The sequence below is a fragment of the Cherax quadricarinatus genome, chromosome 11 (assembly GCF_038502225.1).
Source record: "Cherax quadricarinatus isolate ZL_2023a chromosome 11, ASM3850222v1, whole genome shotgun sequence".
In the NCBI taxonomy this organism is placed as follows: Eukaryota; Metazoa; Arthropoda; class Malacostraca; order Decapoda; family Parastacidae; genus Cherax; species Cherax quadricarinatus.
In genome coordinates this window covers 50,514,419-50,658,597 of record NC_091302.1, presented here as the reverse complement: position 1 = coordinate 50,658,597, position 144,179 = coordinate 50,514,419, and the positions used below count along the sequence as shown (strand labels likewise).

Sequence of the window (144,179 nt, the reverse complement as noted above, 5' to 3'; positions counted from 1 at the left end):
ATTCTTCTCATTAACTTCACATCATCTGCAAACAAGGACCCTTCTGAGTCTATCCCTTCCGTTATGTCGTTCACATATACCAAGAACAGCACAGGTCCTAGGACTGACCCCTGTGGAACCTCGCTTGTCACAGGCGCCCACTCTGACACCTCGTCACGTACAATGACTCGTTGTTGCCTCCCTGTCAGGTATTCTCTGATCCATTGCAGTGCCTTTCCTGTTATGAGTGCCTGTGTGTGTGTGTGTGTGTGTGTGTGTGTGTGTGTGTGTGTGTGTGTGTGTGTGTGTTCACCTATTTATGGTTGCAGGGGGTCGAGTCATAGCTCCTGGTCCCGCCTTTTTACTGATCCTCTCTCTCCCTGCTCAATGAGCTTTATCAAGCCTCGTCTTAACTCGTCTTAAAGCTATGTATGGTTCCCGCCTCCACTACGTCACTTTCCAGACTGTTCCACTTCCTGGTAACTCTATGACTGAAGAAATACTTCCTAAGATCCCTTTGACTCATCTGAGTCTTCAACTTCCAACTGTGACCCCTTGTTTCTGTGCCCCATCTCTGGAACATCCTGTCTCTGTCCACCTTGTCAATTCCTCGCAGTATTTCATAGATCGCTATCATGTCTCCCCCTAACTTTCCTGTCCTCCAGTGTCGTCAGGCCGATTTCCCTTAACCTTTCTTCGTAGGACATTCCCCTTAGCTCCGGGACTAGTCTTGTTGCAAACCTTAGCACTTTCTCTTAATTTCTTGACGTGCTTGACCAGGTGTGAGTTCCAAACTGGTGCTGCATACTCCAATATGGGCCTGACGAACACGGTGTACAGTCTTGAACGATTTCTTACTGTGTGTGTGTGTGTGTTAGTTGCCATTTGGTCCTAGGTGTGTGTGTGTGTGTGTGTGTGTGTGTGTGTGTGTGTGTGTAACCATGGCCGTGTCGTCAGTGTAAGTGCCACGTGTCTTTTGCTTACAGAGTGCCAATCCCTCCCACTTCCCCAGCGGCACCTGCTGAACTCCTGGCCGGTCATGGCCCCCAGGCAGTGCCTGTTTAAATGCAACAGGTGGCACGATGGAGGAGGAGGTGGGGAGGGCGGTAGAAGTGAGGAGAGGGGGGATACAGGAAGTGGAAGAGGGGAGAACAAGAGATGTAATGAAGTGAGGGAGTACAAAGGAAGTGGAAGACATACAATAAGCAGTGGAGAGAAGGGAAGGGTGCCAGTGCCAAAATCCCCCATCTGTGTGCCACTAAACACATGGGTGATATCACTCCTGTGCCTCACGCCTGTTTTTGTTTACATGTCCTGGTGGATTTATGCTCATACTTGTTTAGGAAAGAATATCTGAAAGTGTTGCTCGGCTAGCTAGCTACCTGGCTCTCTCTCTCTCTCTCTCTCTCTCACACACACATACACATACACACACACACACACACACACACACACACACCAACCAGTGTCATTATCATCCGTCTCTCCGTAGGTGCCTGTGCATCACCTGGCTCACCTGGACAGTGGTACGGTACAGGTGAGCCAGGTGGGGGACCTCCCACGCCCTAACCAACAATCACCCTCACAATAAAAGACTGTCAGTACACTTCCTTTATTCCAACAGGAAGCTGCTTTACCTCCATCTATTAATGCTGTTGTTGCTTTTATTGTTAGTGCTAGTATTAGCACCTGGGTTCCTTCCCACAAAATGACCCAAAGATGAAAACACATTTACCATCACTCGCTCCTTAGATGTCTTTTACAAAGTGTGCGGATATCCCAGGAGATGTACACGAAGTGGCGGCACTGAACATCCCACTACGGGAGCTAACCGGCTAACCAGCTTCCCCCTGAAGGTACACAAATGTCACCGTGTTTACACTCCCACCAGCACATCAACTCCCCAAAATCACTTGTGGCCGCTCCAATCAAACAAACTTACACATGTTAGCTGTATGTTCAAGCCTCTCACTGCTTCACACTCTCAGAAACATTCTTGGGACGTTTCACTAACCTCTTTTCATCATTCTCCTCCCATCATCACTCCCCTCCTTTCATCATTCTCCTCCTTTCATCATTCTCCTTTCATCATTCTCCTCCTTTCATCATTCTCCTCCTTTCATCATTCTCCTTTCACCATTCTCCTCCTTTCATCATTCTCCTCCTTTCATCATTCTCCTTTCACCATTCTCCTCCTTTCATCATTCTCCTCCTTTCATCATTCTCCCCCTTTCATCATTTCTATACGACCAAACCATCACCACAACCTCTCTTACATTACCTGTATTATACATGTGAATCCTTATTTCCATCATAAAATTCACATTGTGATATAATTAGTCTAGAAGACCGGCAAGTTGAAGAATAAGACACCTGTGCAAATGTTGCACAAGTGTCTCATTCTTCAATGTTCATACACTGCAAACTACATCGTTCAACTTTCCACTTCATCCTCTCACTTTTTCCAGCCCATAAATGGAAAAAAGTTCCTCTTCTTTATTAAGGTATTTCTCTAACACCTGGTCGACACACATGTCCCTCTGACATGTTTAATACAAACACTTGGTCGACACACATGTCCCTCTGACATGCTTCAATACAAGCACTTGGTCGACACACATGTCCCTCTGACATGTTTAATACAAACACTTGGTCGACACACATGTCCCTCTGACATGTTTAATACAAGCACTTGGTCGACACACATGTCCCTCTGACATGTTTAATACAAACACCTGAAGCCAGTGTCTTTCCCATGACTTTTGTTAGCAGTTCTGCTTAACAATTTCAAATGGCAAACTCTACTCTTAAACTCTTATTCTCCTGTAGTATTTATACTTTTCTCCATTTTGCTCTCATACAAGTGAAGCAGACATGCTCTCTGCCAGTCACTAGATACCTTCCCTTCTTTCATACAAGTGAAGCAGACATGCTCTCTGCCAGCCACTAGGTACCTTCCCTTCTTTCATACAAGTGAAGCAGACATGCTCTCTGCCAGTCACTAGGTACCTTCCCTTCTTTCATACAAGTGAGGCACACATGCTCTCTGCCAGTCACTAGGTACCTTACCTTCTTTCATACAAGTGAAGCAAACATGCTCTCTGCCAGTAACTAGGTACCTTCCCTTCTTTCATACAAGTGAAGCAGACATGCTCTCTGCCAGTCACTAGGTACCTTACCTTCTTTCATACAAGTGAAGCACACATGCTCTCTGCCAGTAACTAGGTACCTTCCCTTCTTTCATACAAGTGAAGCAGACATGCTCTCTGCCAGTCACTAGGTACCTTACCTTCTTTCATACAAGTGAAGCACACATGCTCTCTGCCAGTCATTAGGTACCTTCCCTTCTTTCATACACAAATTAAAACAATGCATTAACTAACTGGACGCTTCACGCCCACCTGTTTTCACTATGTCACTTGTAATTCCATCCATCCCAACCTTCTGCTGTCCCCACTTGCAACCTTCTTATTGTTTGGCTTTCTTCGATTTCCTGTTTCTTCTAGTTCCAAGGAACTCAAACCTTAGATAAAAAAAAAGGGGGAACTTTAATCATGACGTAGAAAATACTAAAGCGACCAAGTAGAGTGAATACAAGAAAATTATCTAAGATTCCTTGAGGATCAAGATAGCAGCTTAAGACGCAGTTCAGTCTGACGGGCTTCACGACCATCACTTGTCAACTTCAGGGTAATCAGTCATTGGAAGGATGAGGCTAAGTGGAGGCTGACTGCTACGTAGCTTCAAGATTAGCTACGACAAGGTCCAAACAGCTCAAGCATTAATGGGTCAAGCCTTGAAGGACTTCTGTGAGTATACCAAAGGTGCCACAACCACCTTAATAAATAACCACCATCAAACAGTACTTAATTACCACCATCACTACCACCACCACAACAACCACAACAACAACCACCACCACCACAACAACCAACACCACCACAACCACCACCAACACACAAAATATCGCAACACAAGTTACTATCTAAAGCTCGACAAAAGCTCTTCTCAAAAGCTCCATTAACAGAGATAAAAGTGAAAAAGCGAAGATAAAAGGAAGAAGGGCAGTGATGTCACTGTCAACCAGTCACTGCTGCTGCTGTGTCACTGTCAACCAGTCACTGCTGCTGCTGTGTCACTGTCAACCAGTCGCTGCTGCTGTGTCATTGTCAACCAGTCACTGCTGCTGTGTCACTGTCAACCAGTCACTGTTGCTGCTGTGTCACTGTCAACCAGTCACTGCTGCTGCTGTGTCACTGTCAACCAGTCACTGCTGCTGCTGTGTCACTGTCAACCAGTCACTGCTGCTGTGTCACTGTCAACCAGTCACTGCTGCTGCTGTGTCACTGTCAACCAGTCACTGCTGCTGCTGTGTCACTGTCAACCAGTCACTGCTGCTGCTGTGTCACTGTCAACCAGTCACTGCTGCTGTGTCACTGTCAACCAGTCACTGCCGCTGCTGTGTCACTGTCAACCAGTCACTGCTGCTGTGTTACTGTCAACCAGTCACACTGTCAACCAGTGACTGCTGCTGTGTCACTGTCAACCAGTCACTGCTGCTGCTGTGTCACTGTCAACCAGTCACTGCTGCTGCTGTGTCACTGTCAACCAGTCACTGCTGCTGCTGTGTCACTGTCAACCAGTCACTGCTGCTGCTGTGTCACTGTCAACCAGTCACTGCTGCTGTGTTACTGTCAACCAGTCACACTGTCAACGAGTGACTGCTGCTGTGTCACTGTCAACCAGTCACTGCTGCTGCTGTGTCACTGTCAACCAGTCACTGCTGTTGTGCCATTGTCAACCAGTCACTGCTGCTGTGTCACTGTCAACCAGTCACTGCTGCTGTGTCACTGTCAACCAGTCACTGCTGCTGCTGTGTCGCTGTCAACCAGTCACTGCTGCTGTGTCATTGTCAACCAGTCGCTGCTGCTGTGTCACTGTCAACCAGTCACTGCTGCTGCTGTGTCACTGCCAACTTGAGCACCTGACAAGCCAACACACTCTCAGGTTACAGCTCTTGTGTCGCAGTGTTCCAACACTTACACCACAGATCTACGACACTTTCACCAGTGATCTACACCAACACCATGAGAGACATAAGGTCACCAAAGATGAGCCACAATGAAACATATGAGGTGACCAAACATGAGCCACAATGGCTGCCCACACAACTTCTTCAAGTTGTCGTCACAAGTGAACCTGGCCTCCCCGTCATAAAGTGCCTCGTTGAGATCACTTAAACACTCAGGGGGGGGGCACAGGGAGTGAAAGTGACTACCCCCCCCTTCAGTGATGACAGTGCCACAGTGTCTGTGCCACTGGCACAGTGGAGCTATGACACCCAAATAGCAGCCAGGTTCAGATGTGTGTGTACTCACCTATTTGTGGTTGCACGGGTCGAGTCATTGCTCCTGGCCCCCTCCTCTTCACTGATTCCTACTAGGTCCTCTCCCTCCCTGCCCCATGAGCTTTATCAAACCACATCTTAAAACTATGTATGGTTCCCACGTCCACTACGTCACTTGCTAGACTATTCCACTTCCTGACAACTCTATGACTGAAGAACTACTTCCTAAGATCCCTTTGACTCATCTGAGTCTTCAACTTCCAATTGTGACCGCTTGTTACTGTGTCCCATCTCTGGAACATCCTGTCTTTGTCCACCTTGTCTATTCCGCGCAGTATTTTATATGTCTTTATCATGTCTCCCCTGACCCTCCTGTCCTCCAGTGTCGTCAGACCAATTTCCCCCAAACTTTCTTCGTAGGACAATCCCCTTAGCTCTGGGACTAGTCTTGTTGCAAACCTTTGCACTTCCTCTAATTTTTTGGCGTGTGTGTGTGTGTTGTAACTCCCATAACAGTACACTGTGTTGTGGGTTCAGTGTTACTGTGTCTTTCTCAAACTAAGCGTCCTCATGATAGCTTGTGCAGGCTGTCACGCCCTAATTTCAATTAATCAAACTAGTCTGAGTGGAAATAATTGATGATGTCTCTTCTGATTGGAAATAAGTCAGTTTTTGACTCTATCTAGTTATCCTAGATTAAGTCAATGTTCTTATAATTCCCTACAACATCTATGTGCCCCAAGACCACTGTTAAAAAGTTGTATGTTTCATTAAACTTACTTCTACCTGAAGGGTATTCCGGGGGTCAACGCCCCCCCCCCCCGCAGCCCAGTCCTTGACACAGCCTCACTTTCTTAAAAGTCTGTATTAATTCTGACCTATTTTTCCATCTGCTTATACTGGAAGATAATTTCTGAGTGTTGCATCTGATTACCACCAACCCTTCCAAGCTGATAATTTGATAATGCAACTTCTGAGCGACCTCAACACTTAACGTGGTTGTATATTTTAGGATTCCGGTCTCTATGAAGGTCTGAATTAGATTCGGTTTGTGAATGTCCGAATTTGCCACCTTTATTGAAGAAATTTGGATATTAGATCCCATATGATGACTTGTGAATGTCTTATGATTCCCTTCAAATCTTCAACGCTAATATTTAACTCCATGATCAACGTATGCCGCACTCTGCACTATTCCAATCGCCTGCATTAAGGCACAGAGGGCTAGGGTTATGCAATACGGGGATACCTCTCTCGGATCGAACAGCGACCGAAAAACATTATTATTATTATTATTATTATTATTATTATTATTATTATTATATGAAAAGTCCCCAACCCGTCGTGGCTATACAGTGCCAGGGGAATGGAAAGGCAATTAGGTCTGATCCGAAGAGGAGGGAAGGGGGTGAGGAGTAAGCTCCAGTTCCTTGGATCAAGAGCTCAGGAGGGTGAAGACGAAGCAAGACTTTGTTTCTCCCACACCAACTGAGAACACTGCCAGTATTATCTAGACTGAAATAGACTGACACAGTTTATTGTCTAGTGGCGTGAATGTTAAATATATACACCGGATACATTCACGATCATATATACACACAGGATATATTCATAAATATATATATACACACAGCATATGCACACAAAACATACATATGCACAGCATAAACGCATAAACGCACAAAACACACACACACGCAACATACACACACACACACACACATATATATATACCACTGCCTGTCTTCAAGAGAGAACTGGACAAGTTCCTCTAGTCAGTTCCTGATCACCCAGGCTGTGGTGTGTTTATGTTATACTTCATGCTGCTAGTACCAACAACCTGGTGGATCAGGCCACCCACCGGAAGGATTCGTCTGGGACCGGGCCTCGGGGGCGTTGGCCCCTCGCAACACTCTCCAGGATGACTCCAAGAACAGCAAAATCAACATCAACAAAAACAACATTATCAACATCGGCAACGACAACAACAGCAAGAACAGCCAGATCTCACCACTTATAAGGTCCACACACACACACACACACACACACACACACACACACACACACACACACACACACACACAGGAGAAGAGTGGTGGAACACCTAGAAAGGAATGATTTCATCAACAGCAGCCAACATGGTTTCAGGGATGGGAAATCCTGTGTCACAAACCTACTGGAGTTCTATGACAGGGTGACAGCAGTAAGACAAGAGAGAGAGAGGGGTGGGTGGATTGCATAGTCTTGGACTGCAAGAAGGCGTTTGACAGTTCCACACAAGAGATTGATGCAAAAACTGGAGGACCAAGCAGGGGTAACAGGGAAAGCACTACAATGGATCAGAGAATACTTGTCAGGAAGACAGCAGCGAGTCATGGTACGTGGCGAGGTGTCAGTGTGGGCACCTGTGACCAGTGGGGTCCCACAGGAGTCAATCCTAGGACCAGTGCTGTTTCTGGTATTTGTGAATGACATGACGGAAGGAATAGACACCGAAGTGTCCCTGTTTGCAGATGACGTGAAGTTGATGAGAAGAATTCATTCGGTCGAAGACCAGGCAGAACTACAAAGGGATCTGGACAGGCTGCAGACCTGATCCAGCAATTGGCTCCTGGAGTTCAACCCCACCAAGTGCAAAATCATGAAGACTGGAGAAGAGCAAAGAATACCGCAGACGGAATACAGTCTAGGGGGCCAGAGACTACAAACCTCACTCAAGGAAAAAGAACTTGGGGTGAGTATAACACCAGGCACATCTCTTGAAGCGCACATCAACCAAATAACTGCTGCAGCATATGGGCGCCTAGCAAACCTCAGAACAGCATTCCGACATCTTAATAAGAAATCGTTCAGGACCCTGTACACCGTGTACGTTAGGCCCATATTGGAGTATGCGGCACCAGTCTGGAACCCACACCTAGCCAAACACGTAAAGAAACTAGAGAAAGTGCAAAGGTTTGCAACAAGACTAGTCCCAGAGCTAAGAGGTATGTCCTACGAGGAGAGGTTAAGGGAAATCAACCTGACGACACTGGAGGACAGGAGAGATAGGAGGAACATGATAACGACATACAAAATACTGAGAGGAATTGACAAGGTGGACAAAGACAGGATGTTCCAGAGATTGGACACAGTAACAAGGGGACACAGTTGGAAGTTGAAGACACAGATGAATCACAGGGATGTTAGGAAGCATTTCTTCAGCCACAGAGTAGTCAGGAAGTGGAATAGTTTTTGAAGCGATGTAGTGGAGGCAGGATCCATACATAGCTTTAAGCAGAGGTATGATAAAGCTCACGGTTCAGGGAGAGTGACCTAGTAGCGACCAGTGAAGAGGAGGGGCCAGGAGCTTGGACTCGACCCCTGCAACCTCAACTAGGTGAGAACTAGGTGAGTACACACACACACACACACACACACACACACACACTTCAGAGCTCATAAATCACTCATTCTTAGAGAGAGAAAGAGAGAGAGAGAGAGAGAGAGAGAGAGAGAGAGAGAGAGAGAGAGAGAGAGAAAATCCAATCATATGACACTGTTTACATCACGTCGAACACCAAGATGGCAGCACCATTCCACACACACACACACACACACACACACACACACACACACACGTCAGAGTCGTCAGGAAGTGGAATAGCCTAATAAGTGATGTAGTGGAGGCAGGAACCATACATAGCTTTAAGATGAAGAGGAGGCGCCAGGAGCTGTGTATCGACCCCTGCAACCACAATTAGGTGAGTACACACACACACACACACACACACACACACACACACACACACACACACACACACACACACACACACACACACACACACAGGCTCAAAACACCAGAGCGAAGTTAAGGTCCTTCCAGTGAATCTGTACTGCCGTTAGATCCCTTTAAGACACATCCTTCTGTGGCACAGGAATCCTTAGCTAACCTAAAGTGTTCACAAACTGATGACCTAATGAGAACCTTATCAAGTCTGCCAGGCCAGTCCATTAAAGGTCGACCAGACCTGCCTAGTACGTTACATCACTGTGAACCTTATATGGGGTATGCTATTAGGGAGAGAGAGAGAGAGAGAGAGAGAGAGAGAGAGAGAGAGAGAGAGAGAGAGAGAGAGAGAGAGAGAGAGAGAGAGGTTACTCTGCTGCTGATCTATTGTTAAACCTCTCCACTAAATGGCACCAGCCACTGGATGAATCCAAAGTCAGCTGTGTGGTAGCACTGGACATTGCTGGGGGAGGGGTGACGAACGGGGTCCCACAAGGATAAGCATTGAAATCACTTTTGTTCTTCATCTATGTATATAACCCTTGGTGTGACGTTGATAATACTGAGAGTAGATGAAAGATAAACAGGCTACCATAATGTGGAAAAAGACATGTATGGCTCAGGACATTTATTATTATTTATTAGCCACCAGTGGTTTCTTCAGTCCCAAGAAGCCACTGGTTGGCGAAACGTTCCCACAGTAAAGATATCCAAGCTCTATACAAGTGTGTTTTCAGAACCATTTACCTCCAACAACTAGTACTGTACTAGCCGGCAGCATAATCGCCATCTTTGGTAGAAAGCAGCAAAGCAGTGTCTGCAACACATCTTGCAGTAGCCATTAGCTCTATGGCGGCCCTGTGCTGGACCCACAGGGTTATTTTTACATTAGTCATGAAAAATCCTCCGCTACGAGTCTGTGGAAATATGACCGGTTCAGTGGTACCGTTGGCACTGCGGCGGGGCACGCCAAGAATCAACCACTGCGGTGGTTGTGTCTGCTGACATGTGTGTATGTGGTAGTTCTTGGCGTTGCGGCGGACCAGAGAAGAGCGACCGCTGACTTACTAGTAGGTCTCAGTGGTCTGAGTGCCGACGCCACATTAATGTCACTGTGTGGAATGTAAACATAAAAGGTTGAGAGGGTGAGAGCGTTCGAATCCACAATCGCAAGGCCCCAGATTCGATTCCCTGGCAAGGAGGAACGCGTGAGAGAGTTTTCTTATACTCTTGTTGCCCCTGACCATCTAGCAGTAAAAATAGGTACCAGTGTGTGAGCCGACTGTTGTGAGTGGCACCCAGGGGAAAAATGTGCTAGAAAACTCCATTACCTGCTGGAATGTTACATTTCCTGCAAGACAACACTTCACTCCTGTAGTGAGTACACACAACACCAGCTGCTACTTCAAGTACGTATACTGAGTACACACATCAGCTGCTCCTTCAAGTACATATACTGAGTGAAAGTTAAGACACATGTGCAACATCTGGATATCTTTATTGTAGACGTTTCGCCATCCAGTGGCTTTATCAATACAGATTCTAGGTCATAATTAGAAGACAGTAGAACTATATACAAAAGATGAGGTAATCAGTCCCTCAGTCTTGGAGTTGGTGTTCACAGCATCGTGGTGGAGGAGAATCTGGAGCAAAGGCAAGAAGACTGGCGGTTATATAGGCGTCAGTGGATAAGGACATGTAGCAGACGAGGGCATAGTCACTAGTAGGCGGGATTCCCCAGTGGAAGTAGGTCTTACCCAAAGGGATGGGTTAGTTGTAGCAGCCATGAAGATCTTGTAGATGTCCTCTGAACCAAGATTCCATGACGTTGTAGTGTCTGACAAGTACATATACTGAGTACACACACAACACCCACCGCTGACTCCTCCTCGGCCTCTTGATACACATATTCAGGAGTGATCTAACTTTGTTCTCTCTAAATTTATTAGAATGCTCTGCGTCACTGTGGGGTATACTTAAGAGAGTCTTGCTGCGTATGTCTGTGTCTACACAGCTGGCTGTGTGCTGGGGTTCACCTCCAGCTCCCGGACCCGCATCTTTAATCTCGACTGGTAAAGTATATTCCTAACTCCTTGGGAGTTATGCTACTTTGAAGCCGCGTCTTCTAACTTCTAACTAGCTGCAGCTCCTCGTGAGGTGTTCAAACTACAACTTCAATGTTGATAAGGCACGTGTGCAACAGTCAGGTATCTTTATTCCAAAACGTTTCGCTTATACAGTAGGCTTCTTCAGTCGAGTACAGAAGAGTTAGCAGAAGCAGTAGAGATGTGAAGACGATGTAATCAGTCCATCACCCTTAAAGACGTAGTTTCGAGGTGGTCAGTCCCTCAGCCCTCAGGCTGAGGGACTGACCAGCCCTACGTTTTCAGCCATCTGTGCTCGTTGAAGGAGAATACTGACTGGCTGACCGCGCTACTACCTTCTCGCTTTGTTACCGAAGCCGGCAGGAGTTACATGTCGTAAGTCTGTGCAACTCAGTTCACGGAGTATTTAGACTTAGTGACATTTGACGTTTTCAGAGGCTGTGTGTCGTGAGACACACACTATATCTCTGGTCCCAGGTTCAACTCTTGACCTCCATTATTCTAGCATCTACGCACTGGCGTCGAGAATTTGGAATTGCTGAACTCGGCTTCAGTATTAAGGGAGTTTTTGCCTTTTTTATGGAGGACTTGCTGATGGTCCCCAGTTAGTGTCGTTTATGGTCTAGTTCCTACCCTGACGCTGTGCTGCTCACTGCTGCTGCTTTGAACATTACTGTTGTCTGGCGAATGGGACGTCCTACTGTTCTAGCAAGCTGTTATACTGCCTCTATGATTGAGAAGTTATGTTATCTAGGGATTTGTTTTAGTCACAGTCTAAGTCGAGTTTAGCAGAGTACATATCAAACACACACACACACACGCCTATATTACTCTTGTACTTATGAGTACATCTCATCATTACGAAGTACAAAGAGTATTATAGTGTACAATATCTCTTCCAAAGTGCCCATAGCACCATATGTATTTTATATACAGAATAAGTGCATGGATAATAAAAGTGTAATAAGCTTTACATCAAGAATTGTGTAGCAGTCTATTTCCTTAATTATTTAATTTACATTTGCTGTAAACGTTTCCACATAGATATCTTTCTGTTATTCAAGATCTCAACTTTTATTGGATTTGTTTGTGTTCATCCCGTTGTAAAAGAAAAGCGCTACTGAAAACCCACATAACTTATGGGATAATTGAACCAAATTATAACTAAAAAACTGTTGCAACACCAGGAACAGTCTAGATGCTAAACGGGGTCAGTAAGTTGACCTTCTAGAACTCTCTGGAGATATCTTCACTATTACACGTTGCATTTTGTAACACCATGCCACTATTCAATCTTTTCAAGATTGATGGACTGATTACAGCTTCCGATCTTCATTATTCTTCTCTGTAGTGGACTGATGAGGCCACTGTGTGTGTGTTTGTGTGTGTTGGTGTGTGTGTGTGCTTGCCAACTGTACCAAAAACAAAACTATAAGGTATTTTTGTCTGTGAGATCAATTGAAAATGACTCGTCTGGTCGTCTTCAAACTTTCAGGGCAGTGTATTTCCCTCATAATAACGTTCACAGTGTTAGTGGGCAGTGTCAGTGCCAAATTACCAACTTTGATTATATCTCCTAGCCATGTCAAGTTAGTTGCATGTTGCATCACTTTTAATCAACAGTGCATGTCTTAGTTGTGCAAATAACCTGAATGTTACAAGTTTCTGGTGTGTGTGTGTGTGTGTGTGTGTGTGTGTGTGTGTGTGTGTGTGTGTGTGTGTGTGTGTGTGTGTGTGTGTGTGTTTGTGTGTGTTTGTGTGTGTGTGTGTGTGTTTGTGTGTGTGTGTGTGTGTGTGTGTGTGTGTGTGTGTGTTTTACCGTCTGTCAGTGGCACCTGTCGATAGACACCGTGTGTGTTTATATCTTACTAAAATACTGTGAAAATGAGAGGCAGCAGCTGTCTGCAGGGCTGTCAGATGCTCTGCTTCCCTCCATCCTGCTGAACGACTCTCTCTCGTCACCCCTTCCCTCCCACCTGGCAATCTGTAAGCAGGGGGAGACACTCGTGGGGAGGGGAAGGCAGGGGAACCACAACCATTACCACCAACCACATCACCACCACCACTAACACCACCACCACTAACACCACCACCACTACCACCACCACTAACACCACCACCACCTGTCTCTTACAGCCTTGATAGTGTTGTAAACTGACCCACTGCTTATCTCTCACACCCAATGCAACATCTGACAGCTCTTATTATTCTCTATTATTATTATTATTATTATTATTATTATTATTATTATTATTATTATTAACAAAGAATCGTGCTAAATTCGAAGTGTTTCAACAACGCCTGTGGTGAGAAGCGATCAGGTTTGATCCGCAGAAGGGTTTTTCTAATTCCTTGGATTAAGAGCCCTTCGGCAGCCTTAGGGCAGCTATAAAGACTGTACCGTCAATACGAAGTTACAGTGGTGAGAGTTGACCTTTTAACCCACGTGTACGAGGCAACATTCACCCGACCTACACCATGACCACCCCTGGGTCAAACATTCCCCATATATGTGTCGTGCCGAATAGGTAAAACCTGCTATTTTGGATTAAATAGCAACGCTTTTCTTGCCGAATAAGGCAAGCGTAAATTTGTGTATGCAATACTTACGCAAAAATCATTCTGAACCTAACCAAAAAATATATATATTTCACTGTGTTTATTATTAAATTATTGTAAACTTATCTAAAATATATTTAGTTGGATTAGGCTAAATTAAACTGTGCTTGTTATAAAAAGGTAGCGAGGCTGCGCTGCATTACGCTGTGTACCCTGGTAGAAATATTTATGGGAAAAATAACGGACACAAAACTTTGAGAAAAAATATGGAACTTTTTTCACCCCCTCCCCCCGTGTATTTATTGAGCAGGGTTTTGGTGAGTGGTATCATGGCCTCCGTGGCCCGCTCTTACAACACTCTTCACGCAGTGAGGAAGAATTAGAGGAGAAAGAAGTAGCGAGAATTAACGTAGGATTGTACAGGTTAAGAAACGCTCATTGTAAGTGGAACTTTGTAATATTTACCTCTCATCTTACTCGTGAGATTGATTGAAAGAGTTAACAGCATTGCCACAGTGAACAAGGTTTAGCAGGGTTGGATTTCATAGGTGTATAAGAGGAGGGTAGTACCTCCCTGGATGGTTGTCTACCAACATACTACCTGTGTTCCACATTCACATGAGAGGAGGTTAATACCTCCCTGGATGGTTTTTGTCTACCAACACACTACTTGTGTTCCACACACACATGAGAGGAGGTTAGTGCCTCCCTGGATGGTTCTTGTCTACCAACACACTACTTGTGTTCCACACACACATGAGAGGAGGTTAGTGCCTCCCTGGATGGTTTTTGTCTACCAACACACTACTTGTGTTCCACACACACACATGAGAGGAGGGTAGTATCTCCCTGGATGGTTCTTGTCTACCAACACACTACTTGTGTTCCACACTCACATGAGAGGAGGGTAGTACCTCCCTGGATGGTTCTTGTCTACCAACACACTGCTTGTGTTCCACACACACACATGAGAGGAGGGTAGTACCTCCCTGGATGGTTGCCTACCAACATACTACCTGTGTTCTACACACACATGAGAGGAGGGTAGTACCTCCCTGGATGGTTCTTGTCTACCAACACACTACTTGTGTTCCACACACACATGAGAGGTTAGTACCTCCCTGGATGGTTCTTGTCTACCAACACACTACTTGTGTTCCACACTCACATGAGAGGAGGATAGTACCTCCCTAGATGGTTACCTACCAACATACTACCTGTGTTCTACACACACATGAGAGGAGGGTAGTACCTCCCTGGATGGTTCTTGTCTACCAACACACTACTTGTGTTCCACACACACATGAGAGGTTAGTACCTCCCTGGATGGTTCTTGTCTACCAACACACTACTTGTGTTCCACACTCGCATGAGAGGAGGTTAGTACCTCCCTGGATGGTTCTTGTCTACCAACATATTACTCGTGTTCCACACACATGAGAGGAGGGTAGTACCTTCCTGGATGGTTATTGTCCACCAACATACTACCTGTGTTCCACACACACACATGAGAGGAGGGTAGTACATCACTGGATGGTTCTCTGCCAAACTAGTCGTGGTGATTTTAGCACCCACTCAATTTTTTCCAAGACAAAAAGTTTATTGATATATTACAGAATTGACACTGAGGTCAGGTTACGTAAGCCGATGGTCGGGGAAGGGGGTGCTTGATGCTGCTGACCGGTTCTCCATCCAAGGAACTGGAGAACGTCTCCACTTCGATCAAATCAGAGTGAGCGTGTTTGCCAGCAAAAGCGCTCGCTCTGAACGTGTTTGCTCGGATTTCATCCCCTTTTTTGTAACACTGCAGGTTCCTCCTGATGTGTTGATTTCAACACGAAAGGCCTAGAACGATCTTTCAACTCCCCCCGTGGTCTCTAATAGGCACTCATGGCGCCAGCTTGAGTGCCATACTAAATTTTTTTTTACTAAGGTTCAATATACGAGCGAGGGAAGAGTCATGCTTTTAGACTTATTTTTACCTAAGTCACCCCTCCATCCACACACTCATCACCATCCCCCATACACACACACACACACACACACACACACACACACACACACACACACACACACACACACACACACACACACACACACACACACACACCCATCATCCCCCATTTCCTGGTGACCCGTATCCTTACTACTCTACTGACTGAAGTCCAGCTGATCTCACAAATTTCAACCCCATGTATGAAATCCCTTCTGTGTGATGGAATGTAAGAGGAGGAAACAAATCCTGTGTGATGGAATATGAGAGGGAAACCTCGTTATGACAGGTGGGGCTCAACACTACGATAGGTGAGGTTTAACACTATGACAGATAGGGTTCAACACTACGACAGGTGGGGTTCAACACTATGACAGGTGGGGTTCAAAACTATGACAGGTGGGGTTCAACACCATGACAAGTGGAGCTCAACACCATGACAGGTGGGGGTTCAACACCAGCTCCATGTTTACCCCACATCTAAATACTGCTGATAGGGAAACACACACACACACACACACACACACACACACACACACACACACACACACACACACACACACACACACACACACACACACAGGCTGGTATCCTTGACATGCATACTTTGTAAGGCTATGAAAAAGAAAATCCAGACACGTGTAGAATAAACGACACAGAAAACATGTTTGTAAACGAGTCTCCATACATTTACAGCCAGCAAAACCTGGCTTCCCAATCTGTTGCAAATCCGCACACACTGCAAAAGTTTGCAACAAAATTGGTCCTGGCGCTAAGGGGTATGTCTTACGAGGAGAGGTTAAGGGAACTCAACCTGATGACAGAGGATACGGGGGACGTGATAACGATGTATAAAATACTGAGAGGAATTGACAAGGTGCACAAAGCTAGAATGTTTCAGAGATGAGAGACAGCAAACAAGGGGACACAACTGGAAACTGAAAACTCAGATGAGTTATGGGGACGTTAGTATTTCTTTAGCCTCAGAGTTGTCAGGAAGTGGAACAATGTGGACAGTGAAAAAGCCGAGGAGGAACCCATACACAGTTTTAATAAGTGGTACGATAAAGCTCTTGGAGGCGGGAGAGAGTGGACCTAGTAGCGACCAGCGAACAGGCGGCGGATCCAGGAGCTGTGACTCGACCCCTGTAACCACATACAGGTGAGCACACATTTAAATTTTCAATTATTGAAAAAACGGTGGAACCGGTCCACCCACGGGTCCCCGGTTCATCCACGGCACCCCGGTCCACCCACGGCACCCCGGTCCACCCACGGCACCCCGGTCCACCCACGGCACCCCGGTCCACCCACGGCACCCCGGTCCCAGACCATCCATGACATGACAGATAAAACCAAGACCCACGACACGTCTATTTTTTTTTAAACACGTGACCTACACTAGGACATACAAATCAAGAAAAAAAACTTTCGGTTCAGGGTCCAAGGACCGAAATGTTTTCTGACAGACGTGTCCAAGTGTTGACTCACCTGTCTTTATAAAGCAATTTGTCGGTATCAATTAGCAGGGTTTACTGTATACCACACCACCTATACACCACCAGTCAGATATACCGATCGATTACTTTTTTTTTTTTGTCAGGTTAAGCTTTGGGTGTCAGTAAATTACCGTAACCACTCTGTTACTGAATAATGGATCATTCTATCAGTGATGGATCATTCTATCACTGATGGATCGTTCTATCACTTTATTTCCGCCAATTGGATCGTTCTGTCAATGAATTTCCGTCACTTAGATAATTCTATCAATGAATTTCCGTCACTTGGATCATTCTATCAATGAATTTCCGTCACTTAGATAATTCTATCAATGAATTTCCGTCACTTGGATCATTCTATCAATGAATTTCCGACACTTGGATCATTCTATCAATGATGAATCCTTCTATCACTGTATTTCCAACAGATCAATCCTTCTATCACTGTATTTCCAACAGATCAATTATTCTATCACTGTATTTCCAACAGATCAATCCTTCTATCACTGTATTTCCAACAGATCAATCCTTCTATCACTGTATTTCCAACAGATCAATTATTCTATCACTGTATTTCCAACAGATCAATCCTTCTATCACTGTATTTCCAACAGATCAATCCTTCTATCACTGTATTTCCAACAGATCAATCCTTCTATCACTGTATTTCCAACAGATCAATCCTTCTATCACTGTATTTCCAACAGATCAATCCTTCTATCACTGTATTTCCAACAGATCAATCCTTCTATCACTGTATTTCCAACAGATCAATCATTCTATCACTGTATTTCCAACAGATCAATCATTCTATCACTGTATTTCCAACAGATCAATCATTCTATCACTGTATTTCCAACAGATCAATCATTCTATCACCGCATTTTCGTCACTTGGCTCATTCTGTCACTGAATTTCCGTCTCATTGTACTTCACATCATTTTATCATTGACACATTATAAATGTACCCTAACATCCTTCTATCATTGTAATGATGTATATATTATCATTTAAGGTTATTATTTCTCACATATATATATATATATATATATATATATATATATATATATATATATATATATATATATATATATAAATGATAGATATAGATACTTCACTACTGGTCGTGAGTGTGGGTGACCAACTAGCTTGCTGCCTCTCCCTGCCCCACCTCACACAACACTGAGACCACCCCACCTACCAGCCCACCCACACCACCTACCAGCCCATCCACACCACCTACCAGCCTACCCACACCACCTACTAGCCCATCCACACCACCTACCAGCCCATCCACACCACCTACCAGCCAACCTACACCACCTACCAGCCCACCCACACCACCTACCAGCCCACCCACACCACCTACCAGCCCACCCACACCACCTACCAGTCCACCCACACCACCTACCAGCCCATCCACATCACCTACCAGCCAACCTACACCACCTACCAGCGTACCCACACACCTATCAGCCCACCCACACCACCTACCAGCCCACCCACACCACCTACCAGCCTACCCACACCACCTACCAGCCCATCCACACCACCTACCAACCCATCCACACCACCTACCAGCCCACCCACACCACCTACCAGCCCACCCACACCACCTACCCACACCACCCACCAGCCTACCCACACCACCCACCAGCCTACCCACACCACCTACCAGCCTACCCACACCACCTACCAGCCTACCCACACCACCCACCAGCCTACCCACACCACCCACCAGCCTACCCACACCACCTACCAGCCTACCCACACCACCTACCAGCCCATCCACACCTACCAACCCATCCACACCACCCACCAGCCTACCCACATCACTTAACAGCCTACCCACACCACCTACCAGCCTACCCACATCGCATAACAGCCTACCCACACCACCTACCAGCCTACCCACACCACCCACCAGCCTACCCACACCACCCACCAGCCTACCCACACTACCAGCCTACCCACACCACCTACCAGCTCATCCACACCACCTATCAACCTATCCACACCACCCACCAGCCTACCCACATAACCTAACAGCCTACCCACACCCACCAGCCTACCCACACCCACCAGCCTACCCACACCCACCAGCCTACCCACACCACCTAACAGCCTACCCACACCCACCAGCCTACCCACACCACCTAACAGCCTACCCACACCACCCACCAGCCTACCCACACCACCTAACGGCCTACCCATACCCACCAGCCTACCCACACCACCTAACGGCCTACCCATACCCACCAGCCTACCCACACCACCTAACAGCCTACCCACACCACAACCAACACCACCACCAATTGTTCCTATAATTGTAATCACCTGTTTCCATATTTGTACTCTGCTGCTATAACAGTACTTGCCTGCTGCTGCTATAACAGTACTCACCTGCTACTGCTATAACAGTACTCACCTGCTGCTGCTATAACAGTACTCGCCTGCTGCTGCTATAACAGTACTCACCTGCTGCTGCTATAACAGTACTCACCTGTGGATAAATACAAATGAAATATAAAACAAACATTGTATATGAATTGAAAATGTCTAATTAAAAATTATTATATTAAGAAAGCTAAGCATATATAGGTAAAAATAAATTATATTTATATATATATATATATATATATATATATATATATATATATATATATATATATATATATATATATATATATATATATATATAATTACACATCGGCCGATTCCCACCAAGGCAGGGTGGCCCAATAAAGAAAAACTTTCATCATTCATTCCATCACTGTCTTGCCAGAGGGATGCTTTACACTACAGTTATAAAACTGCAACATTAACACCCCTCCTTCAGAGTGCAGACACTGTACTTCCCATCTCCAGGACTCAAGTCCGGCCTGCTGGTTTCTCTGAATCCCTTCATAAATGTTATTTTGCTCACACTCCAACAGCACATCAGTTGCTGACAGGCGATCTTAACAATGCAAGACAAGCCACACGGGGTGGAAATCTTCAGCTCAAGTACTTTCATACTTCTCAGTGCATCATCAGGAGCTGTGGAATGTTCCAAAGGTAGCAACAGGAGAAACTGATAAATGTGAAAGTACTTGATCTAAAGACTTGTACCCCTCTCCATACCTTGTTGTGCATATATATATATATATATATATATATATATATATATATATATATATATATATATATATATATGTCGTGCCGAATATGTAAAACTGGTCAATTAGCAAGAACTCATTTAAAATTAAATCCTTTGTAAAATTTTCTCTTATACGTTTAAATATATATTTTTTTCATTAATGTTGATGTAAAAATTTATAATTTTGCACCAAAAGGAACTTAGAAAACTTACCTAACCTAATTATAACAAGTGCAATTTATTTTAGCTTAACCCAACTAAATATATTTTAGATTTGTTTACAATAGTTTGATACTAAACAAACACAGTGAAATATATTTTTTTCGTTAGGTTCAGAATGATTTTGGCGAAATTATTGCATACACAAATTTTCACTTGTCCTATATGGCAAGATGAGCGTTGCTATTTAAGCCAAGATCGCAAGTTCTGCCTATTCGGCACGACATATATATATATATATTATCAATTGTAGTAGAAGCAGTATTATGGTATTCATAGAAGTAGTATTACTGTCACAGGAGTAGCAACAGTAGTGGAGTAATAGTAATGGTAGAATAATAGTCATTACAGCAGTAGTAGTAATAATAACAGTAGTAGTGGTAACAGAAGAAGTAAAAGTAGTAATTTGGTGGTAGTATAGTGGTTTTAGTGGTAGTAGTAGTAGGATAGAACAGTAGTACCAATAGTAGCAGTGATAGTAGTAGCAGTAATAACAGTAATACAAGATAGTAGCAGCAACAGAAAAAGTAGTAGTAGGAGTTGTTCTTGTAGCAGATGTAGTAGTATATTCACCAGAGAGCACTAAACCAGGAGCTATCATATATATCACCTGGGAAATGGAAGGTAATCAGATCAGATCCAAGGAAAGGGAGTGTAGCTCCAATTCTTTGGAACAAGAGCCTCGCACCAGCAACAAGGCACCTCCTTCATTGAAGGGTAATAAAGAGAAATATAGCTTATCTTATCTTCAGACCATCATATAAACACTGTCTTTAACTGCGTCCCAACACCTCACTCATGGATGATAATAATAACAGTAATTTCATTTTTCAACAAGATACACTTGATATCAAGATTTCTTATAAGGAAAAGAATATATTCATACAGTATACATTAGTAGACATATCATACAGAATAACCACTGATCAAGAGCCCATTACTGGTATCATGGTACCTTCTTTATAGGGTAACAATTAAGTGATTGTGAGGGACATCAAGGCACCTTTAGAGGAGTAACTCAGTAATCACTCACCAAGAGCCCATAACTAGCATCAAGTCACTTTTAAAGGAAGAATAACTCAGTAACACCGGAATCAAGAGCCCATAACAAGCATCAAGCACCTTTAAAGGGAGAAGTAACTAGTAATCACTGATCAAGAGCCCATAACTAGCATCAAGGCACCTTTATATGGAGGAATTACTCAGTAACAGCTGATCAAGAGACCATAACTAGCATCAAGGTACCTTCTTTAAAGGGTAACAATTGACTAAGTGATTGTGGCTAACATCAAGACACCTTTAAAGGAGTAACTCAGCAACCACTGATCAAGAGCCCATAACTAGCATCAAGGCATTTTAAAGGAAGAATAACTCAGTAACAACTGAATCAAGAGCCCATAACTAGCATCAAGGCACCTTTAAAGGGAGGAATTACTCAGTAACCACTGATCAAGAGCCCATGACTGGCACTAAAGCACCTCTTTAAATGGAGTAACTCAATAACCAATGATCAAGAGCCCATAACTAGCATCAAGACACATTTCAAGGGAGGAGTAACTCAGTAACCGCTGACCAAGAACCCATAACTGGCATCAAGACACTCCTTAAAGCGAGGAATGAATAACAATTAATCAAGGGCCCATGACTGGCATCAAGGTACCTCCCTTGAAGAGTGGAGTGACTAGAATAATCATTTAAACCTCTCGTGAGGGCCACCTGCCGCCCACTCACCTAGATCATCCATTTTTTTGGCCCTGACACTCGCGTTGCCTCCACCTCTGCTCCTCTATACTCCACTAACTGCTTCTCTACGTCCCAGCGCCACTTATCTTATATCGCGATAAGTTATCTATTACAATCTATACTATCAGGAAGATCATGTACTTAAAAGGAATGATACGTCAAGCCAAATATGGCGGAGAACTGGAACGATGCCAAATAAATCTTCCCAGAAATATTAAAATACACACTTCTAAGGATATTTAGATAGAAAAGAATAACTTATTCTGCTCTACTGTTTTTATATGGATGTGGTTTAAGTAATAAAAGTAAAGAATAACGTTATATGAGCGAATACATGTGGTTTGCGCTTGTCGTACTTCTGCTACTGTCATGGCGGTGTAAACAAAGTTATTCTCACAGTTGCTAAAGTGGCCTAAAAAAAATCAGGAATTTTTGGCGAATTCATATTTCTATTTTAGGTATATAGAGATAATCTACTACAATACAGCCTTATATTATCATACTAATTATAAAATACAACTTTAAAAGGCTTGAATTTATATTAATGCCAGCTTAAATTTTCAGCGAAAAAAAAAATACCAATATAATAAAAATATCTTCATTTACTACATGGTATACAGGTCAGTTTTGTCCCAGGATGCGACCCACACCAGTCCACTAACACCCAGGTACCCATTTTACATCAATGGGTGAACAGTGACCACTGGTGTAAGCAAACACGTCCGATGTTTCCATCCCTTCGCCGGGAATCGAACCCGGACCCTCACCCTGTGAAGCGAGAGCTTATGCCACGAGGCAGTATACAAGTGATATAGTTTACATATAACAGAACATATTTAGGCACAAAAGAAGGCAATAGTTCAATTTATTGTTTATAAAAGTTTAATACACAAAAGAGACTTCAGGAACAAGTTTTAGTTATTGGGCGATGTTTTCTTATATCTGTTAATTTACTCATGTTACTCTTTGCCATCTGTTGTTATTATTATTATTATACTAATAAATAATAATTATTGTTTTACTATTATTATTATTATTATAATTATATTAGTATTGCTATTATTATTATAACTTATTAAGTAAGTTTATTCAGGTATACACAAATACAGTTACATAGAATTATCATACATAGCAGCATATGTGTAGAGAACCTAGGATAACCCAAAAAAGTCAGACAGAGTGACTTATTTAAATTGGGGTCCTTTTACCTTATTATTATAATATAAAGGTTATAATATTTTCTTATTATTCTATAATGGAGATAACATCTTATTATTATACTAAAAAGACTATCTACTACACGAGGGTCATTAAGACTATCTACAATACGAGGGTCATTACTAGGAATAAGGTAAAATTACACGTATGTTAGCTAAAAAATAGAAAATCATTCCCCTCCCTTTCTGTAGCTACATTCATCAGACACCTTTTGGCACTCTTCTTGAACTGGTTCATGCTATGACTGGCTTTGACATGTAAGTAAGTAAGTGGGCAGTCTGTTCCATTCCTTTACCCGCACATGTCAGAGCCAGTCATAGCATGAACCAGTTCAAGAAGAGTGCCAAAAGGTGTCTGATGAATATAGCTACAGAAAGGGAGAGGAATGATTTTCTATTTTTTAGCTAACATACGTGTAATTTTACCTTATTCCTAGTAATGACCCTCGTATTGTAGATAGTCTTAATGACCCTCGTGTAGTAGATAGTCTTTTTAGTATAATAATAAGATGTTATCTTCATTATAGAATAATAAGAAAATATTATAACCTTTATATTATAATAATAAGGTAAAAGGACCCCAATGGAAATAAGTCACTCAGTCTGACTTTTTTGGGTTATCCCAGGTTCTCTACACATATGCTGCTATGTATGATAATTCTATGTAACTGTATTTGTGTATACCTGAATAAACTTACTTACTTAATAAGTTATAATAATAATAGCAATACTAATATAATTATAATAGAATAATAATAGTAAAACAATAATTATTAAATTATTATTTATTAGTATAATAATAATAATAATTATTATTATTAATATTACTATTACTATTAGTAGTAGTAGTAGTATTAGTATCAGTATTATCGTTATATTTAATTACATTGTTCATAATAACATCTTACAAGGTCATATTAATCCATTATAACGCCATACTATAATTATCATCATATTCACGGAGAAGCTCTGAGCTCATAAGGATTATACAGCGCCTGAGAAAATGGATCAATGAGGTTTGATTCGAGGAAATGGAAGACTCCAACTCCTCGGATCTAAAGCCCTTCAACAGCATCAATATAGATGACGTCATTGACTCGGTGAAAATACCTCACTTGGTAAACAGTAGTTAGTGGACCCGAGAAAAAGCCCGTTATTGTTGATTTAATTAAATAGGGAATGAATGGAGGTAAGTAAGTTTATTTAGGCATAAGTACATATAAGTATAATTATCATACATGGTGTAAATTACCTAGGGTAGTCCAGAGAAGTAAATAGACTTATTTCCATTGGGGTGTCTGACTCTAACGGGGTTTAGGCAAGGGATCTACCTGAACTAATTAGGAACTCGTTGCTCCCGTTTCTTTCTTTTGCAGAGAAAACTTTATTTCCTTCGTAATTCTCTTCCATTTCTTGGCCAACATATATTTTTTGCGGACTTACTGGCGGTGGCCCGGTGGCCTGGTGGCTAAAGCTCCCGCTTCACATACGGAGGGCCCGGGTTCGATTCCCGGCGGGTGGAAACATTTCGACACGTTTCCTTACACCTGTTGTCCTGTTCACCTAGCAGCAAATAGGTACCTGGGTGTTAGTCGACTGGTGTGGGTCGCATCCTGGGGGACAAGATTAAGGACCCCAATGGAAATAAGTTAGACAGTCCTCGATGACGCACTGACTTTCTTGGGTTATCCTGGGTGGCTAACCCTCCGGGGTTAAAAATCCGAACGAAATCTTATCTCTTACTGACTGACACCCGGGAAGCAAATCTCAATAGAGTGTAAGCTTTGTCGACCCTTAACAACCTGAATAACAACAACACTGCTGCTCAGCAGACGTTGTTATGGCTGTCAATAGTAAGTACTTTGATTTACTGCCCCATTCAAGGGGGAAGCCTTGATTCTGTTGAAAGACTTTTGATCCAGGGGAATAGAAGCTACTCTTCCCTTCCTTGGATCAAACTTAATTCCCGCATATTACCCCCGGTGGCCTGGTAGGCAGCGCTCTTGCTTCACACCTGAGTGTTTGTGGTTCGATCCCCGGTGAGCGTGTTTCCCTACACCTGTTGTCCTTGTTCACCTAGCAAGTGAGTAGGTACCCGGGTGTTAGAGGACTGGTGTGGGTCACATCCTGGGGGACAAGATTGAGGACTACAATGGAAATAAGACACAGTCCCTCAAAGACAAACTGATTTTCTTGGGTTATCCTGGGTTGCTAACCCTCTGAGGTTAAAAATACGAACAAAATCTTATCTCTCTTATCACTTTGACTTTTTTTTCTGGAGGGGGGGGGATATTCTAGGTAATTTACACATGTTACTATATATGATAATTGTAACTACATCTGCCACTTCTCCAACCACAACATCAACTTATCCAGGTAATCTTATAACCTAGACCATGATGGGTTTCACGCTTATTTTTGAGAGTAATAATGATAATAACCTTCTAGTGTCATCATTAGAAATTATCTGATGGCCTGTTTTAGTTTCATTGGCAACCTCAGCTCTGTCAGATCTAAATCTTTAAATTCCATGCATGATGTACTACCTTTAAAAGCATTCATTCCCTACATATAATAAGTTAAAAAAATTTGTCAATAGATATAATAATGGATGTACGGTTTCTCCACCTGCTAAGCACAAAACTCCCCTCTGTCTCAGCAAAGCTTCCCTCCTCCTCATTATTATATAAATGAAATAACATTCCATTGATGTAGGTGATGACACTGTTAAAATACCATTATGATATGTAAACTTTGCATGTGCAGAGTGATAACTACATTGTTTGCATAGTTTCAGATGAAACGGTTCAAATCTTTGAACTCAAGGATGCTCGGTCAGTGCCAGATCCTGTTCATCCATATGATGCAAGTTACCGAGGATTACCTCTCATAATTGACAATGGTAAGTTAACACCTTTGAACTTCATTTTTATATTTTATACATTATATACTACTTTTAATTCAGAGAATGGGCAAGATCTGAAACTTTGACAGATGATCATTTACAGTTGTGTATGTTACAATTTTTGCAAATCATTATTTTAAAATTGTGTGACATTTTTTCTAGTCACGCTCTGCTATAGAGATGTAAATTAAGAAAAAGTAGAGTTGAAGGGATACAAGGAATTTTTTCTTCATGAGCAGTGGTAGATTAACAGAATGAATTACAAGAGGATGTAGTAGGTGCTTTAGCCATTGGGAATTTTTAAAAATTGTACGATTAACAAATTATCGAAGACAGGACACCATGAGCATAGCTCTGCTTCTATAGCTACAAATAGGTAATTGCACTACCTAAGACTTAGAGTAGCATTCATTCTCTTTAGATTCAAGTACAGTACGTGATTGTTACATGCAAGAAAATGGGTTATCTTGCTCCAGGTAGTTTATTTTTTAACCTACTCTCCTGAGGTGATTGGAGAGAAAATTTACAGATTTAAGAACTGATACAATTATAAGAGTATAAGAATACAGTGCATAGTGTACTTCTTCAGCATCCATGAGGATGTATTCTTACAGAAGCTTGTGGATGGTGAATTTGCAGATATACCTGGTACATATAACATAATTTTCAGTAGGAAATTAGGGGTGCATTCTGGACCCTCATGGCCCTTGTATCCAGACATAGTATTAGTTTAAAATTCTGTGATTTCTGTCTTCTTTTGTGTGTGTATATATGTGTACTATGTGGTTGTGGGGGTTGAGTCTTAGCTCCTGGTCCTTCCTTTCATCTTGCAGCTTTCCACATTTCCTCCCTTCTAGCCTTATGGGCCCTATCAAATCTGCTCTTAAAGCTATGTATGGAATTGCCTTCACCACTTTTTGGGTTGAGGTCGTTCCACTTCCTGACTACCCTGAAACTGAAACTGAAGAAATGCTTCCTGACCCCTGTGATTCATCAATGTCTTTAGGTTCCAGATATGCCCCTAAGTTCCTGTTTCCTGCCGCTCAAACAGCCTGCTCCTATCTGACATCAATTCCTCTTGAGTATTTTGTATGGTGTCATCATGTGTTCCCTGGTCTTTCCATGGAAACATAAAGGGGAATGTACCAGATTATAGTGGTACCAACATTGTTGTAATGATGTGAAGCATAAATTTTGAATGTTGCTGCAAGAGGAGGCTGGAGGCAGTAGAGATGTCATGTTTGAAGGCAATGTATGGTGTGAATATTATGCAAAGAATTCAGAGTTTTGGGATTAGAAGGTGTTGAGTTACCAAAAGTATTACATGTATTCAGAGAGCTGTGGAGAAACTGCTGAGATGGTTTGGACATTTAGAGAGGATGGAGGAAAATAGGATTTAAATCTGGAGTGGAAGGATGGAAGGGAGGGGATCATCCTAGGAAAGGTTTGAGGAAGGGGGGGATAAGGAAGTTTTGAGCGTCAGGGGCTTGAGCATCTAACAGGCTTGTGTGAGCATGTTAGACAGAAGTAGGTGGAGGCAAATGGTTTTTATTATTTGACATGCAGTTGGAGTTTGAACAAGGTAACATTTAAAAAGGGGTTCAGAGAAACTAGTTAGATGGACCTGAGTTCTGATGGTGGAAAATACAGTGCCTGCACTCTGGAGGAGGAATGGGGATGTTGTGTTTCAAAGGTCATCTGAACTGTGATGTCGGTGCCCTCCTTGCAAGACAGTGATTGAATACCAATGAGAGTGTTTTCTTCTTTGTCCGGGTTTCCCTACATCGGTGGGAAATGGCCGGAATGTTAAAAAAAATTAATTCAGTTTTTAAAAGCTTTTTCTTTCAGGGTCACATCACTGCCGTGTAGGCTGGGCAACTGATGATGAGCCAAGAATTTTGTTTCGAAACTGCTATGCAAAACACAGAAAAGACAGAGGGAAAAAAATTGCAGCGGTAATCCTAACATTGTTTTGTAATAGAGTATAGTACTGTAATAATGTTGGTAGAATTACCGACAATATGTAAAGTAGTAAAAGGACACAAGTGCAACTAATGTGACATTTTTATTGTGGCAACGTTTCACTCTCCAGGAGTTTTGTCGAGCCGTTTCAAACAGTACATAGACACAGAGGGTATATATATAGGCTCAGAGTGAGGTGTGATACTAGTGGTGGTAGTAGTAGTAGTAGTGATATAAGTTCTAGTAGTCGTACTGTAGTAGTAATACAATATGGTAGAACAATTAACTTGCACATGTTCTACCATATTGTAGCTGTATAGTCCTTGTGGCTTAGCGCTTCTTTTTGATTATAATAATAATACCATATTGTATTACTACTACTAATACTACTACTAGAACTTATATCACTACTACTACTACTACTACCACTACTACTACCACTAGTATTGCATCTCACTCTGAGCCTATATATACCCTCTGTGTCCATGTACTGTTTGTAATGGCTTGACAAAGCTCCTGGAGAGCGAAACGTTGCCACAATAAAAATATCACATTAGTTGCACTTGTGTCCTTTTATTTTACAAAGTACAGTACTGTTATAAAGCAGTCAGTTGTAACAGATTGGCAATACCATATATACAATACTTTATTAAGTGGGTTGAGAGTTTTGTTTCCAGATATTATTATGTACTTGTTTGTTACTTTTATTTAAAATTATTAATAAACATAGCACATGAGTAAACCTTTTGTATACAGTTATGGGCTACAGGATTTTAAGGGTAACTTAAAGAATGAAATACTGTCTAATGGGGTTTAATTTATATTAACTGTGTTGTAAAGGATTGACCATCTGTATTCAAGTGTATTTTGGTTATCTTATTCTTCCTAGCTTCTACTCTCTTAAACTGCACACTTTAGGGTTTAGCACTTTCCTATGAAAATAACAATAAGAATAATTTACTCAGGCCCATGATAATTGATGATGCTTTTTGTGTTTGTATTTTCCATTAGAGTAATGAATCAAGGCACTTTGATGTTGAAGACTTGAAAAAGAATTACAAAAAAAAAAAAAAAAGATTTGGGCCATGTATGTGCTGTTTTTAAAAGTTGCAATATTGTTTTTAATTATGTGGCTGTGATTGGATATTTTCCTGGCACTATTAAAAGTAAATACCATGTATTTCAGGCTAATTTTATACACAGTACGACTTGTTACTTTATTTAGTTATATACTCAAGATAAGTCATAATAAACGACTGTTAATCAATAAAAAGAATTAACGGGCACTTGACTCTCATCCATTCTTCTATTTATGGAGTTATACTCCACAATCAGTAACTCCATTTCTACTTTAGTGGTGTGAGAGAGACATAGTCATGCATAAAAGTTGGTTGCTTAGCATGACAAATTATAAGTTTGCTCACTGATAATTTTATTTCAGGAAACTGAAATCTTAGTTGCAAACGATATTGGAAATATTGAGGCCGTCAGATTCCAGTTGAAGTCCCCTCATGACGAGAATGTTGTTACACACTTCGAAGCTCAAGAAACAATGTTTGACTATACGTTCTCTCATTTGGGCATCAACACTCCTCAGGTGGACCATCCAATAATCCTGACAGAGGCATTCTGCAATCCAAACTACTCAAGGCAGTGTCAGTTTCATGTTTCTTTCATTACTCACATTCTTCTGCTCTCATTTAACAAATTTTTCCAAAGTCTAAAAATAGTAGAGTATATTGTATACATTTTTGCTGATCTTTCTCTAATATAAGCTTAACTGTCAAAGCCATGGATAAGATAAGATGAGATTTTGTTTGAATTTTTAACCCGGAGGGTTAGCCACCCAGGATAACCCAATAAAGTTAGTGTTATTTGGGGACGGTCTGTCTTATTTTTATTGGGGTCCTTTAATCTTGTCCCCCAGGGTGCAACCCACAGCAATATGTGATGAGTAGGTTTTAATTATGTGTTAAATGCACACTGAAAAGATGTTTGAAATGCAAGGGTATGCACCATATAGCTTCGTGCCCAAGCACTTGTGTTGACCAACAGCTGACTTCCACAGAAACCGAAAGTCACTCAACAATAACACTTAACACAAGGGATAAGTCTAAATCGACTGCTCTCCCAATAGCTCGAATTGAGCTATCTAATAAATTACACAAGACAAATGTGCTAATACTATTTGACCAAGGCTCACGAAGGTCCTTTATAAGAATCTGGAAACTCACAAACCCAGCAACTGCATATGGACCTCACACTGTTGTGACCCATGAAACCCACAGCATCAACAACAATGACGATATCTGCTACAAATGGCAGTGACTGTTCCCGGCTTTTCTCTTATGAGGTTCAAATGTATTTTTCAACTTTTTTCTTGAGATTTTTTATTACTTTTGTGCCATAAGGATGATTTTTTTTTTTACTTTTTTTTTCATACATAAGAAAATATGTCCTTATGTGACAGAAAAGGATAGCTCATACTTTGTGTTTGAGGTACCATGAATTTTACAAATTTACATTTTTTGGAGGTTTAATTTTACTAAAAGAAACTGTAAATGCTATACATCATTTATTAAAATATTTACTATTCTGTCAGGGTGTATTAAATTGAATCAACATATTTTGTTCACAGTAATGTCAGAGCTTCTGTTTGAGTGTTATGGGGTCCCAAGTGTGTCTTACTGTGTTGATGGTCTGTTGAGTTATCACAGAAATAACCCAAAGAAGCATGATGGACTCCTCGTCAACATTGGCAATTGTACAACACATGTGATACCAATCTTGGATGGCTATGCTGATGCTGCAAGCTCACGTAGAATAAGAATGGGAGGTCTTCACTTAACAAAATTCTTGTGGAGATGGCTGCAGCTGAGGTTCCCATTGCACCTCAATGCTATTACTATATCAAGAGCAGAGGTAACTGAACTTCATCAAAATGAAAATTGTGCAACTGTGCATTTGTGGCTTCAATCGCATCATAAAAATATATGATTTACATTAAAATGCATGTTTTTTCTACTAATGTAGCTTTTTTTTTTATATGTTCACAGGAGATTCTTCATAACCACATGTACATTGCTGAGGATTACATGTCAGCAATATCTAAGTGGTCAGATGTAAGTTACTATGAAAAATATGTTAGAAGAATTCAGCTTCCTTTTGTGGCTGCACCAGTCAGCACAGTGTCGGTGGAACAACAACGAGAGCGACGCAAAGAGGCAGCAAGGAGACTGGTCGAGTTAAATGCCAAGAAGAGAGAGGAAAAGGCAAGCCACAAATGAAGTGTAAATATTTAGCCCTTAAACTGTGGGGAAACAAAAAAAAAAAAGTGCTGTGTGTGCACATGCACATATGTGTGTGTGTGTACACCTGCAAATGCATGTTCACATGTGTGCATATGTGCATGTATAGAGGAGGGGAAAAATTTTGAAAAAAAAAAAAAAATAGTTTCTCGAAGTAGAATAAAACAGTAATAACGAAATTAGATAAAAACTTGCAACAAATTGTGCTAAGCAGTACAATATTCATTTTTCTATTTATTTATGTCAAATTATGATGGCTTTGATATTTTAAAAAAAAATTTTATTATTATGTAACAATATGTACAATAGTCCTAGGTAGTAGGTTGGTAGACAGCAACCACCCAGGGAGGTACTACCATCCTGCCAAGTGAGTGTAAAACGAAAGCCTGTAATTGTTTTACATGATAGTAGGATTGCTCGTATCGTTTTTTTCTGTCTCATAAACATGCAGGATTTCAAGTACACACATCTTGCTACTTAGGTCACATTACACATGCATGTACAAGCATATATATACATACTCCTCTGGGTTTTCTTCTATTTTCTTACTAGGTCTTGTTCTTGTTTATTTCCTTTTATCTCCATGGGGAAGTGGAACAGAATTCTTCCTCCGTAAGCTGTGCGTGTCGTAAGAGGCGACTAAAATGCTGGGAGCAAAGGGGTAATAACCTATTCTCCTGTATATATTCTAAAGTTAAAAAGAGAAACTTTTGTTTTTCTTTTTGGGTCACCCGTCACCCTGCTTCAGTGGGATATGGCTGTTTTTTGAAAGAATGTACAATAGTTTCTTATGATATTAGATGTGTTTCAAGGTGTTATAGAAATCAAAACATGGGGAGATGTATATCCCAGGGTGGATGGGATACAAGGAGAATAGAAGCATCAGGGAAGAGAGAGGTGAAGGTTTATAAACTAAAAGAGGAGGCAGTTAGGGTAAGATATAAACAGCTATTGGAGGACAGATGGGCTAATGAGAGCATAGGCAATGGGGTCGAAGAGGTATGGGGTAGGTTTAAAAATGTAGTGTTAGAGTGTTCAGCAGAAGTTTGTGGTTACAGGAAAGTGGGTGCAGGAGGGAAGAGGAGCGATTGGTGGAATGATGATGTAAAGAGAGTAGTAAGGGAGAAAAAGTTAGCATATGAAAAGTTTTTACAAAGTAGAAGTGATGCAAGGAGGGAAGAGTATATGGAGAAAAAGATAGAGGTTAAGAGAGTGGTGAAGCAATGTAAAAAGAGAGCAAATGAGAGAGTGGGTGAGATGTTATCAACAAATTTTGTTGAAAATAAGAAAAAGTTTTGGAGTGAGATTAACAAGTTAAGAAAGCCTAGAGAACAAATGGATTTGTCAGTTAAAAATAGGAGAGAAGAGTTATTAAATGGAGAGTTAGAGGTATTGGGAAGATGGAGGGAATATTTTGAGGAATTGTTAAATGTTGATGAAGATAGGGAAGCTGTGATTTCGTGTATAGGGCAAGGAGGAATAACATCTTGTAGGAGTGAGGAAGAGCCAGTTGTGAGTGTGGGGGAAGTTCGTGAGGCAGTAGGTAAAATGAAAGGGGGTAAGGCAGCCGGGATTGATGGGATAAAGATAGAAATGTTAAAAGCAGGTGGGGATATAGTTTTGGAGTGGTTGGTGCAATTATTTAATAAATGTATGGAAGAGGGTAAGGTACCTAGGGATTGGCAGAGAGCATGCATAGTTCCTTTGTATAAAGGCAAAGGGGATAAAAGAGAGTGCAAAAATTATAGGGGGATAAGTCTGTTGAGTGTACCTGGTAAAGTGTATGGTAGAGTTATAATTGAAAGAATTAAGAGTAAGACGGAGAATAGGATAGCAGATGAACAAGGAGGCTTTAGGAAAGGTAGGGGGTGTGTGGACCAGGTGTTTACAGTGAAACATATAAGTGAACAGTATTTAGATAAGGCTAAAGAGGTCTTTGTGGCATTTATGGATTTGGAAAAGGCATATGACAGGGTGGATAGGGGGGCAATGTGGCAGATGTTGCAAGTGTATGGTGTAGGAGGTAGGTTACTGAAAGCAGTGAAGAGTTTTTACGAGGATAGTGAGGCTCAAGTTAGAGTATGTAGGAAAGAGGGTAATTTTTTCCCAGTAAAAGTAGGCCTTAGACAAGGATGTGTGATGTCACCGTGGTTGTTTAATATATTTATAGATGGGGTTGTAAGAGAAGTAAATGCGAGGGTCTTGGCAAGAGGCGTGGAGTTAAAAGATAAAGAATCACACACAAAGTGGGAGTTGTCACAGCTGCTCTTTGCTGATGACACTGTGCTCTTGGGAGATTCTGAAGAGAAGCTGCAGAGATTGGTGGATGAATTTGGTAGGGTGTGCAAAAGAAGAAAATTAAAGGTGAATACAGGAAAGAGTAAGGTTATGAGGATAACAAAAAGATTAGGTGATGAAAGATTGAATATCAGATTGGAGGGAGAGAGTATGGAGGAGGTGAACGTATTCAGATATTTGGGAGTGGACGTGTCAGCGGATGGGTCTATGAAAGATGAGGTGAATCATAAAATTGATGAGGGAAAAAGAGTGAGTGGTGCACTTAGGAGTCTGTGGAGACAAAGAACTTTGTCCTTGGAGGCAAAGAGGGGAATGTATGAGAGTATTGTTTTACCAACGCTCTTATATGGGTGTGAAGCGTGGGTGATGAATGTTGCAGCGAGGAGAAGGCTGGAGGCAGTGGAGATGTCATGTCTGAGGGCAATGTGTGGTGTGAATATAATGCAGAGAATTCGTAGTTTGGAAGTTAGGAGGAGGTGCGGGATTACCAAAACTGTTGTCCAGAGGGCTGAGGAAGGGTTGTTGAGGTGGTTCGGACATGTAGAGAGAATGGAGCGAAACAGAATGACTTCAAGAGTGTATCAGTCTGTAGTGGAAGGAAGGCGGGGTAGGGGTCGGCCTAGGAAGGGTTGGAGGGAGGGGGTAAAGGAGGTTTTGTGTGCGAGGGGCTTGGATTTCCAGCAGGCATGCGTGAGCGTGTTTGATAGGAGTGAATGGAGACAAATGGTTTTTAATACTTGACGTGCTGTTGGAGTGTGAGCAAAGTAACATTTATGAAGGGATTCAGGGAAACCGGCAGGCCGGACTTGAGTCCTGGAGATGGGAAGTACAGTGCCTGCACTCTGAAGGAGGGGTGTTAATGTTGCAGTTTAAAATCTGTAGTGTAAAACACCCTTCTGGCAAGACAGTGATGGAGTGAATGATGGTGAAAGTTTTTCTTTTTCGGGCCACCCTGCCTTGGTGGGAATCGGCCAGTGTGATAATAATAATAATATGTATATCCCAGTAGCCCCTGTATGAAATATACAATATAGATATTGAAACAAATAATTGTTTTTCTTTAGTGTCCATAAATGGGGTTAAATCCGAGTGGGGATCAGTAACAAGTGGCGTTCCACAGGGATCAGTCTTGGGCCCGTTGTTGTTTATAATATATATCAATGATCTTGATGAAGGAATTGCTAGTGATATGAGCAAATTCGCCGATGACACGAAGATAGGTAGGATAATTGATTCAAACGTAGATGTTAGGGAACTTCAGGAGGATTTAGACAAACTCTACTCTTGGTCAGAAAAGTGGCAGATGCAGTTCAATGTAGATAAATGCAAGGTTCTGAAGCTCGGGAGTGTCAATAACCCTAGCACTTATAAGTTAAATAATGTAGAACTTAGCCATACAGATTGCAAAAAGGACTTGGGGGTTATGGTAAGCAGCAACCTTAAACCAAGACAGCAATGCCTAAGCGTACGTAATAAGGCAAATAGATTACTGGGATTTATATCAAGAAGTGTAAGCAACAGAAGTCCAGAGGTCATACTGCAGCTTTATACATCATTAGTAAGGCCTCACCTAGATTATGCAGCTCAATTCTGGTCTCCATATTACAGAATGGACATAAATTCGTTAGAAAACATTCAGCGTAGGATGACTAAATTAATACATAGCATTAGAAATCTTCCTTATGAAGAAAGATTGAAGACTCTTAAGTTACATTCACTTGTTAGACGAAGAATGAGGGGAGACCTGATCGAAGTGTATAAGTGGAAGATAGGTATTAATAAAGGGGATATTAACAAGGTCTTGAGGATATCTCTCCAAGAGAGAACCCGCAGTAATGGATTTAAATTAGATAAGTTTAGATTTAGAAAGGACATAGGAAAGTATTGGTTTGGAAATAGGGTAGTTGATGAGTGGAACAGTCTACCTAGTTGGGTTATTGAGGCTAGGACTTTGGGTAGTTTCAAATTTAGGTTGGATAAGTACATGAGTGGGAGGGGTTGGATTTGAGTGGGACTTGCACATCGGAGCTTGTTTCTTGGGTGGCATTGAAAATTGGGTTGGGCAAATGTTTTGTTAGTGGGATGAATTGTAAAAGACCTGCCTAGTATGGGCCAACAGGCCTGCTGCAGTGTTCCTCCTTTCTTATGTTATTTCTTTGGATTGCTTTTGTCTTCTAACACTGTGTTTAAGAAAGTCTTATAAATTTACTATGGATTAAGAGTGTGATACCTTGAACACATGGAAATAAGACACATTGTTTAACTTTCTTGGGTTATCCTGGGTTTGAAAATATACATATTGTACTTTGTAATGTACTTTTCATGCACCCATGTTTACCCTGAAGACAATCGTAAAAAATCATATGTAGCTATGTACACAAGCCTAAATAAAAACAAACCTACATAGATGCAGAGTAGCATATCACACATGTTTTTGACATGCTCTGCCGAGTCATGGCTGCCTTGGTTGCAATGTATGGACCTGCCTGGTCCTACATTTTTTCTAGGTGTGAAAAAATGGTAAGACACTTGAGCCAAGACATAAAATGTCAGCTGGCATCAAATTTGAAGGCACAAAAATTATTTTTGTGGCATTTATGGATTTGGAAAAGGCATATTACAGGGTGGATAGGGGGGCAGTGTGACAGATGTTGCAGGTGTATGGTATAGGAGGTAGATTGCTGAAAGCAGTGAAGAGTTTTTACGAGGATAGTGGGGCTCAGGTTAGAGTACGTAAGAGAGAGGGAGATTATTTCCCAGTAAAAGTAGGCCTTAGACAAGGATGTGTGATGTCACTGTGGTTGTTCAATATATTTATAGATGGGGTTGTAAGAGAAGTGAATGCTAGGGTCTTGGCAAGAGGTGTGGAGTTAAAAGATAAAGAATCAAACACAAAGTGGGAGTTGTCACAGTTGCTCTTTGCTGATGACACTGTGCTTTTGGGAGATTCTGAAGAGAAGTTGCAGAGGTTGGTGGATGAATTTGGTAGGGTATGTAAAAGAAGAAAATTAAAAGTGAATATAGGAAAGAGTAAGGTTATGAGGATAAAAAGATTAGGTGACGAGAGATTGGATATCAGATTGGAGGGAGAGAGTATGGAGGAGGTGAATGTATTCAGATATTTAGGAGTGGACATGTCAGCAGATGGGTTTATGAAGGATGAGTGGAATCATAGAATTGATGAGGGGAAGAGGGTGAGTGGTGCACTTAGGAGTCTGTGGAGACAAAGAACTTTGTCCGTGGAAGCAAGCAAAGAGGGGAATGTATGAGAGTATAGCTGTACCAACACTCTTGTATGGGTGTGAAGCATGGGTGATGAATTATGCAATGAGGAGAAGGCTGGAGGCAGTGGAGATGCCATGTCCGAGGGCAATGTGTGGTGTGAATATAATGCAGAGAATTCGTAGTTTGGAAATTAGGAGAAGGTGTGGGATTACCAAAACTATTATCCAGAGGGCTGAGGAGGGGTTGTTGAGGTGATTCAGACATGTAGAGAGAACGGAACGAAACATAATGACTTCAAGAGTGTATAAATCTGTAGTGGAGGGAAGGCGGGGTAGGGGTCGGCCTAGGAAAGGTTGGAGGGAGGGGGTAAAGGAGGTTTTGTGTGCGAGGGGCTTGGACTTCCAGCAAGCGTGCATGAGCATATTTGATAGGAGTGAATGGAGAAAAATGGTTTTTAATACTTGACGTGCTGTTGGAGTGTGAGCAAAGTAACATTTATGAAGGGATTCAGGGAAACTGGCAGACCGGGGGTGTTAATGTTGCAGTTTTATAACTGTAGTGTAAAGCACCCCTCTGGCAAGACAGTGATGGAGTGAATGATGATGAAAATTTTTCTTTTTTGGGCCACCCTGCCTTGATGGGAATTGGCTGATGTGTTAATAAAAAAAATAAAAATTATTTGCAAATTTATGGTAGTCAGAGAAAGATCTGCCTGCATTAATGTCCTGGAGACACAGTTTAAGGGTTAATTGTAGTTGTATTTATTCTGTATTTTATTCTGCATTCATTATAAGATTTCTACTTATTATATTAAAAACTATTAAGTGTAGTCTTCATAAGTTTTCCATCCTAACACAATAATGGGGTTTGGTAGACAGCAACCACCCATAACATTGTTACCATCTTGTCATTTGTATGTGAAACAGAAACTTATTAAGTGTTTTGCACTTTCTTGATAGTTGTGACAGAACCCACGGGCACAACACCAGACACAAACATCTCTACAACATTCCCCATGTCCGACTAAACCTTTACAAAAATTCAATGTATGTCAAAGGCCCTAAAATCTGGAACACCCTACCTGAAAATTCTAAAACTGCAGACACATTCATCACCTTCGAAACTACCATCAGAAAACATCTTATCTCCCTGATACACCCTGTCAACTAATTACACGAATACCACCTGGTGGTTAACACTTACACTCACTCACCCATTTGACCATAAACAGAAATATCAGTCTCAATCTCAAAATAATGAATCTTAACTAGTCATAAGTTGGCCTGTGATACTCCAATATTGAAACTATGTATAGTGCCAAAACAAAAGCATTCACATTGCTAAACTCACAAACTAGTATTTAGTCACTTAGCCATAATACCAACTTACCTCATAATTTTGTAATATTTTAAACTTAAGATTTAATCTAAGTCTGCCCGAAATGCCTAGCCATGCTAGGTGTTCTAGTGGTACACTCTGTAATTATTATTTTACTACATGTAAACCACACAATAACCAAATTCTGTAAACTCAGCATTGTAATCCTTATAGAGAATAAACTTTGAATTGTGTTTCATGAACATGTAATTTGGCAGCAAATCTTAAAAATTTTTGCTTATATTGTTATGTATATATACTTTACTCTCTGTGTTTCTTAATACTAGTTTCTTTTCCTGTAATACAGTAGGACCCCCATATCCATGGATTCAATTTCCGCTGTTTCGGCTATCCACAGTTTATCGTGGCTTGAAAATAACCCTTAATTTTGCTTAATAATGGCCCCAAAGCACAAAAGTATTGATGCTGGCAGTTCTTCAAAGCCTAAGAAAAGCTGTAAAGCACTTCTCATCAGTGAAAAAGTAATAATTCTCGACTTATTGTGCGTAATTTATCAATTAAACTTTATCATAGGTATGTATGTGAAAGAAAAGCAATTTTTATATAGAGTTTGCTACTATCCATGGTTTAGGGTATCCATGGTAGTTTCTTGGAATATATTCCCCATGGATATGGGGAAAATACTGTATTTCCTTACTATTGAGGGAGCATACTCTGAGACCAGACCATGGGGACAGTAGTCCCCAGAACCACTGTCAAGAAACCCCTTATGCACTCCATAATATTTAAACCTGTTTCTTTTGTCCAATGCCTTTTATTTTGTGTTTAACTTTGTTTTACTTTCCTTTGATTTGTTTTATTTGTAATCACTCATTCTCTCCACATTCCTAACCATCTTAAATACTTCAGATTTTTATTATGTTTATGACCTTATTCTTTCGTGCTCTCATTCTTCGCTATAAGTTGGGTGTCCCTTAACCAAAATTTTGAAATTCAAAAATCTCCGAATTCCAAAATTTTTTTCTTGCACCAACATGACCCCACAAATGGAAAATTTTATTCAGCTCTTGGAAGTTCCCAGGCATTGTGCAGGTCTGTGTTCTTTACTCACTCTGATTACTGTGTGTTTTGTGCTTCTTCTCTGGCTGATGGTGTGAAGATATTGTTGAAAATGTCGAAAAGGCCTGCAGGAAACCCCTTGGGTAAAAGTGAGAAGAAAAAAATACAATGTAAGTAGCCCATTAATCAATACATGGCATCATAGGTAGAGACTGAAAGCTTGCCACTGTTTGTTATTGTTTAACAGCTGATGCAGGTATTCTGACGATGCCACTGTGCTGCTTTTGTTATTAAAAATATTGTGCGTATAAAACTACTTTCAGGCTATGTGTATAAGCTGTACAGTATATTAAATATAAATGAATTTCATGTTTAGACTTAGGTTTCATCCCCAAGCTAACTCATTATATTCCAAAATTTGAAAAATTCCGAAATTCAAGACACTTCCGGCCCCAAGCATTTTGGATAAGGGATACTCAGCCTATGTATCTACTCTTCTCATCTCACGTTCAATCCTAAAGAAAAAAATTGCTGTTTTTGCTGCAGTTTCATGATGTATCACATCCCATACATCAGAGAAAAATGAAGCAAGTCCTGAAGTTGACTTTTATGTAATATTGGACTCATTCTCATCCTTCATACTGTTTCTCATGACTTAATATACTAGCATATATTTCTCTATCACTTCTGTAAGTATATATTTCAAATGCTGTACTCGACTGAACATCTTACCATCTAACTATACTTATATACAGTCTTACCTCTTCTTCCCAAAAAAACTCACACCATACAATTATTTGGCATGTACCTGGAGTTTACCTGGAGAGAGTTCCGGGGTCAACGCCCCCGCGGCCCGGTCTGTGACCAGGCCTCCTGGTGGATCAGAGCCTGATCACCCAGGCTGTTGCTGCTGGCTGCACGCAAACCAACGTACGAGCCACAGCCCGGCTGATCCGGAACTGACTTTAGGTGCTTGTCCAGTGCCAGCTTGAAGACTGCCAGGGGTCTGTTGGTAATCCCCCTTATGTGTGCTGGGAGGCAGTTGAACAGTCTCGGGCCCCTGACACTTATTGTATGGTCTCTTAACGTGCTAGTGACACCCCTGCTTTTCGAACATTAAAATGGTATAAAATACCGACAGGTTGTTGGGTAAGACACATATGCAACAGTTAGGTATCTTTATTATGAAACGTTTCGCCTACACAGTAGGCTTCTTCAGTCAAGTACAGAAAAGTTGATAGAAGCAGAAGATACTTGAAGACGATGTAATCAGTCCATCACCCTTAAAGTTTTGAGGTGGTCAGTCCCTCAGTCTGGAGAAGAGCATTGTTCCATAGTATGAAACAATATGGAGATGAAGTGACAGGATGGAGCTTTTTATAGCGCCAAGAGGTGAGACATAGGCCACTAGGAGAGGTAAGAACTCAGATGTTGAGAGGTCAGGTCCCTCTCAAATCCAGCCACTCTCACTAGTGGAAGTTGTCGAAGTTGATTGCAGGTCTGTACCAAGATACCCTTGTGTTGCAGTGTCTGACAGATTGAACATTAAAATGGTATAAAATACCGACAGGTTGTTGGGTAAGACACACATGCAACAGTTAGGTATCTTTATTATGAAACGTTTCGCCTACACAGTAGGCTTCTTCAGTCAAGTACAGAAAAGTTGATAGAAGCAGAAGATACTTGAAGACGATGTAATCAGTCCATCACCCTTAAAGTTTTGAGGTGGTCAGTCCCTCAGTCTGGAGAATTGTTCCATAGTATGAAACAATATGGAGATGAAGTGACAGGATGGAGCTTTTTATAGCGCCAAGAGGTGAGACGTAGGCCACTAGGAGAGGTAAGAACTCAGATGTTGAGAGGTCAGGTCCCTCTCAAATCCAGCCACTCTCACTAGTGGAAGTTGTCGAAGTTGATTGCAGGTCTGTACCAAGATACCCTTGTGTTGCAGTGTCTGACAGATTGAACATTAAAATGGTATAAAATACCGACAGGTTGTTAGGTAAGACACATATGCAACATATTGTTTCAGACAACGGAACAATGCTCTTCTCCAGACTGAGGGACTGACCACCTCAAAACTTTAAGGGTGATGGACTGATTACATCATCTTCAAGTATCTTCTGCTTCTATCAACTTTTCTGTACTTGACTGAAGAAGCCTACTGTGTAGGCGAAACGTTTCATAATAAAGATACCTAACTGTTGCATATGTGTCTTACCCAACAACCTGTCGGTATTTTATACCATTTTAATGTTCAATCTGTCAGACATTGCAACACAAGGGTATCTTGGTACAGACCTGCAATCAACTTCGACAACTTCCACTAGTGAGAGTGGCTGGATTTGAGAGGGACCTGACCTCTCAACATCTGAATTCTTACCTCTCCTAGTGGCCTACGTCTCACCTCTTGGCGCTATAAAAAGCTCCATCCTGTCACTTCATCTCCATATTGTTTCATACTATGGAACAATGCTCTTCTCCAGACTGAGGGACTGACCACCTCAAAACTTTAAGGGTGATGGACTGATTACATCGTCTTCAAGTATCTTCTGCTTCTATCAACTTTTCTGTACTTGACTGAAGAAGCCTACTGTGTAGGCAAAACGTTTCATAATAAAGATACCTAACTGTTGCATATGTGTCTTACCCAACAACCCCTGCTTTTCATTGGGGGGATGGTGCATCGTCTGCCAAGTCTTTTGCTTTCGTAGTGAGTGATTTTCGTGTGCAAGTTCGGTACTAGTCCCTCTAGGATTTTCCAGGTGTATATAATCATGTCTTCAGACTTTTCTCATGAATTATTGCATTTTCTCTTAAAGTTTTGTTAAATGTTTTACACTTCTCTTTCTTCTTAGATAAAGCTTTTGCAAAGATTTACCCAGTTAATTATGGTTTATATTAGTGTTTCAGTGTTGTCTTACCCTCTGCTGCATGTCAGTGACTATGACAACCAATTATAATCCTTTGCAATTATAATCCTTCTCACTTTACATTATTCATGAAATAATGTAACATGAAAATGTTTGGGTTTATGTACAGTTTCTTAAGATGAAAAGTATTTTGTTAATTCTAATTACACTAAAAAGTCAGCATTGGATATGCATTTATTTAAGATTCCTTCAATTTAGCTAATAGAGGATGAAGCAGAGCTAACTCGCCTAATAGAGTTAGTGGAGGCCATGGAAGAGTTCACACCAGATGAGCCCGAGTATCAGCATGCTCTGGAGGAAGCAGAAGTTACATCGCCAGATGACCTCACCAAAAAGATCACTCTTCTCCACCAGAAGATTGAGAAGACTCGTCAGAAGATGTTGCAGGCGACATCTGCTGCTACTGAGGAGGAGGTGCGTAGTAGCAGTTGATTAAGAGTGGCAAAGGTTGAGAAGTCTCCTTGGTAGGAGATGACCATTGAGTTTGAATTTGAATTTGAGGTAATAAAAAAAAATGCTTGTGGACAAGTGCTAGATCCATAGGGACCATACATTGCCTAGGGAATAGAAGTTAATCAGATTTGATCTATAGGAAGGGATCAAGAGCCCTTCAATAGTATCAGGGCATCTGTCTTCCTTGAAAGGAAAGAGGGTAGATTATAAATGTTGCTAAAGCTACAATAAATGTAATGAGTCTTCACAATGAAATTTAAAAATGAGCAATTTTAATTCATATGTTTATTCAAAGATATAATTCATTTGTTTATTCAAAGATATAATTCATACAAAAGAGGATTTAATGTTATATGTTAAAATTTGAATTTAGGAAGAGCTTGAGATTGCATGGGATGAACAAAAAAACTTCAAGTATAACATGGCATAACATTCTAAAGTATATTATGGCATAACATTCTAAAATAACCATGCCACATATAAAGTAAATAATGTAAATCTTAACATTATAGATTGGGAAAAGGATTTAGGAGTTCTGGTTAGTAGTAATCTAAAACCAAGACAACAGTGCATTAGTGTTTGCAATAAAGCTAACAGAATCCTTGGCTTCATAGCAAGAAGTATAAATAATAGAAGTTCTCAGGTTGTTCTTCAACTCTATATATCTTTGGTTAGGCCTCATTTAGATTATGCTGCACAGTTTTGGTCACCATATTACAGAATGGATATAAATGCACTGGAAAACGTACAAAGAAGAATGACAAAGTTGATCCCATGTCAGAAATCTTCCCTATGAGGATAGACTGAGGGCCCTGAACCTGTACTCTCTAGACAGATGTAGAATTAGGGGGCTATATGATTGAGGTGTATAAGTGGAAAACAGGAATTAGTAAAGGGGATGTAAATAGTGTGCTAAAAATATCTAACATAGACAGGACTCGCAACAGTGGCTTTAAATTGGAAAAATTCAGATTCATGAAGGATATGGGAAAGTTTGGTAATAGAGTTGTAGATGAGTGGAACAAACTCCCGAGTACCGTCATAGACGCTAAGACGTTGTGTAGTTTTAAAAATAAGTTGGATAAATACACGAGTGGGTGTGGGTGGATGTGAGTTGGACCTGACTACCTTGTGCTACTAGGTCAGATGCACTGCTCCTCCCTTAAGTGACATGTCTGACCTCACTAGGTCAAGGCATTGGCTTAAGCCGGTGGGAGAATTGGAGCTGCCTCGCATAGGCTAGTAGGCCTGTTGCAGTGTTCCTTCCATCCTTATGTTCTTATGTTCAAACCATTCTAATTAAACCTTACAGAATTGTAAATGGCAAATTTCAAGTTTTGCATTTTGTCTATAAGCACAAAATCTGTGATCTTGACCAAAATTCTCCTTTTAAAATTTTTTTTTTTTTTTTTTTCAACAAGTCGGCCGTCTCCCACCGAGGCAGGGTGACCCAAAAAAGAAAGAAAATCCCCAAAAAGAAAATACTTTCATCATCATTCAACACTTTCACCACACTCGCACATTATCACTGTTTTTGCAGAGGTGCTCAGAATACAACAGTTTAGAAGCATACACATATAAAGATACACAACATATCCCTCCAAACTGCCAATATCCCAAACCCCTCCTTTAAAGTGCAGGCATTGTACTTCCCATTTCCAGGACTCAAGTCCGACTATATGAAAATAACCGGTTTCCCTGAATCCCTTCACTAAATATTACCCTGCTCACACTCCAACAGATCGTCAGGTCCCAAGTACCATTCGTCTCCATTCACTCCTATCTAACACGCTCACGCACACTTGCTGGAAGTCCAAGCCCCTTGCCCACAAAACCTCCTTTACCCCCTCTCTCCAACCCTTTTGAGGACGACCCCTACCCCGCCTTCCTTCCCCTATAGATTTATATGCTTTTCCTCGAAATTTGGAGGTCTCGGAGCTCTAGAAGAATGCTGACTAGTTAAAAATAATCTGTTAGCTTTCTTCATAAGATGGTATCTCTCTGAAATTATGAATAACCTTCATTGTGAGGCCCTTATTGGGTCTTTAAAGCCGTTTCTCATTCTAACTAGTGGGATAGAAATGGAACCTACAACTTTTGTGATACAAATCTTAAGTGAATAAAACAGGTCTTATTTATAATTCTGGCAGTGTAAGCTTCATAAATAAATGCTCATGTTTATCAAAGAATACCATGGATGTTACAAATATTGGAAAAGCTATAAAATCTAGTTTACCAGTTTCAAATTATAAAATGTCTTGTTTTAGGAACCCAAACCAAAGAGAGTGTGTGAAGACATAAGCCCTAAGAAGAAGGCTGACCTAGAGCAATGGGTTGAGGAAGTAAAACAGCAGTGGAGGGACATTCAGGCACGCCGGGCAGCCAGGAGACACAAAAGGTAAGTTACAGTGTACAAACAAGCAAACTTTATAAAGTGGAATACAGTATATTATACAATTAAGGTGATTAATATATTTATTTTTTATTTATTATCACACCGGCCGATTCCCACCAAGGCAGGGTGGCCCGAAAAAGAAAAACTTTCACCATCGTTCACTCCATCACTGTCTTGCCAGAAGGGTGCTTTACACTACAGTTTTTAAACTGCAACATTAACACCCCTCCTTCAGAGTGCAGGCACTGTACTTCCCATCTCCAGGACTCAAGTCCGGCCTGCCGGTTTCCCTGAATCCCTTCATAAATGTTACTTTGCTCACACTCCAACAGCACGTCAAGTATTAAAAACCATTTGTCTCCATTCACTCCTATCAAACACGCTCACGCATGCCTGCTGGAAGTCCAAGCCCCTCGCACACAAAACCTCCTTTACCCCCTCCCTCCAACCCTTCCTAGGCCGACCCCTACCCCGCCTTCCTTCCACTACAGACTGATACACTCTTGAAGTCATTCTGTTTCGCTCCATTCTCTCTACATGTCCGAACCACCTCAACAACCCTTCCTCAGCCCTCTGGACAACAGTTTTGGTAATCCCGCACCTCCTCCTAACTTCCAAACTACGAATTCTCTGCATTATATTCACACCACACATTGCCCTCAGACATGACATCTCCACTGCCTCCAGCCTTCTCCTCGCTGCAACATTCATCACCCACGCTTCACACCCATATAAGAGCGTTGGTAAAACTATACTCTCATACATTCCCCTCTTTGCCTCCAAGGACAAAGTTCTTTGTCTCCACAGACTCCTAAGTGCACCACTCACTCTTTTTCCCTCATCAATTCTATGATTCACCTCATCTTTCATAGACCCATCCGCTGACACGTCCACTCCCAAATATCTGAATACGTTCACCTCCTCCATACTCTCTCCCTCCAATCTGATATTCAATCTTTCATCACCTAATCTTTTTGTTATCCTCATAACCTTACTCTTTCCTGTATTCACCTTTAATTTTCTTCTTTTGCACACCCTACCAAATTCATCCACCAATCTCTGCAACTTCTCTTCAGAATCTCCCAAGAGCACAGTGTCATCAGCAAAGAGCAGCTGTGACAACTCCCACTTTGTGTGTGATTCTTTATCTTTTAACTCCACGCCTCTTGCCAAGACCCTCGCATTTACTTCTCTTACAACCCCATCTATAAATATATTAAACAACCACGGTGACATCACACATCCTTGTCTAAGGCCTACTTTTACTGGGAAAAATTTTCCCTCTTTCCTACATACTCTAACTTGAGCCTCACTATCCTCGTAAAAACTCTTCACTGCTTTCAGTAACCTACCTCCTACACCATACACTTGCAACATCTGCCACATTGCCCCCCTATCCACCCTGTCATACGCCTTTTCCAAATCCATAAATGCCACAAAGACCTCTTTAGCCTTATCTAAATACTGTTCACTTATATGTTTCACTGTAAACACCTGGTCCACACACCCCCTACCTTTCCTAAAGCCTCCTTGTTCATCTGCTATCCTATTCTCCGTCTTACTCTTAATTCTTTCAATTATAACTCTACCATACACTTTACCAGGTACACTCAACAGACTTATCCCCCTATAATTTTTGCACTCTCTTTTATCCCCTTTGCCTTTATACAAAGGAACTATGCATGCTCTCTGCCAATCCCTAGGTACCTTACCCTCTTCCATACATTTATTAAATAATTGCACCAACCACTCCAAAACTATATCCCCACCTGCTTTTAACATTTCTATCTTTATCCCATCAATCCCGGCTGCCTTACCCCCTTTCATTTTACCTACTGCCTCACGAACTTCCCCCACACTCACAACTGGCTCTTCCTCACTCCTACAAGATGTTATTCCTCCTTGCCCTATACACGAAATCACAGCTTCCCTATCTTCATCAACATTTAACAATTCCTCAAAATATTCCTTCCATCTTCCCAATACCTCTAACTCTCCATTTAATAACTCTCCTCTCCTATTTTTAACTGACAAATCCATTTGTTCTCTAGGCTTTCTTAACTTGTTAATCTCACTCCAAAACTTTTTCTTATTTTCAACAAAATTTGTTGATAACATCTCACCCACTCTCTCATTTGCTCTCTTTTTACATTGCTTCACCACTCTCTTAACTTCTCTCTTTTTCTCCATATACTCTTCCCTCCTTGCATCACTTCTACTTTGTAAAAACTTCTCATATGCTAACTTTTTCTCCCTTACTACTCTCTTTACATCATCATTCCACCAATCGCTCCTCTTCCCTCCTGCACCCACTTTCCTGTAACCACAAACTTCTGCTGAACACTCTAACACTACATTTTTAAACCTACCCCATACCTCTTCGACCCCATTGCCTATGCTCTCATTAGCCCATCTATCCTCCAATAGCTGTTTATATCTTACCCTAACTGCCTCCTCTTTTAGTTTATAAACCTTCACCTCTCTCTTCCCTGATGCTTCTATTCTCCTTGTATCCCATCTACCTTTTACTCTCAGTGTAGCTACAACTAGAAAGTGATCTGATATATCTGTGGCCCCTCTATAAACATGTACATCCTGAAGTCTACTCAACAGTCTTTTATCTACCAATACATAATCCAACAAACTACTGTCATTTCGCCCTACATCATATCGTGTATACTTATTTATCCTCTTTTTCTTAAAATATGTATTACCTATAACTAAACCCCTTTCTATACAAAGTTCAATCAAAGGGCTCCCATTATCATTTACACCTGGCACCCCAAACTTACCTACCACACCCTCTCTAAAAGTTTCTCCTACTTTAGCATTCAAGTCCCCTACCACAATTACTCTCTCACTTGGTTCAAAGGCTCCTATACATTCACTTAACATCTCCCAAAATCTCTCTCTCTCCTCTGCATTCCTCTCTTCTCCAGGTGCATACACGCTTATTATGACCCACTTCTCGCATCCAACCTTTACTTTAATCCACATAATTCTTGAATTTACACATTCATATTCTCTTTTCTCCCTCCATAACTGATCATTTAACATTACTGCTACCCCTTCCTTTGCTCTAACTCTCTCAGATACTCCAGATTTAATCCCATTTATTTGCCCCCACTGAAACTCTCCTACCCCCTTCAGCTTTGTTTCGCTTAGGGCCAGGACATCCAACTTCTTTTCATTCATAACATCAGCAATCATCTGTTTCTTGTCATCCGCACTACATCCACGCACATTTAAGCAACCCAGTTTTATAAAGTTTTTCCTCTTCTCTTTTTTAGTAATTGTATACAGGAGAAGGGGTTACTAGCCCATTGCTCCCGGCATTTTAGTCGCCTCATACGACACGCATGGCTTACGGAGGAAAGATTCTTTTCCACTTCCCCATGGACAATAGAAGAAATAAAAAAGAACAAGAGCTATTTAGAAAAAGGAGAAAAACCTAGATGTATGTATATATATATATGCATGTGCGTGTCTGTGAAGTGTGACCAAAGTGTAAGTAGGAGTAGCAAGATATCCCTGTTATCTTAGCGTGTTTATAACTACGATATAGAAAGCCCCATATTAAGGAAAGCATTATGCAGCCTTAAAATTAAATTATGATTACAAGTATATGAGAATAAGTACAGTGTGACATTTGTAAAGACTGAGAATTCATACAGATTTTTGCTATGCTGTACCCTAATACATAATTCCACATACTGGATCTAATTGAATCATATTAAATCTGATGGGGCTCAAAACACAATGATGACTATGCTACTGTATTTTACTTTTTTGGTGATACTGTGCTTATGGGTGATTCTAAAGAAAAGTTGCAAAGGTTAGTGGACGAGTTTGGGAGGGTGTGTAAAGGTAGAAAGTTGAAAGTGAATATAGATAAGAGTAAGGTGATGAGGGTATCAAATGATTTAGAGTATGGAAGAAGTGAATGTTTTCAGATATTTGGGAGTTGAAGTGTCAGCGGATGGGTTTATGAAGGATGAGGTTAACCATAGAATTGATGAGGGAAAAAAGGTGAGTGGTGCATTGAGGTATATGTGGAGACAAAAAACGTTATCAATAGAGGCAAAGAAGGGAATGTATGAAAGTATAGTGGTACCAACACTCTTATATGGGTGTGAAGCTTGGGTTGTAAATGCTGCAGTGAGGAGGTGGTTAGAGGCAGTGGAGATGTCCTGTCTAAGGGCAGTGTTTGGTGTAAATATTATGCCGAGAATTCGAAGTGTGGAAATTAGAAGAAGGTGTGGAGTTAGTAAAATATTAGTAGGAGGGCTGAAGAGGGGTTGTTGAGGTGGTTTGGTCATTTAGAGAGAATGGATCAAAGTAGAATGACATGGAGAGCGTATAAATCTGTAGGAGAAGGAAGGCGGGGTAGGGGTCGTCCTCAAAAGGGTTGGAGGGAGGGAGTAAAAGAGGTTTTGTGGGCGAGGGGCTTGGACTTCCAGGAAGCGTGGATGAGCATGTGAGATAGGAGTGAATGGAGATGAATAGTTTTTAGGACCTGACGAGCTGTTGGAGTGTGAGTAGGGTAATATTTAGTGAAGGGATTCAGGGAAACCAATTATTTTTATATAGCCGGGACTTGAGTTCTGGAAATGGGAAGTAAAATGCCTGCACCTTAAAGGAGGGGTTTGGGATATTGGCAGTTTGGTGGGATGTGTAATAGGACAGTATTTATATAATTGGGTCCCTGAAATTGTAATTATTTCAGGTCACTTTTTATATTGTATCTTTATATATGCCTCTAAACTGTTGTATCTGGGCACCTCTGCAAAAACAGTGATTATGTATGAGTGAGGTGAGTGTTGAATGGTGATGAAAGTATTTTCGTTTTGGGGATTTTCTTTCTTTTTGGGTCACCCTGCCTAGGTGGGAGACGGCCGACTTGTTGAAAAAAAAAAAATTAACTCTTTATTGTCAGTCACCAACATTTTCAATAATAGTAGGAATACAGCTAGAATATTTTGACAATTTTCTTCTTCTTTTTAGTAATTATTACAGGATTAGGGGTTACTAGCCCATTGTTCCCGGCATTTTAGTTGACTTTTACAACACGCATGGCTTACGGAGGAAAGATTCTTATTCCACTTCCCCATGGATATAAAAGGAAAAGTAATAAGACCAAGAACTATTAAGATAAAATCAAAGAAAACTCAGATGAGTGTGTATAAATAAACATGTACATGTATGTGTAGTGTGACCTAAGTGTAAGTAGAAGTAGCAAGACGTACCTGCAGTCTTGCATATTTATGAGACAGACAAAAGACACCAGCAATCCTACCATCATGTAAAACAGTTACAGGCTTTCGTTTCACACTCACTTGGCAGGACGGTAGTACCCCCCCCCCCTGGGTGGTTGCTGTCTACCAGCCTATATGCTTCTAAACTGTTGTGTTCTGGGCACCTCTGCAAAAACAGTGATTATGTGTGAGTGAAGTGAAAGTGTTGAATGATGATGAAAGTATTTTATTTTTGGGGATTTTCTTTCTTTTTGGGTCACCCTGCCCCGGTGGGAGACGGCCGACTTGTTAAAAAAAAAAAAAAGCTAGAATAGATACTTTCTTTCAACGCACCATCCGTATCCCACTGAGGTGGGGTGGCCCAAAAGGAAAAACAAAAGTTTCTCCTTTTAAATTTAGTAATATATACAGGAGAAGGGGTTACTAGCCCCTTGCTCCCAGCATTTTGTTGCCTCTTACGACACGCATGGCTTACGGAGGAAGAATTCTGTTCCACTTCCCCATGGAGATAAGAGGAAATAAACAAGAACGAGAACTAGAAAGAAAATAGAATAAAACCCAGAGGGGTATGTATATACATGTTTGTACATGTATGTGTAGTGTGACCTAAGTGTAAGTAGAAGTAGCAAGATGTACCTGAAATCTTGCATGTTTATGAGACAGAAAAAGGGACACCAGCAATTCTACCATCATGTAAAACAATTACAGACTCTCATTTTACACTCACTTGGCAGGACAGTAGTACCTCCCTGGGCAGCTGCTGTCTACCAACCTACTACCTACAAGGAATAGATACATTACTGTTAAAAGAAAGGAAACGTGTAATTAGTGCAATTACGATAATTTACGATACTGAACTTTTGAGGATTCTGGATATTAATACATTCTCTTCTAACATTTTCCTGTATGCAGGTGTTTTATATAATTTAAGTATACAGTGGACCCCCGCTTTACGATCAGCTCCCAATGCGTCCAATTATGTAAGTGTATTTATGTAAGTGTGTTTGTACGTGTATGTTTGGGGGTCTGAAATGGACTAATATAATTCACAATATTCCTTATGGGAACAAATTCGTTCAGTACCGGCACCTGAACATACTTCCGGAATGAAATAATATCTTAAACCTGGGGTCCACTGTATTTATAAGTTACAGATAGGGTGGAAAACATTAATTGGGTAACAAAAACACTGTTTAGTGGACATGAGTTGCTCTTGCTTACCAAGAATGGTTGGAGACTGGAGAATGGACGCATCAGTTGTGGCCCAGTGAGTGGTGTGAATATCTACGGAGGGTATTACCCAAATCTCACACGTTACTTACCAGTAATTTTTCTTTTTTTATTTATGCTATGCAATTTTGAATGCACTTTTTGAATTGCATTTGTGCAATATTGCAGTGTTGCTGTATAAGAATGTTTACTGTTTATCTTTTTAAATTTAGCCTCAATACTGAACCAATCATTTATTTGTTAATGTAGCATTTTATTGGCATTTGAAATCTTATTTAACTTATTATGGATGTTTGTATCCTAGACAGGAAATGGCTAAGAGACGCACAGCAGCCTCACAAGAGAGAATGCGCATTATTTCACAACTTGCTAGACGAGAGAAGAAAGATGACAACTTTGGTATGAGGGATGAAGACTGGGATGTATATAAGGCTATTAACAAGGTTTGGATAATTATGAATTACTGCAGATGCTTATAAAATTTATTATGTTTTATATTTTCCTTCTTTTTATTGTTAAATACAAATTAAAGAAAATTGGCAACCAGACCACTACACAGTGGAAGGATCATCTCAAGCTTTCCTTCCTATCTACATTTGCTCTCATTCTGAGCACTACATGTAACCAGTCTAATATCAGTTCATTATTTTGTTTCCCCCCCTCTGCATAAATCCAAATTTTACTAGTATACTGTTGTGAAAGTACGAATTGTGAAGGTGGAGCAGTGTAAGTTTCAAGCTATGTCATTCAGTAAGGGGACACATGATGTAACCACTGGACAAGGTGAGTGTACAAAAGACTGAAAACTTCTGGAAGTAAACTAGGTGCCATCAGAGTTGTGGGAAGATTATCACAACATGCAATCCATTTAAGCTGGCAAAGATAAGGACTAAAGGTAGAATAAAGTGATGTAACACTAGCCACAAGTGATAAAGGAAATAAGTAATACAGTTTGTGGCTCTGAAGTTTGTAATGATTCGTCCACTGTGTTGTTTTGACTGCAATTTTCTTTGATGTGTCAAAAGGCATTTGTAATATTTTATGTTTTTTTTAAATGTTATGCTTTTTTTTTTATGTTGCATCAATTTTAAGATGGGATTTAAATAATAAAAAGGCACAATACTGTAACTAGAACAATATACAAATAACCTGCACATAAGAGAATCTACTAGTGTGACTAGTTAATTAACTAGTGTGACTAGTTAGTGGTCCAAGTTGGACCAAAACGATGTCATAAGTTTTATTCTTCTATGTGTGGGTTATTTGGTATTTATGCTGTTATTGTTACCCCTTTTTTTCATGACACTTCTTAAGAAACACTATCAAATAGGTAATCATATTAATGTTATTTTTGCAGTACTTTTTCTCCTATAACTCTGACATCCCAAGAAAAAGATGACAACAGTATTTGTGAAACAAATGCTGTTGTCATTTTTTTTCTTTCTATCAAGCATTTGCAACAGTATTTATTGAAATGAAGCATTGAGTGGCACATGCATGGTATTTGTTAAGTTAATGGTGGAATTAACTAGTTAAATGACAGTTATATAAAATGAAGGGGGGGGAAATTCCATTATCATTATATCAGAACTTCTGCTCTTCAGGAAAAATTATGCAATTTATGTTTTAGAGTATTTTAAGAAAAAACAAACAGGAAGTAAAATGTTGTTAATATGTGTATGTACCTTCCTAGGAAGGTGGAGGATCAGACAGTGAAGAAGAAAACGAAAAGCTACAGGAGCTGGAGTCCGCCTTACGACAACACAGTCCTGAGTTCTTAGGTGACACCACTGCCAGTAAACCCACTTCACTTGCTGAGAATTACCAGATTCAGCTCTCAACAGAACAGGTCAGAAATACAGCCTTTCCTCACTTAGTGACGTACTTGTTTACCAACAACTCTGACTTACAATGATCTCTCTGACCAGTATGCATACCTAAATAATGTATATTAGAGCTGATATCTTCTGTTGTCTTTATTACAATATACAGTACACTGCTGTATAAACATTTAAAAATATACCAGAAATGTTATAAATGATGCAAAGGTGATATTAAAACAATATCAAAGATGGTTGACACAAACCCACTACCATTATAACATGCTCCTCACTTAGTGACAAATTCGTTTACTGACGTGGTCTTAGGAACGGAACTTCGTCGTTAAGTGAGGAGAGGCTGTATACAAGACTTCCATTGAGAGAGCTTTAGTACACTTAACTCACAAGAATACCTAATCCTTGTTGGAAATGGATAATATTGATCAGGTTGCAATTTTGCCACCATCATGCATCCTATTGGTTTGCCTTCAGTTATTCCTGGTGATTAATTAGTGAGAGCGAGAGGTTTTTCTTGTGTTGTCTGAAAACTTCTGTTGCTGTGCCTGTTCCAGACAAACACCAGATGAGCCTGGCCCATGGCCGGGCTCTGGGGGTAGAAAGACTCGAAACTCATCAAAGGTATATCAGAGGTATAAAGGTATGTCCATTGGGCAGTTAATTTCAGAGTTTTTCATTTATAGAGAGCAAACACTGTAACATAAATGAAAAGATAATTGAGCTTGAAGAAATATAATATAAGAATATAATATAAGGTGGGAGAAACTAGAATTCTTCTTCAGACATTTATTCAAGTGTATCTCAATGTTTCAGTGACAAATCAGTCACCATCATCAGGAAACATTTCTGGAAAATGACCTTGCAATATATTTATCTTGGCTAGTACACTGTAATCTCATATTCTGTAAATCTTTCCTGATGATGGTGATTTTCTCACTGAAACATTGAAATGCACTTGAAAAAAATATCTAAAGAAGATCTCTGTACAATAAAATCCTATGAAATTTTTCTTTCTCACACGTATTTGAAAGTAGGAATAGTGTTTTTGACATCTGAATAATGTGCTTTTATGGTAACATATCACTCGGCCTTGGTGGGAAATGGCTAATGTGTTAAAAAATTATCCTCAAGTAAATCTCTTGTTCTAGAAGTTGTTTGTTCACCATTTAGTATTAGGTCTCGTGTGTTGTATATAAAGTTCTTTTTATCCAATTATAGGGAATAGATTAGGCACATGAGACTTTGATTGGTGAGTGGTGAGAGTTAAATTCATCCAAACTCATTTCTGTTTTCCCTTCATTCTCCACACAGTGTGTGGAGTAAGGATGTAGATTTGCAATGAGATGGGAGATTCAGTAATGGACAAAACATTGTAATAAAATCTTCCCTGCAAACATAGTATTTTTCCCAGATTCAACAATCTTTCAGTTTTATCCTTATGACATCCTGAGTATCAGGTTAAGATAAATTTTTATTATTATTTTTATTATTAACACACTGGCCTATTCCCACCAAGGCAGGGTGGCCCGAAAAAGAAAACTTTTTACCATCATTCACTCCATCACTGTCTTACCAGAAGGGTGTTTTACACTACAGTTTTTAAACTGCAACATTAACACCCCTCCTTCAGAGTGCAGGCACTGTACTTCCCATCTCCAGGACTCAAGTCCGGCCTGCCGGTTTTCCTGAATCCCTTCATAAATGTTACTTTGCTCACACTCCAACAGCACGTCAAGTATTAAAAACCATTTGTCTCCGTTCACTCCTATCAAACACGCTCACGCATGCCCGCTGGAAGTCCAAGCACCTCGTACACTAAACCTCCTTTACCCCCTCCCTCCAACCTTTCCTAGGCCGACCCCTACCCCGCCTTCCTTCCGCTACAGACTGATACACTCTTGAAGTCATTCTGTTTCGCTCCCTTCTCTCTACATGTCCGAACCACCTCAACAACCCTTCCTCAGCCCTCTGGACAACAGTTTTGGCAATCCCGCACCTCCTCCTAACTTCCAAACTACGAATTCTCTGCATTATATTCACACCACACATTGCCCTCAGACATGACATCTCCACTGCCTCCAGCCTTCTCCTCGCTGCAACATTCATCACCCATGCTTCACACCCATATAAGAGCGTTGGTAAAACTATACTCTCATATATTCCCCTCTTTGCCTCCAAGGACAAAGTTCTTTGTCTCCACAGACTCCTAAGTGCACCACTCACCCTTTTCCCCTCATCAGTTCTATGATTCACCTCATCTTTCATAGACCCATCCGCTGACACGTCCACTCCCAAATATCTGAATACGTTCACCTCCTCCATACTCTCTCCCTCCTGTCTGATATCCTCATAACCTTACTCTTTCCTGTATTCACTTTGAATTTTCTTCTTTTACATACCCTACCAAATTCATCCACCAACCTCTGCAACTTCTCTTCAGAATCTCCCAAGAGCACAGTGTCATCAGCAAAGAGCAACTGTGACAACTCCCACTTTATGTGTGATTCTTTATCTTTTAACTCCACGCCTCTTGCCAAGACCCTCGCATTTACTTCTCTTACAACCCCTTCTATGAATATATTAAACAACCACGGTGACATCACACATCCTTGTCTAAGGCCTACTTTTACTGGGAAATAATCTCTCTCTTTCGTACATACTCTAACTTGAGCCTCACTATCCTCGTAAAAACTCTTCACTGCTTTCAGTAACCTACCTCCTATACCATACACCTGCAACATCTGCCACATTGCCCCCCTATCCACCCTATCATACACCTTTTCCAAATCCATAAATGCCACAAAAACCTCTTTAGCCTTATCTAAATACTGTTCACTTATATGTTTCACTGTAAACACCTGGTCCGCACATCCCCTACCTTTCCTAAAGCCTCCCTGTTCATCTGCTATCCTATTCTCCGTCTTACTCTTAATTCTTTCAATAATAACTTTACCATACACTTTACCAGGTATACTCAACAGACTTTCTTCTTCTTTCAACGTACCAGCCGTATCCCACCGAGGCGGGGTGGCCCAAAAGGAAAAACGAAAGTTTCTCCTTTTAAATTTAGTAATATATACAGGAGAAGGGGTTACTAGCCCCTTGCTCCCGGCATTTTAGTCACCTCTTACGACACACATGGCTTACGGAGGCAGAATTCTGTTCCACTTCCCCATGGAGATAAGAGGAAATAAACAAGAACAAGAACTAGAAAGAAAATAGAAGAAAACTCAGAGGGGTATGTATATATATGCTTATACATGTATGTGTAGTGTGACCTAAGTGTAAGTAGAAGTAGCAAGATGTACCTGAAACCTTGCATGTTTATGAGACAGAAAAAGGGACACCAGCAATCCTACCATCATGTACAAGAATTACAGGCTTTCGTTTTACACTCACTTGGCAGGACGGTAGTACCTCCCTGGGCGGTTGCTGTCTACCAACCTACTACCTAGAACTCAACAGACTTCTTCTTCTTTCAACGTACCAGCCGTATCCCACTGAGGTGGGGTGGCCCAAAAGAAAAAACTGAAGTTTCTCCTTTTAAATTTAGTAATATATACAGGAGAAGGGGTTACTAGCCCCTTGCTCCCGGCATTTTAGTCGCCTCTTACAACACGCATGGCTTACAGAGGAAGAATTCTGTTCCACTTCCCCATGGAGATAAGAGGAAATAAACAAGAACAAGAATTAGAAAGAAAATAGAAGAAAACCCAGAGGGGTGTGTATATATATGCTTGTACATGTATGTTTAGTGTGACCTAAGTGTAAGTAGAAGTAGCAAGACTTACCTGTAATCTTGCATATTTATGAGACAGACAAAAGACACCAGCAATCCTACCATCATGTAAAACAATTACAGGCTTTCGTTTTACACTCACTTGGCAGGACGGTAGTACCTCCCTGGGCGGTTGCTGTCTACCAACCTACTACCTAGAACTCAACAGACTTATCCCCCTATAATTTTTGCACTCTCTTTTGTCCCCTTTGTCTTTATACAAAGGAACTATGCATGCTCTCTGCCAATCCCTAGGTACCTTACCCTCTTCCATACATTTATTAAATAATAGCACCAACCATTCCAAAACTATATCCCCACCTGCTTTTAACATTTCTATCCTTATCCCATCAATCCCAGCTGCCTTACCCCCTTTCATTTTACCTACTGCCTCACGAACTTCCCCCACACTCACAACTGGCTCTTCCTCACTCCTACAAGATGTTATTTCTTCTTGCCCTATACACAAAATCACAGCTTCCCTATCTTCATCAACATTAAACAGTTCCTCAAAATACTCCCTCCATCTTCCCAATACCTCTAACTCTCCATTTGATAATTCTCCTCTCCTATTTTTAACTGACAAATCCATTTGTTTTCTAGGCTTCCTTAACTTGTTAATCTCACTCCAAAACTTTTTCTTATTTCCAACAAAATTTGTTGATAACATCTCACCCACTCTCTCATTTGCTCTCTTTTTACATTGCTTTACCACTCTCTTAACCTTTCTCTTTTTCTCCATATGCTCTTCCCTCCTTGCATCACTTCTACTTTGTAAAAACTTCTCATATGCTAACTTTTTCTCCCTTACTACTCTCTTTACATCATCATTCCACCAATCTCTCCTCTTCCCTCCCGCACCCACTTTCCTGTAACCACAAACTTCTGCTGAACACTCTAACACTACATTTTTAAACCTACCCCATACCTCTTCAACCCCATTGCCTATGCTCTCATTAGCCCATCTATCCTCCAATAGCTGTTTATATCTTACCCTAACTGCCTCCTCTTTTAGTTTATAAACCTTCACCTCTTTCTTCCCTGATGCTTCTATTGTCCTTGTGCTACTGATTTTGCTTTTAATACATTCTTTTACTATTATATCCATTAGCTCCTTTATTTTAACTGTAAATATCTATTGTAGTTCATAAACTCACTTGTTAAAATAATTAAGGTGCTATTAGATCCTTAAGTGTATAACTGAATTATCAATTCTGTAATAATCCCTTTTTCTTTCAAATTTTTACACGTTTTTAGATTAATCGCAGTGTCTTAGTCATAAGTCTAGTTGTAGATTCAGTATAAATCTTGTATAATTTTACTCAGAAAATCTAGTTTGTAAAATTACTCTCATCCTATGATTACAGACATAGATCCTGATGTAAACTTTTTACAAAATGAATTACATGAATCAACCAGTAACTGTAATTACTACACAGCAGACCAAGCAAAGACATTACTCAGTGCAAACAATAACATAACCATCTTTAACTACAATGTCAGATCCTTGGGCAAACATTATGATGACCTCACAGAATTACTCAGTTCCCTTCATTCCAATATATCAATCATCACACTCACAGAAACTTGGCTTAAGCCTGATATTACAGATTTCTATACCATTCCTGGCTACATGGCCATACACAACTGTAGAACAGACCAGCAAGGGGGAGGAACAGCTATATACTATTCAAATGAACTCGAATGTATCAATAAATCTTGCACAAGGGATGAACATGGAGAATATATCATAGCCAAATTTAAATCAAAAGACCTGCAAAAACCCCTCACAGTTATAAACATCTACAGAGTACCACAGTCAAACATTTACCACTTTAGTGAAAAACTAGGAAACATGATTACAGATGCACACATGAATAAAGACCACCTACTGCTAACAGGTGATTTCAACATAAACATACTACACGACCAGGACCCACAAGTAACCGAATTCACAAACACAATGAGTAACTGCCTGTTGCTACCAGCAATATCTAAACCTACAAGAATCTCCGAGACAAGCATCTCCTTAATAGATCACATCTGGACAAACACCATATCCCCTTTAAAATCAGGCATAATCACAGACAACACTACAGACCACTACCCAACCTTTCTCATAACTAATCTGGGAAAACTACCACAAGACATTACTAAAGTAACCTTCAGACTACATAACGAGACAGCAGTTAACAACTTTATAGCAGCTTGAAACATATACAGATATGAATGAATGTATAAATAATTTTCTAAAAAAAGTCCAATGCCTCTATAACAGACATTGCCCCAGAAAAACTAAACAGATCACAGCAAAGAGACTGAATAATCCCTGGCAAACACCAAGCATTATCAAATCCATTAACACAAAGCACAAATATGAAAAACAGTATAGAATGGGTCAAATAACTAGAGAACAGTCGAAAAATTACTCGTCAGCACTTACCAGCCTGATAAGAAGGTCAAAAAAATTGTATTATGAAAATAGATTACATAACATCAAAGGTGATATGAAAAAAACCTGGAAAACTCTATCTGAAATTCTTGGAACTAAAAAGTTATCCAAAAACAAAGCAATCAAACTAACAAAATCAGATGAACCCCTACTCACTCCAACCAAAACAGCAAACAGACTTAATGTTTTCTTCTCCACCATAGGAAAAAATCTAGCAAACAAAATACCAAGCACAAACGCCCGTCCATCAGACTACCTCATAGGAACCTACCCAAATACGCTATTCCTAGCTCCAACCAACCCCACTGAAGTTATGCTCATCATAACACCCTTAAAAACAGGGCAGGAGACATAAACAACTTGCCTGCTTTTATGTACAAAAAAGCTTCTCAAGTATTGTCACCAATTATTGCAACGCTCTTTAACAAATTCATTGAATCATCTACCTTCCCAACAATCCTCAAAATAGCGAAGGTCACTCCGATCCATAAAGGAGGTGACCAAGCTGACTTGAATAACTATAGACCAATATCTAACTTACCACTGCTCTCTAAAATCTTTGAAAAATTAATTCATAGACGGATCTATTCCTACCTCGTTTCACACAACATATTAAACCCTTGTCAGTTTGGATTCAGGAATAATAAAAGCACAAATGATGCTATCATACACATGCTAGAACTAATATATACTGCACTTGAAAAGAAAGAAGTCCCGCTGGGCATTTTCATTGATTTACGTAAAGCTTTCGATACAGTCGACCATGAACTACTGTACTCCAAATTAATGCACTATGGTATCAGAGACCACTCCCTCAACTACCTAAAGTCATACCTTAGTAACAGAACTCAATATGTGTATGCAAATGATGCAAACTCCTCCACCCAACCAGTCACAGTAGGAGTCCCACAAGGAAGCGTCCTTGATCTACATCAATGATCTGCTGAATGCATCACAGCTACTCAAACCCATATTATTTGCAGATGACACTACATATGTATTTTCCCACCCAAATGCAGTCATACTAGCAAACACAGTCAATGCTGAATTACAGAAAATATCTGCCTGGATGATGACTAACAAACTTACCCTGAACACTGATAAAACCTATTTCATTCAGTTTGGAAACAAAGCTGCAAATGATCCAATTAACATTACGCTAAATGGATCATCAGTCACAAGACTCACAGAGGGAAAATTCCTAGGTATCCATCTTGACAGTAGCCTTAATTTCCAGACACACATACAACAAATCACCAAGAAAATCTCCAAGACTGTAGGCATACTATCAAAGATAAGGTACTACGTTCCACAATCAGCTCTCCTGGCACTGTACCATTCACCCATATACCCTTATCTTACATATGGAATTTGTGCATGAGGATCAACAACATCCAATCACCTAAAACCCCCAATAACCCAGCAAAAGGCAGCAGTAAGAATGATGATAAATTCCCACTCCTGCCAGCATACTCCACCAATTTTCAAAAGTCTGAATATGCTTACCATTAAGAACATCCATACTTATTCATGTGCCTACTACATACACAGAACAATACACGCAAATATAAACCCCCCACTCAAACTTCTCCTCACCAACCTAAACAGGACACATGACCACAGCACAAGACAGATCTCTTTTTGATATACCTTGTGTCCATATCACACTGTGTAAAAACTCTATGCACATAAAGGGCCCCAAAATATGGAATTCATTACCAGAAGATATTAAAGTAACCCAGTCTGAAAATCAATTTAAGACCCTTCTCAAAAGCCACTTAATCACCCTAGACTAAATGCTAAATACTCAGTACACATTTACTCACCTATGTACTCCCACATCATAACTGAAACAATCTCATTGAACCTTTTATCCATTGTTGACAGGAATATAATTGAATCATTGTTTTTCACAAAAGCAGTTTAGAATATAAATATATCTTTGTATTATACAAATTTTGATTCATTTATAATTAATATTCTACTGTACAATTATGAAATAATTACTTTCCTACTGTACAACTATGATATACTACTCCTTAGTATTAAGTAGACTGTAAGCCAATAATGTTAAGTTGGCCCATAATGCCTAGGCATAATAGAGGCTCTCTTTGCATTGCAACCCACTATTGTATATACACAATCTCAATGTACTGTTTGCAAAGACATTAAATAAATAAATAAATAAATATCCCATCTACCTTTTACTCTCAGTGTAGCTACAACTAAAAAGTGATCTGATATATCTGTGGCCCCTCTATAAACATGTACATCCTGAAGTCTACTCAACAGTCTTTTATCTACCAATACATAATCCAACAAACTACTGTCATTTCGCCCTACATCATATCTTGTACAGTATACTTAGTTATCCTCTTTTTCTTAAAATATGTATTACCTATAACTAAACCACTTTCTATACAAAGTTCAATCAAAGGGCTCCCATTATCATCTACACCTGGCACCCCAAACTTACCTACCATACTCTTTCTAAAAGTTTGTCCTACTTTAGCATTCAGGTCCCCTACCACAATTACTCTCTCACTTGGTTCAAAGGTTCCTATACATTCACTTAACATCTCCCAAAATCTCTCTCTCTCCTCTACATTCCTCTCTTCTCCAGGTGCATACACGCTTATTATGACCCATTTTTTGCATCCAACCTTTACTTTAATCCACATAATCCTTGAATTTACACATTCATAGTTTCTTTTCTCCTTCCATAACTGATCCTTCAACATTATTGCTACCCCTTCCTTAGCTCTAACTCTCTCAGATACTCCAGATTTAATCCCATTTATTTCCCCCCACCGAAACTCCCCTACCCCCTTCAGCTTTGTTTCGCTTAGGGCCAGGACATCCAACTTCTTTTCATTCATAACATCAGCAATCATCTGTTTCTTGTCATCCGCACTACATCCACGCACATTCGAGCATCCCAGTTTTATAAAGTTTTTCTTCTTCTCATTTTTAGTAAATGTTTACAGGAGAAGGAGTTACTAGCCCATTGTTCCCGGCATTTTAGTCGCCTCATACGACACGCATGGCTTACGGAGGAAAGATTCTTTTCCACTTCCCCATGGATAATAGAAGAAATAAAGAACAAGAGCTATTTAGATCATTATTATTATAATCAAAAAGAAGCGCTAAGCCACAAGGACTATACAGCGCTGAGAGCTATTTAGAAAAAGGAGAAAAACCTAGATATATGTACATGTATATATATATATGCATGTGCATGTCTGTGAAGTGTGACCAAATGTAAGTAGGAGTAGCAAGATATCCCTGTTATCTAGCGTGTTTATGAGACAGAAAAAGACACCAGCAATCCTACCATCATGTAAAACAGTTACAGGTTTCTGTTTCACAGTCATCTGGCAGGACGGTAGTAGTACTTCCCTGGGTGGTTGCTGTCTACCAACCTACTACCTCTTCTTAATGTTATAATACACATACGGTTTGTTACTTTACCCAGTTGGTTTTATAGATATAAAACATAAGAAAAAAAAATAGTCAAGCTTCTTTATCCACTATGTCTGTATTTACATTTTATTTCACAGGCTAGAATTGGAGAGCTTCTCTTCCAACCATACATGTACGGCCTTGAGCAGGGTGGGATAACATCCACCATTCAGTATGTCTTGGGCCTGTTTGACTCGGATATTCAGAACAGACTAGTGAGCAATGTCTTCCTCACTGGAGGTCCTTCATCACTGCCAGGTCTCAAGCCCAGGATAGAGCGTGAACTTCTAGCCATGCGACCATTCCAGTCACATTTCAGCGTTAGTCTTGCTGGGGTAAATTTTTCAGGCTATTTTACATACTGTATTTTATCAAAGTGATGTGCACAATGGCTCCTCTGTGATCTCTGCAGTTCTCCAATACCATTATCATTATGATGATGATCTCACGTAGTCCTCTTATGGATGGGCACCAAGTGCAGCTCTGCACAGTCCAACATATTAAGTGTGTTTGTTTCATTCATCAGAGCACACCGCTTCTATTTTTAACTTCTAAAATGCTCTGACATGCTTATTCTTCTATTTTTCTCTAACATTCCTAATTTTTATGTTGATTTTCTCTTATGAATTTCTAAATAAAACTGGCCCACTGCTATACCCTCAACACTTATGCCTTTCCCACGGCTGTTACTCTCACCCTTGATGCATAGCACTACATAAACAAGACTGGTTTAGCACTTTTTTGTGAATATAATACTGCAATAATAATAATATAATGTTTTGAAGCTAACATTCTTTATCGTTTTGTAAAAGTATAATTTTGCTATTTTTTCAGAACCCAATTTTAGATGCTTGGTATGGGGCACGAGACAGTGTGAAAGAGCTTGTAGCTGTGGGGATCACCAGGGCTGACTATCTCGAACATGGAGGAGACAGGTCGAGATATCACAAGGATGGTAAGATCCTTCTAAGTCTTGCAGTCCCTACTAGGTAGGTGCCTGGATGCTGGTGAAGGCCTCTTGATCGAAGGACCTGGAGCTAGCCTTCTCTTTCTCAAATACGATTGCCTTCCATTTCCCCAGGCACTATATGACTCTGATGGGTGTAGCACTTCAACACGAATACACATGTATATGTTTTTTTTTTTTTTTTAACACGTTGGCTGTTTCCCACCGAGGCAGGGTGACCCAAAAAGAAAGAAAAAACTTTCATCATTCAACATTTTCACCATCACTCATACATAATCACTGTTGTTGCAGAGGCGCTCAGTTACGACATTTAGATGTCCCTCTAAACTGCCAATATCCTAAACCCCTCCTTTAAAGTGCAGGCATTGTACTTCCCACTTCCAGGACTCAAGTCCTGCTAACCGGTTTCCCTGAATCCCTTCACAAAATATTACCCTGGTCACTCTCCAACAGGGTTTATTATTACATATAGTAATATAAACCATCTGGCACACCTGGTGGAAAGTGTGCACTGGATTTTGAACGTGATGGGACAATCTCGTCATTTTTTATTGTTCCTTGCGGCATTTTCATTTTTCAAATTGTGTTGAGGTGCCAGACAATAAGATTCCCAGATAATGTCTGTAATTACTTATTTGATTTGTTTTATAAATGCTGATTATTATTATGATTATAATAATTATTAGAACTAAGTGCTAAACCCACCAGGATCATACAGCACTATAGGATAGGAAGTGCTAAAGGTTTAATATGCTTGATGCGAAGCTAGCAAAGGCAGAGAGTATAGCGGAGGTAGAGTCTGTAAGTGTGTTGAAGACTGCTGAAGGAAGTATAATCAAAGGTTGCGAGATAAATTTGTTGGTGTCAAAAAGTCAAAGATGGAGTCTGTGTCGAAGGTGTGGCTGTCAGTGGGGAGGGAAGATAAAATAAGGGTGTTAGAGCAGTGATGACATCAGAGATAAATTCTGCATGCTCGCTGATGGACTGGACAATCCAATAGTCTGTGGCAACCCGGAATCGGAGCCTGACAATTCGCAAAGACTTGAACTTATGAATGTTGGGATAATGAACCTAATTATTTCAATTTTCTTATGCAGTCACAATTAAGTAATTTTTCACTTTTCAGGATTTCTCAGTTTTCTTATGCAAGTCCTTCCTTCTTTTCATCAAGTGGAAATACAGTAATTATGAATAACATGCATCTAGACAGCATATTCTCAATAAAACATAAATGAAGTATTGTAGCCAAGTCCAAGTTTCACTGGCAGAAAACCAGTATAGTGCTCCATAAATTTTAGGAAAAATATGCATCAGTTCACCATGATGAGGAATGGGATAAAGTTTAGAAAGAGTAATGGGAAGGCTGAAGAATACAGTTGGTCACCATAATCTAATTTACATAGAATTTGGGTTGAATGAACACGAAGAGTTCATCTCTCCCCCCTCCCCCAATCCTCACCAAGACAAGATAGGGTTTTAAGGAGGTTCAAGCAGCTTTCATGGAGGTTATACAAAGCTCGCAGGACATTCAGCGATCAAACAAGACTGAGAAATTTAGCTGTATGTCATTCATGTATACAGGAACCATACAGATACAAAGTGGTACGAGGGACAACAGGGTGCCTTGTGAAGCAGGGCCACATTAACCCTGTCCACACATTTCAAGATCAACCAGTACCACCAGACAGAATTTAAGGCAAGAAAAATGTTCATGTAACCTTTTTGTCTACTATACCTTTGCTGTATTGTTAAGTATTTTATTAAGGTACACCTACCTAGCTAGACATCCAATTACAGTGCATGTTTTTTTTTTGACAAATTACAACTTTTGAAATCGATTTTTTAGGAACATAGTCTGTGTCAATTGACTAATCCAATATATACATAATATCCAGTTACAATTTAGTAGTATTCCTTTTTTTTTTTTTTTTTTTTTTTTTTTTAATGAAACATGTTTTGGGCTCCTCTTACTCCAGTAGCACCTGAGTCAGCACCAGGATCAACAGTTCCCAGCAAAGAGACCACTCCAGCCCCTGAAGCTAAACCAATGCCAGAGGATATATTTTCTGTGTCAACTGTAGAACCAACTGGAGATTCTTCCTCTAGTTAAAAGGTTGTGTCAGAAATATAATTATGTCATACAGGAATCTGACAACCCTTAATAAAGCAAGAAATATACTATTTTTTTTTTTACCCAGGTGAATTTACATTATTATTATTATTATTATAATCAAAAAGAAGCGCTAAGCCACAAGGACTATACAGCGCTGCAGGGCAGGAAGGAAGCGAGGGCATCAGGTGGCAAAAGGGAGATGGATGAGCAACAGGTTACGGATAACAGCGGGGCAGTGGATGGTGAAAGGGTAAAGGGCAGCAAGAGACTGAACCAGAAAGGGCTGAGGGGAGTGCGAAAAGTATCATCAGAGTTTGTGGAGTAAATCAGTCGTTGTCAAGAAGTCAATGAGAGAGTCAGGATTAAAGGAGGGTCCATCAGCAAGAAGGGAAGGTAAAGAGAGAGTAGGAGAACGAAGACGACGTTGGAGGTAAATTCTGCGTGCTCGTTGATAGAGAGGGCAGTCTAACAGAATGTGGCTAATCGATACTGGAACTTGACACTGCTCACAGAGAGGAACAGGGTGCCTCTCCATGAGATACCCATGAGTAAGACGAGTGTGGCCAATGCGAAGGCGGGAGAGAGTGGTCTCCCAACCTCGGCACTGATGACAAGAAGACGGCCAGTAACCTATGCTCGGTTTAATAGAATGAAGTTTGTTACCGAGCAGAGTTGACCAACGTTGTTGCCAACGGGTGCGAAGGTGGGTAGCTATTGCAGCAAAATAGTCCAGAAATGGAACACCTCGATAGGAAATTGGTAGGTCATATACTGCTGACCGCGCAGCAGTGTCTGCCTGTTCATTGCCCTGTACGTCGACATGACCAGGGACCCAACAAAAAACAATATCTTTATGTTTGGTAGAGATACGGCGTAGCCAAAGTTGGATACGGAGAACTAGGGGATGAGATGTATCAAATTTTCGTATAGCCTGTAGAGCACTAAGGGAGTCTGAGACTACTACAAATGATGACACAGGCATAGATGCGATACGAATAAGTGCTGCAAGAATGGCATACAGTTCAGCAGTAAAAATGCTAGCTGAAGATAGTAAATGCCCTCGTACGACGCTGTCCGGAAACACTGCTGCGAATCCGACGCCGTCTGAAGACTTAGAGCCATCTGTGTACACAGCGGTGGCATGAGAATGAGAGTGGAAGTGATCAAGAAAAAGAGAGCGGGAAGCCACCGTAGGCAGTTGAGCTTTCGAGCAAGGGAGTGAGAAAGAACAGACCCGAACAGCTGGAACTTCCCAGGGGGGTAGGGAAAAGTGAGATGCTACATGAACATATAAAGGTGGTAACTGAAGGGAAGACAAGAGTGAAAGTAGGCGAAGAGAAAAGGGACGGAGCAAACAGGGGCGGCGAACGAATAAAGAATGTCTACTAATATCGGTGACCATTCTATAAATGGAAGGATTGTGTAGATCGTGAGAGCGTACATAGTAACGAAGGCAATGGGCATCACGGCGATCAGACAAGGATGGAACATTTGCTTCTGTATAGAGGCTCTCAACAGGGGAAGAGCGAAAAGCACCAAGGCACAAACGTAAGCCTTGGTGATGGATAGAGTTAAGGCTAGAGAGAGTAGCAGGAGAGGCCGCGGAATAAATCTGGTCACCATAATCGAGTTTCGATAAAACGAGGGCTGAATGTAGGCGAAGCAGAGTTCGACGATCAGCTCCCCAGGAAAGATGAGCAAGGGTTTTAAGAAGGTTTAGCCGGCTGTGACAAGTTGCCTTCAGAGAGGTAATGTGAGGTTTCCAGGTTAACCGACGGTCAAGGTGAATTTACAAAACTATCATTATACCTCAACATATTTCAAAGTCTTGCCATAGCTATCTAATGTATACTAACACCCTCCCTGGGTGCAAGCCATAACAGTTAGCTAACACCTAGTTACTGCTAGATGAATAAGGGCACCAGGTATAACGAAACATCTTTTGTAAGGCACTGTATCTGAGTTTTCTGTACTGGACAAAACACTGTAATAAAGATTTTCCTTTGGATTGCCCTGCCTTTGTGGAAAAGTTGGACAACACATTACATTCACAATTTTATCTTATTTCACAGGAAGGAGTGGTAAACCCTTAGGGGTCATACTGTGCATTGGAAAATGGGAGGCAATCAGATTTGACCCAAGGAAAATATTATGATCAACACTTTAGTGCTAAACCCACCAAGGTCATAACAGTGCTGCAACCCAAGGAAAGGGAGGGTAACATCCTTTGGACCAAGATACCTTACTGCTGGGCAAGGTAATTGCTGATTTTCAGCAGAAATCTGCATATTGCAGCATTTAATGCTCAATACAAATGAGAAGCAACGTCTGGAGAAGGGGGTAATTAAACTGCAGAGTGCACTATTATTATGGGAGCACTAAATCTAGAGAGATTATACAGCACCCTTGGGGGGATGATGATGGAAGGCATTCAGGCTTATGGAAGTGGAACACAGATGCAATTCCCTAGATCAAGAGCCCCTCACCAGCATCAAGGAACCTCCCGACACGGTGCACTGAAATGACCCATGGCTTCATTTACGACACTAGGAAGTAAGGTTTATACATGTACATGTATATCACTTTCTAATTTTGGATATCAGATTCATACACACAATAAAAAAGCTACCACAAACTAAATCACTGGAAAATTATAGCCTGATACTATAAGAATTCTTTATATATGTGCAAAACATAAAAATCATACATATGCTCAGTGTCTTAATACTAACATTGTGTTTTTACAAGCAATATACAAGATCTTGGCAAAGTTTTGTACTTGAGAAAGACATTGTAGTATTTATAAGTGGCTAAAACTTGCCAGTCCCCTAATTCACATTAAATACCTTATTCTAAGTCTGTACAGAAATTACACTGATATACTACTGTGCTATATTTTTTTCTTATTGCTTTTGCCCATCACCCCTATAATCAGATAACCAACAGCTTTCCATTTTATATAATACTTTCTTCATGTAAGTTCATAAAAACAAAAGAAACCATAAAAAATTAAATATAAATATAGTACAGGTATATTTATTCAGTACTGAAATTCAAATGGCATACCATCAACAATAGCAAAGAAAAGACATGTTGCAGAACAATCTTCTTAACCCAGGACACTGCTCAACATGATGTCACAGTACGAACTTCTGCAATGTGTCTTTTCTTCACATAATTCAGTATTATAAGGACAGAGCATGTTGGTATGAAAAATTAGTGTATAAGCAGAGAGAAACAAAGGGAATATTTGTAAAATGTATGTACTTGTGCACCATGTTTAACATTAAACTTTGCCATAGAGAAAAAACCAAGTCAATTTTACACTAGTCTTGCAACATTAAAAGAGCAATCCAATATAAAGAAAGCCAAAATTTTAAAATTTCAGTTGCCAATATCTTCAAAGCAAGCACTAAACATCATACAATTCTTTATAAAAAAATAAAAAACACTGTACTATTTATCACCACAATAGATAGGTATTCGGTTTGTATAAGGCAAAATCTCATACAAGCTAACAGATCAGGTAAGAAACTTTTTTTTTTTTTAATAGTAATCTACTGCTCTGTGAATTATCACCATTGTCTAGTAATAAAAAAAATTTATTGATGTGGCAACATATCACTTTTTATGTATTAATAAAAGTCATTACAATTTGGAGTAGTTAGGTCCTACAGCACGATCGCTCATGGCCACACCAAAATGTAATCACTTTAATACCCGCACCTTCTCATATTCTTGATTACTGTACTGCGTTCAAAGCAGAGTGGTGCTTACAGAATCTTTCTGAAACCATTACGACCTATCCAACTACATACTTTAAACATTTCATGTAGAATCCTGAATAAACAAAGATCATAGCATTTTTGTTAAAATAAAAAATACAACCATGGAACAAATATACTATTTCACGGTATACATCTGAGGATGGGAGGGTTCAAGGTATGGAATGAAGAAATGGGTCCGAAGAAGAAATGAAAAATGGGAACAGAGAATGTGTGGCATACAAAGTAGGCAACAAGTTATAAGGTTAAAAAAAAAAAAAAAAAAAAAACACTAGCACTAGTACAGGCATGCAGCATTATACGTACTGTACATTTCTACCCCCGCACTATCCCCTGCCCCGCTGTTTTCTGTAACCCACTGATCATCCCTCCCCCCTTCTGCCGCCCAATACCCTCGCTTCCTTCCCTACCCTGCAGCGCTGTATAGCCCTTGTGGCTTAGCGCTTCTTTTTGATTATAATAATAATATACTGTACATTGCCCTTAAGTCCAACATCACATTGAACTTGCTGTGGAGAAAAACTCAGCACTTCATCTTATATTTAGGTACCACACTGACTGACTTGTCATCTGCACAACCTAACTTTGGTCATGTAGAATTCTATTTTCTTTTGACTATGAACCATGGCATTTTGTTTAAATGTGCTCATTCGATTTCTCAAGTTCATATCTCTCTTTTATTTAGAAATTATATGAATATCAATATTAACAAGCTCAGGGTAATACTGTATTTAGTTGTGGCAACAAAAATTGAAGTCAAACCAACCATATTACTGTAATTTCATGGCTAAGTGCTCAACCTCTTGGGTCAGAGGAACCACATACAGTGGAACCTTGGTACACAAACAGCTCCCTACTTGAACCAAGCTCAGCACTCGACCAAACAAACACAACCTGCCAGAATTTCGCTGTAAACTATTTTGCGTTTCTTCACATTTTTCGGTGTTTTTTGTATTATTTGTATAAATAGGTCACCATAGGGTCTACAAAAATTAGTGATAACAGCTAACCAAAAAGAAAATTGGCTAGGAAAAATTTGTTCGATACTCAAACGGATCAGCACTCGAACAGTTGAATTAAGTTTGAGTACTGAGGTTCCACTTGACGCTGGTGAGGGGCTCTTGATCTAGGGAATTGGATCTGTGCTCCAGTTCCCTGAATTAAGCCTGAATGCCTTCCATCCCCCCATAGGCGCTGTATAATCCTACGGGTTTAGTGCTTCCCCCTTGATTATAATAATAATAATGAGGTTCCACTGTACTCTGGAAAAATCTTAACCAATTTTCCACACTTCAAAAAAAAATAATTTGAATGCAAACAGGAGCAATTATTAGATGTAAACTCATTTACCTTCATCAAACTCATCACAATTTGTTGAAATAATTGAAACAGAGTACATGTATACTTGTACACGAAAATGGAGGTACTAAGTCTTGTAAAATATAAAAGAAAAATAAATTTTCTAACAATTTGTTTCATTCTGGCAGACCTTTGAAGGCATAACACTGGTCTAGATAGGCAGCTGACAAATGGGTGTGTGTTGTACCTCTGAGTTCTCTGGGTAGTGCAGCTGATTAGACACTTTCTGCACCTGTGAGATCTCAGTGTCAGAGCTCTTAATTTAATAAATCATTATTTTCTTTATTATATTCAGATTCAAGCAAATTTCTTTTCTTAATTGCCTGCAGACACCATACACCTTTTTGTAATTCAGTACACTAAAGGAAGAAAAGCTGAGGAAATGTTTACCCATAAGCAGAGGTACTTGTCAATACAAGTTACACTGAGCCGGTGGCTGGTGCCCATGCATTTCCTATAAATGCCAAGGCATACAGCATTCTATACTGCTGCAAGTGCTGACTACAAACATCAACAAATGTTGCATTCTTTTATATAGAAAAGATGTATAAAAGACTGTTGAGTAGACTTCAGGATGTACATGTTTATAGAGGGGCCACAGATATATCAGATCACTTTCTAGTTGTAGCTACACTGAGAGTAAAAGGTAGATGGGATACAAGGAGAATAGAAGCATCAGGGAAGAGAGAGGTGAAGGTTTATAAACTAAAAGAGGAGGCAGTTAGGGTAAGATATAAACAGCTATTGGAGGATAGATGGGCTAATGAGAGCATAGGCAATGGGGTCGAAGAGGTATGGGGTAGGTTTAAAAATGTAGTGTTAGAGTGTTCAGCAGAAGTTTGTGGTTACAGGAAAGTGGGTGCAGGAGGGAAGAGGAGCGATTGGTGGAATGATGATGTAAAGAGAGTAGTAAGGGAGAAAAAGTTAGCATATGAGAAGTTTTTACAAAGTAGAAGTGATGCAAGGAGGGAAGAGTATATGGAGAAAAAGAGAGAGGTTAAGAGAGTGGTGAAGCAATGTAAAAAGAGAGCAAATGAGAGAGTGGGTGAGATGTTATCAACAAATTTTGTTGAAAATAAGAAAAAGTTTTGGAGTGAGATTAACAAGTTAAGAAAGCCTAGAGAACAAATGGATTTGTCAGTTAAAAATAGGAGAGGAGAGTTATTAAATGGAGAGTTAGAGGTATTGGGAAGATGGAGGGAATATTTTGAGGAATTGTTAAATGTTGATGAAGATAGGGAAGCTGTGATTTCGTGTATAGGGCAAGGAGGAATAACATCTTGTAGGAGTGAGGAAGAGCCAGTTGTGAGTGTGGGGGAAGTTCGTGAGGCAGTAGGTAAAATGAAAGGGGGTAAGGCAGCCGGGATTGATGGGATAAAGATAGAAATGTTAAAAGCAGGTGGGGATATAGTTTTGGAGTGGTTGGTGCAATTATTTAATAAATGTATGGAAGAGGGTAAGGTACCTAGGGATTGGCAGAGAGCATGCATAGTTCCTTTGTATAAAGGCAAAGGGGATAAAAGAGAGTGCAAAAATTATAGGGGGATAAGTCTGTTGAGTGTACCTGGTAAAGTGTATGGTAGAGTTATAATTGAAAGAATTAAGAGTAAGACGGAGAATAGGATAGCAGATGAACAAGGAGGCTTTAGGAAAGGTAGGGGGTGTGTGGACCAGGTGTTTACAGTGAAACATATAAGTGAACAGTATTTAGATAAGGCTAAAGAGGTCTTTGTGGCATTTATGGATTTGGAAAAGGCGTATGACAGGGTGGATAGGGGGGCAATGTGGCAGATGTTGCAAGTGTATGGTGTAGGAGGTAGGTTACTGAAAGCAGTGAAGAGTTTTTACGAGGATAGTGAGGCTCAAGTTAGAGTATGTAGGAAAGAGGGAAATTTTTTCCCAGTAAAAGTAGGCCTTAGACAAGGATGTGTGATGTCACCGTGGTTGTTTAATATATTTATAGATGGGGTTGTAAGAGAAGTAAATGCGAGGGTCTTGGCAAGAGGCGTGGAGTTAAAAGATAAAGAATCACACACAAAGTGGGAGTTGTCACAGCTGCTCTTTGCTGATGACACTGTGCTCTTGGGAGATTCTGAAGAGAAGTTGCAGAGATTGGTGGATGAATTTGGTAGGGTGTGCAAAAGAAGAAAATTAAAGGTGAATACAGGAAAGAGTAAGGTTATGAGGATAACAAAAAGATTAGGTGATGAAAGATTGAATATCAGATTGGAGGGAGAGAGTATGGAGGAGGTGAACGTATTCAGATATTTGGGAGTGGACGTGTCAGCGGATGGGTCTATGAAAGATGAGGTGAATCATAGAATTGATGAGGGAAAAAGAGTGAGTGGTGCACTTAGGAGTCTGTGGAGACAAAGAACTTTGTCCTTGGAGGCAAAGAGGGGAATGTATGAGAGTATAGTTTTACCAACGCTCTTATATGGGTGTGAAGCGTGGGTGATGAATGTTGCAGCGAGGAGAAGGCTGGAGGCAGTGGAGATGTCATGTCTGAGGGCAATGTGTGGTGTGAATATAATGCAGAGAATTCGTAGTTTGGAAGTTAGGAGGAGGTGCGGGATTACCAAAACTTGTCCAGAGGGCTGAGGAAGGGTTGTTGAGGTGGTTCGGACATGTAGAGAGAATGGAGCGAAACAGAATGACTTCAAGAGTGTATCAGTCTGTAGTGGAAGGAAGGCGGGGTAGGGGTCGGCCTAGAAAGGGTTGGAGGGAGGGGGTAAGGGAGGTTTTGTGTGCGAGGGGCTTGGACTTCCAGCAGGCATGCGTGAGCGTGTTTGATAGGAGTGAATGGAGACAAATGGTTTTTAATACTTGACGTGCTGTTGGAGTGTGAGCAAGGTAACATTTGTGAAGGGATTCAGGGAAACCGGCAGGCCGGACTTGAGTCCTGGAGATGGGAAGTACAGTGCCTGCACTCTGAAGGAGGGGTGTTAATGTTGCAGTTTAAAAACTGTAGTGTAAAGCACCCTTCTGGCAAGACAGTGATGGAGTGAATGATGGTGAAGGTTTTTCTTTTTCGGGCCACCCTGCCTTGGTGGGAATCGGCCAGTGTGATAATAAATAATAAAAAAAAAATAATGTATATAGGAGGGAATTATAATTTCCAGTGGACCCCGCCTTACGATATTAATCTGTTCCTGAGAGCATATCGTAAGCCGAAATTATTGTAAGGCGAATTAATTTTCCCCATAAGAAATAATGGAAATCAAATTAATCCGTGCAAGACACCCCAAAGTATGAAAAAAAAAATTTCACCACATGAAATATTAATTTTAATACACACAAACTGAAGACGACATGCACAATTACTACTCTACTTAGAACAGAATACATGACACTTACCTTTATTGAAGATCTGGTGATGATTGATGGGATGAGAGGAGGGGAGTGTGTGGAAGTTAGTGTTTAGAAGGAAAATCCCCTTCCATTAGGACTTGAGGCAGCAAGTCCTTTTCTGGGGTTACTTCCCTTCTTCTTTTAATGCCACTAGGACCAGCTTGAGTGTCACTGGCCCTCTGTCGCACAACAAATCTGTCCATAGAGGTCTGTACCTCCCGTTCCTTTAAGATTTGCCTAAAATGGGCCACAACATTGTCATTGTAATAGTCACGAGCACGGCTTGCAATAGCTGTGTTAGGGTGATTTTCATCCATGAAGGTTTGCACTTCAACCCACTTTGCACACATTTCCTTAATCTTTGAAGTAGGCACAATGGATTCCACAACTGGCATAGGCTTCTCAGGGTTAGCCCCAAACCCTTCAAAATCTTTCTTAATTTCCATACTAATTCTCACCCTTTTTACCATAGGGTTGGCACTAGAAGCTTTCTTGGGGCCCATGGTGACTTATTTTGCAGTTACAAGCACAAAAAACACTGGGATAAGGTCAAATGTACTGAATGTATGCGTGGATGCGACCGCACTGGCTGACTTGTAAACACTGGCGCTGAGGCCACACGTGATTTAACGTAACACGATGCATTCATAAGGCGGGGGTCCACTGTATTATAATATATAGGAGGGAAGGTAGCCTCTTAATTTCTTATCAAGCTAAATTAGTGTTGGGACTTCATGGCCACACAGATTTCTTTCCTCATTCCAAAACATGTAACACTGTATTTCACATACAGCAGATGGCTACACTACTGATGTAGTATGTAAATGATACTGACATGTTTTCTTTAACCCTTTCAGGGTCCGTGCCATAGATCTACGGCTTTACATTGAGGGTCCAAACTGTAGATCTATGCCATGAGCTCAGCTTACTCTGATAAGCTGTGAGCAGTAAATTTGGGCCTAGATATGAGAGAATACATCTATATGGTATGTGTGCACCACATAAAACAAATCCTGCAGCACACAGTGCATAATGAGAGGAGAAAAAAAACAGACCGTAATTTTTTATTAAAACAGCAACTTTGCGGTGTTTTTTTTTTTTTGTATTTTTTATAGTTGTATTTGCAATTTCTTGGTCTCATTTGATAAAATGGAAGATACATTACAGAAATAGAGATGACTTTGATTAGTTTTAGTACTGAAAATGTCTTGAAACTGAGCTCAAAGTAGCGGAAATGTTAAATTTTTGCTGATGTTCAAGAGTAAACAAATGACCTTACACGTCTAATACAAACCAGCTGGTGGGTCTAATATACATTCACAAATGTGGTGATACTATTTATACAATTATTACAAATTGCATAACAGTAAATCTTCTATTTTTTGGGTTTGAATAAAAATTATGTGAATAAAAAATCAAAATGGAATTCATTTGTAAAGCTTGAAAATGTAACTAATGAACAGGAATGCCTGCATTGTTTATTCTGGACCCTATTTTGAAATTGGAATATTTTGAACTTTGCATTAAATTGACCAAATTACCAATTTCTGATCACTTTATTTTGTAGTTGAAACAGTTGACTTGGCGATTTCTTGTACTCAATTGATAGAACAGAAGTAATGCTAGTGAAATAGCTAAGAATTTGGTTGACTGGAATAATGCAATTGGCCTAAAATGGGAGTCAAAATCAGCAAAATCGCCAAAGTGTAAATATCGCTTGCACATCAAAATTCGCGAGAGCACAATTTCGTCAATTTTCCATCAAATTTCGTACTTTGTTTTATTACCTTCAGAAAAAGATTCTCTACCATTTCATAAGAAAAAATAAAATTATTTTTTGAAAATTCTTGAACACTGGTGCACAGTTTGAAATTTGGCCTCTGGACCCTGAAAGGGTTAAAGTTATAAATAAAAGTTGATGAAATTAAGACACATGTGCAACATCTGCTACACCTGACGTTACTATATAAGCGCCAGGCTCCTTTCTTCTGCTTCAGAATCTCCACGACTATGGTGCTCTTCGCACCTACTCCTAGGATGAGGGACCGATTACCTCATCTTCTGTACATAGTTCTACTGTCTTCAAGTTATGTCCTAGAATTTGTATTGATAAAGCCACTGGATGGCAAAACGTCTACAATAAAGATACCCAGATGTTGCACATGTGTCTTCATTTCATCTTGTTGGTATTATATACCATTCTTACACATATATAAAAGTTAAACACCACTACTTACTGATAATCAAATTTCCATCACATTTTCCAAAAAATAAAAATAATAATATAATCAAATTAAGCACTAAACCCAAAAGGGTCATTTCCCAACAAAACCATTACTTTCGGCATGCTTTCCTAATATACAGTATACCACAAGTATTTATGTATGAATAGCTGTTTAGCTGGTGTTAAATATCTTTTGTACTACAGTATATTTAAACAAGGGTTACAAATCATCTACCTAGAAAATTTGGCTTCACAGCCCTGTTAGAAGCTGCTTCCTTATCATCTTGAAATCTCTGATTATTATTATTATTATTATTATCAAAAAGTGCTAAACCTACTAGGGTCTTGAAATCTCTGAGCATCTATTATTATTACATTTGTAGGGGAGCACTAAACTATTAGGCAGTCATACAGCATTTGTAGTAATTGGAGGCAATTAGGATTAAACCAAGGGAGGATAGTTGCAACTCCTTGGATCAAGAGCCCCTCACTAGCATCAAGAGACTTTCCTATAATGTAGTATGCCTGTAATGAATAGAAAAAATAAAACGATGCACTAATCAAGTCAAAATATGCTGTAATTTCCTCTTAATTCAGTTCTTTGTGTATTTTATTTTCCTTGTGCCTACTTTATAACCTGATGGTCATTTTGCCATAACTGTCAGTTTATACAATTTCAAATTACTATTGCATTAAAAGTAAGTGCTGAACCAAGGCAGTCAATACAGCTCTTAAGATTTTAAAGAAAATAAAACTATGCATTTACTTGACAAAAGGATTAAAATCCCACTGTTGAAAGACATTTAAAAGGTGCAAGGATGATTTCAGTGCTTTTTATGAATACAGTATAATAATAATATGGGGGACAAGTGAAATTTTTTTTTTAAATATTCTGTACAGGACAACTCATTAATCAGCACAGGAAAACAAAAATGCATTCATTTACGAAGTTCAGTACTACTGTAACATGATTCTGATATTTTAATAACAATCTGTACAATGGTTGCACTGAAACAGATTTCTAAGAATTCTGCTAATGTCTAGAATTCTCATACACAGGAGATTGAGGGAATTCATTAACTACACATAACAAACCATCGTACTGAAATTTGAACAAGAGAAGTTCAGAACCTAACCAAACGTTAAGCAAATCAATTGTTACAATTGAGAAGCTTGTGCATCAGCCTTCCACTCACTTGAAAAAAGAATCAGGTTTCAAACTATGTAATAAAAAAATGGGCTAAGCAATCTAGAAAAGCTACTGGATACAATTAAACATGTGTACAATCATATTGGTAACAGGTATGACTAAATTCAAAATATGGAGATCTGTGTTAACTATAAATTTTTCTTTTAGGAAACCATATTATACTACAAATACACACACACACACACAAAAAAAGAAGTGTTGATAAAACTGAACATTAACATTATAATTACAGTACATACAAAATATCTCGAGTAAATCCAAGAGATATCTTACCTTAAGCACAATATAAACGGAATGTTTTGTTGCAAGAAAGGTAGCCTCTCATACTTGTCATGTCCGTATCACTAAACAGGAGCAATCATCCCTATATAATAAATACGACACAGCGCCATTTAATGTCATGAATAGCACCTTGTATAACACAATTAACAAAGGCATGAAAATATAAATTTTCATAAAGGTAGTAACATTGGAAACTAAGGTTATAATGATCATTATATTACAGAAAATATAAACGAATTGCACCTCTTCCAGGATTTAAATACTTGCACCATCAGTTCTCACAGCACACATATAGCAACCAGTCGATCACAATCACAAACTACAGTATAATATTACACCATAGACAATAGGGTAATTCACCTATTAATAGATACTGTAAAGTGATTCCTTTGAAGTCTCCTAGCTAATTATTACAGGAAAATATTAATTATGGTAAAAATAAATTATCTGGCAACATTTGCTAACACGAATAAATAAATAATCGTATTTGCCTTAACTTTATCTGGCTCAAACTTTTTTCTTACTTGATAAATAGAATTTTATAACTAATGTATAGTGATTTGTGCTACTAGTACATATTTCCACAGTACCCAATCACTTAAGTCTTAAGACTTAAGCCTTAGGTTCATGTAAACAAAGATTCCATTTTATAATTTGCCTTGTTTCCTAATCTGACATTATCTCTGACAATTTTAATCATAGGACACACCCATTTCAGTGATTACATTCATCCTTTCACCTATATCCTTTCCTTTACTCAATTCAACATATATTCAATCATTCTATTTGCTAAAATTTCTGCCAATGCTATTGTAATAAACACATCTAACCACTGAAACAGCTACCTTCTCCTTCTCTGTATTATAACTAATCTCAGCAAACATCTGTATTTAAAAAACAGTAATATAATTATGACTATACAATAATGAATGATCTAGTGTATAGAAAAATAAAACAACCTTTCATAATCCTATATGCATTCCCTATCAGACAAATTATTAAATACTGTGAGGTGTCAGCATTGTGTTGGCAAGCAAGTTCAAGAATTACTTCTGTCTCTTTATAAATGATTTGAACAAAACACAAACTTAACATCAACAGTTTACCAATGATTAAATTTCAGCATAAATACTGTATTATAAACTTCTAAACAAACAATACCATACACATTTGAGATCCACATTCAAAGTTCTAGCACCTATGAATATTTTTAGGGCTAGATGTATAACGCCACCACATATTAAAACTGCCTTTTAGCTACAATATAAATATTATTAAAGGAATCACTCCTAATATTATCCATTACAAGCAATGTCTCTGAATACTTCCACGAGGACTACAGCTGAAAAAAATATACCGCACTGTGGTAGAACGACAACCTAATTTAAGCATCCCGTCTCAAGCAATGTTCTGACTGCGAAGAAGACCTTCAATCTCAGAATCAGGCACCTTGTGCACTGTCAGCAAGTGCACCTTCATGTGATAGTGACGGGACAGCACTTTTTTGCACACAGGACACTTGGTTCGTAACTGATGCACCTGCAAGAGATTAGTCATATAAATCTTCACATCAGTGATTAGTCTACTTACACTACCTTATAGATGCATAAAAATATATTTTTTTTTTTTTTCCAAAAGATAACACATTCGCCATCCTTCACTCTTGATGCCTTATCAGAAGTCCAAATATCACAGCCACACCAAGCAAACAAGGTAGACACATTCTCTCTTGATTTGAGAAAAAAAAATTATACTTCTTGTGATGGAAGTACAGTAATATTTGTGGTGTTCCATAACAAATAAATGAAATTTTATATGGATTTAGGGGAAATTAGCACAGAAAAATAAGCAAAGACATTGTTTACAATATGGCAGAAAATACACATTTAAGAAGTGTCTTCACATCAAACAACAGAGAAAATGAGTGGAATCATGGACAGAATTTCAAGATTGGAACAAAACCAGGTAAGGCAAGCAGGGCTCAGATAAACTGATTAAGGTAAGTTTGAAGAACGATATAGAAGTTCTCAACTCATGAAGAAAACATTACAAGTTATCTGATATTACAGAGGAAAGAGTGGAATAGGACAAGTAACTGTAAAAGAATACAGTTGATATAGGGTAATTAAAGGACTTGGAGAAGTAAAAAACAAAAATATAATAAAGTCATGTAGGAATAATAAAACAAAGACAAAATTATGGTAGATGAACAAGTACAGCAAGCACATATCACAGAAAAAGTCAGCAAAAGTTTCCAGAAGGAAATAAAAGGACTACAGGAGTATAAAGCTTCAACAGAAAATAGATGTAAATGACCAGAAAAACAGCAGGTTTTATCTTCTTTCAACAAACCAGCCATATCCCACTGAAGCAGGTTTTATAACCTAAGGAATTTACAGCTCAGTTAACATTAATATAAACATAAATAAGTAGACAACAAATAATTCTAGGCTATTAAGGAAACTGTACACAGATAAAAAGACTATTTTTCTTGTGATGAAAAGGAAACCAAATCAGACAGAGGAAAAATGTCAGAAGTGAGATAAAGTGCTCTGCCATCTCACTAATCTGATACTCCTTTCTCTTTCCGATCTTAGTTTCAGAAAAGATATTTCCATCATTGCCTTCAACCTCCTCACAGCAAGAGTTAAAAGCAATGCTTCACACCCACAGACAAGCACTGGCACCATTAAACTCTCAATTGCACCCACTGCCAAACTTTCTACAGATTTTTTAGTAATCCTGCAAATATTTTTCCTTCACATATTCTGCAATTTATATCTTTGTTCATAGAAATATCTGCATATATATCAATTTCCAAATACTTGTACATATTAAATTACATTCTGATAGCAAAACATTACTTGGAAAGGTGATGGAACGAGATACCAACACAGTAGCGTTTCACCTACAGTGGGCTTTATCAAGTCACAAACATTTCAAACAGCTGCATGTAATCCGATACATCCCATTTAACTGCATTTGTATCTCTTTACTATGTCATAACCTAGATCACTGCCACCACTGCCCAACCAGATTATTAAACCTTCTATGTCCATATTACCCATATCTCAATATGAAAACCCAAAAAATCAGTTTCTTATATTATCATAGCAATTTTCTTTTCACATCTGAGGTTATACCTCAATAGCCATTTCTCATTCCTACTTTAATTGAAGAGATGCAAGGTTCTTTGCACCAAAAGAGAGACAAATCTTATAAAAATATAAATTATAAAAGATACGGATAGAAATGGTAACACATGCCTGGTAGTGTGCAACGAGAGATCCCTGGTGCTTGAAGACTTTACCACATACTTTGCATACTGGATAGCCACCTTCATTGAAGTTTATAGCTACTGGTGACTGAGTTTCCCCTGGAGACCATTCAACTGTAATAAGAAAAAGTATACCAGCAAATTAAAAAATAGCAGTATGGTAGTTGTTCTACAGGTCGGCCATTACTAATCCAGCATCATTGGGACCTGCAGTGTGCTGGATTAGTGAGTTTGCCAGATTACAGATTGGTTAGGTTAGAATACACTTAATTAACCTATCAATTTATTTTATTTATTTATTTATTTATAATTTGAGCACACTTACAGAGGTACAAAAAAAAATACAGATAAGAGCAGCATGCCAAAGCCACTTATACTATGCATAGCATTACGGGCTGGCTTAAAATTAACTTAAGATTAACTAAGCAATGATGAAATCAGTGAAAAACATTAATGTAAACTGATTACTATAAAGCACAAGTGAGTATTACAAAGACAGGTCATATGGTTGCATGCATTGTTGTAAATTCAGTAGAATGGAGTATTCTGTTAGGTAGTGAATTTAAAAAATAATAAAGTTAGATTGGGTTTTAGGTTTAACATTTATGTGATATAATTGTGAGAAACATTTAAGATATACAATTTATAAGGTTCAGTTATTCAGTATTTATTTGGTTTTGGGTGAGTAAGTGATCTTTGAGAAGAGACTTGAATTTATAAACAGGTAGTGTTTCTTTTATATTAACAGGTAATGAAGATAGAGACTCTTTCTATTATATCTTCCTCCTTTTCATCACTGCTTCTCCTCCACTGGCTTTCTGCTGTGGATTTACAACCATTGCACAATTTCTGAGTCAGTATAATGATGAAATTTTAAATTATGCTAGCCGAAATTAGTGCTGGATTACTGATGGAACCAGATAACTAATTGCCAGATTAGTGATGGCCGACCTGTATTATCAGATCCTCCCTCAAGGGACATTCCTTGACACTGGTGAGGGACTCTTAATCTAGGGAATTGAATCTGTGCTCCAGTTCCCTGAATTAAGCCTGAATGCCTTCCATCCCCTTCCCGACCCCCCCGGCACTGTATAATCCCTATGGGTTTAGTACTCCCCTATGATGATAATCAATTATTAAACCAGTTAAGAGCAAGAAGAAATTCAAAGGCCCACTTTTATAAGCTACTATAATTGCTTATTTTAACTTATGAGTAACCATTTATACAAAGCATACTGAGGTGTTACAGAAAATATTTGTTTTCCCTATCATATTCCAATATATTTCTGTCTTTGTGTTCTCGAGAGACACTAGGAATGCAACCCACCCTTAGCCCTACACTTACCTCCTAACAGTAAAGACTTTGTCATTTTTTTTTCATTCAGTATGCCTCCTTATACTCAGTTCTCACTCAGATTCCTGCTTTCTACATCTGGTCCCAGCCAGACATTCCGTGTCACTGGGACAGATGACAAACAACATCTCCACCCATTTATTCATCAATTAGGATTTAAACCAGGCAAGGATTCAACAATACTTGAGCCCATAAGTACCAAAATGTACCATATTCACAGAGGAGTCACAGGGCAGCCTTTCTCCTCACATACTCCTCATTTTCTCCTACAGTTCTCTAAAAGCACCCCAATTTTATATATGTAAAGCACATGCCATATGTAGGCAATATATCTAGATAATTACAGCAAAATATAATGCTGCATGTGATTGCTTTGTTGATATCTGGGGATCAATTGTTCAATGAAGCCCCCAAGACCATACAATTTCAGATTTTTGTTTTTTAACACACTGGCTGTTTCCCACCAAGGCTGGGTGACCCAAGAAAGAAGAAAAACTTTTATCATCTCTCACTCCATCACTGTCTTGCCAGAGGCAAGATAAGATGTCTAGGAGTATTGACTTGTTTGACAGTGTGAGCAAGTCACCCACTGCCAACAGCAATATGCTGCTGACTACAGCATCTCCCACATGAGTATGTACACACCAGTAAACACTTATGAATTTCTCCATCTTACATCAAATATGGGACTTTATATTTTTAAATATTATGTAAATCTTGTTAATATTGCATTAACATGCATAAGTTCTCAAGAAGAAGATAAAGAGGAGGAAGGAGGAAGAATGAATGAATAAATGAATGAATGAAAAAAAAAAATAATCTGAGAATGGGAAATCCAGCCAGTATTTTTTGACAGACAGTCCATGGTCAGTTTTCAATTTATGGGTCATGTGCCCAGCTAAAGGAAAATGGGCAGTGATAACAGTTATGATCATGCACACTGCAAAAAGATGAATGTTTTCCAGGTGCCCCTTCCACAAAAGTAATCAGTTAATAAAGATGTAACAAATAAGGAGGCTTCACTGCATAGTATATACATTTGTATAGTATTCAGAGAACATGTTACAGAGAATAACCCAGTCTTTTATCATTACCATCAATGTTACTATGTTATTATTGCTATTATTATTATTATCATCATCATTATCATCATCAAAGAGGAAATGCTTAACCCCTAGGGATCATACAGTGACTGACTGACTCATGAAATCGTAATGACACGATTGCAAACAAACCATACCACGGGTGGGATTAGAACCTGCAATCAGAGTCTCAAGACTTCAGACCGTCACGTTAGCCACTGGGCCAGCTAGCTTCAATAAGATTCATCCAACTAGGTATATTTCTACACCATAGGAAAATTAGCATAGGCACCACTGTGACCACAAGTGCAAGTTTTTACAGACGAATCTCCTGCCAGCATGGCCATGACGAACCCTAGCTCAAGTCCCTTCAAAGTTGTCAACATGACTCTCAAAATCATAATGACACGACTGAAAATAAACCATACCACGGGTGGAATTAGAATCCGCGGGAGATTCGTCTGTAAAAACTTGCATTTGTAGTCACCGTGGTGCCTATGCTAACTTTCCTATGGTGTAGAAATATACCTAGTTGGATGAATCTTATTGAAGCTAGCTGGCCCAGTGGCTAACACGATGGTCTGGAGTTTTCAGATTCTCTGATCGCGGGTTCTAATCCCACCCGTGGTATGTTTTTTTTTTTCAGTGACTGAGAAATGGTAAGTGCAGAAATCAGGCTTGATCTAATGAAGGAAAGGAAAGCTTCAATTCCTTGGAGTGAGAGCCCTCTTGAAGAAATAACAGTCTAAATTCAGATAAAATCTTCATACTGAGATACAGAGGCAGTGGCATAGAAAAGAAAAAAATTATAGTATCTTCAGTATCCTACATTTATTGAACAATGGTGCATAATAATTCTTTCAACACACCAGCCGTATCCCACCGAGGCGGGGTGGCTCAAAAGGAAAAACGAAAGTTTCTCCTTTTACATTTAGTAATATATACAGGAGAAGGGGTTACTAGCCCCTTGCTCCCGGCATTTTAGTCGCCTCTTACAACACGCATGGCTTACGGAGGAAGAATTCTGTTCCATTTTCCCATGGAGGTAAGAGGAAATAAACAAGAACAAGAACTAGAAAGAAAATAGAAGAAAACCCAGAGGAGTGTGTATATATATATGTTTGTACATGTATGTGTAGTGTGGCCTAAGTGTAAGTAGAAGTAGCAAGATGTAACTGAAATCTTGCATGTGAATGAGACAGAAAAAAAAGACACCAGCAATCCTACCATCATGTAAAACAATTACAAGCTTCCGTTTTACACTCACTTGGCAGGATGGTAGTAACTCCCTGGGCGGTCGCTGTCTACCAACCTACTACCTAGGTGCATAATAATTATAACAAAAAAAAAAAAAAAAAGTAAGTTAGAACTGCTTACCATATTTTGGGTTTTCTATCATACTGAGTGATGAACCATCATTACTGCCATATTCTGTGTCTGATTCAGCATCTGGTGTGGAGGTTCGCTCGTCTTCACTCTTCGCAGCAGAGGAAATTTTTTCTACTGCAGTACCTGCTGAAGATAAATTTACTTCTTAACAAAATCGATGTTCACACACCTTGCCCTCCTACCTTCAAGTATTTCTTCCCTGTCCCCTTTCATGAAATTGGATACTTTCCATTATAGTAGCACCTTCCAACTTGCTTCTGTATACCTATGAAAGATTTTACACTACTAAAGAATAAAAAGGCACAATATTGTGACTGGACCAATACACAAATAACCCACACATAGGAGAATAAAACTTATGATTACGTTTTGGTCCAACCTGGATCATTACTGGTCTAAGTCTGACCAAAATGTCTTCATAAATTTCATTTTCCTATGTGTAGGTTATATGTGTATTTTACATTATTGTGAATATACCAAGTAGTAAAGACAAGGAGTTACATGGGGACCATTTTTTTACTTGAATATTCTCAGGCAAGTATATTAACCCTGCACCAGCAAGGGTACAACATAAGTTATACATACAGTGCTTCCACCGAAGACTAGTCTTCAATGTCAGCAAATTTTAAAAAAATCCACAGTTTTCCCCATGAAAAGTATAATTAAACAAACAAGAGCAGGGAATGTGGAAAGCTAATGTGGCTTAAAAGTGAAAGATGGTCAACCAAATAATCCAGAATAATGATATAACAAATTGTGTGCCATCTTCACAAGTGCTATCATGACACTGCTAGACAAATGATAACTTTTTCTCCAATTTCAGCTTTCAACTTCATAAACTAGAATCTATAATGTTCAGTAACATGGTGAGAGGTAAAGGCAAGGCAGTAGTGCAGGTCTCCCTTGCTTTATGAGCATTTACTATTATGTGATGCCCAATTTCTATTGGTAATACCACGTATGTGATTTATGGTCGGTGTGCACAATCAGCATGATTCACAAAGCACATCAATATTCATATTATGCATAATTGTTAATGGCTTAAATGAACAGATGCCAAGGGTTGGGAATACATCTACAGCAATAAATGAGGGACACCTGTATCAAAAAACAACCAAAGAATGCATGGGAATTGTACAACCCTCCCTCCCCCCTCCCACAATACTCTCACCTCCTCCAACCATCCCCCTCCCTCCCACTCCAACCATCCCCCTCTCTCCCACTCAAACCCCCCCCCCCCCACCTGGAACTTGCTCCATTCTCTTCTCAAGTCAAAAATAACAATAATGAAAACTGGATGAATTCAAACACTTTCTAGCTTGTCTCATTAGATTTCTCAAAGGCAAGTGATTTAATGAAGAGCAGCATGCCACTCTCAAAAATCAAGACCAGGAACTACAAGCTACAATATGACTATAGCAACCTGTCCAAAATCATTAAGAGCATCTGCAAAAATACAGGGAATAGATGCTAATAAGGAAAACTGCTGAATATTACAAGAAACTTAAATCAACACGATGAAGACATTAAGACCACATAGTGCAATTTGCCAACTTATAATTCACCCATGTCTTGGATAAACAACTCAGTAATTATGTTATATTGAACATCAGTCACTTCCCACATGATGGAACAGCTGTAAATTGTGCCAGTATGGTGCCAGTATTATCAGATGCTGGCAAGCCAGGAATTAGACAATCAGACTTGCTTTTATTTAAAAAAAAAATGACATGATCAAAACAACCAAAAGATACAGAACAAACATGTCTGTAAATAAATGAATTAAAAAAGAAAGGCAGGAATTCTAAAAGCGACTGAGACAACCCACTAGCAAAATACTGAGAAAATCACCAATTGTTAGGTTTAAGATAAAAGAATTAAAAACACACACAATGAAAAAGGTATACAATGAAAGAGGTATACATAAACGAGTGTCTTACCAAAAAACGTCAGAACCTCCTGTATAAAGTCAGAAAACTTAAGCGGGAGAATAATGACAATACACCAATGCTTCACACGAGATGGGAAAATTCTTGTTAGGAAAACAAATGTAGGTCAACTGTACACAATAACGAACGAGAATGATCTATCACGATTTCTCAGGGATACTAATCTTACAGAGAATAACTAAACAATGTCCAACCTAAAAGCCTACGTAGTGTAGTGTATGTTTTGCTCCATTATTATTCAAATTTCATTTTACAATCTCTTAGTAATTAAATAATCAACTACCTCATTTTGTGATTTTACTAGTAAGCATAAGTCACCTTATGTAATTTTCTTATTTACTATTGTTTGCTTAAACATTAGCTGAATTGATACTTTCTCTGTCCATATTACTACCTCATATTTTTTTAAATACTATCAATTGATATTACTTACTAAAATTAATAATTATCATTTTTACTATAATTTCAATTTACTCCTAACATTTTTGACATTTAATAACCATTACTTGTCTAATTACCTTTACCTGTTTTAATATCACATTTACTATCTTAGAGTACTCTTAATTACCTTGTACTGCCATATAACCTCTAGTATAACTACCAGTGCAATATTGAACGAAATAAACATTACTTTTTCACTTTTTTGTAATCATTATTACTTACTAAAATTTTATTAAACACCATATTTACTACCAGTCAATTTTACTTTTGTACATTAAACATTATTTTATACTTCCCATAACATTTTGTTGCCAAATTTTCAAGTTTGTATATTCAACTCCAACCTTTATATTATCCTTTGTACCTGTGTACCTGTCCACCATCTTACTATCATATTATAACCAAGACATTACCCTGGTTATTTTTTACTATTATTCTTTTGGTACTTTAATTGTGAATTATATTTTGTCAATTTAAATCTAGTTATACTCCTGATCTTGTCAACAACCTATACCAGACTCTAGTGCAATTGCAAGTACCATTTCAATTTGTATTTTTATATTACAAGTTTATATTATAAGTCCTACTCTAAGATTGTTTTCATATCTTAGTGACTATATTGTGTGTGCAATTAGTGTATATTTCAATTATATTATTCTTCAAGGCCCTTAACTATCTTTTGCTAACTAGTACCAACTACCTCATATATTTTTTTTTCTATTTTTTTTTATTCTTTTGCTACCTTAACTTGTATATTTTATCTTGTCAATTTAAATCTAGTTATACTCTAATTCTTGTAAACAACTTATATAACACCTTAGTGCAATTACAATTGAGAGTCTTGTGCCTTTTTTATATTATTAGATTAAACTCAGTTGTACTGTAGTCAATACCAAATTCATTATATTAGACCATACTGCAATTACTAGTGAGAGACTGGTGCTATTTTTAATTTGTATTGTTGTATTATTAGATTAAATCTAGTTGTACTATAGCTCATTCTAGCTCAAAACATAGACTCCACACAAGTCATTATATTAGACCTTAGTGCAATTATTTGATTACCACTTTATTGTTCACCACAACTTATATTAGTATCTTTTATATTATAATTTTATATTATAATTCTAACTTTAAAGAATTACCTTTAAAGTACTACCTACTATCATATTCCCAAGCTCCATTATTTGATCATCACTTTATTTGTTCACCACAAATTATTTTAGTCCCTTTTATATTGTCTCCTTTATTTTAGCTTTAAAAAACTACCTTAGCTCATTATTTTTACATTTGTCAAATAATTCAGGTGCTATTTTTTTAGCTTTAGAATATTTACTTTGTTTTATACTTAATTCTAACTATAGATTCACTACAAATCTTATGATTACAAGCATTGATCCTGATACCAACCTCTTATTTAATGACTTAAATGATTCAAACAGTTACTGTAATTACTACACAGCAGAACAATCAAAGGCATTTCTCAGAGCCAACAACAACATAACTATCTTTAACTACAATATCAGATCTTTAAGCAAGCATTACGATGACCTCCTAGCACTACCAAATTCCTTGCATGCCAATATGTCCATCATTACACTAACTGAAACCTGGCTAAAGCCTGATACTACAGATGTCTATGCCATTCCTGGTTACACAGCCATACACAACTGTAGGCCAGACCAACAAGGGGGTGGCACAGCTATATACTACTCAGACCAACTAGAATGTATCACTAATACTTGCACAAGGGATGAACATGAGGAATGTATAATAGCTAAATTCAAATCCAAATACCTACAAAAACCTCTCACAGTGATAAACATCTACAGAGTTCCACAATCAAACATTAGCCAATTTAGTCAAAACCTAGGAAGTATGATAACTGATGCACGCATGAACAAAGATCACTTACTACTCTCAGGTGACTTCAATATAAATCTCCTGCAAGACCAAGACCCACACGTTACTGAATTCACAAACACAATGAGTAACTGCATGTTGCTACCAACAGTAACAAAACCTACAAGAGTTACGGAGACTAGTGTTTCCCTACTTGACCACATCTGGACCAACACCATATCCCCTTTAAAATCAGGCATAATTACAGATAATACCACAGACCACTACCCTACTTTCCTCATAACAACTCTTGGTAAAATACCCCAAGACACTACTAAAGTCACCTTCAGACTTCACAATGAGGCAGCCATTAATAACTTCACAACAGCAGTAACAAACATTGACTGGCACACTGAGCTAGAAATCTATACAGATATTGACGAATGTTTTAATAATTTTCTAAAAAAGACCCAATACCTCTATAACAAGCACTGCCCTAAAAAAACTAAACAGATGACAGCTAAGAGACTGAACAGTCCCTGGCTAACACCCAGCATTCTCAAATCCATAAATACAAAACACCGATATGAAAAACAGTACAGAATGGGTCACATAACCAGAGACCAAACAAAACGTTATTCGTCAATCCTAACCAGCCTGATAAGAAGGGCAAAAAAACTGTATTATGAGAACAGATTATCCAACTTACGAGGTGATATAAAAAAGACCTGGAAGACCCTATCAGAAATTCTGGGAACAAAAAAGATATCACGAAATAGCGAAATAAAATTAGCAAAATCAGATGAACCCCAACTCCCACCAACAGAAACAGCAAACAGACTCAATGATTTCTTCTCCACTATAGGACAAAACCTTGCCAATAAAATCCCAAGCTCAGAAACCCCACCAAATGACTACCTCACTGGCAACTACCCGAACACACTGTTCCTAGCTCCGACTAACCCATACGAAGTCTCCCTTATTATCAACGCACTAAAAAACAAGGCAGGATATTTAAATACCTTACCACCCTTTATATACAAAAAAGTGTCACAAGTACTATCACCAATCATTGCAACACTCTTTAACAAATCCATTGAATCCTCCACCTTCCCTACAGCTCTCAAAATAGCAAGGGTCACCCCGATCCATAAAGGAGGAGACCAAACAGAGCTGAATAACTATAGGCCAATATCCAATTTACACCCTCTCTCAAAAATCTTCGAAAAATTAATTCATAAACGAATCTACTCCTACCTCATCTCCCAAAACATTCTCAACCCCTGCCAATTTGGATTCAGGCCTAATAAAAATACTAATGATGCTATTATACACATGCTAGAACATATATACACTGCAATAGAGAAAAAAGAAGTCCCACTGGGGATCTTCATTGACTTACGTAAAGCTTTTGATACAGTTGATCATGACTTGCTCCACGTAAAATTGTCACACTATGGTATTAGAGGGCACTCCCTCAACTACCTCAAGTCATACCTCAGCAACAGAAGCCAATATGTGTACGCAAATGGGGCAAGCTCTTCCGCTCAACCAATTACAGTTGGTGTCCCACAGGGAAGTGTCCTTGGCCCTCTTCTCTTTCTCCTATACATAAATGACCTACCAAATGCTTCGCAATTACTCAAACCCACACTTTTTGCAGATGACACTACATACGTCTTCTCTCACCCGAGCCCAGTCACGCTAGCCAATACTGTAAACACCGAATTACAGAAAATATCTACCTGGATGAGGACTAACAAACTTACACTAAACATTGACAAAACCTACTTCATTCAGTTTGGTAACAGAGCTACAGATGTACCTCTTAACATAACGATAAACAGATCACCTATCACAAAGCTAACAGAGGGAAAATTCTTAGGAATCCTCCTTGATAATAGACTCAAATTTCATACACATATACAACAAATTTCTAAGAAAATTTCCAAGACTGTAGGCATACTATCGAAGATACGGTACTATGTTCCACAGTCAGCCCTCCTGGCCCTTTATCACTCTCTTATTTACCCCTATCTCACCTATGGAATTTGTGCATGGGGCTCAACAATAATTAACCATCTCAGACCACTAATTACCCAACAAAAGGCTGCAGTTAGAATGATAACAAATTCTCACTACAGGCAGCACACTCCACCAATATTCAAAACACTCAACCTACTCACCATACAAAACATCCATACTTATTACTCCACCTATTATACATAGAACACTTAACTCTGATATTAACCCTCCCCTCAAACATCTCCTTGCCAACCTCAACAGAACACATGACCATAACACAAGGCACAGATCACTCTTTGATGTTCCTCGTGTCCATCTCACGCTATGCAAAAACTCAATGCACATAAAAGGCCCTAAAATCTGGAATTCACTACCTGTAAATATAAAAGAAACACTACCTGTTTATAAATTCAAGTCTCTTCTCAAAGATCACTTACTCACTCAAAACCAAATAAATACTGAATAACTGAACCTTATAAATTGTATATCCTATATGTTACTCACAATTATATCACACAAATGTTAAACCTAGGACCCAATCTAACTTTGTTATTTTTTTAAATACACTACCTAACAGAATACTCCATTCGACTGAATGTACAGCAATGCATGCAACCATATGACCTGTCTTTGTAATACTCATTTGTGCTTTATAGTTATCTGTTTACAATAATGTTTTATCACTGATTTCAGCATCGCTTAGTTAATCTTAAGTTAATTTTAAGCCAGCCCGTAATGCAATGCATATAAGTGGCTTTGGCATGCTGCCCTTACCTGTATTTTTTTGTACCTCTGTATGTATGCTAAAATTACTAAATACTAAATACTAAATACTAAATGATGAAAAAAGATAACATATGAAAATTACGTAAATACATTCCTTTCAGATACTAATATTCAGTTTCTTCACAACTTTCTTCTCAGCTAATGCTTGTATCCACTCTCCCAGCACAATTTGTTGCCAATATACCAGCAGGTAGATGTTGTTAGCACAACTCTAGCACAATCTCCATGGGTAAGTGCAACAGAATTCTTCCTTCGTAAACGATGAGTGTCATAAGAGGCAACCAAAATGCTGGAAGTCATTAGTAACCCCTTCTGTATAAATTACTAAATTTAAAAAGAAAAACTTTTGTTTTTCTTTTTAGGTCACCCTGCCTCGGTGGGATATGGCCAGTTTTAAAAAAACTAAAAAACTAGCAGAACTCTGCTCAATCATAAATGTCTCCACTAAGCTAATACAGAACTACTGTAACTCTCAATATTTTTTTTACCATATTACCAAATTACATAAAACTGTGTTTAAACCCTGAAAAATATGCTTGTCCTTTAAGGGCCCTTGGTGGCTGTCATGAAATATATTACACTTTGACTCCAGCAAAGTCTGGGGCCAAAGAAAAAGCAATCCTCTAAGGTCTGAAATAGAAGGCATCTGTGGTACTGATGGATCACATTTGGAGCCAGGGCCTGCAGGCCAGCAATAGGGTTACAGGGGATACCACAGCTCAATGGGAAATCTAGTGAATGTCCTGCTGAGCTAAGTGGAAAACAAAGTCCACAAGCAAAGATGAAGGCAGGAAGAGATAGAACTCCTGCCAGTTGAGGGACAGAGAAACTTTCTTGGAACTATCAGTCTGCTAAAGGAAAGACAACTACTGGGGGGGGAGAACACAAGAACAGAGGCCTGAGAAGAGACGATGCCATGACACAGAAACTCACACTGATGGACGATGAATTAGTTTGACTAATTCAGGGAAATGAAGAGGCAAGAACAAACTGCACTCCCAAACATTGCAGTTTGTCCTGAGGACTGAGTGATGATTACAGTATTCCTAGGTAAAAAAACAAAAAGAAACCCACCATTCATAATGCCCCAAGCACTGTCCAAAGATCTGCAGAAGTGGAAAAGAAGAGACAGGTACCAGAATTTCATCCAGGTAAATGAACAAAGATATTCCCCTAAGACAAAAGTTAGATATGAAAGACCAGCAGAGGAATGCATAGATCCACATTACCATACACATCCTGAAAGGCATAATCACAGTGCAAAGATCCACAGTACCAAACACATCCTGAAAGGCATAATCACAGTGCAGAGATCCACAGTACCATACAAATCCTGAAAGGCATAATTACAAACTGGCAGTGCACTCTGCTGAAGGAAAGGAGAACTTGCAAAAGTTGTTAAGGAGGAATGCAAAGATAAAATTTGTTTATACAATAACATGAGGATGAGGACTGGGTCTTGGAGCTTTGTGAGAGGGTTCCAGCTGACACCAAGCAAGAGTACTGGTGTGAATGATTCAATATATTCCAGGCGGGCTTTCCAGGTTGCAAAGCGAAAACACTAATAGCCATGATGATATACTATATCCCTGTCAACAGCCTACTTTTACTGGAAAATACTCTCCTTTTTTTCCTTACACATTATTTTATAGTGTTCATTCTCCCTTTGTTGTTTTCTATTCTATTTTTTATTATATATGGGGAGTGCTGAGTAGTACATCTAATTTATTCCAAATTAAGGCTGCTATACCAACTGAACATTTGTTCTTTATATGTACTTCCATCATCAATCAATCTAAAAACATATTTTCATACATAAAATACTTACACTGTTAATTAAGGCTAGTTCAAACAATAAAGCCTTACCCTACAACACTAACACTTGAATTACTAAAAAGCATAGTACTTAAATTACCTTAAATCTACACTGAAAGGTTTATACATAATGATTATATAATACTTGGGCTGCACTGCATTAAAAATAAATACAGGAGGCTATTTGTAGTGCATATTTCCACTGATTTATAATCTACAACAGCAAAACCTCCCTTGGAAGGAAGGGCTAAGGGAGGTTTTGTGGACGAAGGGCTTGGACTTCCAGCAGGCGTGCATGAGCGTGTTCGATAGGAGTGAATGGAGACGAATGGTATTTGGGACCTGACGATCTGTTGGAGTGTGAGCAGGGTAATATTTAGTGAAGGGATTCAGGGAAACCGGTTATTTTTATATAGCCGGACTTGAGTCCTGGAAATAGGAAGTACAGTGGACCCCCGCATAACGATATTAATCCGTTCCTGAGAGCTCATTGTTATGCGAAATTATCGTTATGCGAATGAATTTTCCCCATAAGAAATAATGGAAATCAAATTAATCCGTGCAAGACACCCCAAAGTATGAAAAAAAAATTTTACCACATGAAATATTAATTTTAATACACACAAACTGAAAAAGGCATGCACAATTACATGACATTTACCTTTATTGAAGATCTGGTGATGATTGATGGGATGGGAGGAGGAGAGAGTCTTAGTGTTTAGAAGGGGAATCCCCTTCCATTAAGACTTGAGGTGTCAAGTCCTTTTCTGGGGTTACTTCCCTTCTTCTTTTAATGCCACTAGGACCAGCTTCAGAGTCACTGGACTTCTGTCGCACAACATATCTGTCCATAGTGGCCTGTACCTCTCGTTCCTTTATGACTTCCCTAAAGTGTTTCACAACATAGTCAGTGTAATAGTCACCAGCACGGCTTGCAATAGCTGTGTGAGGGTGATTTTCATCCATAAAGGTTTGCACTTTCAGCCACATTGCACAGATTTCCTTAATCTTTGTAGTAGGCAACTTCTTCAATTTCTCTCTCCCCTCCTCCGAACCAGTTTCCTCAGGTCTGGCCTCTTGCTGTTGAAGTTGATCTAGCAGCTCATCAGTGGTTAGTTCTTCATTGTCCTCCTCCACCAACTCTTCCACATCATCCCCACTAACCTTCAACCCCAAGGACTTTCCCAATGCCACAATGGATTCCTCAACTGGCATACTCCTCTCAGGGTTAGCCTGAAACCCTTCAAAATCCCTGTGGTCTACACATTCTGGCCACAGTTTCTTCCAAGCAGAGTTCAAGGTCCTCTTAGTCACTCCCTCCCAAGCCTTACCTATAAGGTTTACACAATTGAGGAAATTAAAGTGCTCTCTCCAAAACTCTCTTAAGAGTCAGTTGAGTTTCTGAGGTCACTACAAAGCACCTTTCAAACAGAGCTTTTGTGTACAGTTTTTTGAAGTTTGCAATAACCTGCTGGTCCATGGGCTGCAGGAGAGGAGTGGTATTAGGAGGCAAAAACTTCACCTTAATGAAGCTCATGTCCCCATAAAGTCGCTCTGCCACGTCTGTAGGATGACCAGGGGCATTGTCGAACACCAGGAGGCACTTAAGGTCTAATTTCTTTTCAGTTAGGTAATCTTTCACATTGGGGGCAAATGCATGGTGTAACCAGTCATAGAAAAAGTCCCTAGTGACCCATGCCTTACTGTTTGCCCTCCACAGCACACACAAATTAGCATTGAGGATATTCTTTTGCCTGAACGCTCTGGGAGTTTCTGAGTGATACACTAATAAAGGCTTCACTTTGCAATCACCACTAGCATTGGAACACATCAACAGAGTAAGCCTGTCTTCCATAGGCTTATGTCCTGGGAGTGCCTTTTCCTCCTGAGTAATGTAGGTCCTGCTTGGCATTTTCTTCCAAAACAGGCCTGTTTCATCACAATTAAACACTTGTTCAGGTTTCAGTCCTTCACTGTCTATGTACTCCTTGAATTCCTGCACACATTTTTCAGCTGCTTTGTGGTCCGAACTGGCAGCCTCACCATGCCTTATCACACTATGTATGCCACTACGCTTCTTAAATCTCTCAAACCAACCTTTGCTGGCCTTAAATTCACTCACATCATCACTAGTTGCAGGCATTTTTTTAATTAAATCCTGATGCAACTTCCTAGCCTTTTCACTTATGATCACTTGAGAGATGCTATCTCCTGCTATCTGTTTTTCATTTATCCATACCAATAAGTCTCTCAACATCTTTCATCACTTGCGATCTCTGTTTCGAAAACACAGTTGAACCTTTGTCAAGAACAGCTTCCTTGATTGCCGTTTTGTTGCCCACAATAGTAGCGATGGTTGATTGGGGTTTATTATACAACCTGGCCAGCTCGGAGACATGCACTCCACTTTCATACTTATCAATGATCTCTTTCTTCATCTCTATAGTAATTCTCACCCTTATTGCTGTAGGGTTGGCATTAGAAGCTTTCTTGGGGCCCATGGTCACTTATTTTGCAGATAAAATCACCAAAAACACTGTAATAATACGAAATGTTCTGATTGTATGCTTGGATGTTACCGTGGAGGCTGGCTGGTAAACAATGCCACCGGCGGAACATGTGAGGCTGGCTCAGGCCGCACATTAGACGCGTCTCGGACGAGCAGCGTTGAGCGGGTTTTTTAGCGGTATGCGAGGCAAAATCTTAGCGATAAAATGTATCGGTATGCGGACTTAACGTTATGTAAGGCCAACGGTATGCGGGGGTCCACTGTACAATGACTGCACTCTAAAGGAGGTATTTTGGGATATTAGCAGTTTGGAGGGATATGTTGTGTATCTTTATATGTACATGCTTCTAAACTGTTGTGTTCTGAGCACCTCTGCAAAAACAGTGATTATGTGTGAGTGAGGTGAAAGTGTTGAATGATGATGAAAGTATTTTCTTTTTGGGGATTTTCTTTCTTTTTGGGTTACTCTGCCTCGGTAAGAGACAGCCGACTTGTTAAAAAAAAAAAACTGCAACATATGCCTACAATTTACAATATACATTGTATCTGGTATTATCACCCCCTTCTAAATTGGAAAGGAAATATTACAGGAATTAGAACTATTGTATAAAGAAATAAAGAAAAATAAAGGCAAGGCATAAATTGAAAGCAGAAGATTCTAAGATTTACCAGTCATTTTACATTTTATTTTTGTTAACACTCCAGCCATCTCCCACTAAGGTGGAATGATCTGACAGAAAAGAAGAAAACATTTTCACTGTCACTCACTCAATCACTGTTTTGAAAGAAGTGCACTGATATTGAAGCTCAGATGTACCTCCAAACTGTAACCTCTTTACCCATCCTTCAGAGTGTAGGTACTGTACAGTGGAACCTCGGTTTTCTTTTGCCCTGGTTTTCATTGAATTCGGTTTTCGACGACTTTTCTTGTCAAAATTTTGTCCCAGTTTTCGTACATCACCTCAGTTTTTGTCGAGTTGACAGTGGTCCGCCATACCGAACTTGTCCGCCCGCGCCCACACAGAGCATCCCACGTGTTCTGAGTTTGTCTGGCTTTGTTTCTCATTGGTAGAGGGTGGAAGTGAGCATGGTAGAGGGTGGTAGCGATGGTGGCAGAGGGTGGTAGCGATGGTGGCAGAGGGTGGTAGCGATGGTGGCAGAGGGTGGTAGCGATGGTGGCAGAGGGTGGTAGCGATGGTGGCAGAGGGTGGTAGCGATGGTGGCAGAGGGTGGTAGCGATGGTGGCAGAGGGTGGTAGCGATGGTGGCAGAGGGTGGTAGCGATGGTGGTAGAGGGTGGTAGTGATGGTGGTAGAGGGTGGTAGTGATGGTGGTAGAGGGTGGTAGTGATGGTGGTAGAGGGTGGTAGTGATGGTGGTAGAGGGTGGTAGTGATGGTGGTAGAGGGTGGTAGTGATGGTGGTAGAGGATGGTAGTGGTGGTGGTGGTAGAGGGTGGTAGTGGTAGAGGGTGGTAGTGGTAGAGGGTGGTGGTGGTAGAGGGTGGTAGTGGTAGAGGGTGGTAGTGGTAGAGCGTGGTAGTGGTAGAAGGTGGTGGTGGTAGAGGGTGGTAGTGGTGGTGGTAGAGGGTGGTAGTGGTGGTGGTAGAGGGTGGTTGTGGTGGTGGTAGAGGGTGGTAGTGGTGGTGGTAGAGGGTGGTAGTGGTGGTGGTAGAGGGTGGTAGTGATGGTGGTAGAGGATGATAGTGATGGTGGTAGTGATGGTGGTAGAGGATAGTAGTGATGGTGGTAGAGGATAGTAGTGATGGTGGTAGAGATAACCTCTCCTCCCTCTCCCCTCCTCGCCATCTTCCATATGCCAACAAGCGTCTTCAATAAAGGTAAAAGTGATGTTAAATGTTCATTTATCCATTTCATTAGTCCTTTATATTTATTTCTCACTGTTTTCTTTATGTAAAACTATAGTTACTCAATAAAATGTATTTTTTTGCTAATATTTTTGGGTGTCTGGAACGGTTTAATTGGATTTACATTATTTCTTATGGGAAATATTGCTTCAGTTTTCATCGAATTCAGTTTTCGTCAGTCTTACTGGAACGAATTAATAATGAAAACTAAGGTACCACTGTACTTCTCACCTCCAGGACACACATTTGGCTAACTGGTTATCCTGAATCCCTTCATAAATTTTACTTTGCTCACAATCTAACAGTATGTCAAATCATAAAAACCATTTGCTTCCAATCACTCCTACCCAAGTCACACATGCTTGTTGGATGTCATAGTGCAGAAAATGTAACAGGTCCTCTGAACCTCATCTTTCCCTTTTCTCAACCTCAGTCAGTATTACCCAATTCAGGGATTGCTATTCTAACATTAATTTAACTTTGCTTCTTTGTTTATTCCCTGTTTCTTTCCATGCATATACGACTGCCAAGGAAATCCTCTGCCTTACCACACATTTACTTCTTTACATAAGCCTAAAAGTGTCTCACAAAATATTCAAAAGTTTCCCTACATCAAGAAATGGATGTCCCTTGAGATAACGACATCTAAGGCTCAGATTATACTGACACGACAGCATACTATACTAATGCATCTTGGGTCAGCTCTGAATATGTCACAGACTGTCAGTGTTTACACAAACAGTCAAGAGTTAACAATTTGCGATAAATCTCAAGAGCAAATCTGATAAAAGTGAATTCATAACATTAACTCTTATATCATTACATTAAGGAATGAAGAGACGACACAAGTGCTGATCAAGCTTTCACTGTAATGCTTTACTCTATATGTTGAGCTTTATCAAGCCAATCATCAGACTTCATTAAGCTCTACAGAACAAAATGTTAAATGATAACAGCTTGCTCTGCACCTGTCTTTCCTTTATTAAAGAATGAAGCACTTGTGCAACATTTGGGAATCTTTACTGTGAAAATGTTTTGCCACGCCAGCCAGGCAGTCAGTTTAAAGTAATCAAACTCCTCCTCATCTTCCACCATTCTTCTCTGTTCTGGACTGAAGAAACCACTGGCTGGAAAAACATTTCTACAATACAGACTCTCAAATGTTGCACAAGTGTGAATCTTCAATGTGTTGGTTTTCTAAACCATTTACATCATTACTTACACCTCTGCATTCACACCAAAGAACACAGTCCTATTTTAACACTAAGTATTGATACACATCAGTTATGCATTATCAGGTGGTTTAAAAAGACACAAGCAAACACTAGGACATTAGACAACTTTGCAGCTCTGGGACCTTGATCTTGGTGTACCAAAACATGTTCTAATAAATATGTCCTAGTGTATGCTCATGTGTCTTTTTTAAACCATATGTCAGTATCCAATATATTATCCAATGTATCATATGATCAGTTTAGCCAAGCCAAATTTTCATGAGGCCTAATTCAACTTGTCTAAATTTCAGGAGTTTTACTGTACATACAACAGATGGGCATAAATATTTTTGCATGCAAGTGGAGTCCTGATAAAATTAGAAAAGTATACTAACCTTACTCTTATATACATATTTACAATGGAGAGTTTAGAAAATTATTCATCATCAGCAATGCATTTTCTCCTCCTTGGAGTTGGATGTCCTGTAGGCCGCCGGTAATGTTTCAGTTTTGGCCAACACTCTTCGTGGATCCCAGCATTGCATCCAGGGCACCAATACTTTGACAGTCTTGCACAGATAGTGCAGAATCTTTCTCGCCTACGTGTTAGTTCTGTGTATTCGTGGGGCAAATGTGCAGCATCCTGCATTCCAATTGATCCAGGCAATAAGACTTGGAAACTTGAAGTGGCAGTTTTCAAACTGGGCTGAGGATCTGGAGGTGATAAGCTGAATGGCAGTGCCTCAACTACACTGACAAAATGTCCAAACTGATTTTCCAGCAGTCTTACTGTAATCTACACAAGTTATATAAAATTTATATAGAAAGGAATATACTATGTACCGCTTCATACAACATCAACTCAGATGCTATTTTTGCTATTTGTATGGTGCAGCAACATGTCGATATTTATCAGAGTACAGTACATTATTTCAACCCTCCAATACAAAATAATCATATTATAATTATGGCCAGTGTGTTTAAAAATATATATATACAATATAATACATATACAGTACAGTGAACCCTCGCCTAACGAATGCATCATACATAACGTTAAATCCGCCTAGCGATACATTTTAATGCAAAAATTTTGCCTCGGCTAGCGTTAAAAACTCTCTCAGCGTGATTCGTTCGAGACGCGTTCATGTGCGGCCTGAGCCCGCCTCACTTGTTCCGTGGGTACCAGTGTTTACAAGCCAGCCACCGCAGTCGCTTCCAAGCATACAATCGGAACATTTCATATTATCATAGCATTTTTAGTGATTGCACCTGCAAAATAAGTTACTATGGGCCCCAAAAAAGCTTCTAGTGCCAACCCTACAGGAAACAGGGTGAGAATTATTATGGATATGAAGAAAGAGATCATTGCTAAGTATGAAAGTGGAGTGCGTGTCTCCGAGCTGGCCAGGTTGAATACAAAACTCCAATCAACCATCGCTACTATTGTGGCCAAGAAAACGGCAATCAAGGAAGCTGTTCTTGCCAAAGGTGCAACTTTGTTTTCGAAACAGAGATCGCAAGTGATGGAAGATGTTGAGAGACTGTTATTGGTGTGGATAAACGAAAAACAGATAGCAGGAGATAGCATCTCTCAAGCGATCATATGTGAAAAGGCTAGGAAGTTGCATCAGGATTTAATTAAAAAAATGCCTGCAACTAGTGATGTGAGTGAATTTAAGGCCAGCACAGGTTGGTTTGAGAGATTTAAGAATCGTAGTGGCATACATAGTGTGATAAGGCATGATGAGGCTGCCAGTTCGGACCACAAAGCAGCTGAAAAATATGTGCAGGAATTCAAGGAGTACATAGACAGTAAAGGACTGAAGCCTGAACAAGTGTTTAATTGTGACAAAACAGGCCTGTTTTGGAAGAAAATGCCAAGCAGGACCTACATTACTCAGGAGGAAAAGGCACTTCCAGGACATAAGCCTATGAAAGACAGGCTTACTCTGTTGATGTGTGCTAATGCTAGTGGTGATTGCAAAGTGAAGCCTTTATTGGTGTATCACTCTGAAACTTCCAAAGTGTTCAGGAAAAACAATGTCCTCAAGGGTAATTTGTGTATGCTGTGGAGGGCAAACAGTATGGCATGGGTCACTAGGGACTTTTTCTATGACTGGTTACACCATGCATTTGCCCCCACTGTGAAAAATTACCTCCTGGAAAATAAACTGGACCTTAAGTGCCTCCTGGTATTAGACAATGCTCCTGGTCATTCTTCAGATGTGGCAGAGCAACTTTCTGCAGAAATGACCTTCATTAAGGTCAAGTTTTTGCCTCCTAATACCACTCCTCTCCTGCAGCCCATGGACCAGCAGGTCATTGCAAACTTCAAAAAACTCCACACAAAAGCTGTTTGAAAGGTGCTTTGTAGTGACCTCAGAAACTCAATTGACTAAGAGAGTTTTGGAGAGATCACTTTAGTATCCTCAATTGTGTAAACATTATAGGTAAGGCTTGGGAGGAAGTGACTAAGAGGACCTTGAACTCTGCTTGGAAGAAACTGTGACCAGAATGTGTAGACAAAAGGGATTTTGAAGGGTTTGAGGCTAACCCTGGGAATCCTATGCCAGTTGAGGAATCCATTGTGGCATTGGGGAAGTCCTTGGGATTGGAGGTTAGTGGGGAAGATGTGGAAGAGTTGGTGGAGGAGGACAATGACGAACTAACCACTGATGAGCTGCTAGATCATCTTCAACAGCAAGAGGCCAGACCTGAGGAAACTGCTCCGGAGGAGGGGATAGAGAAATTGAGGAAGTTGCCTACTTCAAAGATTAAGGAAATGTGTGCAATGTGGCTTAAAGTGCAAACCTTTTTTGATGAAAATCACCCTCACACAGCTATTGCAAGCCGTGCTGGTGACTATTAATATAACACTGACAATGTTGTGAAACACTTTAGGAATGTCATAAAGGAACGGGAGGTACAGGCCTCTATAGACAGATATGTTGTGTGACAGAGGTCCAGTGACTCTCAAGCTGGTCCTAGTGGCATTAAAAGAAGAAGGGAAGTAGCCCCAGAAAAGGATTTGCCACCTTAAGTCCTAATGGAAGGGGATTCCCCTTCTAAACATTAACACCATTCACACTCCCCTCCTCCCATCCCATCAATCATCACCAGATCTTCAATAAGGGTAAGTGTCATGTAACTGTGCATGTCTTCTTCAGTTTGTGTGTATTAAAATTAATATTTCATGTGGTAATTTTTTTTTTTTCATACTTTGGGGTGTCAGGAACGGATTAATTTGATTTCCATTATTTCTTATGGGGAAAATTAATTCGGCTAACGATAATTTCGCCTAACGTTGAGCTCTCAGGAACGTATTAATATCGTTAGGCGAGGGTCCACTATACATTATGAAATATTTTTTTTAACACATCGGCTGTCTCCCACCAAGGCAGGATAACCCGAAAATGAAAAAACGAAAGCTTTCCTTCTTTTTACATTTAGCAATTTATACAGGAGAAGGGGTTACTACCCCCTTGTTCCCGGAACTTTAGAAGCCCCTTACGACACACGCTGCTTACAGAAAAAGGATTCCTCTCCACTTCCCCATGTAGGATAATATATAATATATTGAAGAGGGGTTGTTGAGGTGGTTTGGTCAATGGAGCAAAATAGGATGACTTAAAGGGTGCATAAATCTTTAGTGGAGGGGAGGAGGGGTAGAGGTCATCCTAGGAATGGATGGAGGGAGGGGGTAAAGGAGGTTTCGTGTGCAAGGGACTTGGACATACAGCAGGCATGTGCGAGTATGTTACACAGGAGTGAAAGGAGACAAATGGAGACGAGCTGTTGGAGTGTGAGCAGGGTAATATTTTGTGAAGGGATTCAGGGAAGCTGGTTAGCTGAACTTGAGTCCTGGAGGTGGGAGGTACAGTGCCTGCACTTTAAAGGAGGGGTTTAGGATATTGGTTGTTGGGAGTGACATCTAAACTGTTATATCTAGGCACCTCTGCAAAGAGAGTGATTATGTATCAATAATGGTGAAAGTATTTCTTTTTTTTTTTTTGGGTCACTCTGCTTTGGTCGAATATAATACATATAACACACACACACCACACACGGTATACACTACATACACGGTATACACTACATACACGGTACACACTACATACACGGTACACACTACATACACGGTACACACTACATACACGGTACACACTACATACACGGTACACACTACATACACGGTACACACTACATACACGGTACACACTACATACACGGTACACACTACATACACGGTACACACTACATACACGGTACACACTACATACACAGTATGCACTACATACACGGTACACACTACATACACAGTATACACTACATACACGGTATACACTACATACACGGTATACACTACATACACGGTATACACTACATACATGGTATACACTACATACACGGTACACACTACATACACAGTATGCACTACATACACAGTATGCAATACATACACAGTATACACTACATACACGGTATACACTACATACACGGTACACACTACATACACAGTATGTACTACATACACAGTATACACTACATACACGGTATACACTACATACACAGTATACACTACATACACAGTATACACTACATACACAGTATACACTACATACACAGTATACACTACATACACAGTATACACTACATACACAGTATACACTACATACACAGTATACACTACATACACAGTATACACTACATACACAGTATACACTACACAATATACACTACATACACGGTATACACTACATACACAGTATACACTACATACACAGTATACACTACATACATGGTATACACTACATACACAGTATACACTACATACACAGTATACACTACATACACGGTATACACTACATACACGGTATACACTACATACATGGTATACACTACATACACGGTACACACTACATACACGGTATGTACTACATACACGGTATACACTACATACACGGTATACACTACATACACAGTATACACTACATACATGGTATACACTACATACACAGTATACACTACATACACAGTATACACTACATACACAGTATACACTACATACACGGTACACACTACATACACAGTATGTACTACATTCACAGTATACACTACATACACGGCCTGAGCTTGCTACCACCTGCAGCTCATAAGACTGCTATCCCCACGAGCCCCTTTGAGGCGGGGTAGATGGCAGACCAGAGGCCTAGCTTCTCTCTACGAGCCCCGTGAGGGCGGGGAATGTGGCTAGGCCTGGGGACACTTGGTCCCAAAGATGAGGGGGTAGTTGTACCTCCTCCCATGGGAGACTTAAGTCTCGGGATACTCCCCAGATAGGGAGCCAAGGCCGGGTCACCACTACTTGGAAAAGACCCGGGCCGGGAGAATACCGGCGAACAAAAAAAAAAAAAAAAAAAAAATACACTACATACACGGTATACACTACATACACGGTACACACTACATACACAGTATGTACTACATACACAGTATACACTACATACACGGTATACACTACATACACAGTATACACTACATACACAGTATACACTACATACACAGTATACACTACATACATGGTATACACTACATACACAGTATACACTACATACACAGTATACACTACATACACGGTATACACTACATACACGGTATACACTACATACACGGTACACACTACATACACAGTATGTACTACATTCACAGTATACACTACATACACGGTATACACTACATACACAGTATACACTACATACACAGTATACACTACATACACAGTATACACTACATACACAGTATACACTACATACACAGTATACACTACATACACGGTATACACTACATACACGGTACACACTACATACACAGTATGTACTACATTCACAGTATACACTACATACACAGTATACACTACATACACAGTATACACTACATACACAGTATACACTACATACACAGTATACAGTCTCTCCCCACTTAACGACATACTCATTTAACGACTGCTCGGACTTACGACCAGCTCTCTGACCAGTGTGCATACCTATGTGTATTAGAGCTGATGTCCTATATTCTGTTTATTACAATATACAGTACAATACTGTATAAACATTTAAAGATATACTAAAAATGTTATAAATGGTGCAAAGGAGACATTAAAACAATATTTAAAAATGGTTGACACAAACCCACTATCAGTATAGTATGCTCCTTGTTTAATGGCCAATTCGTTTACCAACCTACTCTTAGGAACAGAACTCCATCGTTAAGTGAGGAGAGACTGTACACTACATACACAGTATACACTACATACACAGTATACACTACACACAAGCATACCAGCACATATATACCAACAGACACTAACAAACAAATTTACACTTACACACTTACACATACACATTCACACACACACACACACACACACACACACACACACACACACACACACACACACACACACACACTTACACTTACACACACTTACACTTACATACACTTACACTTACATACACTTACATACACTTACATACACTTACACTTACATACACTTACATACACTTACATACACTTACACTTACATACACTTACATACACTTACATACACTTACATACACTTACACTTACATACACTTACATACACTTACATACACTTACACTTACATACACTTACACTTACACACACACATACACTTTTCTGTGTGTAACAGAAAAGTTATCAGGTCAAAGGCACTCTCAAAAACAGGGAGAGGAGGGGACTGAAGGAAGCAGTTGGCACTACCTGGAAATGATGATGGATGATCTGAGAAGGGAGTTTGAGGGAAAGATCAGTTATCTTTGGAGAGAAACTGAAGCAATTTGCAAAGAAAGGAGAGAGAAAATCATAGGAGAGATAAACGATCAACCACGGCAGAGGAAAGTTTCCGCAAAGCTTGTAGAGGAAATGGTAAGGCTGAAGTAGACTACAGAAAGAAAAATGAGGGAGGGTTTTGAGTAGAAATTCAATTCATTCTGGGAGGAAACAAGTGGAGGTATGTAACATAGCCAGGGAAGAGGCTGCAGAATAGGTAAATAGGGCTAATTCAGAAGAAGACAGAGCCCTAAAACTGGAAGAGAAAGTAAGAGTTGAAGGAGACCATGAAGGAAATGAGAGGAAGGTTAGTATAGGCAGAAGTAGTGAAGGAAGGAAAGGGAGCCCTGGGATTCAGAGAGAACAATGAAGGAAAGTCACTGGCAATGATACTCTCTGAAGACAGAAAGGCTAAGGTGATAAATGAGACAGCAAGGGAAATGGTAAAAACAAAGAAATCTGGAAGGAGAAGCAATGGGAGGAAGGAGGGAGGTCACTGATGATCCATGTATTCCAGGAAGCTGAATGTGGCTTGGGTAGTAGCAGATGGAAAGATGAGGAGCAGAAGATTACATAAATCATGATGTACACAACAGAATGGGAAAGTGATAGGGCAGATGCCAAATTTTTAGAGGATTGGGAAGTTCTCCCACTGCAAACACTGCCCAATCATACTAACATTTAGGTCCCATATAGCTTAGAAAAAATCATACAACAGTAAGCGTGCTCAAGGGCTTTACAATGCTACGTTAGCAAAAGCGTAAATATAAAATCTATGGCTCTTGATAAATCTCTACTAAAATGTAAGCTCTCAATACATGCATAAAATGAGCCATGTTGTGTCTACCCAGATCAGGACAGGACAATAACAGTAGAAACAGTTAACGGAGTATGTGAAAATCCATTGAAAGTGGAGAACAGCAGAACACAAGGAACTAGGAGGTGGCAACACTCCAACTCAAGATATTTCTCCAGATGCACCCTTGACCCCTTTCCCAGCTGGAAGAACTCTAGGCCAGTCCCCAACTCCCGAGCACAATCACTAAAACTGACCTCCCCCACTCTTCACCTTCTCCCTACACCCTCACCACCCTCTTCCCCCTCCTGCCCTTAACCCTGTCCCTGACCCCTTCCTTTGTAGGGAGGCCCACAACAATCCCAGCCCAACCTCCACCATTTCTGTTAGATGAGCAGCATGAAGAGGGAGTAGACATAAACCAGTGCATGGTAACGGACAATAGTATCAGTGCAGTATACTAAGCCAACATTGGGCTTAGTATACTTAGTACAGTATACTTAGTATAGACTATTCAACATACTACCAGCAAATAGAAATACTGAAGGAACAAGTGTAGAAGTCTACGAGAGAAAACATAATAAAAATCTCTACTAAGTGCCAGAACAACGAGGCTGTGATGGATATGTGGGCCAGCTGGCTGTAACAGCAACAGCCTGGTCTACTAAGCAAGCACCTAAAAAGCTCAGCCTCATTCTAGGCTACAAAATTAAGAAGATCTGAGCGCTTGACAAAGCTCCTGGAGAGTGAAATGTTGGCACAATAAAATGTCACATTAGTTGCACTTGAGTCCTTTTACTTAAAATTAAGAAGACTTTCAAAATCAGTTGAAAGTAGATTGCAGGAATGTGATTGGGAAAAACAATGTGCTTGATACTAAATACTTGTCCTGCCTAATAAAATAGGAGGGTGAAATAAACTAAACTGCCTTAAATATATAATTTTTCAAAAATTTTACCTTATGCATTGATAGATAAATTCAAGTAAATTAAGAGGGCATGTAAATTCTAAATTCTGCATCAAAACTTATTTAGCAACCTAACAAAATATTGATAAAATTAACCCATTGAGGGTCCGTGCCGTAGATTTACAGCTTTACGCTGAGGGTCCAAACCGTAGATCTACTTCATGAGCTCAGCTCACTCTGATAAGCTGCGAGCGGTAAATTTGGGCCTAGATATGAGAGAATACATCTATGTGGTATGTGTGCACCACATAAAACCAATCCTGCAGCACATAGTGCATAATGAGAGAAAAAAAACAGACCGTAATTGTCGATTAAAACAGCGACTTCGCAGTGTTTTTTCGTATGTTTTTTATAGTTGTATTTGCGATTTCTTGGTCTCATTTGATAGAATGGAAGATATATTACAGAAATAGAAATGATTTTGATTGGTTTTTGTACTGGAAATGGCTTGAAACTGAGCTCAAAGTAAACAAATGATGTTCAAGAGTAAACAAATGACCTCACACATCTAATACATGCCTGCTGGTGGGTCTAATATACATTCACAAATGTGCTGATATTATTTATACAATTATTACAATATTGCATAACAGTAAATCTTCTATTTTTTGGTTTGAATAAAAATTCATTATGTGAATAAAATATCAAAATGGAATTCATTAGTAAAGCCTGAAAACGTTACTAATGAACAGAGGAAATGTTAGTTTAGTGCCAGGAATCTCTGCATTGTTTATTCTGGACCCTATTTTGAAATTGGAGTAATTTGAACTTTGCATTAAACTGACCAAATTACCAAATTCCGATTACTTTATTTTGTAGTTGAAACAGTTGACTTGGCGAATTCTTGTGCTCAATCGATAGAATAGCAGTAATACTAGTGAAATAGCTAAGAATTTGGTCTACTGGAATAATATAATTGGCCTGAAATGGGAGTCAAAGTCAGCAAAATCACCAATGCATAAATATTGCTGACGCATCGAAATTCACGAGAGCATAATTTCGTCAATTTTCCATCAAATTTCATACTTTTTGTTTTATTACCTTCAGAAATAGATTCTCTACCATTTCATAAGAAAAAATAACAAAATTATTTTTTGAAAATTCTTGGATGCTGGTGTGCACTTTGAAATTTGGCCTCTGGACCCTGAAAGGGTTAACTTAGTAGTGTATAATAAACAATATATACTATAAATAAGTTTTTTTTTAACACCAAATTTTAAAAGCAAATAAAAGTAATGGCTCAACTAATTCATGAGTAACACTTCCGAGTTTGAAATCCTGAAATACTGAGGGCACACGGCACACCAGATTCCTATTTATTTTTTTTTTTTTTTTTTTTTTTTTTTTTTTCAACAAGTCGGCCGTCTCCCACCGAGGCAGGGTGACCCAAAAAAGAAAGAAAATCCCCAAAAAGAAAATACTTTCATCATCATTCAACACTTTCACCACACTCGCACATTATCACTGTTTTTGCAGAGGTGCTCAGAATACAACAGTCTAGAAGCATAAACATATAAAGATACACAACATATCCCTCCAAACTGCCAATATCCCAAACCCCTCCTTTAAAGTGCAGGCATTGTACTTCCCATTTCCAGGACTCAAGTCCGACTATATGAAAATAACCGGTTTCCCTGAATCCCTTCACTAAATATTACCCTGCTCACACTCCAACAGATCGTCAGGTCCCAAGTACCATTCGTCTCCATTCACTCCTATCTAACACGCTCACGCACGCTTGCTGGAAGTCCAAGCCCCTTACCCACAAAACCTCCTTTACCCCCTCTCTCCAACCCTTTCGAGGACGACCCCTACCCCGCCTTCCTTCCACTACACCAAATTTTAAAAGCAAATAAAAGTAATGGCTCAACTAATTCATGAGTAACACTTCCGAGTTTGAAATCCTGAAATACTGAGGGCACACGGCACACCAGATTCCTATTTATTTTATTTTTACAAATTGAAAGCTAAATCACACTTGGTAATCACACATGGGAGGGGAAAGGAAGGAAGGGCCTTCATTTTATTAAAAGAAATGCTTAGTAAAAAGGAATTTCTTTGCTGCAGATGTAGCAAGATTAGTTTTAACTCGCATAGTAACCACACTAAGTCACTTTCTCTTAACTTTACACTGTACCTAATTTTCATTTCAGTTACAAAACAGAGAACATAATTTTATTTGCAAGCACAGACATTTTATATGACTAATGACTTAATTTAGGAATCAAAATGCCATGTAAACAAATCTAAAATAAACCAAAAATATTACCTTTAGGACTTGTCGCTGCTGAATATGAAGATCCCTGAGCAGCTGGAGTAGATGCAACTGCTGTTCCTTGAACAGCAATTCCCAAAGTTGGGTCTGTTTTGCAAGGTTCTGATACTGGTAACTGGGATTTTGCTACTGCTTGGGATGCAGTGGCTGCTATCGTTGGTTTGTTTGGTATTTCTTCCTGTGGTGATCTTGTTACTGGTGAGGGATTTTCTTGTCTGAAAGCAATCATTTAAGAGAATTATGTAGTGGCTAACAGGAAACCAGCACTTCAGAGTTGTGTGCTGAATAGGTGTTCCTACAAGAATATATATCAAACACTAATACTATATACACAAATCAAAGTGTATAGTGACCAAGTGAAACTAAGTGTAGGCTTACAGCTTGCTTGCTCTGTGTGTGTGTGTGTTGTGTGTGTGTTGTGTGTGTGTTGTGTGTGTGTTGTGTGTGTGTTGTGTGTGTGTGTTGTGTGTGTGTGTTGTGTGTGTGTTGTGTGTGTGTGTGTTGTGTGTGTGTGTTGTGTGTGTGTGTTGTGTGAGTGTTGTGTGAGTGTTGTGTGGTGTGTGTTGTGTGAGTCTTGTGTGAGTGTTGTGTTGTGTGTGTTGTGCGTGGTGTGTATGTGTTGTGTGTGTTGTGTTGTGTGTGTTGTGTTGTGTGTGTTGTGCGTGGTGTGTATGTGTTGTGTGTGTTGTGTTGTGTGTGTTGTGTGTGTGTGTGTGTGTGTGTGTGTGTGTGTGTGTGTGTGTGTGTGTGTGTGTGTGTGTGTGTGTGTGTGTGTGTGTATTCACCTAGTTGAGGTTGCAGGGGTCGAGTCCTAGCTCCTGGCCCTGCCTCTTCACTGGTATCTACTATATCACGCTGTGTTAGTTACCATTTTGTCCTAGGCACATGTCGATTAGACACTAGGCCTGTAGTATATGCGTGTGTGTGTGTGTGTGTGTGTGTGTGTGTGTGTACTCACCTAGTTGAGGTTGCAGGGGTCGAGTCCAAGCTCCTGGCCCCGCCTCTTCACTGGTCGCTACTAGGTCACTCTCCCTGAGCCGTGAGCTTTATCGTACCTCTGCTTAAAGCTATGTATGGATCCTGCCTCCACTACATCGCTTCCCAAACTATTCCACTTACTGACTACTCTGTGGCTGAAGAAATACTTCCTAACATCCCTGTGATTCATCTGCGTCTTCAACTTCCAACTGTGTCCCCTTGTTACTGTGTCCAATCTCTGGAACATCCTGTCTTTGTCCACCTTGTCAATTCCTCTCAGTATTTTGTATGTCGTTATCATGTCCCCCCTATCTCTCCTGTCCTCCAGTGTCGTCAGGTTGATTTCCCTTAACCTCTCCTCGTAGGACATACCTCTTAGCTCTGGGACTAGTCTTGTTGCAAACCTTTGCACTTTCTCTAGTTTCTTTACGTGCTTGGCTAGGTGTGGGTTCCAAACTGGTGCCGCATACTCCAATATGGGCCTAACGTACACGGTGTACAGGGTCCTGAATGACTCCTTATTAAGATGTCGGAATGCTGTTCTGAGGTTTGCTAGGCGCCCATATGCTGCAGCAGTTATTTGGTTGATGTGCCTGGTGTTATACTCACCCCAAGATCTTTTTCTTTGAGTGAGGTTTGTAGTCTCTGGCCCCCTAGACTGTACTCCGTCTGCGGCCTTCTTTGCCCTTCCCCAATCTTCATGACTTTGCACTTGGTGGGATTGAACTCCAGGAGCCAATTGCTGGATCAGGTCTGCAGCCTGTCCAGATCCCTTTGTACTTCTGCCTGGTCTTCGATCGAGTGAATTCTTCTCATCAACTTCACGTCATCTGCAAACAGGGACACCTCAGAGTCTATTCCTTCCGTCATGTCGTTCACAAATATCAGAAACAGCACTGGTCCTAGGACTGACCCCTGTGGGACCCCGCTGGTCACAGGTGCCCACTCTGACACCTCGCCACGTACCATGACTCGCTGCTGTCTTCCTGACAAGTATTCCCTGATCCATTGTAGTGCCTTCCCTGTTATCCCTGCTCGGTCCTTCAGTTTTTGCACCAATCTCTTGTGTGGAACTGTGTCAAACGCCTTCTTGCAGTCCAAGAATATGCAATCCACCCACCCCTCTCTCTCTTGTCTTACTGCTGTCACCATGTCATAGAACTCCAGTAGGTTTGTGACACAGGATTTCCCGTCCCTGAAACCATGTTGGCTGCTGTTGATGAGATCGTTCCTTTCTAGGTGTTCCACCACTCTTCTCCTGATAATCTTCTCCATGATTTTGCATACTATACATGTCAGTGACACTGGTCTGTAGTTTAATGCTTCATGTCTGTCTCCTTTTTTTAAAGATTGGGACTACATTTGCTGTCTTCCATGCCTCAGGCAATCTCCCTGTTTCGATAGATGTATTGAATATTGTTGTTAGGGGTACACATAGCGCCTCTGCTCCCTCTCTCAATACCCATGGGGAGATGTTATCTGGCCCCATTGCCTTTGAGGTATCTAGCTCACTCAGAAGCCTCTTCACTTCTTCCTCGGTTGTGTGCACTGTGTCCAGCACTTGGTGGTGTGCCCCACCTCTCCGTCTTTCTGGAGCCCCTTCTGTCTCCTCTGTGAACACTTCTTTGAATCTCTTGTTGAGTTCCTCACATACTTCACAGTCATTTCTTGTTGTCTCTCCTCCTTCCTTCCTTAGCCTGATTACCTGGTCCTTTATTGTTGTTTTCCTCCTGATGTGGCTGTACAACAGTTTCTGGTCAGATTTGGCTTTTGCTGCTATGTCATTTTCATATTGTCTTTGGGCCTCCCTTCTTATCTGTGCATATTCGTTTCTGGCTCTACGACTGCTCTCCTTATTCTCCTGGGTCCTTTGCCTTCTATATTTCTTCCATTCCCTAGCACACTTGGTTTTTGCCTCCCTGCACCTTTGGGTAAACCATGGGCTCATCCTGGCTTTTTCATTATTCCTGTTACCCTTGGGTACAAACCTCTCCTCAGCCTCCTTGCATTTTGTTGCTACATATTCCATCATCTCATTAACTGGCTTCCCTGCCAGTTCTTTGTCCCACTGAACCCCGTTCAGGAAGTTCCTCATTCCTGTGTAGTCCCCTTTCTTGTAGTTTGGCTTCATTCGTCCTGGCCTTCCTGCTTCTCCCTCCACTTGTAGCTCTACTGTGTATTCGAAGCTTAAAACCACATGGTCACTGGCCCCAAGGGGTCTTTCATATGTGATGTCCTCGATATCTGCACTACTCAAGGTGAATACTAAGTCCAGCCTTGCTGGTTCATCCTCTCCTCTCTCTCTTGTAGTGTCCCTTACGTGTTGGTACATGAAGTTTTCCAGTACCACCTCCATCATCTTAGCCCTCCATGTATCTTGGCCCCCATGCGGGTCCAAGTTCTCCCAATCGATCTCCTTGTGATTAAAGTCACCCATGATCAGGAGCTTTGCCCTGCATGCATGAGCTCTTCTGGCCACTCTAGCCAGTGTGTCAACCATCGCTCTATTGCTCTATTGTGTGTGTGTAATTGTGTAAGTGTGTGTGTAAGTGTGTGTGTGTAAGTGTGTGTGTGTGTGTGTGTGTGTGTGTGTGTGTGTGTGTGTGTGTGTGTGTGTGTGTGTGTGTGTGTGTGTGTGTGTGTGTGTGTGTGTGTGTGTGCGCGTGTGAGCGTGTGTGAGTGCGCGTGCGTGCGCGCATGTGTGTGCATGCACATGTGCGTGCGTGTGCATGTGCGCGTGTGTGCATGCACATCAGAACAAGCTTATAAATAAGAAGGCATTTTTGCCTTAAACAGAGTGAATAGTCTTCTGATAAAAGATTCACTTTGCTATGCACATTTCACATTCCTACAAGAATTCTTTTAAATTAATCTATTTATTAAGACTCAATGAACATAAACTGATCTTGACATACATTTAACAGAAATAATTATGCCAAGAGATTAACAAAAATTATTAAAAAAAAAAAAGTTTGAAGTTCAGTCAGAAGAGTGGTTTAAGTCACCTTGGTGGCAGGAAAGAATGAGTGCTTGGAGGTGGTCTCCGGGGACGCTTCAGAGGAGGAGGTTGGTGTAGCTCTCCTATCTCACCACCACTCAAATAAGGTTCTTGAAGTCGTCCGATATCTCCACAAAAAAGCTGTGTAACAAAAATGGCAAAACTTAGGGAAACAAACGAAGCAAAAATCATGTAAATAAAGCAAACTGAAGTTAGGGTAAATAAAATTTAAAAACTCATTCTCAGATCAACAGCTACATGCAATATGGAACTTAACTGCAATAATAATAATTGCTATCATTACAGAATTTATTTTTTATATTGCCAGCCTCCAAAATACATCAAACAGTAGTTTTCATAATTTCCGTTTCATAGTTATATACCTTATGTTCATTTCAATAACTTTTATTGAATAAATACGCCTTCTCCCATGCTAAAAACGACATTTGATTTTCTTCACCTCATAAAATATAAGCACTGATGTATCAAAATTTCTTGTGCTGCTTTAATATCCAACAACTATTTTTATGATAGCCTTCATGCTCATTTCCAGCTGTTTTTGCTTTTCCCCACAACTATAGGTGATAATTCTTATTCTATCATGTGCTCTACAAAAACCTATAATTGGTAACCAGTTCTTAAGGATATCAGCCAAAAAAAAAAATATGTCATGGTCACTATGTAAACTTTTCTATTTCACACTTGTTCTTTATTTACCAACTAATGGAAATCCAAAATTAAAATTTATTGGTTAGTTGCTAAATAAGAACTTTTAAGAGGATATATTTAATAAAGAGGGGACCAAAATGCTGGGAGCAAGGGGCTAGTAACCCCTTCTCCAGTATAAATTACTAAATTTAGAAAGAAAAACTTAGTTTTTCTTTTCAGGTCACCCTGGCTCAGTGGGATACGGCCGTATTGCTAAACCTTAAGCTTTCCATAGATCTACGTTTACGCACATAACACTCTTAACGTAGATCTACTTTTTTTTTACACAAGAAACAATGTAAAATGGAACGTAGATCTACGTTCGGAGCATTACGAGTGCGAGTGTAAATCTATGTTTGGACAGTTTAAGAGTATAAAAAACTTAATGAATTGGTTTAACAATGGATCAGAGTAACAACCTCTTCTAAACACATTCAACCTCCTCTGCTGAATCTCTCTGCTACATTTGTTTTTTTTATGTGCAGTAACGTCATCACTTAATGGTCATCTCCATGCATGACCAAATGGAAATAAAAACATAAGTCACATTGTGTTCTAAGTAAGGGAATTCCTAGCACCACTATGACAACAACTGCTTACCAATGAAAGTGTTATCATAAGACTATGAAACCAAATAAAAAAATTGTGATTAAAAAAACAAAAAAACAAAAACACACTTTGCCTCTCACCTGCACAAAATATTATCTTTTAGCACTAACAGTCCTGTTTTCTATTCTATTTCCAATGTATGCTCTGCTGCCCCATTTTTAATCAGTATCAAATTATCATTATGGCATAATTCCCACAAGGCAGCCTCAGATATCATGGAATTTTTTTTTTTTTAACACATCGGCCGTTTCCCACCGAGGCAGAGTAACCCAAAAATGAAAAAACACTAAAGAAATTATAAATGCAAAATATTTAGAATAAACAAAGCACTGCAAAATGAGGCTATCATACACACGAATTACACAGTACGTACTGTCTACAGGGCCCCACTCACCCTCTGGTCAGGAGGCTTGGCATGGATGTTATTATTGTTGTTGTTTACTGCTGCCAACCCCTTAATCTGTAGGGCCTCTGCTGTTCGAATAAAACCTGGCAACTGATCCTGCATGACATTTACCTGGAAGAAAAATAATTGCAAAGATATCCAGATACTCATCCACTAATATTACCATATAAAGTATATTAACCATAAGGCACTAAAAATTATCAAGCACATCGTGTGCCCCTTTAAAAATATGTATGGCCAAAAGTCTACTCATAATCTTTTATCCATTAATACATAGTCTAACCCTGTAATTGTTTTACATGATGGAAGGATTGCTGATGTCCTTTTTTGTCTCATAAACATGCAAGATTTCAGGTACATCTTGCTACTTCTACTTACACTTAGGTCACACTACACATACATGTACAAGCATATATATATACACACCCTTCTGGGTTTTCTACTATTTTCCTTCTAGTTCTTGTTCTTGTTTATTTTCTCTTATCTCCAAGGGGAAGTGGAACAGAATTCTTCCTCCATAAGCCATGCATATTGTAAGAGGCGACTAAAATTGTCGGGGGCAAGGGGCTAGTAACCCCTTCTCTTGTATAAATTGCTTAATTTAAAAAGAGAAACTTTCGTTTTTCTTTTTCAGCCACCCTGCTTTGGTGGGATATGGCCGGTTTGTTGAAAAAAAAAAAAAGGATTGCTGGCATCTTTTTTCTGTCTCAAACATGCAAGATTTCAGGTACGTCTTGCTACTTCTTCTTACACTTAGGTCACAGTACACATACATGTATACAAGCATATATATATATACACCCCTCTGGGTTTTCTTCTATTTTCTTTCTAGTGCTTGTTCTTGTTTGTTTCCTCTTATCCCCATGGGAAAGTGGAGTAGAATTCTTCCTCCGTAAGCCATGCGTGTTGTAAGAGGCGACTATAATGCCGGGAGCAAGGGGCTAGTAACCCCTTCTCCTGTATAAGTTACTAAATTTAAAAAGAAAAACTTTTGTTTTTCCTTTTGGACCACCCTGCCTTGGTGGGATGCAGCCAGTTTGTTGGAGAAAAAAAAAAAGTTTAACAAACTGCTATCATTATTTTACTTAATTATACCTCGTATACTTATTTACCCACTTGAGTAACAAAATTGCAATAACACAATTGCAAACAAACCATGGAAAGGGTGTGGTCTGAAACAATGACAAGTTTTACAATGTCAGGCCAGTGTGTAAGCTACTCAGCCAGCTGGCTACAATACAATTCATCCCACTAGGTATATTTCTATACACCTAAGGGAGGTTAGCATGGGCCCAGGCTAACCTCTCTATAGCATATAGAAATATACCTAGTTGGATGAATTGTATTAAAGCCAGCTGGCTGAGTGGCTTATACACACTGGCTTGGAGTTTTAGGACTCACTTGCCATGGGTTCAACCCCACTCATTCTGAAGTTTATTTATCCTCTTCTTCCCCATTGTGATTTACCCCTGGCACTCTAAATTTTCCTGCTTCATCCTTTACTTATATAAAGCACTTGAAACTTGTTTCCAACATTAAAAACTTTTGAAAATTATTTACACCAATTTGGTAACAGTAATACTGTACTACTACATAATGTATTAAAAGTAAGGCTTAAAAAACACAAAATGATTTTTTATGATTAGAGATTGGTATATAGCAATGACTGCTGTGTGTTAATAATTACTGACATTGTAGTCTAAAGTTAAGCTTAGGCTTGCCCAAAATGCTCTGCATAACCATGGGCTTTCTGCATACACAACCAAATGTCACTTATCTTGGAAATAAATCTCTGACTCTGAAATTCAGATTTTCAATTATCCCCTCACTGCTTTCTACACTCTTTCCTGTTAAGTACAATAGCAAATCGAACTGTCACATTTAATTGATATTAAAATGAATATTAACTACAGGATTTCCTAAATATTATCTCAACTGTTTACCAAATGTCTTTCTCCTTACTTCCTTAAGTGAATGTGACCTGACCTGGCTAGGTAGGGTCATTGGCTTAAGCCGGTAGGAGACTTGGACGTGCCTCGCATGGGCCAGTAGACCTGCTGCAGTGTTCCTTCTTTCTTATGTTCTTACTTATTAAGTTTAAGAAAATGCTTTCAGATCCTTTCAGGAGTTTGGACACAAAAAGTGTACTGCCACTGTGTAAACCCTATGGATTAGCACTTCCCCCATAAAAATAATAATACTGGCAACAGTATTGAAGGAAAGACAGGTGCAGAGCCAGCTTTTATTGAGACAATGTTTTGCTTCTTAGGTTTCGTTCCCTGGGAAGTGTTACCTCTGTTTCCTAGTCAAGCCTCTTCCTTTTATAAAGGAAGTTTTCTATAATCCTCTTAATAGCTGTACAACCCATTCAGGTTTAACACTTTCTTCAGAATATAATAACCCCCTTTAAAACTCAAGTCTTCTCCCTCAAGTTATAATTATATGAATAATTAGAAATTATATCATTACAATTTTTTAAAAGTTATAACTTATGAAGGAGAAGACGTGAATATAATTATATATAAAAAAAATAGAAATTATCTTCTGTCTAGCATTGCTAACTTAAAACAAAGTCCCATGACTGAAATAAGTCAGAGTATTACGTTAGTACTGTGCATGACCATTAGCCAGACAATCTGGATGACTTAGGCTAAAAATAAAATAGTTATGTGCATCAAATTACCTACTTGGCCATTATAGATGAAGTCCATTATTGACTCCAACTCCCAAAACCTCACATCACGTAGAAAAATTATTGGGTGATCACTCGGATTCTCCTGAAATGTATAATAAGCATTAAAAATGTGGTTAATTAAAGAATGTTAAAAAAATTTTGAACAGCATTTGTTCTTTACATACAGACAAGCAAAATCTTTATTTCTGTAAAGCAGAGTACAATATAGTGGTACCTTGACATACGAGTTTAATTCGTTCTGTGACCGAGCTCATAACTCAATATACTCGTATATCAAATCAATTTTCCTCATTGAAATTAATTGAAATGCCATTTATCTGTTCCAGCCCGCAAAAACCATCTAAATTTTTTTGTTATGGGTTTTTAAATAAGAAAAATGTATTTTTTTTTTCCAACAAACCAGCCGTGTCCCACCAAGGCAGGGTGGTCCAAAAAGAAAAACGAAAGTTTCTCTTTTTACATTTAGTAATATATACAGGAGAAGGGGTTACTAGCCCCTTGCTCCTGGCATTTTAGTCGCCTCTGACAACACGCATGGCTTACAGAGGAAGATGACTCACGAAATCGTAATGACACGATTGCAAACAAACCATACCCCGGCCGGGATTGAACCCGTGGTCAGAGAGTCTCAAAACTCCAGCCCGTCGCGTTAGCCACTAGACCAGCTAGCCACAATAAGATTCGTCCAACTAGGTATATTTCTGCACCATAGGAAGGTTAGCACAGGCACCACTGTGACTACAAATGCAAGTTTTTACAGACGAATCTCCAGCTAGCGTGGCCGTGACAAACTCTAGCTCAAGTCCCTTCACTGCCGTCAACATGACTTGCATTTGTGGTCACAGTGGTGCCTGTGCTAACCTTCCTATGGTGTAGAAATATACCTAGTTGGACGAATCTTATTGTGGCTAGCTGGTCTAGTGGCTAACGCGACGGGCTGGAGTTTAGAGACTCTCTGACCGCGGGTTCAATCCCGGCCGGGGTATGGTTTACAGAGGAAGAATTCTGTTCCACTTCCCCATGGAGGTAAGAGGAAATAAACAAGAACAAGAACTAGTAAGAAAACAGAAGAAAACCCAGAGGGGTGTGTATATATATGCTTGTACATGTATGTGTAGTGTGACCGAAGTGTAAGTAGAAGTAGCAAGACGTACCTGAAACCTTGCATGTTTATGAGACAGAAAATTTATAAATATAAATGATTTTTGCCTTTTTCACCAGGACCCAGCAACGTTTTAGAAATGTCAGAGTATATACGAAACTCCTTGAAGCACATGTAAGATGAGTGTCACTCCACTGCTGACAGTGCAGCAGTGGAGTGACATGTCTGTCTATCTGTTTGTTTCTGCCTATTTGTCTAACTGTTTGTCTAGTTCTGTCTATGTTTATCTCTGTCTCTGCTTATCTGTCTGCCTGTGTTTTTGTCTTCCTGTCTCTTTACTTGTCTCTCTGTCTCAGAGAGAACCAACAGGTATTACACACGATGCAGAGTTGTCATGTCTGATTTCTGAACAAGTGAAAATGTGTATTACTTGCCAGTCATGCTTATTATGCCTTATATCTACAAGCATAGTATAGCACTTTGTCTGGGTTTTTGTGGTTATCCTAGGTAATATACACTATGTATAACTATATTTGTGTGTACCTGTGAGATAGAGACAGATAGACGGAGACAGAGATAAATACAGACAGACAGAAGGAGATAGAGACAGCTAAAGCAAATCAGCCAGCCGTTGGCTGGCTGGCTGGCTGGTATTTTCTCGTTATCCCCTGCAAGTGGTGGCGTATCTGAAGCTCGCTCGTAACTCGGATTTTAGCTCGCAACTCAAAGCGAAAAATGGACCAAGCGACAGCTCGTAACTCGTAACTTGGGGCACTCATAAATCAAGGTACCACTGTATATCATACAATTAGGGTGACTGACATGTATAAATTACTTTACAGAAAGCCGTATTATGTGAGGCATTTCGGGCACTCTCGTACTCTGAAAGGACAATTACAATATTAGGTTGATTGAAGAAAAATTTCTTCAGATCATTAACCCCAAGAGGGTTAATGATCCTGTGTTAACTACCTCTGAGGGTTAATAATCTAGAATAACATAAGAGAACAAAGCAGTGATTTAATACCACTGTTTTTGTTTTATCCCTCTTCTCTATAATATGACCCACAACAGTCTACTAACTCCTAGATACTGTATTGGTATCTTTTTACTGCCAGGTGAAGAAGGGCAGCAGGTGTAAGGAAACGTGTTCATACTCCCTGCCTTGCACAGGATATGAACCCTGTTTCTTTTGGTTGTGAGCCAAACACTGCCACTCACCTACAAGAACTAAAATTGGGAACTCTAGGCTTTGAAAAGCATCCTCTCAAGCACATTATATTTGACCGAGGGAGTGTGCGAGTGCAAGTGAGACTGCTTTCACCTAATTGTACTCGCCTAATTGTGGTTGCAAGAATTAAGACTCAGCTCCTGGCCCCGCCTCTTCACTGGTCGCTACTAGGTCGTCTTAAAACTATGTATGGTTCCTGCCTCCGCTATATCACATGCCAGACTATTCCACTTCCTGACAACTCTATGACTGAAGAAATACTTCCTAACATCCCTTGACTCATCCGAGTCTTTAACTTCCAATTGTGACCCCTTGTTTCTGTGTCCCCTCTCTGGAACATCCTATCTCTGTCCACCTTGTCTATTCCTCAGTATTTTGTGTGTCGTTATCATGACTCCCCTAACCCTCCTGCCCTCCAGTGTCATCAGGCCAATTTCCCTTAACCTTTCTTTGTAGGACATTCCCCTTAGCTCTGGAACTAGCCTTGTTGCAAACTTTTGCACTTTCTCTAATTTCTTGACATGCTTGACCAGGTGTGGGTTCCAAACTGGTGCTGCATACTCCAGTATGGGCCTGACGTACATGGTGAACAGAGTCTTGAACGATTCCTTACTGAGGTATTGGAACATTATTCACAGGTTTGCCAGATGCAACTCCTTCATTAAGTGTGGAGAGGCTGTATTATCAAAACCTTACCTTTTTAAACTATACCATATAAAAAAAAATCACAAAGTACACTATTATCAAAATCACTAATACCAAATGCAAACAAAACCTGTCTAGCCACTAAATGGCTTTCAACTACAGTGGACCCCCAGATATCGGCCATATCGGATTTCGGCTGCTTTTTTTGGCCAAAGTTCTATCCTGGATTTCGGCCAACAACTCGGAACCGATTGTATTGGATGCGTCCACCTGCCACACCACGTGCACGAGTCAGTCTGGCTGTGTCTCTCGGTGAGTGAGCAACACACTGTGCATTCATCCAAACATTTTGTTATAATCCATTGTTTTTTGTGGTTGTTTATTGAGTGTGACTGCAAAATAAGCCACCATGAGCCCAAAGAAAGTTCCTAGTGCCTGCCCTTTAGTAAAGAAACCGAGAAACACGATAATATTCACGAAAGAAATTGCAGCAAAGTACAAAAGTTTTGTACGTGTGCTCGAGCTTGCCAGGGAGGTGCAAAGTTTTGTGGTGAAATATCACCCTGACCAAGCTGAAACAAGCCATATCTGCAACATGTTCAGTGACAAAACCTTGTCCCACTTCAGGCAAATCTTAAAGAGATGCCAGAAACAGACCTCTCTGGACAGTTTTTTTGTGCAAAAGGTGCAGTGACTCTCTAGCTGGCCCTAGTGCCAGTAAAAGACAAAGAAGGGAAGAAACCATGGATAGGGGCTTGATACCTAAGTCCTTATGGAGGGATTTTTCCCTTCCAAACAATAATCAGTCCTCCCTCTCTCCACCTCCCTGTCTTCCATATGCCAACAAGAATCTTCAGTAAAGGCTATTGTGATATTAAATGTTCATTTATCTATTTCATTAGTCATTTTATTTAGTTCTCATTGTTTTGTGTGTGTAAAACTATAGTTAATCCTTAAAAAATGTATTTTTTGTTAACAGTTTTGGGTGTCTGGAACAGATTAATTGTATTTACATTAACCCTTTGACTGTCGCAACCCCCAATCCTGAGGTGTCTTCTGGTGTCGCAAAATTTAAAAAAAAAAAAAAAATTATTTTTTCTTATGAAATGATAGAGAATCTTTTCCCGATTGTAATGATACCAAAAACACGAAATTTGATGGAAAACTGACGGAATTATGCTCTCGCGAAGTTAGCGACCTCGGCGCTGTTTACAAATCGGCGATTTCGCCCACTTTGAGCCCTATTTTCAGCTAATTCCATTGTTCCAGTCGCCCAAACTCATAGCTATTTCTATAGAACTCCATTTTTTCTATCGATTGAGTACAAGAAACTGCCCATTTACCGATTTCTACTACCTAATAATGTGGTCAGAAATTTGCAATTTGGCCAATTTCACGAAAACTAAAAAATATGACAATTTCAAAATAAGGTCCAGAATGAACAATGCAGACATTTCTGGCTCTAAAATAACATTTTCTTTGCTCATCAGTCATGTCTCCAGGCCCCTCTGATATTACTCTTGCTTTCTATTTTGAATTTTTATTCAAACAAAAAATAGAAGACTTACTATTATGCAGACTACTGCAATACTGTAATAATTGTATAAATAACATCAACCCATTCATGACTGCATATTAGAATGGCTAGTTGGACATTTATTGGACAATGGCATCATTTGTTTACTTTTGAACATTGGCAAAAATCAAACATTTCCCCTACTTTGAGCTCCATTTCAAGGTTCTTTTTATAGTAAAATCAATCAAAATCACCTCTATTTCTATAATATGTTTTCCATTCTATCAAATGAGACCAAGAAAACGAGAATACACCCATAAATACTATACAAAAATAGACCACAAAGTCGGCATTTTAATTAAAAAAAACGGTCAAGAGTTTTTTTTTCTCATTATGCACTGCGTGCTCCAGGATTTTTTTTATATGGTGCACACTGACCACACAGACCCATTCTTTCACATGTGGGCCTACCAGCTTTCTCCTGCTTGATTTGAAGCCGCTAGAATTTATGAGTATATATACGTCAAACACGGTACCTCGTAAGACGTATATATACGGCCGCGACAGTCAAAGGGATAATTCTTACTGGAAATATTACTTCGGTTTTCGGCCTTTTCAGATTTAGGCTGACCTTCAGGAATGGATTATGGCCAAAATCTGGGGTTCCACCGTATTTAAAATTAATCCACATTTAAGAAAGAAAACTTTAGAAGACATTTCAATCCATCTAGACCATTATCAAGTTATAACTGGTCCAGAATGGAATGAAATGGTCTTAAGCTTCTCCTCTCTAGTGTGGATTATTAGTGAATTGTTACAGCTATGGAACTGTGCCTTATATTCAACCATTATTTAAAAATTAGGATAATTAGGGAGATTTCACTTGCTTTATAGATTGATCTAGCACTTCTACAGTGCCTACAAAATGTTATAATTCTTGCACGTGAACTGCACGGATACAAAATATATGGAGTATAGCAACTTATACAGTACTCTGAGTTAACATGTAAATGTGCATATTCTAGTACTGGAACCACCAACATTAATTATACATCAAAACTATTTATTTAGTTTAGAAAGAACACTAGCAAAAATGTGTCATAATACAGTGGCTGGAACAAATCACCAGCCCACATATTGGCCATCAAAAATAAATGACTTTTTTGTCCATCCCAGACTATTATCATATCTTAACTTGAAAATGGCTCAGGATGGACTGAAAGTTTCCCGTTTGAATGGGTGAACTGAAAAAATTTTTTAGTATTAAACAGTGGGCATACTGTCAAAAAATTATCAGTGTTCATATGTAAAATAAACACCCAATAAACCCTTACCTTTAGTAATTCTCTGAAGAAGTTTGAGCACGCCGATAGCATTAGCTTGTGTGCCTTTAATCTCCGTCCATCACATGCCAGTGTGACATCAACAAATTGCCCCTCCTCTAGCAAGCTACGTAACACTCCAACTACACTACTCTGGTAGTTGTTCCACCGTAAACAAAAACACTGTTCACTCATGTTGGTATGATAGCACCTGCAAACAAAATCATTATACTGACAGTTTCAGTAACTTTGCTAGGACATGATTATAATCAAAACAAAGTGCTAAACCTACTAGGGTCATACAGCTGCTAGGACATGAAAACCTGAAAAGGACATAATCAATACTTATGATGAGGTACTACACTAACAATTCAAAAAATTCAATGAATACATTATAAGGGATTATGCAGTCTGTAAACAAAGTAAAAGATACTATACACAGTCTAGCAATATCCAATCAAGCAAAATTTAAAGTAATAAAGGATATTTAAGTTCCTTTAAAAAATTTAATTACGCATGTAAATGTTCTCTATGTACATCTATACCTGGAAATATAAACACTTAAGCAGTACAATGTGATCCTTTATTGACAACGTTTCGCCCATACAGTGGGCTTTATCAAGTCACAAACAGATCTACCTGGGTAAAAGGTACGTGAGTATTTATAGGATTTAGTCAGGTGGAGAATGCTGCATGTGACAATCTTCGGAGTAGGGTGATAGTCTAGAGCCTTGGGTAGCTTTAAAAAGAGATTGGATAAGTATATGAGTAGACCTTCTGCAGTGTTCCTCCATTCTTATGTTCTCATGTGGGATAGCATTGAAGAAGTTTCTTGGCAAGGGGTTCAGCTATGTTATAAAAGCCGTTGTTCTGGTTGAAGTTGTTGGATGATTCCAGGATTCTTCAGTATTGAGTGTTGTCTTCTTTGGTGATGAGTCTTGCATGTCTGTAGTTGATTAAATGGTTGTGAGAATTTTGGTGTTGAACAAAGGCATTCCTTGGATCGTCAGATCTGCCTGTGTACTGGTGTTCTGAAATACGTGTTTGAAGGTCTCTGGATGTTTCGCCAATATATAATTTGCTGCAGTCATTAAAATTATGGTCTCTGGATGTTGGTGAAACATCCAGAGACCTCCAAACACGTATTTCAGAACACCAATACACAGGCAGATCTAATGATCCAAGGAATGCCTGTGTTCAACACCGAAATTCACACAACCATTTAATCAACTACAGACACGCAAGACTCATCGCCAGAGAAGACAACACTCAATACTGAAGAATCCTGGAATCATCACTTATTTGTATATCCAACAACTTCAACCAGAACAACGGCTTCCATAACATAGCTGAACCCCTTGACAAGAAACTTCTTCATCGCTATCCCACATGAGAACATAAGAATGGAGGAACACTGCAGAAGGTCTACTCATATACTTATCCAATCTCTTTTTAAAGCTACCCAAGGCTGTAGACTATCACCCTACTCTGAAGATTGTCACATGCAGCATTCTCCACCTGACTAAATCCTATAAATACTCATGTACCTTTTACCCAGGTAGCTCTGTTTGTTTGCATGGGCAAAACGTTGTCAATAAAGGATCACATTGTACTGCTTGTGTGTTTATATTTCCATTGTGTCGGTATTAAATACCATTTATTTACATCTATACCTGAAAAGCAATACATAATACAGTAAATGCTCAATTTAATGGAATAATAGGAGGGAGCAGGTAGTCGGTAATTGTGATCATGGTGAATAAAGAGAACATTTTGCCGTAATCATAACAGCAATGGACAATTCTCCAGCTGATGGACTTTGACCATTGTTTCCAAATCATTTGGCCCCGTCCCATATTTACAAAAGCTATTAAATAGAAGGGTTACTGTATTTGATTAAGACTTGCTACCACTATTAAAGTAATTAATGGATGTAAAACTCTACAGATGCAAAAAATGATAAGAGAAACTCCAAACTACCTGCATACTGAAGGCAGATACTGCACTGTACCCAAGAGATGAAAGGAGATATAGATGTTAACTCTAAAGGGCCTGGAACTGACTTGGCTGTGGACAAGCCACATAGCAGTCGGAACAGGAAAGGCTTGAAAATATCAGAAATAATAAGAAAAAGTGTATCAAATGCACTAATAGCTAAATAATTGCACTGAAAAATATCACCTTGGTGGGTATGGTAGTGGACTCATGAAGAATGACAATAGTAATGTCAAAAAAAATGCCTGAAAACAGATTAAGCCTCAGTAGCCCCTTCTCTTTCCTGAGTGTACAGATACATAGGTAAACATTTATAGACAATATTTCTTCAAATTCCATTAGAATTGGCTCTTCCAATATTCTGCATTTTATTACATTTGAAAAAATCTACATCACACATTTATTCTTCTATCCCCCTTCCCTACTATAAGGTATTCTCACAATGTATACAGTACTGTTCTGAAACATTTTTCCATATACAGTACATTAATATACTATAGGACTGTCTCCCCTTTTCTATATATCTCTAACCTACCATTCTCAGGGATACAATACTACTGCATAGTATATGATTTATGAGGTGCAGACCATTCACACCCTTATGCTCTTCACTAAGTGCCCTAAACTATTAAACCCATTAATGTACTCAGATCAACTTGTTAATACTATACACTTTACCTGGAAAGGTTAATAAATTGACTTCCCTATACAGATGCTACTAATTAACCTGTTTTAACTTAGCCTTTTTTTTTATTATTCTTCACCTGGTCTACACTATTGGTAGTGGAGAGCACATTACAGCTAATCTCTTCTTTTCTTTCTTCATACGCAATTTTTTTAATAAAAAAACTGATACACTCATTGTGTCTACAGAGAGCTACATTTTACAAGGTTAGAGCTTATCACTTTTCCTGGTACAGCATATAACAGAGTGTACTAAGCCTGCTCTTCAATCATCTGGATCTTTCCAATTCTCCATGAATATACTCGTACATATTTTGCACATCCAATCTATAATTAATGTCAGTAGTACAGTGGTACCCCAAGTTTCGTACAGCTCCCAACACGAACAATTATGTAAGTGTATTATTGTTAGTGCTTTTGTAAGTGTATTTTTGGGGGTCTGAAACGGACTAATCTAATTTACAATATTCCTTATGGGAACAAATTTGTTTGGTAACGGCACTCGAACAGCCTTCTGGAACAAATTATGGCTGAAACTCGGGGTACCACTGTACATTTCAACAACATAACATAAATTTCACCAACTCTATTACTTTTTCTATACTATTCATAAATTATAACTGCTTTTACTTCTTATTTAGACATTATTTTCTATACCTTACTGGAATGTGCCCTTCTCATCTTTTCATTACCATACATTATTCAAATTCAAAGTTTATTCTCTATAAGGATTACAATGCTGAGCTTACAGAATTTGGTTATTGTGTGGTTTACATGTGGTAAAGTACTAATTACAGAGGATGCCACTAGAACACCTAGCATGGCTAGGAATTTTGGGCAGACTTAGATTAATTCTTAAATTTAAAATATTACAAATTATGAGGTAAGTTGGTATTATGGATAAGTGACTAAATACTAGTTTGTGAGTTTAGCAATGTGAATGCTTTTGTTTTGGCACAATACATAGTTTCAGTATTGGAGTATCACAGGCCAACTTATGACTAGTTAGGATTCATTATTTTAAGATTGAGACTGATATTTCTGTTTATGGTCAAATGGGCGAGTGAGTGTAAGTGTGAACCACCAGGTGGTATTCGTGTAATTAGTTGAAGGGGTGTATCAGGGAGATAAGATGTTTTCTAATGGTAGTTTTGAAGGTGATGAATGTGTCTGCAGTTCTAGAGTTTTCAGGTAGGGTGTTCCAGCAAAGAGAGAAATGTGAGTATAGTTATACCAACACTCCTACATGGGTGTGAAGCATGGGTGATGAGTGTTGCAATGAGGAGAAGGTTGGAAGCAGTGGAGATGTCATGTCTGAGGGCAATGTGTGGTGTGAATATAATGCAGAGAATTCGTAGCTTGGAAATTAGGATAAGGTACGGGATTACCAAAACTATTATCCAGAGGGCTGAGGAGGGGTTGTTGAGGTGGTTCAGACATGTAGAGAGAATGGAACAAAACAGAATGACTTTGAGAGTGTATAAATCTGTAGTGGAGGGAAGGCAGGGTAGGGGTCGGCCTAGGAAAGGTTGGAGGGAGGGGGTAAAGGAGGTTTTGTGTGCGAGGGGCTTGGACTTCCAGCAAGCATGCATGAGCATATTTGATAGGAGTGAATGGAAGCAAATGGTTTTTAACCTGTAAACGGTCCAAGCAGATCTACGTTCACATGTGTAGTGCTACAAAAGTAGATCTAAGTTTTTTTTTACATATTTTCAAATATAACAACAACAAAAAAAGTAGATCAAAGTTTTTTTTACACATTTTCAATGTAGAAAAACAAAAAGAAGATCTACTTTTTTTACATACTTTCAAATGTTGAAAAAACGTATATATGTTTGGACCGTTTACGGGTTAATACTTGACATGCTGTTGGAGTGTAAACAAAGTAACATTTATGAAAGGATTCAGGGACACCGGCAGGCTGGACTTGAGTCCTGGAGATGGGAAGTACAGTGTCTGCACTCTGAAGGAGGGGTGTTAATGTTGCAGTTTCATAACTGTAGTGTAAAGCACCCCTCTGGGAAGACAGTGATGGAGTGAATGATGATGGAAGTTTTTCTTTTTCGGGCTACCCTGCCTTGGTGAGAATCGGCCGATGTGTTAATAAATAAATAACATTATTATTGTCACTTATTACACCATTTCACTAAAAACTTATTACAGTAGCTTTCAGCAAACATTATTATTGTTGTATAGTCATACAAGGCATTAAACCCATGTTAATTAATCACTGTATGGGAAAGGTGGTTAACTCTGGGGATAGAGGAAAAGACAAGTGATGAGGGCAAATATGAGGGTGCAGTAAATCAGTTTGGTTAAAAATGTTGGAAAAAAAATGTCTATGGTGAGACTCTAAGAAAGAAGGCCGAGAAACACATTAGGGTGTCGAAAGAAGTTACTAGTAAAGTCGGCATGATCCCTGATATGCTACAAGAGGATGCCATAAGAAACCACATCTCACATAGGGGTGCTCAACAACCCTCCAGGCTCAGCCAAGTGTGAATCTGGCATGATCAATGCTTAGTCATGCAAAAACAGTTTACCAAGTTTACCACAACTAACAGTGGTAAAGAGAAGACGGTCAGATGCTCAATCACAGTTTATTTAGGAACCATTTGCTACATTAACTCAAGACAATTGATACTGTCAATTATCTTGCACATGCAGAGATCATACTGTAAAAATAGTCTGAAAAACAATTGTTTGTGGAGCATCAGATGGTCTGAAACTGCAGGACATATTGAGGAGTCTGCAAGTTAATTCCCCTAAACCCAGAATGACTAGGAACCCAGCAAGAGATGACATTCCAATGTCTCCTAATGATATGCAGTAGCCAATGATATAAGAGAGATGAAGGAATGTGAAGAATTGCAAGTCTCTGAATCACTTTCAATGCACTTTTGAGAGAATAAGACTACAACAAATGAGATGTCCAGTAGCTCGATCGCTAGCGCACTCAGCTCACACACTGAGGTCCGGAGTTCGAATCCCCGGTATGGCTGGATAACATTAGGACATGTTTCCATAAGACACCTGCTGCTCATGTTCACCCATTAGTATAAAATGGGTACCTGGGTGTTAGTCAACTGGTGGGTCGCATTCTGGGACAAAATTGACCTAATTTGCCAGAAATGCTCTGCATAACAAGCGGCTTTCTATATACTAGTAGTATGTCACTGATGTCAGCTATGCCTGTATACTCTGTACATGTACTTGTAGAAATAAAGATTATTAGTAAGTAAGTAAGTAAGTAAGTAAGTAAGTTTATTCAGGTATACACAAATACAGTTACATAAAATTATCATACATAGCAGCATATGTGTAGAGAACCTAGGATAACCCAAAAAAGTCAGACTGAGTGACTTATTTCCATTGGGGTCATTTTACCTTATTATTATAATATAAAGGTTATAATATTTTCTTATTATTCTATAATGAAGATAACATCTTATTATCATACTAAAAAGATTATCTACTACACGAGGGTCATTAAGACTATCTACAATACGAGGGTCATTACTAGGAATAAGGTAAAATTTACACGTATGTTAGCTAAAAAATAGAAAATCATTCCCCTCCCTTTCTGTAGCTACATTCATCAGACACCTTTTGGCACTCTTCTTGAACTGGTTCATGCTATGACTGGCTTTGACATGTGCGGGTAGTCTGTTCCATTCCTTTATTGCTGTACAATAAAAGGTGTTTGAAGCCTGTCCAATGACTGTGGGTACTACAAAGTTGTGCTCTCTCCCCCTAGTACTATGATTGCTTTGGTTCCCAACCTTGACAAAATTATTAAGGTAGACAAGGTAGCAATGTTAATGATGGCAGCAAGAAGTATGTACAATTCTGTTGTGAAATAAGCAGCTGTTGCCTTTGGAGCAAACAACCAAGGAATGTCCCCACCACAACTAATCTGGAGCCATTTTTGGTACAAAATAATAGCATCCAAAAGGGATAGAAAATGATGGAATAGTGGGCTAAAACCTACTCCAAGGATGCGAGGCTCTAAGAATGGAAGGAAGGAAGGACAGACATGGACTATAGCCTTTCTAAGATGGAAGGATGAACTACGAAACAAGAAGAACAGAAAAGCAAGGTTCCTCAAGTGTTTGTAAGTGCATACTGAAAGAATGAAATCAAGAACACAGACTGTTACCTTTGCAAACCTGTGAGAATGCTTTAAAGATAGTAGAGATAAGAATCATGAATAGAACCATGATTAAAATAAAAACTAATAAATATAAATAAGATAAAGACATGGGTATCTTGGTGATCCTATAATGAAGGAATACTAGATTCCCATACAAGCTTTTGGCCTGGAATGATTGAAAGGCCCCCCAGGCATACAGTAATGCAGTGGTCCTCAACCTTCCTACACTAGTGGGCCACATTTAATGGTCAAATGTTTGATGAGGGCTGCACAGTTTTGTTGACACTGTGCAGTGTGAAACCTATATGAAATTGAATTCACAATTTCATGTGAGGGCCGCATCCATTTCATAGAAGGGCCATAAGTTGGGGACACTTGCAGTTGTGTATTATACTGGTAAAGGTAATCTTTGATGCTGAACAGCATCTGGTCCACAAAGAGTAACTGAGGAAGTAAAGGAATATATTGGTCTCTGTAGTCCAGTTAAGACATGAAAATATCTCTATGTGGATATCATATAACTACAACTATGCAAAATTTAGAGCAATGGAAGACGAGAAAATTGAAGAATTCAATAAAATAATGAGGAGGAGTTTGAAAGCTACAAAGATTGAAGCTCCAGAGTTAAAGTCTAGCAAAATTAATTGCAGGAAAGACTTAACAGGCCACCATGAGTCACAATGAAACCAGGTACTATGATATTGATGGTATACAATACTAAGTACATGAGTAAGATGTATGATGTTATTTGATGTTTCACCTGATCAGAAGGCTTCTTCAATCAAAATACACAGGAGACAACAAAGGTACTGGAGATATACAAGAGGTGATTAGTCCCTCAGCCTTGAAGAAGTAAGATTGAGGTGACGAGACTGACCACCTCAAACCTACATCTTTGAGGCTGAAGGACTGATCACCCCATATCTATATCTCCACTACTTCTGTTGTAGGTATAATGTAATATTAAACTTATGGTGCGCTCACAAATGGTAAATTAAAGAAAAAATGTACTGAAACTAAGAAATATAGTGAAATCTCATGGCTGTGTTCTTAAGACCTCAAGTGAAATTTATATCTTAATAAACTTTTCCAAATCTATATTGTTCTAACACATTAACCTAAATATATCTAAAGAAAATAATACAATGCTGAAGCAAATGAATAAAGATGCTAGAAAACTATACTGTAACGTTATACTGTACTGTACTCTACTCTACGGTACTTTAGTGTTCCTGCTACAACAAGGGAATGAAGTCCTTCTTCATTGGACTATTTGTAGGTACAAATAAATATGTAAGTGAATGATGCCTTCCATTCTCACTATAATGCTCAATCCAAGTCCATATTCTTGAAACAATTTCTTCCATTTAAGGCCAAATTATTATTATTATTATTATTAATTATTATTATTATTACTATTATTATTAATTATTATTATTATTATTATTCATGGGGGAAGCACTAAATCCACATGGGTCATATACAAGGCCACAAGCATACTGGAACAAAATATGATACAACTTATTTAGGCTCAATAAGCAGACATTTTTACTGACTGACATCAATTAGCTACACAATTTCATGTACTGTGTATAATTTTGGTAATAGTAAAAAACTACAATAGTTGAATTAAGCACATAATCACTGTACTGTATTAAAAATTTAGTAGTAATAAAATAAAAAAAATAACCAAGAATAACCCAGCAATGCCAAATATGATGTATGATGCATTACCATTATATGACATAGTACTTAGTTATCCTAGGTTAAATCTTCCTCACTTACCATTACTGTATGCCTATACTGTATTCAATATATAAACCTAAAAGATTGTAATGCAATAAGTCTGAAATTAAACATGTATTGATGTAAAAAAAAATCTACAAATTAACCTAAATAAAAGTATCTATCTACAAGTAAATGAAGACTCTCAAAAATACAGTTAATCTAAGACTCATTGAAGTAAGGTACAGACTTATAAGAGTATGCCTAGTTGCAAGCCTCTTTTCTGCATTAGGCTACAATTTGATTAGATCATTGAGAAAATTAATTATACTTTTAAGTATTACAATGAAAATGAGACTTCCAGGATCTTTTGATAGTTGATTATCAATAATTTAGGCAGCATCAATTATGTGAATTTCCTTTACTGGTAATAACTTTCTTAATTCAGTTTTAATCCTAGTATTTAAGGCAGAGTATACAAAAAAATTAAGAGATATATACTGTACTAAATCTTTACTTATATTTAAACAATTTTAAATTGCACAGTCATCTTACATATACAGAACCAACACTGTATAATGACTTAACCTCAGATATCCATACAATTACTCAAAATGTATTGAAACTCCCTTTCTCTGTATATGAGGAAAGCATTTATATAAGTAAAAGTGAATAAAAATGGAGGATACTATCTTTTTTCACTCCACTAGCATATTATCTAAGAAATCTAGGCAAGAAAAAATTAACTGGATAATAGAATTATGGCAGGAGTACCATAACAAAACTAAATCATATTTGGCTGTATTGTGAGCTCTCCTTAGTTCAATTTTCTGATTTTATCACAATTTTGTGATCGTGACACTGCTTACTGGAAATTACTGTTGAAATTAAAACCACATCTTAGGAGTTATTAGTGTTGTGGGCCACATAATAGGGTAAAAAAAATCTAAAAAAAAATTGGAAATAAGCTATAGATAATTAATTTAATTTGGATTATCCTGGATTGTTAAGCCTCATGAGAAATTAACAAATAATAATATATTACAAAGACTTATGGAAGTAAGTCACTTCCTCTGACTTTTTTTTGGGTTATCCTGGGTAATTTACACATATATTAATATGTATGATAATGGTAGTTACCTAAATTTGTGTAAATGTACTTATGTTTAACCATATCTAAATAAATTTACCTGTCATGGGGAAGTGATCTACCTATAGGGGTTATGCTGCACCTGGGAGAATGGAAGACAATTCGGTTTGATCCAAGAAGAGGGTGGCTCCAATTCCTTGGATCAAGAGTCCTTCAACATCACGACACCCCCTTGATGGGTAATTACCGTGAAGACAAGCGCAAGAGAACCCCAATGAAAATAAGTCACTTTGTTTGGCCCTTTTTTTTTTGGGTTATCCTAGGTAATTTACACTACGTATAATAACTGTACTTATGTGTACGTGTGCCTAAATAAATTTACTTACGAGGTTATGTGGTACCAGTGAACACAGGCCATTACTTCCTTCACTTACCAGACGACTCGCACACAAAATAATCTCACTGGGATATTTAACAGTATTAACCACCAACCAACATCACAGTGCACTTAAAAATAAAGAAAAACGCCCCGAGAGAGAGGTAAAATAAGGGAGAATTACCTGTGTGTGGAGTAAGGTGGGGTGTGGGTGAACCTGTTGCTGCTCACTAACCAAAACACTCGGTTCTGCTTCACTCAGTTTCTTCACTACTTTCTTCTCACTCCTCTCTCTCTCCTACACCCGGCACACACACACAACTCACTACACTCACACTGCATCTACACGCCCTACATTGCCACTGCATACACATCCAACCTTACTAGGTTGCGAAATAAACATGGAAATAATGTGCAAAAACTGGGCTCACTCACCTTGTCTGGTTAGTGAAGCTCGACGCAGTTGCTTACTAACATTTATTCTCGCTCATTCATCGCATATTTCCCTTCGTATATGAATAAACTAGCACGTTATACTCTGGTAACGTATTTCAGCGTCTAAGCAAAGTGCTCGTGATGGAGAATAGAAGACATAAATATATTTTTATGAGCTGGGGAATTTTATCAAGAACTTAGTGCGAGGAACAGGTTATGATGGCGGCTGTGGTTGCCAACACTTAAATGCAAAAGTTACTCAGTTATATGCCAGAACTCACTGAAATTTACCAGGAAAGTATATCAATTATACACACAACATTCATCTATAGGGTCATGTCACTATAATTTATTTCAGCCGAGAATTTAGAGAAAAAATGGGTGGAAGGGAGCGAGGGTTCAGCAGGTATAGTTAATTTTGTATGCATCAACTGGCCATGGGTAAACAAACCTGTTCTTTGGGGTGAGGGAGGGAGTGATGGTTGGTGTGGGGGTGATGGAGTCTTTATGTAGCTCAGGGCCACGGCCACCGGGGCTGGTGTAGTGGGGTCATCCCTCCTACAGCAGCCCCGGTGGTGGTGGGTTATCCCACCTACAGCAGCCCCGGTGGTGGTGGGTTATCCCACCTACAGCAGCCCCGGTGGTGGTGGGTTATCCCACCTGCAGTAGCCCCGGTGGTGGTGGGTCATTCCACCTACAGCAGCCTCGGTGATGGTGGATCATCCCACTTAAAGCAGCCACGGTGGTAATGGGTCATCCAACTTACAGCAGCCCCGGTGGTGGTGGGTCATCCCACTTACAGCAGCCCCGGTGGTGGTGGGTCATCCCACTTACAGCAGCCCCGGTGGTGGGTAATCCCTCCTACAGTAATACCGGTGGTGGTGGGTCATCCCTCCTACAGCAGTCCCGGTGGTGGTGGGTCATCCTACTTACAGCAGCCCCGATGGTGTGACATCCCACTCACAGCAGCCCCTATGGTGATGGGCCATTCCACTCACAGCAGCCCTTGTGGTGGTAGGTCATCCCACCTACCACAGCCCCAGTGGTGGTGGGTTATCCCACTTACAGCAGCCCCGGTGGTGGTAGGTCATCCCGCTTACAGCAACCCCAGTGGTTTTGGGTCATCCCACCTACAGCATCCCCAGTGGTGGGTCATTCCACTTACAGCAGCCCCAGTGGTGGTGGGTCATCCCACCTACCACAGCCCCAGTGGTGGTAGGTTATCCCACCTACCACAGCCCCAGTGGTGGTGGGTTATCCCACTTACAGCAGCCCCGGTGGTGGTAGGTCATCCTGCTTACAGCAACCCCAGTGGTTTTGGGTCATCCCACCTACAGCATCCCCAGTGGTGGTGGCCTGGTGAGGATCATCTCCCCACCACAAAAGGCATGATCCACGTAAGAGAATAAAAGCATTTGGCTCACAGTTGAAAAGAACAGGGTCGATTCCTGATCTAGGCGAGACGTAGATTACGTCTGACACCCACTAACCCGCCCTTCTTTAACTACACAGCTCTAGGCTTCACAAAGATGTGTATGTGAATATAATAATAACTAACAGCAGACGGGTACCTGTACAGGGATTGTCAGTACAGTATTGTGGGTGACATTCTTGGGAGTGGATTAGTAGTCCTTAGACAGGATCGGGTTTTGGAAAACCTAAGTTGTAATAATCAGAATAATAGTTTTTAGCCTGTAAATGGAGATGCAAGTTAGGTGCTTTAGTAAGTAAGTTTATTCAGGTATACACAAATACAGTTACATAGATTATCATACATTGTAGCATGTGTGTAGAGAACCTAGGATAACCCAAAAAAGTCAGACTGAGTGACTTATTTCCATTGGGGTCCTTTTACCTTATTATTATAATATAAAGGTTATAATATTTTCTTATTATTCTATAATGAAGATAACATCTTATTATTATACTAAAAAGACTATCTACTACACGAGGGTCATTAAGACTATCTACAATACGAGGGTCATTACCAGGAATAAGGTAAAATTATACGTGTGTTAGCTAAAAAATAGAAAATCATTCCCCTCCCTTTCTGTAGCTACATTCATCAGACACCTTTTGGCACTCTTCTTGAACTGGTTCATGCTATGACTGGCTCTGACATGTGCGGGTAGTCTGTTCCATTCTTTTATTGCTGTACAATAAAAGGTGTTTGAAGCCTGGCCAATGACTGTGGGTACTACAAAGTTGTGCTCTCTCCCCCTAGTACTATGATTGCTTTGGTTCCCAACCTTGACAAAATTGACAGCAAGATATTCTGGACACTGTTTGTGAGCAATTTTATAAACATAATTTAGCTTCAGTTGTTTTACTCTGTCTTCAACATTCAGCATGTCCAACTGCTGTAATTCATCCTGGCCTACATGTTCTCTTGGTCCCAGCCCCAGGATGAATCTTACGATTTTGTTCTGGGTGATTTGCAGTCTATCTTTCAATTTTTTTTGTCAAGGCAGAGTACCATGAAGAGCAAGCGTAATCCACATGGCATTGTATAAGGGCTAGACATAGGGTCCTGCGAGCCTCAGTAGGTAGACACTGTGCTTGTCTATAGAGGAATTTCAGTCTGGCATTCGCTTTCTTTACTACACTGTTCCCTATCAATTCTCCTGACATGCATGGGTCAAAGGGGATTCCCATATATTTTACTGATGAAACCAAAGTGATGGGCTCCCCATTACACTGGACATTAAAATTATTTACCCTTCTCAGTTTATGTTTCGTGGCAAAGAGAATGGTGTAATGATAGTTTGTTGTCTACTAACCATTTGCTGCAGGACTCCAGTTCCAGTGTTAATACATTAGCTATATCTTGTGGGTCTTTACCTGACACTAACAGAGCACTGTCATCTGCACACAGTAGGAGTTTGCACTTGACACTGATAGGCATGTCATTGACATAACATAAGAATAATAAGGGACCCAGAATACTACCTTGGGGAACTCCACATGCTATCGGCAGGGGTCCTGATTCCGTGTTGTTGATTTTTACAATTTGTCTCCTGTTGCTAAGGTAGGACTTAAACCAGTCTACAGAACCTCTACCTATAGCTTATACCGATAGTATCTAACTAAGGAATAAAGCGAAACACTGAATTAGCGTTTTTTTCATCTACATCTATAGGCAAACCAGTGTTTCGTATATAATTTATAAATCTGAATTTAACAGTCTTGGATTCATTGTTTATTTTTCTCTCTTATGGTTCATGGTTAGATATCTTGAGGCTTATACATATCCTGTGCTCGTAAACCTCATTCAAATCATCCTCATTTATTACCTTTCAGGAAAGTGTAGTTTCAGGGATTTTATTCTGTCTTCATAGGAAAAATTCTGATACATAGGCTTTTTATCCTACTCCTTTATCTGTATGGAAAGAAGATGAAGACTTCTGTTTCAGCCCAACGCTTCCACCAGCTCAGTAGTTTACGGGGAACAAGGTTTCTGAGGTTTCTTGCAGTAACGAAAAAAAACCACACCACGGGCGGGGTTAGAACCCGCGATCAGTCTCAAAACTTCAGACCGTCGCGGGTTCTAACCCCGCCCGTAGTATGGTTTGTTTGCAATCGTGTCATTACGATTTCGGGAGTTGTAGCAACGAGTATATTGCAACACCTTAAGTATTTCCAACCTTAGCAGAGGTTCTGGCTAAAAATGAGTTCGCGATTAGCAGACGAGAGATCGAGCCTTCACTACTCCTCGCGTTACATGATGCACACGGATTTACTGCTTCATGAAATATAACACAACAGTCCCCATGTTTCCCAAGCGAAGGAGACGATATTAGCAGGGCAAAAATCGGAGAATTATTCAATAAATTAAAGCATGGTATTCAAAAGAATAAATGGGTGGAATGCCTAATAAGAATGAATGTTGGGAAACGGATGGCTGACCAACATGGCTATGGAATCGAATTTCCCGCTGAATAAATATTGTGAAGAAGCCCAAATCAAATTTACTGAGAACCCTGACATATTGTTTTTTAATTGTCATTCTTATAGAGGATAGGAATCATACTCCGATATTAAAACTTAATGTTTTGGAAAAAAAAACCACGGTACGGGTGGGGGTTGAAACTATTTAGTTTTACGATTCACTCACCATGGGTTCAAACTCCACCCATCAGCGCTGTATGACCCTTGTGGGTTTAGCTCTTAGTTATGTTTATAATAATCAAACCCCACCCATACCGTGGATTGTTTGCAGTCGTGTAGTTACGATTTTGTGAGTCATTGTTATGGCTGCAGTAATGTGAGTGACGATCAGGATTTAAACAAGTTTATAACAATGGTTTACAAAAAAAAAAAAAATAGGAAATTAGAAACACGGAATGGACTGACAAACATAGGCTGTGGAAAATTGCATTTATCTGAATGTAACTAATTACCTGGAGTTTACCTGGAGAGAGTTTCGGGGGTCAACGCCCCCGCGGCCCGGTCTGTGACCAGGCCTCCTGGTGGATCAGCCCCTGATCAACCAGGCTGTTGCTGCTGGCTGCACGCAAACCAACGTACGAGCCACAGCCCGGCTGATCAGGAACTGACTTTAGGTACTTGTCCAGTGCCAGCTTGAAGACTGCCAGGGGTCTGTTGGTAATCCCCCTTATGTGTGCTGGGAGGCAGTTGAACAGTCTCGGGCCCCTGACACTTATTGTATGGTCTCTTAACGTGCTAGTGACACCCCTGCTTTTCATTGGGGGGATGGTGCATCGTCTGCCAAGTCTTTTGCTTTCGTAGTGAGTGATTTTCGTGTGCAAGTTTGGTACTAGTCCCTCTAGGATTTTCCAGGTGTATATAATCATGTATCTCTCCCTCCTGCATTCCAGGGAATACAGGTTTAGAAACCTCAAGCGCTCCCAGTAATTGAGGTGTTTTATCTCCGTTATGCGCGCCGTGAAAGTTCTCTGTACATTTTCTAGGTCGGCAATTTCACCTGCCTTGAAAGGTGCTGTTAGAGTGCAGCAATATTCCAGCCTAGATAGAACAAGTGACCTGAAGAGTGTCATCATGGGCTTGGCCTCCCTAGTTTTGAAGGTTCTCATTATCCATCCTGTCATTTTTCTAGCAGATGCGATTGATACAATGTTATGGTCCTTGAAGGTGAGATCCTCCGACATAATCACTCCCAGGTCTTTGACGTTGGTGTTTCGCTCTATTTTGTGGCCAGAATTTGTTTTGTACTCTGATGAAGATTTAATTTCCTCATGTTTACCATATCTGAGTAATTGAAATTTCTCATCGTTGAACTTCATATTGTTTTCCGCAGCCCACTGAAAGATTTGGTTGATGTCCGCCTGGAGCCTTGCAGTGTCTGCAATGGAAGACACTGTCATGCAGATTCGGGTGTCATCTGCAAAGGAAGACACGGTGCTGTGGCTGACATCCTTGTCTATGTCGGATATGAGGATGAGGAACAAGATGGGAGCTAGTACTGTGCCTTGTGGAACAGAGCTTTTCACCGTAGCTGCCTCGGACTTTACTCTGTTGACGACTACTCTCTGTGTTCTGTTAGTGAGGAAATTATAGATCCATCGACCGACTTTTCCTGTTATTCCTTTAGCACGCATTTTGTGCGCTATTACGCCATGGTCACACTTGTCGAAGGCTTTTGCAAAGTCTGTATATATTACATCTGCATTCTTTTTGTCTTCTAGTGCATTTAGGACCTTGTCGTAGTGATCCAATAGTTGAGACAGACAGGAGCGACCTGTTCTAAACCCATGTTGCCCTGGGTTGTGTAACTGATGGGTTTCTAGATGGGTGGTGATCTTGCTTCTTAGGACCCTTTCAAAGATTTTTATGATATGGGATGTTAGTGCTATTGGTCTGTAGTTCTTTGCTGTTGCTTTACTGCCCCCTTTGTGGAGTGGGGCTATGTCTGTTGTTTTTAGTAACTGAGGGACGACCCCCGTGTCCATGCTCCCTCTCCATAGGATGGAAAAGGCTCGTGATAGGGGCTTCTTGCAGTTCTTGATGAACACAGAGTTCCATGAGTCTGGCCCTGGGGCAGAGTGCATGGGCATGTCATTTATCGCCTGTTCGAAGTCATTTGGCGTCAGGATAACATCGGATAGGCTTGTGTTAATCAAATTTTGTGGCTCTCTCATAAAAAATTCATTTTGATCTTCGACTCTCAGTCTGGTTAGCGGCTTGCTAAAAACTGAGTCATATTGGGACTTGAGTAGCTCACTCATTTCCTTGCTGTCATCTGTGTAGGACCCATCTTGTTTAAGTAGGGGCCCAATACTGGACGTTGTTCTCGATTTTGATTTGGCATAGGAGAAGAAATACTTTGGGTTTCTTTCGATTTCATTTATGGCTTTTAGTTCTTCCCGCGATTCCTGACTCCTAAAGGATTCTTTTAGCTTAAGTTCGATGCTTGCTATTTCTCTGACCAGTGTCTCCCTACGCATTTCAGATATATTGACCTCTTTTAGCCGCTCTGTTATTCTTTTCCGTCGCCTGTAAAGGGAGCGCCTGTCTCTTTCTATTTTACATCTACTCCTCCTTTTTCTTAGAGGAATAAGCCTTGTGCATACATCGAGTGCCACCGAGTTAATCTGTTCTAGGCATAAGTTGGGGTCTGTGTTGCTTAGTGTATCTTCCCAGCTTATATCGGTTAGGACTTGGTTTACTTGGTCCCACTTTATGTACATAACAGTAAATGATAACAAAGATAATTATTATTTATCAATGTTACATAGACAAGTAGGAATTTGAGACACCTAGGTCGCAAAAAATGTCCCCCTTCGATACCTACCACTGTCATAACCACAAGTTGCTCTGGACCTATTAATTAAATGAAATATACATACACCAGGAATACTGGTAAATATATAAATTTGTGGACTGTATATTAAAAAATGATTATATATAAATTCACATATACATAACAGAAGGAAAATATATCTTAATATCACTCACCAATTTGACTGGATATTAAGTTGTATCATACTCAGAAAAACCTCACTAACTAAATTTATGAAAACACTGGCCAGAATTATACACAAATCTAGAGAGCTTATCTGAGGTTCCTGGAGCTGTCTTGTCCAGTCGTCTGATATCTCAAGTTATGCAGGAATGCACATCCAACAATTTCGCCTCCTATTTGAGAGGTGTCAATCCAATTTTAACCTCTAGAGCATGAAAAATTCTTCCCATTATATTAACGTTGTATCCAATTCAAAACCAAGATGGCGAGTCCTGTCTGCGCAGACGCAGGCTTTCCGTTTTCTATGACATAAATATTATTAAATACAGTATGGCCATCTATTTACATATAAATACTGAATTTCTGGAAAATATATACAGTATTTTCCACATAGGCAGAGGTTTTATGATATGGACGCGGCCAGGGAGCTCACACCAGTGGAGGATTGATAGCGGTTTGTTTTTGGAAAGCGAGGGGGGGGGGAGGATTATTGACTTGTAAGCATCAGTTATATGAATAATCACGATATAAAAGAAACATTTAGCCTATCGCGCAGGCGATGCGTTTCAACAATAAAGATGCCCAGCTGTTGCAACTTGTGTATTACTGATCAACTTGTCGGTATTTTATACCATTTTCGTGATGAGTTGCTAATAAATTAAAGAAAGTAGAACGAGAGAGGACGGAAGAGGTATACAAGTCAAAATCACTCTCACAACTGTTATGTAAGTAGTCGTAATGCAAAATAAAAAGAAAAAAGGTTAATTACATGTACAGGAAACATACTGCAATAACCGAGACTTAATTTGAAATACCGGCATAAGCCTACTCAGGTTAAAATAGTGAATAACACTATTACGTTCTCAAAAAAAAAAATCAAACATTTATACTGGTCTGGCATCGGGCAGCGGGGGCGTTGACCCCCGAAGTCGACTCCAGGTACAGAAGGATATAAACTATGCCACACTGACAGAAATGAAAAGAAAACGGACAGCGTTGTCTCTCAAAAGAAATATAAACTCCTGAATCAACAAGAATATTAAGACTGAATGAAGACACAGTCTTCTTGGTTGCAGTTTCTTGAAGGACACGAGAAAACTGAACTTTAGTGTCTTGTACTGACCCACGAACTTTGAAGGTACCCAAGAATCCTAACTTATTCAGAGTCCCAACTCGACATTTGCAACAGATTCTTGCCAAATATAGATTCCGAACCCACTGTCTTAACATAACTATACAGATTCCAAACCCACTGTTTGAAACCATACCTAAACAGATTCCAAACCCAGTGTCTTCAACAAACTTCTACCTTATACAGATTCCAAACCCAGTGTCTTCAACAAACTTCTACCTTATACAGATTCCAAACCCAGTGTCTT

At 39.6% G+C, this 144,179-nt stretch overlaps 3 protein-coding genes across 20 annotated transcripts in view; 1 reads left to right on the top strand and 2 right to left on the bottom strand.

Moving 5' to 3' along the window:
* Positions 1–22,511, bottom strand: part of Pax (paxillin) — a 216,670-nt gene extending 194,159 nt beyond the window's left edge. For 7 of the 9 annotated variants that reach the window (XM_053775022.2, XM_070084123.1, XM_053775025.2 and 4 more), the window contains exon 1: positions 18,365–18,435. Coding sequence is in view for 1 of the 9 variants with exons in the window: in XM_053775026.2 (XP_053631001.1) it covers positions 22,341–22,353 (13 nt within the window). In the remaining 8 variants the exon portion in view is untranslated. Of the gene's footprint in view, positions 1–18,364; positions 18,436–21,219; positions 21,299–22,340 lie in introns of those variants that run through there. The other 2 variants (XM_053775026.2, XM_053775030.2) reach the window with 2 other exon arrangements.
* A 2,122-nt stretch (positions 22,512–24,633) lies between these two features.
* Arp5 (Actin-related protein 5) lies at positions 24,634–70,157 on the top strand. Of its 6 annotated transcripts, XM_070084117.1 has the most exons (14): positions 25,267–25,422; positions 26,361–26,471; positions 28,323–28,429; positions 29,878–30,091; positions 31,075–31,358; positions 31,493–31,708; positions 42,796–43,011; positions 45,318–45,448; positions 52,235–52,373; positions 53,624–53,779; positions 63,559–63,795; positions 64,295–64,416; positions 66,375–66,540; positions 68,613–70,157. In XM_070084117.1, exons 1-13 carry the CDS (start codon positions 25,410–25,412, stop codon positions 66,535–66,537), a joined length of 2,109 nt encoding a protein of 702 aa, XP_069940218.1. In that variant the 5' UTR covers positions 25,267–25,409; the 3' UTR covers positions 66,538–66,540; positions 68,613–70,157. The 6 variants fall into 6 exon arrangements, with proteins under 6 accessions (XP_069940219.1, XP_053630901.2, XP_069940218.1 ...); XM_070084118.1 differs by lacking the exons at positions 25,267–25,422; positions 68,613–70,157 and adding an exon at positions 24,634–24,758 and having other exon boundaries at positions 66,375–66,605; XM_053774926.2 differs by lacking the exons at positions 25,267–25,422; positions 68,613–70,157 and adding an exon at positions 24,705–24,758 and having other exon boundaries at positions 26,367–26,471; positions 66,375–66,605.
* A 7,863-nt stretch (positions 70,158–78,020) lies between these two features.
* On the bottom strand, positions 78,021–136,087 carry LOC128687560 (protein abrupt). 5 transcript variants are annotated; one of them, XM_053775035.2, is made up of 9 exons: positions 135,858–136,087; positions 125,412–125,610; positions 119,576–119,665; positions 116,877–116,999; positions 115,173–115,306; positions 111,184–111,404; positions 85,842–85,979; positions 82,018–82,142; positions 78,021–80,290 (listed from the first exon to the last, which is right to left on the bottom strand). In XM_053775035.2, the coding sequence occupies exons 2-9, from the start codon at positions 125,592–125,594 to the stop codon at positions 80,150–80,152; spliced, it is 1,155 nt and encodes a 384-aa protein (XP_053631010.1). In that variant the 5' UTR covers positions 125,595–125,610; positions 135,858–136,087; the 3' UTR covers positions 78,021–80,149. The 5 variants fall into 5 exon arrangements, with proteins under 5 accessions (XP_053631010.1, XP_053631009.1, XP_053631011.1 ...); XM_053775034.2 differs by lacking the exon at positions 135,858–136,087 and adding an exon at positions 135,607–135,843; XM_053775036.2 differs by lacking the exon at positions 135,858–136,087 and adding an exon at positions 135,607–135,842 and having other exon boundaries at positions 85,842–85,976.
* Between the last annotated feature and the right edge of the window lie 8,092 nt (positions 136,088–144,179).

Excerpts from the sequence above, each read along its gene's own strand:
- Arp5 (XM_070084117.1), top strand. Across the intron at positions 26,472-28,322 it reads ACCTCTCATAATTGACAATG|GGTCACATCACTGCCGTGTA; the intron begins GTAAGTTAACAC and ends TTTTTCTTTCAG. Across the intron at positions 52,374-53,623 it reads TATATAAGGCTATTAACAAG|GAAGGTGGAGGATCAGACAG; the intron begins GTTTGGATAATT and ends GTACCTTCCTAG.
- LOC128687560 (XM_053775035.2), bottom strand. The coding sequence starts at position 125,594 with ATGAGTGAACAGTGTTTTTGTTTACGGTGGAACAACTACCAGAGTAGT. Across the intron at positions 117,000-119,575 it reads ACTTCATCTATAATGGCCAA|GTAAATGTCATGCAGGATCA; the intron begins GTAGGTAATTTG and ends TTTTTCTTCCAG. Across the intron at positions 85,980-111,183 it reads AGCAGCGACAAGTCCTAAAG|CAGGTACTGCAGTAGAAAAA; the intron begins GTAATATTTTTG and ends ATTTATCTTCAG.